We start from the raw sequence: 144,179 nt of genomic DNA, 5'->3' as shown, positions 1-144,179 counted from the left end.
GAAGTGTGGCATTATCTGACATTTGTGCAAATCCCATTAATGTCTGGCTTCTCATAGCTGGATTCTCATACCCTCTTTTTTCCATTCAGTCTATTGATACTGCATATCATGTAGCCTCTGGACCTCAGCCACATACTTAGGAGGGAATGACAGTAAACAGGCAAATGGTGACTTGGCATAGTATAAAAATAGTCTTGACCTTGCAGACCCCTTGAAAGGGTCTTGATGACCCCTTGAGTTGGACAGGGTTGGGGTCTTTGTACTACATTTTCAGAACTGCTGCTGTAGGTGGATGATTATCAAACTTTTTAGTAGCAGGGGTATATTTTCAAATATCTCCTAACAAGTTCCAATGCATAGAACAGATATAGGTGGAGCTGTTTTGGTTAAAGTGCATATGTGGTGGGAGTACAGATTCGGGAGCACGGGAAGGTCCCTGGAGCCATGCTTTCCCTTTCTTTCTCATTTTTTGGCTGAGCTACTAAGTTGGCCAAGAGATTGATACCTTTATGGCAGGAATACTGTGTGAGAGAAAGTGAGGCAGTTGAACATACTGCAGAGACTTTCCACCCTGTGCCATAGTTTAACTTTCAGGTATTTTATTTAATAGCTTTTTAATATTTTATACAAGTCAGTAAGAAAATTTGCTGTAATTTGCAGCAACCTTAGAGAAATATTTATATAATCGAATATTATCTAACTCAGGTTTTTAACAATTTGCTTTCTTTATACATCTGAGAGTATGTAAAATAAAAATTCAATCAAGGTCCAATACGTAATCAGACAAAAGTAAGGATGTGGAGGAAGTTTAATATTGGGAATTGGTAATCTAATTGTATGTGCCAAATGCAGGAGGAATTCTCATGGTCTTGAGAGTGGAGGGAATGGCAGTTGGGCAGAGGCTGCCTAGAGCTTGGACTGTGTGTTAGGCAGCACCACCATCAGCTAATGGTAATACGTTGTTGTGATAAATGCAGTGTATGACTGCCTTGGGAAACATTCTCAACTCAGTCTATTTTGTTTCTGTGTGAAACTGTTTCTAATCTTTTTTGTCTTGAAAAAAGGATCCTGACAAAAGTTTCCCACAAAGCTTCTGTTTTTACACAAAAATCCTGTCCCTGGATTTGTAGGCCTTGCCCTTTGGGAGTTTTATCTGACGGGCAATATAAAGTATCCTCATTACCATCATTATTTATTACCTGTATCATTAAAAAAGACATCATTTATTGTATGTAATTATATCACAGTGTTTATATAAAACACGAGCTCTAGCTTTGTTGTCTACATTTTAAGAGAAGGAAAAATTGAGAGATAAAGAGAAAAGTAATGAAAATAATTACAAGGCTGCAAAATACTGTCTTAGGTTTGGATTTAAATATTTTTAAGATGTGATTTAATAACTTCACACATGATTCTTATGAAAAGAGAACAAACCTGTTTAATGAGTTAAAAATAGGGTACATCTCCATAAAAGATAGAAGGAGATATAATTGGACAATTTGCCTTCTGGATTAGGTTTAAAATTCAAAAGAACTGCCTAATAGTGATACTAATTAAATTCTAATTATCTTTAGAAATGTGAAAGATAATTCTGCTAATTTAACCATTTTTTCAGTAAAGGCTTCACTCTAAGCCTATCGTGTTTATTTTTATATTTCTTTAATTTTTTGAATAAATAGCATCATAAATCTTGTAGCATTTCCCATTAATATTAAAGTGTGCCCCAATTTCTTTGAAGTAGATGGAGTCATGTAGTATTAACCTATCTAGGCCGGGCACGGTGGCTCACGCCTGTAATCCCAGCACTTTGGGAGGCCGAGGCATGGATCACCAGATGTCAGGCATTCAAGACCAGCCTGGCCAACATGATGAAACTCTGTCTCTACTAAAAATACAAAAAATTAGCTGGGCGTGGTGGCAAGTGCCTGTAATCCCAGCTCCTCAAGAGGCTGAGGCAGGAGAATTGCTTGAACCCAGGAGGTGGAGGTTGCAGGGAGCTGATATCACACCATTGCACTCCAGCCTGGGCAACAAGAGTGAAACTCTGTCTCAAAAAAAAAAAAATCTGTAGGCAGCTCTCCATCATACCTCACACCAGGAGAGGAGGAAAGTACCCATAGTTTCTTAAAATTTTATGTTTAATAAAAATTAATCAGTGGTATGTTATAGGGAAGTAAGAAATGTTTTAGTAATAGCTACCTTGTTTAAGATCGCAGTTCCTCTCCACCAGGCACTCATGGTCCTCCCTACCTGACTACTCAATTTTTCTTTCTTTCCATTGCAATATCTTCTGTGCTATAATCTAGTTTACTTATGTTTATTATTTCCTGTCTCCTACTCTCCTCCTACAGAAGTGCTTTGAATGCATTTATCTTTGTTTAGTTTACTGATACGTACTGAGTGCCTAGAATATATTTGTTAATTCAATGAATTGTTTTTCCTTTGGCTTCTAGAAGTGGACGTACATTTCTTTTGGGGAAAAATACCCAGCAGCCTATTCAAAACTTTAAGAGGCTTCTCTTTCTGGCAGCATGGCAGAGTAGAGGTTAAAAAAAAGTCCCACATTATGAAATGTTAAAAATACTGGACTTAATATTCAAGATATCTTTTAAATGCATTGTTCAGCTGACAAGAAGTAAGGAAACTTTCCAGAGGCCCAGAACAAGAAATCTTGAATCCAGGGAGGTAAGATAGTAGTGATACTGGCTCCCGTGCTGAGGGTTCTGGTATTTGTAAGTCCTTCGAAACCCAGAACTTTGGCTTTTGCAGGGTGGCCATAGGGTACCAGACGGTGTCTAGGGATCAAGCGTTTGCTAAGTAAGATCCAGAGACCTTTGTGTAAAGCTGAAGCTCCCTGAAAGGTGTCAGTGGGTAAACTAGGAAAAAGCAAAAAACCTATCCCTCAAGGGTTGGAAAAGTATAGGGTAGGGAGAATAGGAACAAGATTGCCTGTTTCAGCTTTTCACTGGAAGGGTAAAATAACCTTCCCCGAAAAATTATAACCGCAGTTCCACTCTAACTGGATTTGGGGTTGAAGTTCATACTACCTTAATGGTGGGAAAAAAAAAAAAAAACCACCAAGCCAAGAATTTAGTGAAAAGTAGTCTCAGGTCTCACGATTGAGAATCAAATGAAATCCTCACTGGAGAAATACAGGAACACAGGCCTCAGAGAATTGACACAGGTAAAGTTTCTTCCTAGAAATGCATTCACAATTTAAAAAACCAAAAATACTTTATATAAACCATGAGTTAATCAGCAGAGCAAGGAGACCATGTAATCAGGCATTCAAACATTGCAGATATTGTAGTTGTCAGATATGGAATATAAGATAAATGCTTAGTATGTTGAGAGTATAAAAATATGGCTAAAGAGCAAAAGACTATCAAAAATAATTAGACAAGTTGAATTCAGCAATGTGTAAAGGAAATACTGGATATTGAACAAAGGGTTTATTCCAGGAAGGCGAACTTGGTTCTGCATTAGAAGGACTATTAATGTGATTATCGACACAAGCAGTTTAAAGTTAAAAAAACCATATCATCCTAAAATATACAGAAAAAGAATTTATTAAAATTCATCTCTCTTTTATGGTAAAAACTCATAACAAACTAAGAACAGAAGGGAAATTCTGTAACCTGACAAAGGGCATCTGTGAAAAACCTACAGCAAACATAGTATTTGATAGAGAAACATTATTTGATAGAGAAACATTAATGGTATTCCTCTCAAAAACAGCAGCGATATAAAGATGCCCACTGTTACCCTGCCTCTTCATGATTGCACTGGAGATATGAGTTAGTGCAGTAAAGCAACAAAGAGCTACAAGGCTATGAGGAATGAACAGAATGGTCATTCCTTAGAGTGAATGTAAGTACCTTCATAGAAAATTCAGGAGTTTATTAAGTTGCTGAATATATGATTGATATAGTAAAATTTAAGGACTAACATCCAGAATCTGCAAGGAATGCCAATTAATCAACAAGAAGATCAATATGATAAAGTCAGTTCTATTACTCTAAACTAGCAGCATACAATAATAAATGTAATAAAAATATTTCTCAATAGTGAAGAAAAAAGCCACCTATATTAAGTTTTACAGTGTCTTAAAGTCTTGTAAGACAAGTACTTGCTTCAGGAATGTCTTAGCCATTCTTGACCCTTTGTATTTCCAAATAAATTTTAGAATTAACTGGTCAAATTCCACAAAAACAAAACCATACCCTGCTGGGTGTTTTTTTAAAAATAGCAATAAATTCATATATTAAAGACAGATTAATTGATATGTTTATAGGAAGCCATCTTTCTCTCTATGAACATTCCACTCTAAGGAATGACCATTCCTCATATTATAATGTATTCTTCTGCTACCTTTTAAATCCAACATTGTTTTTAAGACTCATCCATATTGTTGTAGTTCACTAACTTTGGTGTCACAGAGCAAGGGTTGGCAAACTAGTATTTTTGTAAATAAAATTTTATGGGAATGCAGCCACTCTCATTCATTTATGTATGGTTTACAGCTGCTTTTGCACTACAACATCAAAGTTGTTGGCCTTTACAGAGACCGTATGGCCCGCAAAGGCTAAAGATCAAACCCACTTGAAAGGGTTGTTATTAGGATAAAATTCTCTCTCTAATGCCTAAGCCACTGAGGAATCCTGTAGCCATAGACCCTGACTCATTTATGCCGGTGTGAGGTGTGGTATGAAACAAACAAAACTTTATGAGTAGTTCCTTCCCCATTTGAGCAGCAGTGATGGGTGAATGTAAGGCAAGCGGCACACTGCAGGCATTCAGACAGCTCCCCCCTCCATTTCCTGTCTGTGGCTACTGTTCTCTAGGCTCTTCTCTCACACCACCAAGAATTATTTATTACAGGTGTTTATATTGACCATTTCCTCCCTAAGGACAGTGATGTTGTCTAACTCATCTTTGTTCTCATATGGTCTGGTAAAATGCTTGGCATATAGTAGGGCAGTTAACAAATTTGTTAAGTGAACAAATGTCTACTATATGCCTTGCTTTTGTTCACAGAACAGCAGTGTATGCAGTATTTGGCCTGCCAAAGTAAGATGTTAAATCCAAAGTAAGATGTTAAATCCTAATTTAGCGTTTAGCTATCTGAAACACGTTTAAAAGTTACTTGTTTTAACATCATATTTCGAGAAATTCTAACATATGTAAAAGTAGACAGAACAGTGAAACGAGTCCCCTTAAACCTGTATCCATCCTCCAGATTCAGCAAACACATTTTCCCACTTGTGTTCCACCTCTCAATCTAACCTCACTCCCCTGCTCTTAAGCCCAAGTATTTTAAAGCAATAGAAGACATCATGTCATTTTACCTCTAACATTCTTCAGTATAGATCCTTTAAAATGAGAACATTTTGAATATGACCACAATGCTGTTATCATTCCTAATTAACAGTGATTTCTTAGTAGCGTCTGTAACCCAGTTCATAATCATATTTCCTCAGTGGTCCCTAAAGTGTCTTTTTAAGTTGATTTTTATATTCAAAACTCAAAACAAGACCAACATAGTACATTTAGTTTTTTTAAAAAAGCTTTCCTTAAAAAGAAATAAAACAATACCTATTTTAAAAATTATTTCTCTCCCTTTCTCTTCTTTTCTTTTTGATAACTCTTTAGATTAGGGTTCTTCATAATGAAACCATAAACTGCTCTAGCAGATAAAGGTTTCATCTTTTAAGACTGCTTTGCCGTTCTTTTTTTTTTTTTTTTGATAGCCAAGCACTTAACATGTATAGAGAGCGCTACTGCAGTTAACAGCACAGCAAAATGCAAAACTGTTAACTGTTCTCTAATTTTTCTTGTGCAATGAGATAGCATTATGTGCAGTACCATTAGGAAAATAATTTTACATCATTTTCATTCATAATAATTTTACATTATTTACATTAAATGTAGTCTAAACCTGTAAAATAATCTTGTATTCATTAAAAAGTATATGTTCTTTGGTATGTTTAAATAGTTTAAATATATCTTTAAAAAATTTTAGTTATTCCTCTTGAATTTATGGTTAGGGTCTCAAGAAGGAAGCTTGAGACTAGACTGTAATGTGTGTTTGAAAAAGACTACTCATGGATGAACTTAATTCTTAAATTCTCTAAAGCTCAAGTGGAGAAATGACATCTGCAAAAAATTTATCTTTTAGTTACATTATGGGTAATAAAGACAAACGTGTAACTGTTTAGTGTATTTAAAAGGAAAGGAGCGATAACCCAAGTGATTAGAGGGTTTAGTAGAATACAGTTTTGAGAATTAGAATTTAAAAAAATAATACAGAAGAAATGTTTGAGTTATTGATGTGAATTAAATAGCAGGTTTATTTCAGAGTTTTTTTTTTTTTCAAACAATTTACTTAACTTTCCTATTACATTGTTAAGTAAAATGTCAACTTAATTGTACTGCACTGTTTTTGTTTGTTTGTTTGTTCTGAGAGCAGGAAGCAAATCCTATAATCAGCCCTCCAAAGAACTGAAACAAATATTAAGAAAAGGCACTTGAGGTCATCCCCTAGAATGGATCTTAACTGATAACAATGCAGAAGCAGTCTGAGACTACAAGGCAGACCGAATTGAGGGAGGGAGGCAGAGAATAGCTTTTCACAGGAAAATCAGCAGGCAAGAATGCAGAACAATCACTAACGCTATAAACTAAGAGAAGTTAAATGACATTAGGGGGAGACTAGTAAGAGAGAAACCAAGTTAGAAAAAACAGTAACTTAAAAACTGATATACCAAATTACTGATTAGTTAAGGAAAAAAGGAAGGGTATGGTTGTTTTGCAGTGTGTGGTACCTGCGATAAATCTGTAAGGTAGAATTTGTGACTAACCAGAACACTGTCTTTCTGTAACATGCTAATAAATGAAAAGGTTTTTTGTTTTGTTTTGTTTTTTTCAATGGTAACTAAATATTTCAGGCTATTATTAGGGCCAAAAATCTAAAATCTACCCCTAACTCAAGTTTTGGTTTTTATTTGGTCTGTTGAGCAAATCCAAAAACTTTTTAGATCTCAAAAGGTCACTTAAGTTAGTAACCAAGTAACATCAGACAGTGTATTAAGGAAAGCAGTTCTCAAAAGAACCTTCATGCTTACAAATGTAAAAAAAAAAAATTTCATCTAAGGGTACTACTGTCCTTTGAGATTTTTTGTCTTCTTTTCCTCCTCACAGATGATCCAGTTATGGAGGTGGAAAAGTATGGCACTGAGCTCTGGGGAATGCATGGGAAAAAAAAACTGGGAAAAGAGAGTGACAACAGAGATTTCCATTTAGTCTGCAAATTGTTTTTGGTCTTTCTCATCCGTAGTCCAGTGCCAAGAGACTGTGGGATCATACAGTCTTGTTTGTTATCCAAACTGGCAGTGGCAGTACTGATCACAACAGTGTAGTAACTGTCTGCGCTCAGTAGTGTCATTGGCAAGCTTCTAGTGAATTCTTTATCCACTCTGGGGGCCACCTCATAGAGTATACATGTTGTCTTTGCGTTTTAACTTGATCTATGGACCAACAGTTGTTTGTGGGTAACATTTGAGAATCTCTGTTTAAAGTCTAGGAAGTAAAAGGTTTTTTTAAATAAAAAATGTAAAGCCTATACAAAAGTATATTTAGCAGAAGATAGAACAAGCCATGAAGCCACCTCTCCCCTATGTCTTGTCTTATTTTTCTATTTTGACTGATTTCCTTCTGTGTTTGTTAGCATTAGGTTTGGCAGCATCGAAAAGGTCCCTGTATTCCCTCTTCCCCCACAAAAAGGTGCTTTCAACAAGATAGAGGTTTTTTCCTCTCAGGATATGGCAGCTATGTGGTCAGCAAAGACCCAGCTCCTCTTAACTTTCTGTGTTGCAGTCTTTAGCTTATGACTTTCCTTCTCAAGGTTATCTCCTGGTTGCAGAGAAGGTCCTTGCAGCTCCATCCGTTGTGTTTGTTTTTCAGGCAGCGGAATCGAGGAGGGGTGAGGGCAAAATGGCCTTTCTCTCCGTGAAGTTGGTCCCTTTAAAAATCTTTCCCATATTCCCACCCACTGATTTCTGATATTGGCCACCCTAATCTTCAAGGCAGGCCAGAAGATGTAAATTGCCACTTTTAGTAATACAGCAGTTTGATTTGTAAAAAAAGAAGAGGAAACTATTGAATGAACAACTAGCAGTCTGCCATAATTTAGATATTTTATATAAAATAATTTCTGATATAGTTGAAGCGCTTCCCTCCCTCCCTCAGAAACAACCACTAGTAAGAATTTGGTGTATTATCCTCATGCATATTATTCTCTACAGTGTTTGTGTCCATAAGCAGTCTGTTTTATTTTAATATGTTTTAAAGCTGTATATTAATGGAACATATTGTACATATTCTGCAAATTGCTTTTGTCTTATTCAACGTTGTATACTGATAGTGATGCACATAATTCTAGTTTATTCGTTTTTCCTGCTATATAGTAGTCTATTATATAGTTCCTGTGTATATTTAGGTTGTTACTTTTTTTTTTTTTTTTGCCATTATAAACAGTCTTGCAATCATGTCTCTTTATACTCATGTGTAAGAGTTTCTCCAGGGACTGTACCTAGAAGTGAAATTAGTGAGTGATAGGGTAGTGCTTTCTTCCGCTTTATGAGATACTTATTGCCAGATTGCTCTCCAAAGTGGCTGTGCCAAATTACACTTGGAACAACAGTGTGTGAGTGTCCCATTTCCTTATTTCTTACTAGTTGTGTTTTTGCCAGTTTGATGAGGTCAGATTCATTTTCCTGAGTACTACGGAGATTGAGCATATTTTTATGTTGTCTTATATGTTCCATGTTTATGATTCTTTGTGATTTGCCCATTCATATCTTTTGGCCATTTTTCAATTGTGTGTGTTTTTGTTGTTTGTTTGTTTTATGTATTTTGTTTTTAGAGACAAGGTCTCGCTCTGTTGCCTAGGCTGGAGTGCAGTAGTGGGATCACAGCTCACTGCAGCCTCAGCCTTCTAGGCCCAAGTGATCCCCCCAGCTCAGCCTCCCAAGTAGCTGGGATTGCAGGTGTGTGTCAACACACCTGGCTAATTTTTTTTTTTTTTTTTTTTACTTTTTGCTTTTCGTAGAGATGGGGTCTTCCTGTGTTGCCCAGGCTGGTCTTGAACTTCTGGGTTCAAGTGATCCTCCTGCCTTGGCCTCCTACAATGCTGGGATTATAGGCGCGAATCACCGCAATTGGCCTGTTGTTTGTTTTGGTTTGTAGAAGTTTTTAATACATTTTGATACCAATCTTTTGTTCATTATCTGTATTGAGAATATTTCTTCCCAGGCTTTCGTATATCTTATGATGTCTTTGGTTATATAAAAAATTTTAATTTTTATGTAGTAGAAAATTATTCATTCTTTTGTGGTTTGTGCTTTTTGAATATTGCTTAAGAAATTCTTCCTGATCTAATGACATGACAGTAGTTGCCTATAGTTTAGAGTGTTAGATATTTATGCCTTTAAGCCTTTAATTTTTTTTGTATGATATGAGGTAGGAATTTTATTTTCACTTATGAATGAACATTTATTGAATAGCCCATCCCTTTCACACAGATTTATAGTGCCATCTCTGTCATATATGAAGTTTGCATATTCATGTGGGTCTGATTCTGGGCCGTCTTCTGTTTCATTGGTCTTTTCATCTGTGTCTGCCTGTGTATCACACCGAATTAGTTACCATATTTTGATATATGGTAGACAGAGTTCGCTCACCTTGTTGTTCAAAATTGTAATGGCTTTCTTGGCTTTGCTCTTCCATGTAACTTTAGGATCCACTTTTAAAGTTCTATTTAAAAAACGATATTGAGATTTTGATTGGAACTATAGTAAGTACACAGATTAATATAAAGATAATTTTTTTCTTTATTATAGAAAACCTTCCACACATAAGGATAGTATTCCTTAATTTTTTTGTAGATCTTTCTAAGCAATTTTTTTCTTTTTCTTTTATTATTATTATTTTTCATTAAGAGACAGGGTCTCACTCTGTCCCAGAGGCTGGAGTGCAGTGGCATAGTCACAGCTCACTGCAGCTTCAACTTCCCAGGCTCAAGCAATTTTCCCACCTCAACTTCCCAAGTAGCTGGGGCTACAAGCACGTGCCACCGTGCCTGGCTAACTTTCGTATTTTTTTGTAGAGACAGGGTCTCCCTATGTTGACCAGGCTGGTCTCGAACTCCAGGACCAAACAATACTCCTGACTCAGCCTCCGAAGTGTTAGGATTACAAGCATGAGCCAAAGCACCTGGCTTAGCAATTTTCTAGTTGTTATTAGTACAGAAGACTTCAACTGAATTTTGTATGTTCATCTTGTATCCAGCAACCTTGCTGAAAGTTCTTGTTCTAATTGTCTTTATTTCCTTGGATTTTCTATTATTTTTTGTTCATTTTCTTCTTTCTGATTCTAAATCTTTTTTTTTCCTTTTTGTTGTACTGTGCTAGATAGGATCTCTAGTACATTGTTGACAGGAAGAAGTAATAGAAGACATTTATCTTTGTCTTTTTCCCAACTTTAACAGTAAGTGAGTTGTTTTTTTAACTGTAGATTTAGGGCAGATATCTTTTGTCAGGTTAACCAAATTCTTATTTCTAGTTTTCCATGAGTTCTTTGTTTTAAGTGTCATAAAGGAGTGCTGAGTTTTACTATTTTAAATAATATATAAGTTGTTTCCTCTTACCCACACCTCCATTCTTTGTTCTAATCTTGTCATCTATCACATCTTCATATTAATAAGTTGTACAACACAGAGTTATAACTTTTGTTTTAATTGGTTTTACATCTTTTAAGAAATTAAGAGGGAAGAAATCAGGCTTTTATATTTATTCATATATTTACCTTTTCTGGTGTTCTTCACTCCTTCTGACAGATCTGAGTTTCCATCTGGTGTCATTTCCCTTTTACCTGAAGAACTTCCTTTAGCATTTCTTAATTTGTTTTGACCTTTCTTTACTTGAAAATGTCTTTGTTACATGTAATGAGAAGTCATCCTTTTTTTTCCTGTACATATATTTTTTTCCTTGTGGATGCTTTCAATATTTTCTCTTTATCTTTTGTTTTCAGCAGTTTAAACAAGATGTGCTGTGGTTGTGGTTTTCTTTGTATTTATCTGCTTAGGTTTCACTGGACTTAAATTTGCAATTTTGTTCTTCCCCAAATGTGGCCATTTTCAGGGTTTTTTTTTTTCATGTATTTTTTTTATCCTGTTTCCTCTGTTCTCCCCTTTTGCAGCTCTGATTTCACATATGTTAAATTTTATGCTATACCACAGCTCACTGAGGCTGTTCATTAAAGATTTTTCTTTCCTCTTCAGATGGGATAATTTCTTTTGATCTGCCTTTAAATTGACTAACCCTGTATTCTGTTGTCTATAATCTGCTGTAATCCCATCAAGTGAATTTCCCATTTCAGACTTTATGTTTTTGTGTTTTACATGATTCTGTGTGGTTCTTTTTTATAGTTTTAATTTGTTTGATAAGAGTTTCCTCTGTTCAGTTATTATTAATTTCTTGAACATATTTATAGTAGGTATGTTATAGTCCTTGCCAACTGATTTCCATGTCTGCGTCATCTTCTGTTCAATATCCATTGACTGCTTATTTTCTTGACTCAACTTTTCTGTTTATTTTCATGTCTCGTAATTTTTTATTGTATACTGGATATTGTGGATAATATGTTTTTTTGACCCTCAGTTCTCTCTTTTCTTAACGAATATTGATCCCTTGCTGGCTAGATTTAAACTCCAAACTCTGCCTCCCTGGCATTGGGCAACATCGTTGATATGTCTGTTCAGTTCTTTCAGCCATCTAAATGTCGCTTTTCTTTGGAGCCTCTGGAGTCTGCCCTGTATTATATGATTCAAGGTTCAACTAAAGATGGTAATTAAGTTTACATACCTATTTTAGGGTTCTCACTTTTCTAGTATTTCCTGCCTCACTTTCCAGTTGCCTGCTAGTTCCAAACCTCATCCTTTGATGCTTCAAGCCAATGTGATTGTGACTTCCTTCTTGAGTTTCAGTAACTCTGCACAGTGTAGGCTGGTAACTGCCGTTATTTGTGAGTAGATTAGTCTAGAATAAGCTCCTCTACTTTTCTGTGTGTGAGTCTCTCATGCTTTCACTTTCAGCTTTTCTGAATCCTTATGTTTTGGTGTATGTCTCGTAAATAGCATTTAGCTTTTACTTTTTAAGAAAAATCCAATTTGACAATTTAGATATATTTAGTCATTTTGTCTTAATTTTAATAACTGATGTAATGGGATTTATTTCTACCATTTTGTGCTGTCTATAGGTGTGGTTTCTCTATTATTTTAAATTCCTTTCTCATTTTATTTTAAAGTGATTGATTTTCTATTTCCTCCTTTTTCAACTTTGATTTTTAACTTACACATTCTGTTTTTATTTAATTAGTTGTTACCTTTTAATTCTCAACATATTTTCTCTTAAAAAAGCTAAAATTAATTTTTCTACCCTATCCCTAAACACAACGACCTTAAAATGTTTTAATTTCAATTGTCTTTCTTCCTTCTCACATGATACCGTTTTCTGGCATTTTTATTTATTTACTAAATAATTATTGAACTCTTCTACCTTGTGCCAAGTACTGTTCCAGATGATGTAGTAATAACATTAAACCACATAAAGTTCCTGTCGTTTTGGAGCTTACAAGATAATTAATAAATTAATTAAGATAGATTATGATGCATTATGATGTAAATTAGTACGTGGTGCTATAGTGGAAAGTAATGCATTAGGAAGAGATAAAGAATAACATTGGGGGTGGAGATGCTGTCTTGTAGATTAGTTTCTGCTCTCTTCAGACATTTCATAACATCTTTAGGGCTCAAGTATGAAAAACATAATTCCCATGCTGGGGATGTTCACAGTCTAACCAAAGAGTCCCGGGGAAAAGATACATATATGGAAGCCACTGGCACATGGTGGGTGAATCTGTGCCACTGATTAACTTCGCAGGGAGGATGTGTATAGTGTCAGGGGGCTTGAGAACAGATACGGAGAAGAGTGGGGAGTCAATAAAGAAGACTTCAAAGCATTGTCAGAAAAGTAGGAGAATAAGAAATGACCCTGAAAGCCAAGAGAAGAGGCTTTATTTATAGCCTGCCTATTCTAAAAATAATTTAAGATGGCTAAGATATCAAGTAGAATGAAGCTGAGAAAGAGACTTGTGTTGCTAGGTAGGACATTACAGTTACTTGATTAACAGATGGTTTCACTGAAGTGAAGACTTGCCTTAGGGATAGAGAATAAAGATTTCTTGTGCAGAAGATGGTAAAGGAAGGAAGAACAAATAAAATGATAATTGGAGAGGTTGGTGTTGTAGCAAAAACATGTAGAAAATCTTAGAGATTTGGGGGATTCCATGACCAGAAAATAACATGGGCCCTTGGCCTGGAGAAAGTTCCTGCTGGATCCTTTACTTCCCAGAAACTGCTCCCCTGGTAGGCGATGTATTTTCCTGTGTCTGAGTTCATAGTGGGGAGAAAGATGCATATTTTTCTGAAACTCCAACACAGGGTTCTGTTGTAATGATCTGGCATTCATCTTCGTATGATTAAAAATTAAAGTATGGGAAGAAATTAGTGACTTACCTGGCCTTTGCTCTTCAGACTCCTTAGCATGATAGTTAAAGCTTCTGAACACATCCCTTTACTCCTATCTCCCAATTAATTCTTCTGTTTCCTGTTCCCAGACATTCCCTGCAATTTCTTGCCTCCCTATTTTAACTCACACTGTTTTGTCCACTTGAGATATTATTTTGCCTTTTCCTAACTCATACCAATTCTCTAGTCATTCTCCCCACCAGTTTCTCTTTTTTGTGCGCTATAGCCCGTCACAACTCTTGGCATCTTTTGCAAAGACTTAAATTGTGAAATGACATGCAAACTCACTTTGTTGTCTCTCCTTCTATATTGCAAGCTCGTTGAGGATAGGGACTGAAGATTTTTCATGTTTGTGTGCATCAGACTGCTTAGTGTAGTGTTTTGCACATACTTGAGAAAGTTTGAGTGAATTAGGGATATGTGATTCTGTGATAGACTAAGTAACGCTATGTCTAAGATGAGCAGGTCATATACCAGGTTCTAGTTTGTAGCTCTTAAAGTTTATATTGAAGTTCTGCTTCTTTACAGTCTCCTGTAAAAGTAGAGTCCTTAATTTAGATCCTCCACTGATTTGTGTCTTCATTTTTTTCTTGACAGGATATATACCTATATAAATCAATAATTATAGGTTGCAGATTGGTGTATCAGGATGCTTTTCACTGTAGTAGCAGAATACCCAGTTAAATCAGTGAGGGGTTTATCATCTTGCGTAACAAGAAGTTCAGACATCGGGAGGTCTGGTCTTAGGGTTGTTCTGGCTCCATGAAATCACGAGGGTCCTGTCTGCTCTCCATGTTTCCAATTTGTCATCCTCAGCATGTCATTGATGGCATGTTGATGATGGCTTCCCTCATGGCCTCAAGATGGTTACATTACTTCTAAGCATACACTACTTTTATACTCTCCAACAATATCCAAAGGTTGAAAAGTGTAGTTTCTCCTTCAACATCTGTACGAGGGATTTAACTGTTTCTGAATGCTTCCCAGCAGACCTCCCTTTTGGTCCCATTAGTCAGGATTTGGTCACTTGTATTAGCTAGAGGAATAGAATGACCGTGGTTGGCTTGGACCAATCAGGAATAGGTGGCCTAGCAGAGAATGGTCACTTGAATTCAGTTGGAGGTCCAATGCAATGAAAAATGTCAAGGTGGGATAAGGAACAAACAGTGTCTTCCACAGTACTGTGTAGGTGTCTTTGGCCTTCCCACCTGGAAAGTTAAGATCCTCACAGTTTTCTAAGAGGGAGAGAGATAATTTTGTGTTTCCACTGAGCTTCGTGTTGGATCTGTTTATTAACTGACTAATTCATGTAATAGACATTAACTGAACACATTTTGTGCCACGTACTATGCTCAGTATTGAGGAAGTAGCTGAATAAGGCATGATCCTGGCACTCAGGTGGTAGCTGCCTACAGTTAAGTGGAACAGGGTGGCTAAGGGTAGAGAATAGAGTTATTCTGAAATAAACTGATTTTAGGACATTTATTTTTCAACAGGAGATGTGGGACATGTGGATTTGGGATATGAATTCATTTGAAAAACCACTTTGGGGTAAGTTGCTAGTTGGGAGTGAATGACTTTAGGGCTCTACTTCTCTTACATTGGGGTTTGATCTTACAGCTAGCTTCTTAGGTTTTAAAAATTATGTTGATTTGGGGGAGTTGTTCCAAGATGGCCAAATAGGAACAGCTCCAGTCTACAGCTCCCAGCATGAGCGACGCAGAAGACGGGTGATTTCTGCATTTCCAACTGAGGTACCGGGTTCATCTCACTGGGGATTGTCAGACAGTGGGTGCAGTACAGTGGGTGCAGCACACCAAGCGTGAGCCAAAGCAGGGCGAGGCATCACCTCACCTGGGAAGCGCAAGGGGTCAGGGAATTCCCTTTCCTAGCCAAGGGAAGGGCAGACAAATGGCACCTGGAACATCAGGTCACTCCCACCCTAATACTGCGTTTTTCCGACGGTCCTAGCAAACTGCACACCAGGAGATTATATCCCGCGCCTGGCTTGGAGCGTCCTATGCCCACGGAGCCTCGCTCATTGCTAGTGCAGCAGTCTGAGATTGAACTACAATGTGGCAGTGAGGCTGGGGGAGGGGCACCCGCCATTGCTGAGGCTTGAGTAGGTAAACAGAGCGGCCAGGAAGCTTGAACTGGGTGGAATCCACCGCAGCTCAAGGAGGCCTGCCTGCCTCTGTAGACTCCACCTCTGGGGGCAGGGCATAGTCGAACAAAAGGCAGCAGAAACGTCTGCAGACTTAAATGTCCCTGTCTGACAGCTTGGAAGAGAGTAGTGGTTCTCCCAGCACAGAGCTTGAGATTTGAGAACGGACAGACTGCCTCCTCAAGTGGGTCGCTGACCCCCTAGTAGGCTAACTGGGAGGCACCCCCCAGTAGGGGCAGACTGACACCTCATATGGCTGGGTACCCCTCTGAGCTGAAACTTCCAGAGGAACAATCAGGCAGCAACATTTGCTGTTGAGCAACTTTCACTGTTCTGCCGCCTCTGCTGCTGATACCCAGGCAGACAGGGTCTGGAGTGGGCCTCCAGCAAACTCCAACAGACCTGCAGCTGAGGGTCCTGACTGTTAGAAGGAAAACTAACAAACAGAAAGGACATCCACACCAAAACCCCATCTGTACATCACTATCATCAAAGACCAAAGATGGGGGAAAAACAGAGCAGAAAAACTGAAAATTCTAAAAATCAGAGCACCTCTCCTCCTCCAAAGGAATGTAGCTCCTCACCAGCAACAGAACAAAGCTGGACGGAGAATGACTTTGACGAGTTGAGAGAAGAAGGCTACAGACGATCAGACTTCTCTGAGCTAAAGGAGGAAGTTCGAACCCATGGCAAAGAAGTTAAAAACCTTGAAAAAAGATTAGACGAATGGCTAACTAGAATAACCAATGCAGAGAAGTCCTTAAAGGACCTGATGGAGCTGAAAACCATGGCACGAGAACTACGTGATGAATGCACAAGCTTCAGTAGCCAATTCGATCAACTGGAAGAAAGGGTATTGGTGATGGAAGATCCAATGAATGAAATGAAGCGAGAAGAGAAGTTTAGAGAAAAAACAATAAAAAGAAACGAACAAAGCCTCCAAGAAATATGGGACTATGTGAAAAGACCAAATCTACGTCTGATTGGTGTACCAGAAAGTGACGGGGAGAATGGAACCAAGTTGGAAAACACTCTGCAGGATATTATCCAGGAGAACTTCCCCAACCTAGCAAGGCAGGCCAACATTCAGATTCAGGAAATACAGAGAATGCCACAAAGATACTCCTCGAAAAGAGCAACTCTAAGACACGTAATTGTCAGATTCATCAAAGTTGAAATGAAGGAAAAAATGTTAAGGGCAGCCAGAGAGAAAGGTCAGGTTACCCACAAAGGGAAGCCCATCAGACTAACAGCTGATCTCTCGGCAGAAACTCTATAAGCCAGAAGAGAGTGGGGGCCCATATTCAGCATTCTTAAAGAAAAGAATTTTCAACCCAGAATTTCATATCCAGCCAAACTGAGCTTCATAAGTGAAGGAGAAATAAAATACTTTACAGAGAAGCAAATGCTGAGAGATTTTGTCACCACCAGGCCTGCCCTAAAAGAGTTCCTAAAGGAAGCACTAAACATGGAAAGAAACAACCGGTACCATCCACTGCAAAAACGTGTCAAATTGTAAAGACCATCAAGGCTAGGAAGAAACTGCATCAACTAACGAGCAAAATAACCAGCTAACATCATAATGACAGGATCAAATTCACACATAACAATATTAACCTTAAATGTACATGGGCTAAATTAAAAGACACAGACTGGCAAATTGGATAAAGAATCAAGACCCATCAGTGTGCTGTATTCAGGAATCCCATCTCATGTGCAGAGACACACATAGGCTCAAAATAAAGGGATGGAGGAAGATCCACCAAGCAAATGGAAAACAAAAAAAGGCAGGGGTTGCAATCCTAGTCTCTGATAAATCAGACTTTAAACCAACAAAGATCAAAAGAGACAAAGAAGGCCATTACATAATGGTAAAGGGATCAATTCAACAAGAAGAGCTAACTATCTTAAATATATATGCACCCAATACAGGAGCACCCAGATTCATAAAGCAAGTCCTTAGAGACCTACAAAGAGACTTAGATTCCCACACAATAATAATGGGACACTTTAACACCCCACTGTCAACATTAGACAGATCAACGAGACAGAAAGTTAAAAAGGATATTCAGGAATTGAACTCAGCTCTGCATAAAGTGGACCTAATAGACATCTACAGAACCCTCCACCCCAAATCAACAGAATATACATTCTTCTCAGCACCACACCACAGTTACTCCAAAATTGATCACATACTTGGAAGTAAAGCACTCCTCAGCAAATATAAAAGAACAGAAATTATAACAAACTGTCTCTCAGACCACAGTGCAATCAAAATAGGACTCAGGATTAAGAAACTCACTCAGAACCGCCCAACTACATGGAAACTGAACAACCTGCTCCTGAATGACTACTGGGCACATAACGAAATGAAGACAGAAATAAAGATGTTCTTTGAAACCAACGAGAACAAAGACCCAACATACCAGAATCTCTGGGACACATTCAAAGCAGTGTGTAGAGGGAAATTTATAGCACTAAATGCTATAAAAAGAGAAAGCAGGAAAGATCTAAAATTGACACCCTAACATCACAATTAAAAGAACTAGAGAAGCAAGAGCAAACACATTCAAAAGCCACCAGAAAGCAAGAAATAGATCAGAGCAGAACTGAAGGAAATAGAGACACAGAAAACCCTTCAAAAAATCAATAAATCCAGGAGCTGGTTTTTTGAAAAGATCAACAAAATTGATAGATCGCTAGCAAGACTAATAAAGAAAAAAAGAGAGAAGAGTCCAATAGATGCAATAAAAAATGATAAAGGGGATATCACCACCAATCCCACAGAAATACAAACTACCATCAGAGAATACTATAAACACCTCTACGCAAGTAAACTAAAAAATCTAGAAGAAATGGATAAATTCCTCAACACACACACTCTCCCAAGACTAAACCAGGAAGAAGTTGAATCTCTGAATAGACCAATAACAGGCTCTGAAATTGAGGCAATAATTAATAGTTTACCACCCAAAAAAAGTCCAGGACCAGACGGATTCACAGCCGAATTCTACCCAGCAGTATAAGGAGGAGCTGGTACCATTCCTTCTGAAACTATTCCAATCAATAGAAAAAGAGGGAATTCTCCCTAACTCATTTTATGAGGCCAGCATCATGCTGATACCAAAGCCTGGCACAGACACAACAAAAAAAGAGAATTTTAGACCAATGTCCCTCATGAACATCGATGCAAAAATCCTCAATAAAATACTGGCAAACCAAATCCAGCAACACATCAAAAAGCTTATCCACCATGATCAACTGGGCTTCATCCCTGGGATGCAAGGCTGGTTCAACATATGCAAATCAGTAAATGTAATCCAGCATATAAACAGAACCAATGACAAAAACCACATGATTATCTCAATAGATGCAGAAAAGGCCTTTGACAAAATTCAACAGCCCTTCATGTGAAAAACTCTCAATAAATTAGGTATTGATGGGACGTATCTCAAAATAATAAGAGCTATCTATGACAAACCCCCAGCCAATATCATAGTGAATGGGAAAAAACTGGAAGCATTCCTTTTGAAAACTGGCACAAGACAGGGATGCCCTCTCTCACCACTCCTGTTCAACATTTTGTTGGAAGTTCTGGCCAGGGCAATCAGGCAGGAGAAAGAAATAAAGCGTATTCAATTAGGAAAAGAGGAAGTCAAATTGTCCCTGTTTGCAGATGACATGATTGTATATCTAGAAAACCCCATAGTCTCAGCCCAAAATCTCCTTAAGCTGATAAGCAACTTCAGCAAAGTCTCAGGATACAAAATCAATGTGCAAAAATCACAAGCATTCCTATACACCAGTAACAGACAAACAGAGAGCCAAATCATGAGTGAACCCCCATTCACAATTGCTTCAAAGAGAATAAAATACCTAGGAATCCAACTTACAAGGGATGTGAAGGACCCCTTCAAGGAGAACTACAAACCACTGCTCAACAAAATAAGAGGATACAAACAAATGGAAGAACATTCCATGCTCATGGATAGGAAGAATCAATATTGTGAAAATGGCCATACTGCCCAAGGTAATTTATAGATTCAATGCCATCCCCATCAAGCTACCAATGACTTTCTTCACAGAATTAGAAAAGACTACTCTGAAGTTCATATGGAACCAAAAAGAGCCCGCATTGCCAAGTCAATCCTAAGCGAAAAGAACAAAGCTGGAGGCATCATGCTACCTGACTTCAAACTATACTACAAGGCTACAGTAACCAAAACAGCATGGTACTGGTACCAAGACTGAGATATAGACCAATAGAACAGAACAGAGCCCTCAGAAATAATACCACACATCTATAACTATCTGATCTTTGACAAACCTGACAAAAACAAGAAATGGGAAAAGGATTCCCTGTTTAACCAATGGTGCTGGGAAAACTGTCTAGCCATATGTAGAAAGCTGAAACTGGATCCCTTCCTTACACCTTATACAAAAATTAATTCAAGATGGATTAAAGACTTACATGTTAGACCTAAAACCATAAAAATCCTAGAAGAAAACCTATGCAATACCATTCAGGACATAGGCATGGGCAAGGACTTCATATCTAAAACACCAAAAGCAATGGCAACAAAAGCCAAAATTGACAAATGGAATCTAATTAAACTAAAGAGCTTCTGCACAGCAAAAGAAACTACCATCAGAGTGAACAGGCAGCCTACAGAATGGGAGAAAATTTTTGCAGTCTACTCATCTGACAAAGGGGTAATATCCAGGATCTACAATGAACTCAAGCAGATTTACAAGAAAAAAACAACCCCATCAACAAGTGGGTGAAGGATATGAACAGACACTTCTCAGAAGAAGACATTTATGCAGCCAAAAGACACATGAAAAAATGCTCATCATCACTGGCCATCAGAGAAATGCAAATCAAAACCACAATGAGATACCATCTCACACCAGTTAGAATGGTGATCATTAAAAAGTTAGGAAACAACAGGTGCTGGAGAGGATGTGGAGAAATAGGAAGACTTTTACACTGTTGGTGGGACTCTAAAGTAGTTCAACCATTGTGGAAGACAGTATGGCGATTCCTCAGGAATCTAGAACTAGAAATAGCATTTGAGCCAGCCATCCCATTACTGGTTATATACCCAAAGGAACATAAATCATGCTGCTATAAAGACACATGCACACATATGTTTATTGTGACACAATTCACAATAGCAAAGACCTGGAACCAACCCAGATGTCCAACAGTGATATACTGGATTAAGAAAATGTGACACATATACACCGTGGAATACTATGCAACCGTAAAAAATGATGAGTTCATGTCCTTTGTAGGGACATGGATGAAGGTGGAAACCATCATTCTCAGCAAACTATCGCAAGGACAAAAAAACCAAACACCGCATGTTCTCACTCATAGGTGGGAATTGAACAATGAGAACACTTAGACACAGGAACGGGGACATCACACACCGGGGCCTGTTGTGGGGTGGGGGATGGGGGAGGGATAGCATTAGGAGATATACCTAATGTAAATGACGAGTTAATAGGTGCAGCACACCAACATGGCACATGTATACATATGTAACAAACCTGCATGTTGTGCACGTGTACCCTAGAACTTACAGTATAATAATAATAAAAAAATTATGTTGATTGGACTTTATGCTTCATATACAAACAAGAGAATGGTTTGTACTAAAATCCCAGTTTAGTAATTTGAGAAATGTAACAATAAAGCATAGTCCCAATACTAATTAATTAGTATACTCACTTCTGATTAGGGAGGTCAATCTGAAGGCTAAATAAGGACCAGGTTCAGAAACTGAAAGATACTTGTTATATAGGATTTAACCCGCTTGAACTTAACCCAGTAATCCTGTCATGTGATCTGGAAATCATTCCCAGAGCCAGTGTTGAAGATACAGATGAAAGTTTGTCTGTGAGCTTTGCTTTGCAGTATTCCAAATGACCATTTGAGTTCTTGTTGTGTAAGTGTACATGAGAAAGGCTCTCCATTGTTTGTTTAATCTGAGAAGGTGCCTCTAGAAATAATACCATTTAAAATTTACCAAGTGTGTACTGTCATGTATGAGTGTCTTGTTCATTTTCTCATATAGTTTAGTGCAATGGGACTATAAGGAAGATATGTTTTTCTCATTTAAAGGAACAAAGAGGCTCAGGTTTTTGCAAATACTGTAACATTGCTAGGGGTCACATAACTAATAAGTGTTGGAACTGAAATTTAAACTCATTTGAATTTCAGCATTTGGTTTAATAGACACTTATTTCTGTCTTAATATGCTGATTGTGTGGGGGTTCCCAAGACCCATTGGCAGGTTCAGCGATTGGCGAGAAGGACCCACACGATCCAGCATACAGTTGTACTAACAGCTAAGATTTATTACAGTACAGGAAAAAGGTGCATGGGGTGAAGTTCAGAGGCAAACAGGCACAAGCTTCCAAGAGTCTCTCCCTGTGGAGTCACACAGGATGTACATAATTCCTCCAGCAATGAATTGTGACAACATGTGTGAAATGTTGTCTACTAGGGAACCTCATTAGAGAATCAGTGCCCAAGATTTTTATTGAGTCTGGTCATGTAGGCATCTCCTGCCTAGCACATACCAAAATTCCAGATTCCCAGAAGGAAAGCAGGTGTTTATACAAACAATGTTATTTGTAAAGTTTAGGCACAGTGAATCACGCTTATCATTTAGGGAAAGTTTTATATCAATGTAGGGAACTATTCACCATTTAAGTTTCCACATGCCAGCCAAGGGCCAGTCTCTACAACCAAGTCCTTCTAAGGATAGCAATCTTAGGCCTGTTAACTTTTTTCCTGTACACTGATTTATTCATTTGAAGAAGTTGTGATTATTATCATTCAGCTTTTGACAAGTAATAAGTACATTATGGCAAACTAAATTATCTAATGGAATCTGTTTTGTGGAGGGTGGAGAGGTCCCAGTTGCCGCTGATTTTCTGGAAGGATGCACACAACATAAAGCTGTACTTATGGCTCAGGTTTATTACAGCAAAGGATACAATGCAGGAAGAAGGTAAATGGTAGAGTGGGTAGGCATAGGCTTCCAGGTCCTCTCTCAGTGAGAATCACAGGGACATGCTTTTCTCTCCAGCAGTGAGTGACAGAGACACATGCACGATGTCTCTAGCCAGAGAAGCACACAAGTGTTACAGTCCAGAGTTCTTACAGGGAGCTAGTCACATAAGCACATTCCTACCATATGACCAGCTCTGGTAACTGAAACTTGGGACCCCACACCAGATACCAGGTACACATAATAAATCTTAATGATTACTTTAAAACAATGCTGACAGCCTGGTACATCCTGTCTCACTGCCTGGAGCATACACAAAAAGATCATTAACAAGTGACTGTGAACAATCCAGGAACATAGTTCTCAGAATTTGGCTAGGGTCATTGCCTTGACTCCAGGAATCCATCCCCTAGAGATTAGCACGACCTAAGTAAAACGGACCTGCTGTGTTAACTCGATTCACACAGTTGAAATACTGTTGGACATGTTGAATGCAATATTTAATGCTAGATACAGTCTTTAGAGTATGATATTCTAAACGTAGAAACAATAATTGATGGTAAAATAGCTGACCAATTTTGTTTCTCTGAGAAGTTTGTAGATTTTTTTTTTAAATTAGGGTTTCATAGATTGTTTTCTTTTAGGGTGACTTTTAGATTTCCTGTTTTTGTCCACAGCTATTTGTATTATATAATGATATGTGTTATGTTAAAGAGTAATACAAAAATATTAACTTAAAGACAGTTATTTTAAAATTAACCTTCACTTTGTGAAGGTCTTCCTTGTGATTGGCTTTATAACACAATGGGATCCTTTTTTTTTTTTTTTACAGAATTTGCAGAATTGCGGAAATAATCAGTTTTGCAGAAAGCACATCAGCCATAGTTTTTTTAAAAAAGAATGTCTGATTCCAGGATATGGAATCAATCTTTGCTGCTTTATTTATTGCTAGTTGAAACCTGCTTTATGTTATACAGAAACAACAAAATGGATGGTGACAGTCCCATGCTTAAAAATGGGACATTCTGAGTTAACACAGTTAAATAGATTCCCATATTTTTCCTTATTGCAGAACTTTACAGACCCTTTAGTAGGATAATATGCAATGTGAATCTACCAGGACAAATAGAGTATAAACTGTTTCCTCGAATTACTTGACTCTGGAATCTCTTTAGTGAGGACTGTCTCAGTTACTGGTCCTGCAATAACAGTGTTCTTTAGAACAAAATGGACCAGAGGGAAAGACTGTCTTAAGGACAGGGAAAGGCCATTAGAGGGTTTTAGGTCAAAGAGAGACAGAAACAAAACAACTGTAGAAAAAACTTAAACAAAACCTTGTATCATATGCTGCTTTCTCATAAAACCTGTTCAGAAACTTCCCTATCTTGATGTTTCTTTGCCTGTCAGGTTTCCTTAATTGATATTTCTCTTTTGTAATGTGAATGGCGTGTCTCTTAGATTGGTGTTCAACAATGTGATTAGATGTGGGTCATTACCTTCATGCTTGTACCACCTATAGTACCTGACACAGTATCAAGAACATCATTGGCCAAGACTTAATAAATATCCAGAGAGCATGAAATGAGTTGTGACTCAAAAATACAGGCGTGTCCCTGTTATTGTACTTTGTTTGATTGTACATCATGGATACTACTTTGTTTTTTTTTTTTTTTTTTCAACAGATGGAAAGTTTGTGGCAATCCTACACTGAAAAAGTCTATAGGCACCATTTTTCCAACAGCATCTGCTCACTTTGTGTCCTTATGTCACATTTTGGTAATTCTTAGAGTATTTCAGAGGTTTTCATGATTATATCTGTTGTGGTGATTTTTGATTAGTGATCTTTGTTGTTATTATTATAATCGTTTTGAGGTGCCACAAACTTGTGCCCATACAAGATGGCAAGTTTAATCAATAAATGTGTCTTTTCTGACTGCTCCACGGAACAGCCGTTTCCCTGTGTCTCTCCCTCTCCTCGGGTCTCCCTGTTCCCTAAGATACAACATATATACCACCACACTCTGCTGAGCAACAGTATTGAAAGGATGCAAATTAATAACCCTACAGTGTCCTCTAAGCATTCAAGTGAAAGGAAGAGTCATGTGTCTCTCGCTTAAATCAAAAGCTAGAAAAGATTACACTTAGTGAGGAAGGCATGTCTAAAGCAGAGATGGGCCAAAAGCTGGGCTTCTTGCGCCATATAATTTGAAAAGTTCTGAATGGCAAGGAAGAGTTCTTGAAGGAAGCTACTCCACTGAACACACAAATGATAAGAAAGCAGAACAGCTTTATTGCTGGTAAGACAGTTTTAGTAGTCTGCATAGATCAAACCAACCTCAACATTCCCTTAAGCCAAGCCTAATCAAGAGCAAGGCCCTAACTCGTCAATGCTGTGAAGGCTGAGAGAGGTGAGGAAGCTGCAGAAGAAAAGTTTGAAGCTAGCGGAGATTGGTTCAGGAGGTTTAAGGAGAGAAGCCATCTCCACAACGTAAAAATGAGTGTTGTTGTAGAAGCTGCAGCAAGTTATCCAGATCTAGCTAAGACCATTGGTGAAGGTGGCTACACTAACAAACAGATTTTCAATGCAGACAGAACAGCCTTTTATTGGAAGAAGATGCCATCTAAGACTTTCATAGGTAGAGAGGAGAAGTCAGTGCCTGACTTTAAAGTGTCAAAGAACAGACTGACTTTCTTAGTAGGTGATAGTGCAGCTGGTAACTTTAAGTTGAAGCCAACGTTCAGTTACCATTCTGAAAATTCTAGGGCCCTTAAGAATTACACTAAATCTATTCTGCCTCTGCTCTATACATGGAACAACAAAGGCTGGATGACAGCACATCTGTTTACAACATGGTTTATTGAATAATTCCACTGTCCAGACTTGCTGCTTAATAAAAAAGATTCCTTTCAAAATATTACTTTTCATTGAGAATGCACCTAGTTACCCAAGAGCTGTGATGGAGATGTGTGATGAGATTAATGTTTTCATGCCTGCAAATACAACATTTATTCTGCAGCCCATGAATCAGAGAGTAATTCCCACTGTCAAGTCTTACTTAAGAAATACATTTCATAAAGCCATAGTTGCCGGGTCTGACCCGCAGACCCTGACCAAGCGATGGATGAACAAATGCACTCAGACAGGTATCCAGTGAAAGAGTGGGCTAGGGGACCGGGCTGCTCATGGACCCCAAGGATGGTGTTGTAAAGAGTTGTGGCAGCTGTGGCCCTGACAAGCTGGTGCTGCAGGCATTTATTTATACAGATTTAATGACAAAGGCCTTGAGTCAACACACTTGTGGGTAATTAACATGATGCTCCCCCCCCCCCACCCCACTCCCCAGCAGTCCTGCACTCAGATGATTAAAGGCCAGGTTCCAAGGCCTAAGTAAACTAAGTTATCTAGATCAGTTTCTTTACATCTCCTTGTTATCTAATCTAAGCTTTCAGGCACAGGATAAGAGAATCTGGCTGCCTTCAGCCAAATCCTTTTCCGAAGCTTTTGTAAAATCTCCCGGCCTTCCAAGAAGGTTTGCATCTTTCTACAATTTTTCCCACCACATTGACCAGTCTCCTACACATAGCTGCCGTAGACAGTGATTCCTCTGGTGGATCTGAGCAAAGTAACAGAAAAGAGTTTCACCATTCTAGATGCCATTAAGAACATTTCTGATTCATGGGAGGAGGTCAAAACATTGACAGGAGTTTGGAAGAAGTTGAGTTCAACTGCAGATGTGGTGGCAATAGCAAGAGAACTAGAATTATAAGTGGAGCCTGAAGATATGGCTGAATTGCTGCAATCTTAAGATAAAACTTGAATGGATGAGTAGTTACTTCTTATGGATGGGGAAAGAAAGTATTTTCTTGAGACAGACTCTACTTCTTGTGAGGATGCTATGAACACAGTTGAAATGACAACAAAAGGTTTAGAATAATCCATAAACCTAGTTGATAAGGCAGTGGCAAGGGGTTTGAGAGGATTGACTTCAATTTCGAAAAAAGTTCTACACTGGGTAAGATGCCATCAAACAGCATTGCATGCTATCGAGAAATCTTTCATGAAAGGAAGAGTTGATGTGGCAAACTTCATTTTTATCTTATTTTAAGAAATTGTGACAGCCACTCCAGCAGCCACCACCCTGAACAGTAAGCAGCCATCAACACTGAGGCAAGACCCTCCACCTGCAAAAACAATACGATTCACTGAAGGTAGAGATGATTGGTAGTATTTTTTAGCAGTAAAATTTTTAAATTAAGGTGTACACGTTACTTTTAAAGACAATGCTGTTGCGTACACACTATAGTATCAACATAACTTTTATTTGTACTGGGAATCCCAAATATTTATGACTCATTTTACTGGATATTTGCTTTATTTTGGTAGTCAGGAACCAAACCTGCAGTATCTCTGAGGTATAACTGTAGTGAAACTTCATTTTTTTAAGGAACAACAATATAGTAGACATAAAAGTAGGTGCTATGCATTTATTTTAGTAATGATATCATTTTGAGAAACATTTTTGGAATTTTATTTTAGACTTCTCTTAGACGTCTCTTGAGTTTGGCCCTTTTTCCCATCAACATTAACTTATTTTTTGTGATCTTTATGCTTGTTTGATTTGTAGAATTGTTCCACCATAAACATTTAAATACTTTTAACTACTAGATTTCTTTTTTTTTTTTTGTCAGACGAAGTCTTGCTTTTGTCCCCCAGGGTGGAGTGCAATGGTGCGATCTCGGCTCACTGCAACCTCCACCTCCCGGGTTCAAGCAATTCTCCTGCTACAGCCTCCCGAGTAGCTGGGATTACAGGCACCTGCCACCACACCCGGCTACTTTTTGTATTTTAAGTAGAGACAGGGTTTCACCATGTTGGCCAGGCTGGTCTCAAACTCCTGACCTCAAGTGATCCACCCACCTCGGCCTCCCAAAGTGCTAGGATTACAGGTGTGAGCCACCGTGTCCGGCCTTAACTACTAGATTTCTTTTGCAGTATTTGGAATATTATTTTAAGTAATTAAATGATCAATCATAGCTACTACATTCTTTTTTTGCCTTATTAAAACCTACCCTTTAAGATCAGGAATAACACAAGGATGCCTGTTGTTATCTTCCTTTTTCAATATGTTATTAATACTAGAAATCTTCACAAGGTAGCCGAATTTAAAATCAATAAAAATACAGGTGCATTTCTGTAAATCAGCAGTAAGCAAAATGATACCATTTCAGGTAGAAAAAAATATAAAGTATCTAACAAGTATTTTCTAACAAAATTTGTGTTAAACCTTTAAAAGAAAACTATAAAATTTTATTGGAAGATGTTAAGAAAGGTCTAAATGAATGGAGAGAGAGAATATTTTTATAGATTTAAAGATGCTTTTGGAAAGTAGCAGATCTCTCCAGTTATTTATAGATTTATTTATAGAGAAGATTTTCTTAAAACATAGAAAATATGATTCTAGTCAGAATCATGTCAACTTTTCTTTTTGGGTTAAAAAGTTGATTCTAAAATTTTTGAGGAAGACTTAACAGGTCAAGAGTAACCAAGACACTCCTAAAGAAGTTGTGATAGTTGAGAAGACTTGTTTTACCATATATGAAGAATTAGTATAAAGCTATAAAAGTTAAGACAACAGTACAGTATAGGGAGAGACAGATCAATAGAAGAGAATGTGGAAACCCAGAAACTTGGCTTGTGAGAAAGTTGGTATTGCACTCCTTTAGAGACAGCTTTCCATAAATAGTTCTTGGACAACTGGTTATCCACATAGGAGGGAATGACATTGAATCCCTGCTTAAATGGGAAAAGCAAACCTTTAACATTTTTAGATATTAAAACATTGTAATGATTTCTAGATAGAGAAGATTTTCTTAAAACATAGAAAATATGAGCCATAAAAGATGCTACTTTTTTTGTTTTAGAGATGGGGGTCTTGCTATGTTGCCTAAGTTGGTCTTGAACTTCTGGCCTCAAGCAATCCTCCTACCTTGGCTTCCCAAAATGTTGGGACTATAGGCATTAGCCACCATACTTAGACAAAAATGCTTTTTAGTAAGAACACTGGGAAAAGGGCTGGGGACGGTGGCTCATACCTATAATTCCAGCACTTTGGGAGGCTTAGGCGGGAGGATTGCCTGAGCCCAGGAGTATGAGAGCAGCCTGGCCAATATGGTGAAACCCTCTCTCTACAAAAAAAAGTACAAAAATTAGGTGGGCATAATGGCGTGTGCCTGTAGTCCTAGCTCGGGAGGCTGAAGTGGGAAGGATTCACTGAGCCCAGGAGGTTGAGGCTTCAGTGAGCCATGATTGTGCCACTGCATTCAAACCTGGGCAACAGAGGGAGACCCTGTCTCCAAAACCCTGGGAAAAGATATTGCAGTACATTTAACTCACACAAGGCTACATTAGGATCTTCACAAACTAACAAGAAAAACACAAAACAACACATCTAGTAGAGCAGTGGACCAAACTTCAGTAGGCACATTAGAGAAGAGGAAATGGAATGATCAGTAATGTCAGAGATGGTGGGGAAATGCAAATTGAAACTATATTAAGATACCAATTACATCAGATTGTCAAAAATAAAAATGTCTGACAATAATAAGTGTTGTCAACGATGTAACACATCCACCACATCCAGTGATATAACAGTTCACATCTGGTGGGTGGTTTCAGCCACCTGGGAAAACAAGTTGGTGATATCTGATCATATTGAAAATATGCATACTGTGCGACCTAACAACCATATGTATATACTTTAGATCAGTGGTCGGTGTGATGACTCATGAGTTAAGAATGGTTTTTAACATTTTTAAGTGGTTGAAAAAAAAACATTTTGTAATTTATAATGTGAAAATTATGTGAAATTCAAATTTTGGTGTCCAAAAATAAGCTTGGAATATTGTCACACTTATTTACATACCTCTTACAGATGCTTTCATGGTACAACACTAGAGTTAAGTTGTTGCAACAGACACTGCATGGCTCAAAAAGCCTAAAATCTTTATCATCTGGCCCTTTGCAGAAAATATTTACTGACCTCTTCTCCAAATAAATTCTCTTGCACATGCGTACTAGTAAACATGTTCAGGAATGGTCTTAGCAGTATTGCTTGTAATAACGGAAACCTAGAAAGAACCCAAATGTCCATTAAGAGTAGAGTGGAGAAATAGGTTTGCTAATCCAGTGGAATACTATTCAGTAGTGAAATGGAATTGGATGCATGGATGGATCCAAGCATATGGATGAATCTCTTAGCATATGGATGAATCTCAGAAACAGTGTTAGAAAAAAGCAAGTCAGGTTTTTCCACTTATAAGCAGTTCAGAAACAATCACGTATAAACAAGGCATTGTTAAAGATACTCGTGAGGTTAAATTATCAAGACAAGGAAGGACCATAAGTTAAGAATAGGGATTGCCTTTGAAGAGTTGGGGAAGAGATGGGATTTGAGAGGGAACTTTAAAAGTCATGTTCTTATTGTTAAACCAGGTGGTGGAGATGTGTGTTGTGTTGTGATCATTTATTTCTGTGACACGTTTTATACGTACTCTTGATATTTTATGTTTTTGTGATCTGGGGCATTAAAAAGTATCTTTTCAAATAGTAAAGTCTGTCTCATAATATATAATTTACCCACAGAGGGGAAGCTCATCAGCAGACTAGAAGCTGCTTTTTACCTATAGTCCCCTCCCCTGGTTCCCCAAGCATTCTGGTTGTGTCAGGAACCCAATTCAGATTTTCTTAAGCAGAAAAGGGGACTAATAGGAGGATTCCTCGGTGGGTCACTGAAGCCAAGGAAGAGTCAGGGACTTGGTCACTGTCAGGGCGCTCTGCCTCTCATCTGTATGTCTCTGCTTGGCCACATTCTCTTTAGCTGCAAGTGGCCTTCTCCATGTCGGGGGCAGTGTGACTGAGTGCAGTCCTAGCGCACAGCCTTCCAGATCTGTGACTCAAGAGGCCAAGGAGTCAGGTCCTGTGGTTAGCCTGGCTAGGTCATACTGTGGCCAGGCAACTGGATCTGTTACCAGAAGAAACCCTTCGAGGAGGGGAGGAGAGGTTAAGGGTCAGAATCATGAGCCAGGCAGGCACTTTTGTTTGTAACGGTTACATATGTATTAATTGTAAAGCAATACGTGTGGCATTTTGTCACACCTTTGTGTGGATATCCGGGCTGTTTTGATGTTAACACTAAGATGTTGCCTAAGACATGGCACTGAGACATGGCTGAGGTGGGAAGAGGGGTTAGAAATGTCTGTTGAGCATATTACCTGTTAAAAATCAAAATACAGCATGATCAGCTCTCCTGCCACTTTATAGTCACACCCGTCTCCTTCCCTTCTTCCCATAAGGACATTTAAGGCATTAAGTACTTGAGTCTAAATAGATGTTACAAACTTGGTTTAAAACATAACACATATCTGGCTGGGCGCAGTGGCTCACGCCTGTAATCCCAGCACTTTGGGAGGCCGAGGCAGGCAGATCACGAGGTCAGGAGATCGAGACCATCCTGGCTACCATGGTGAAACCCCGTCTCTACAAATACAAAAAATTAGCCGGGTGTGGTGGCGGGTGCCTGTAGTCCCAGCTACTCAGGAGGCTGAGGCAGGAGAATGGCGTGAACCCAGGAGGTGAAGCTTGCAGTGAGCTGAGATCGTGCCACTACACTCCAGCCTGGGCAACAGAGCAAGACTCCGTCTCAAAAAAATAAATAAATAAATAACACATATCTACTATTCTGAATGACTGGAAGGGCATTTAACCCATTGGTGTTTAATTGGGATGCAAATTTGTAGGTAGTTTGTCTCTTTTGCTTTTCTGTTTCCCAGATTCTTTGCTTTGAACATACATTACTTTACAAACAGGAAAAATATAAACTTTTAAAGGTAATCCTGTAAGTCAGTTTATAATTCCACTCAAGACACTAAACACTGTATTCTCTAATTTGAAACATTTGAGCCAATAAATTTTATAGGAGTTTATTTACATCATGACTACCCCAAATGATAAGCTTGTTCTTCTGACCTCTAAACTTGAGGTAACACCTGGGAAATAACTACAGAAAGAGAATATCCAGGTTTTAATGGAATGTGGACATCAATCTGGGCAGGAATTTTGGATTGATTATTTGCTAATTTTTGTTAAACACTTACGTTGAATAAGAAGACTCTAAGACCTGAAAATTGGTTCTCCTTTTTCTTTGGCCAGTGAATAAGGCTTCTCAGTGCTAAATTTTGATCAGTAATCACTTGACAGCTCAAAAACTGTGGCAGAAGTATTGGCCTGAACACTTTATAGGAAGCTGGGAATACAAATTGAAGCCTGCGAGACTGGAGCCGTACTCTGGCTACTAGGGGTAGGCCAGAATAGCTGCTACTTGGTTTTGACAATTTTGGCCTCAGTTATCTTTCCACATATTCACTTTTATATTGCTATAAGGTAGGATCCAAGTTTATTTTTTAATTATATGGAAAGCCACTTGTCCCTGCACCAATTTTCTTTGTAGTAGCATCTTTTTAGTTTTTCACACTTGTATGGATTTGTTTTAGGGTATCACATGGTTTTAAATACGTCTGCTTTATAATTAAATCCAGTCCAGGCCAGGCATGGTGACTCACATCAGTAATCCCAGCACTTTGGGAGGCTGAGGCAGGCGTATCACTTCAGGTGAGGCATTCAAGACCAGCCTGGTCAACATGGTGAAACTTCATCTCCTAAAAATACAAAAATTAGCTGGGCATGGTGGCATGCGCCTGTAGACCCAGCTACTTGGGAGGCTAAGGCAGGATAATTGCTTGAACCCAGGAGGCAAAGGTTGCAGTGACCCAGGATCACACCACAGCACTCCAGCCTGGGTGACAGAGCAAGACTCTGTCTCAAAATAAATAAATAAGTAAATGAATAAATAAATCCATTCCCCAAAGCCTCATTTGGGTTTTGATAAGAATTATATTGAATTTGTAGATTAATTTTGGGAATAACCTGGTATTCGTTTTCTCATCTATTCATTAGTTAGTTGTTCTTTTGTATTCTTCAATAAAGCTCCACAGTTTTCTTCACCTCTTGCACCTATTGGGTTTTTATAGCTATTCTGAATGTGTTTTTGTTTGTTTGTTTGTTTGAGATGGAGTCTTGCTCTGTCGCCCAGGCTGGAGTGCAGTGGCGCAATCTCAGCTCAGTGCAAGCTCCACCTCCCGGGTCACATCATTCTCCTGCCTCAGCCTCCCTCCCAAGTAGCTGGGACTACAGGCACCCACCACCATGCCCGGCTAATTTATTGTATTTTTAGCAGAGACGGGGTTTCACCGTGTTAGCCAGGATGGTCCCGATCTCTTGACCTCGTGATCCACCCGCAGCCTCCCAAAGTGCTGGGATTACAGGCGTGAGCCACCGTGCCTGGCCAGTTTATTTTATATATTCTAATTAGTTATTACTACCATATAGGAGCACGACTGATGTTGTATGTTCATCTGTAATCATCCACCTTATGAAATCAATAATTAGCTCTAATGGTTTATCTGTTGATTCTTAAATAACTTTTATGTGGAAATCATACCATTTGCAGATGATAATTTTGTTTTTCTTCCCCCCAATCCTTAATTCATTTTCTTGTCTGTTGCTTGGACCTTCAGTACAGTGTCAGACTGAAGTGAGGATACATAACTTGCCTTGTTTTAACTGAAGCTCCATCATTAAATATGTTTACTGTAGATTAAAGAATTCCCTTTCTAGTTCTAGTTTGCTGTTGAAGTTTTCTGTTGCTGAGTAATTAATTACCTAAAAGTTTAATGGCTTTAAGCAATGAAGTTATTATCTCATATTTTCTTTGGGTCAGGAATGGAAGAGCAGTATATTCATTTTTACACTGCTATGAAGAAATACCTGAGACTGGATAATTTATGAAGAAAAGAGGTTTAATTGACTCACAGTTCCACAGGCTTACCAGGAAGCATGACTAGAAGGCCTCAGGAAACTTAAAATCATGGCAGAAGGTGAAGGGGAAGCAAGCATGTCTTACCATGGAGGAGCAGGAGAGAGAAAGAGGTAGGGGAAGTCCCACACATTTGTAAACCATCAGATCTCCTAAGAACTCACTCATTATCCCCAGAACAGCAAGGGGGAAATCTGCCCCCATGATCCAGTTACCTCCCACCAGGTCCCTCCCCCAATACTGGGGATTACAATTCAACATGAGATTTGGGTAGGGACACAGAGCCAAACTATATCAAGCAGCTTGGCAGGATAATTGGCTCAAGATCTTTCATGAGGTTGTACTCAAGATGTCAGCTGGAGCTGCTGTCATCTGAAGGCTTGCCTGGGGCTGCTTTCAAGGGTGTCTCACTTTCATGCCTGGCAGCATAATGTTGGTTGTAAGCAGGAGGCTTCAGTTTCTTACTATGTGGACCTCTGCATAGGAATGCTTAAGCATCCTTCTGACATGGCACTGACTTTCCCCAGAGTGTGATCAGAGAGAGAGCTGGGGGAGGCCATAGAGTATTTAATGACTCAGTCTTCACTTCCATCATATTCTGTTGCTTAGAAGCAAGTCACTAAGTCCAGCCCACACTCTAGGAGGAAGTTAAATGACACAAAAACTATTTTGTGTGTTTCTTTTAGTCTGTCTGCCCTACAGAGTAGCATAAGTCAAGGGCTTCTGTCTGGATATCTTTACCTCAGGCCTCTCTTTTGAGCACTGTGTATATCCAAACAGCCATGGTAGCATCTCTTATTGAAGGTTCAAAGGTACCTCATACTCAACATGTCCAAAATCACACTTAATGTTTCTTCCCATCTTCTCCTCCCCTCCAAAAATTGGTCCATTTTCACTGGTCCCCGTTTCCATGATTGACACCTTTCTCTATCCAGTTGTACAAGCTAGGATTGAGTTTGTCCCGTCGTATCTCTTGAATCTTCCTACTTTTATCATCTCCAGCTTCATCTCACATCACAGTTTCCTTTTCTTTTTCTTCAGTTCACTAGCTTTTCAGTGTTGGGCTCCTTTCTGCTATGGAGGCTTTACTATTCACTGCCTGTAATGCTTATTTTCCCTCAAACCATGTCTTTCTTAGGGAAGCCTTTTTGACAAAGTCAAATCTATTATAGATGTGTGTAGAGCTGTGTACCTTCTTTCAAAGCAATTATCACAATTGGAATTTCACATTTATATGATTATTAATGTCGGCTTCCCTGGAGCCAACTCTGAACTTCATAAAGTCAGGGAGTGTGTGAATTTTGTTCACCCTTGTATTCCCTGCATTTGACACATTCCCTACATTTACTGTTTGGGTGATTGAATGAGTTAATAAGTGAATTAATACATTGGTTATAGTTCTGTTTGAGAAATAGAGCAAATAGAATATAAAATTAATAAAATAATCTAGGCTTTATTGTATTAGAGGATAACACTTGTCTTTTTAAGTCTTTTAGTTTTCTTGGCAGAAACTCTAGCTGTTAATTAAATAAATAGATTTGTTGAAGGGTCTCATATGTAATACCTGTGTCTGGTTAGTATGATGTAAAACTAGTGATCCTGGCTCTGGGTGGCTGGGAGAGTGCTGTGTTCTCAGGAGAGAGGAGTAAAGCTTGGATCCAAGGGAATGAAGCTTTGTTTTCTCGGAAAGTTACTATCGAGCTGAGATTCTCTGAAACTTTCTGGAGAGCTTTGTTTAGAAATATGAGGGGTAGGAGAAAATCATTCAGCCCTAGAAAATACTGATTAATCTTTGGGAAAATTTGGCATATGATATTAAGAATAGGATCAGGGTTAGGCATGGTGGTGCATGCCTATAATCCCAGCAGTTTGGAAGGCTGAGGTGAGTGGATCACTTGAGACCAGGAATTCAAGACCAAGCTGGGTATAAAGTGAGAACATGTCAAAAAAAGAAAAAAAAAAGAAGAAGAAGAAAAAGGAAGGGAGGGAGGGAAGGAGGGAAGGAGAGAAGGAGAGAAGGCGGGAAGGAAGGGAGGGAGGGAAGGAGGGAAGGAAGGAAGGAAGAATGGAAGGGAGGGAGGGAGGGAGGGAGGATTGGATCAGAAGTTTACTGATATGCAAATGTGCCCTGACTTAAGATTTTTTGACTTTATGAGAGTGTAAAACCATCACAATTTATATGTAATGTATGGTATTCAGTAAATTGCTTAAGATATTCAACACTTTATTGTAAAATAAGCTTTGTGTTAGATGATTTTGCACAACTATAGGCTAATGCAAGTGTTCTGAGCACATTTAAGGTAGGCTAGGCTAAGCTATAATGTTCTGTTGGTTAGTTGTATTAAAGGCATTTTCGACTTTCGACTTAAGATGTTTTCAACTTATGATGGGTTTATTGGTACATTACCCCATCATAAGTTGAGAAGCATCTGTAATTAATCACTATACTTTGATATTAACTCTAATTTTATATAACTTTAAAAATAAGTAGTTAAATGCATTTCAAATGGAAGGTTTTAACTGACTGTGATTGGGACAAAAAAGCAACTTTTAGCTACTTCCAAAATGAATTCTGGTATGAGTCTTTTGAGAAAACATAAAACAATTTCTCTCTTTGTAAAACTGGCATTGTTTCTTTGAGATATCCTCTCCCCCATGTTTATCTATTTTTAAGTCGATTGAGATTGAATTTATGTACAGTAAAATTCATCATTTTAGGTTCAGTTTTATAAGTTTGTACAATGGACACAGTTGTATGACCACCACCCCAAGAAAGTTATGGAATGTTTTCATTGCCGCAGATTCATTTATGGGCAATCCCCTATTCCTTTTTCAGCCCTTGGCAGCCATTGATCTGATTTATTGCCGGTTGCTGGGTGGTGTTTCATTGTATAAATATAGTGCAATTTGTTTATCCGTTTATCAGATGATTGACATTTGGATTGTTTCCAGATATTGATGATTATAAGTAAGCTGCTATAAAGATTTGCATACAGGGCTTTGTGCGGGTATGTTTTCCTTTCTCCTGAATAAATAGGAATGGGATTACAGATTCTTATGGGGAGAAACTCAGCTGTTTTCCAGAGAGGCTGTACCGTTTTGCATTCCCACTGGCACTGTATTAGAGTTCCAGTTACTCCAATTCCTTTCCAGCACTTATTTTTCTTTTTTCTTTTAGCTGTTTTCATCAGTTCATAGTGATGTTTCATTGTGGTTATAATTTAATGTTGAACTTCTTTTCATGTACTCATTTGCCATCTGAAAAAAGTGTTTGACTTTTTTGGTAAAGTGACAGTTCAGACCTTTTGCCCATTTTATTGGATTGTTTATTTTCTTATTGTGTTTTGAAAGTTTTTTATATATTCTGGATACAAGTCATCTATCAGATATGTAATTTATAAATATTTTCTCCCAAATTTGTGACTTGCTTTTTATTTTCTTTCAAAGAAAAATTGGAAGTTTTAACTTAATCAATAAAGGTGTATCACCTGCATATAAACAGGTATTTTCTGAATGGTGTCTTTTGAAGATTAATTAGGAAGTCCATTTTATTTTTTTTAATGGTTTGTGCGTTTTTGTTCTATCTAGGGAATCTTTGCCTAAGATCCCAAGGTCTCAAAAGATTTTATTCTATGTTTTATTCCAGATCTAGTTCAAAAATTTGAGTTAATATTTGTATGTGGTATAGGATATGGGCCAGTATTTGTGTTTTTATTGTATATGGATATCTAATTGTTCTGGGACCGTTGAAAAAACTATTCTTTCTCCGTAACAATGGACTGTGTATGTGTGGGTCTTTTGTAGAGAGCAGGGCTTGGCTTAGTGCTAAGGTTAGCACTCACTGGTGCACTCTTGTCACCAATAATGTTGTCTGTTGTGACAGACAGTGCTTTTGCTGTGCCGAAGATTCCCAGATGACGTTGTCAGTCTTATCCTCTTGGAAGAGTGGGAAATTGCTCAGGTGAAGGCAACACCAGCAGTCTCTGGAAAATGTGGAATGTTCTTTCTTACTTTATTGGGGGAACACAGCCCATTCACGTGGGCCCTTTTCTATTTTCCCTAAGTGTCCTCCGGTCTGAGAAATAAACGGAAAGAGTACAAAAGAGAAATTTTAAAGCTGGGAGTCTGGGGAAGACATCACATGTCAGCAGGTTCCGTGATGCCCCCAAGCCGTAAAACCAGCAAGTTTTTATTAGTGATTTTCAAAAGGGGAGGGAGTGTACGAATAGGGTGTAGGTCACAGAGATCACATGCTTCACAAGGTAATAAAATATCATAAGGCAAATGGAGGCAGGGCGAGATCACAGGACCGGGGCGAAATTAAAATTGCTAATGAAGTTTTGGGCACACATCGTCACTGATAACATCTTATCAGGAGATAGGGTTTGAGAGCAGACAACCAGTCTGATCAAAATTTATTAGGCGGGAATTTCCTCGTCCTAATAAGCCTGGGAGCCCTACGGGAGACCGGGGCTTATTTCATCCCTTATCTACAACTGTAAAAGACAGACGTTCTCAAAGCGGCCATTTCAGAGACCCCTTGGGAAAGCATTCTCTTTCTCAGGGATGTTCCTTGCTGAGAAAAAGAATTCAGCGATATTTCTCCTATTTGCTTTTGAAAGAAGAGAAATACGGCTCTGTTCCGCCTGGCCCACAGGCAGCCAGAGTTTAAGGTTATCTCCCTTGTTCCCTGAACATCGCTGTTCTCCTGTTCTTTTTTCAAGGTGCCCAGATTTCATATTGTTTAAACAATTTGTGCAGTTAACGCAATCACCACAGGGTCCTGAGGCGACATTCATTCTCAGCTTACAAAGATGATGGGATTAAGATATTAAAGCAAAGACAGGCATAGGAAATCACAAGAGTATTGATTGGAGAATTGATAAGTGTCCATGAAATCTTCACAATTTATGTTCAGAGATTGCAGTAAAGACAGGCGTAAGAAATCATAAAAGTATTAATTTGGGGAACTAATAAATGTCCATGAAATCTTCACAATTTATATTCTTCTGCCATGGCTTCTGCCGGTCCCTCCGTTCGGGGTCCCTGACTTCCTGCAACAAAACTTCTTTTGTTTCCTGAACCTTATTAAAGGTCTCTGGGCCAAATGTGAAATTCCTTTTCAAGGCTTCCTAGATTATAGCTAATCTTTCTGAATGAGGAGATCATGTTAATATTAATTATTAACGGCTATCATGAACCTAAAAATATTATTTCTGACTTAATGCATTCATAATTTTGCACCATAACTATTTTTATAAAGAAACTGCCCCCACCCCTTTACCTTGAGGAAAAAAACTTCAAAATGTAATTTTAAAAGTCTGATTTTGTAATATATTAATTTTTTCTAATAATGAAAAATGCTATATCAAAAATATAAAATTGGCCTTGAATTTCTTGGATCAAATAATGAAGTCTGAAGACATTTTTACTATATTACTTTGGGGTTTGATGTCCTGTAGTCTCTTAAAGGACTGAAATTTGTTGTTGGACAGTTCTCTTCAGCTCTGACTCTTTTCCCCACCTGCTGATTTGTTCTTCGACTGAACTTTGTGTGCCTTTTGGAAAAAGGACTTGGTTTTCTTTGTATCCTTCATTTCAAGGACAGTGAAGGACACACAAAAGTTGCTTAGTAAGTGGAGAATAAGGAATAACTTTACAATAATGGTGGCAATAAAGGTAGCAACTCTTTCATTAAATACATTGTACTAGCTTTCATTAAACAAATTGAAATAATAATTATTTAATTATATATGAAAACTAGAATCTTACCTGCAGTGCATCGTGCGAATTAACAGTCTTTTAAACAACTCTTTAGAAAGAAAAAGTATCTGCCATATTTAAATAAATGTTTTTTCATTCTTTTACATCTTATATATTTGATGACAATAGGAAACATTGGTGGCAACATACTTGGAACTTTATCTTCAATTTTCTAAAGACATAAGTAGCCTTATTTTTTTTCTTGAACATAAACAACAGAGTAAAAAAATCAAGTTCCTTACATGTTATTTGCTCTTCACCAGATTTCTTCCAGTACAGTTATGATCTCAAAGAAACATCTCTTGTGCCATTTTGTCTTTTTCTTTCCTTCTTCATTTAGAAGACATTTTCTAAGAGTTTTCTCTGAAGCTTATAGAGATGAGCAAGCCTTCTGTGACCTCATTCCCTTGCGGGGAACAGTAATAGAAACGCCAAATCACCAGTGGCCTCATCCTAAGAGCCAAACCCTGTGGACATTCTTTGTTATCTCAGCCTCATAGAGGGTCTAACATTGTTTATCCATGCTCCTTCCTTCCTCTGACTTCTCATGCCTCTCTCAAAGGGGCCTGTTTTCTGCAGTATGTGGGAGGTGATGGGTGTCCTGGAGTTGCAGCCCCCTTTTTTCTCTCTGCCTTCTTCATCGGCCTCCTTGTCCCCTCTGCCGACTTCAGCTGCTGCTTGTGTATGTATGCCTAACAAACCTGCCTTTTCACATCAGAGCCAGTTACTCCCCTGACTGCCTATTGACACCTCGACATGAGGCCCCTCACATTCAGTGTGAACTAACTCAACTCATGATTTAGTCCGTATTTCCTTTCATTATTGCATTACCATCATCTATCTAGCTAGTTACCTTGACCTTAAATCTGGGAATCATTTTTTGCCTCTCCTTTATCTTCCTTTCTCCCCATACCCCATGTAGGCTGTGCCACACACCCCTCTTCTCCCAAACACTCCCCCTTCACTGCACTTCACCTTCAATCTTAAAAGCTAATTGTGCACCCTTGCAAAACTTAAGTAGAAGGAGATGAAAAGTTATATTTACATTTAACTATTCTGCAGGCATTTTTTTAAATAGGATTTTAGAGACCGTAAAACCACATTTGAAATTCACATGTTGCACCAGCAATCAGACTGCTTTGCCAGTGATCAAAAGAGGCAGCTTTTCATATGAAATAACACAAAATTTAAATATATGTGTATAGTTTATCTGGTGAGAACTTTTGTTCCATGACATTGTGCACTCTAATGCTTTAGGTTCTCCCCTCACCTCAGTTACCATAGTTATCAGTAGTTGCTCACTACAGGTGACCCAGTATCAGGTATTCAGTAAGCATGATTTTGAGATACGAACATGACAGTAGCATCCTTGTTTTCATCTTGCAGTCAGGGAGTATTGGTTTGGTGAAAGGAGGAATATAGGCAAGAGATCAAAGCCCCTAGAGAGATGAGCATAAATAATAACTTTACATTTATAAGTATCACTTAGTGTTTTCTCAAGTTGCTCTCTAGCAACCTTGTGAAGTAGGCAAGAACTGCTGTATATATTTCATGGATAAACTACAGGCCTGCCCTGAATTGTTCAGGTAAGTGCATCTCTGTTGGCCACCATGGAACTTGTTGCATAAAATTGCCCTTGTAAGAAGCTGTTACCTTGCCCACATTCTGGTCCTTCCAGGGCGTCTGCATTTGTAGCTTTCAGCATGGACACAGTGCAGACTCTGTTTCCTCACTCCACTGCATAGGAACGCACTTGGTTTATATTTCTCCTGGTCTTCAGTGACACAGGCTTTGAGCCTCAGAGTCGGCTGCTAAGCGGGAAATTCTCTATCTCTCTGAGGTCTCTCAGGCTGCTTCAGCATGCTCCAAGATGAATTCCTTATGCTTAAGACACCTATGCTCAAACTATCCCAAGTGACTTTTCAAAATTGGTAACCGTTCCTCTAGTCATTTTCTCATCATGGTATAACATAATAAAGAGAAGTAACAGGGTGGGAAATGGGAAGTGTATAAAATTATTCTCAGAGCCAAGACTAAATGTCAGATCTTATGACATACACTTTTCCATTATACTTTCCACGAATCTGTTTCCTGAATAATTGGTGACTGTTGCAGTTTTAGAATGGGATTCAGTGTGAAAGAGGAATGAGAGTTAGCTCAGGAAGCTGCTGTAGTGCAGGCTACAAGGAGAACTCTATTAATTCTTGAGCCTGGGTATGAATGTGGACAGTTGAAATGCACTGGGAATCACTAGTTGCCTAACCCCCTATGGTAATTAATAGCTTAACTTTTACCTTAACACATAATACAGCAGTTGAGTCGAAAGGTAGTTAAGACCCAGGTGTTTGATGAGTGTGCGGGTGGATCATGAGGTCAGGAGATTGAGACCATCCTGGCTAACACAGTGAAACCCCGTCTCTACTAAAAATACAAAAAAAATTCACCGGGCGTGGTGACAGGCACCTGTAGCCCCAGCTACTCGGGAGGCTGAGGCAGGAGAATGGCATGAACCCAGGAGGCAGAGCTTACAGTGAGCCGAGTTTGTGCCACTGCACTCCAGAGCCTGGGTGACAGAGTGAAGCTCCGTCTCAAAAAAAAAAAAAAGAAATAGTAGCTCACTGTTGTTTTAATTTGCATTTCCTAATTGTAGGGAATTGAGCACTTTTCTACATGTTTATTGGCTATTTGGGTTTCCGTTCTACAAAGTACCTGTTTATGTCCTTTACCTATTTTCCTGTTGGATTGTTGTATATTGATTTGTAGGAATTATTTATATAGTCCTGATACTCTTTATATATTTTATAAGCATTTTTCCAAGTCTGATTTTCAAACATAGTCTTCATAGTGAAATTTTTTATTCTTAATGAAATTAATAACTTATTTAATGTTTATAATATTAAATTAATTTTATAATTCACTTTTGACATTCTGAATTTTTAAGTTAATCTTTTTTCCTTTCTTTCTCTGTAGGGTATGAACGTGATTTCTGATGAAACCGGATTGGAATAATTTTCATCTTTGTATATTTATATATATATTTTTAAATTTTGCATTTGACTTAAAGTGCCATGAGAAAATTTGCATACTGCAAGGTGGTCCTAGCCACCTCCTTGATTTGGGTACTCTTGGATATGTTCCTGCTGCTTTACTTCAGTGAATGCAACAAATGTGATGAAAAAAAGGAGAGAGGACTTCCTGCTGGGGATGGTGAGTGACATTTTATAATACAGCTGTTTTAATTAATATATCACTGGTTTTTACTAATTTGGATAATATAAAATTTTGACTTTTTTAGATTAACAGTAGTCCCTGACTTCTTGTAGGAGATTAGATGGTCATATTGATAGTTCTCCAATGGGTTCATCCAACAGTTAAAAGCATTAAAGTATCATGTATAGAATTGCTAAATTTGACTTTTGTGTTCAATATTCAGTGTAGTTAATTTCCTATAAGTTACTTCATGTTACTAAATAATGTGGGTATCTCATAGTTGGGGAATATCAAAATTGTACAGAAGATTAGTCTAATGCCAAAATGCTGAGTGGAGCATTAAAATTGCATTATAAGGTATCAAAAGAGATTACTCCTCCTCTCCCATATCAGTCCTAAGGGGAAGAAATTTTTATAGACAGATGTGATCTGTAGAAGTTTTTGTTGTTGTTGTTAATGTTGTAGATAGCTCCAGTTAGCACTTTTAGGGAGAACTTTTGAAAAGACTGGGTGATAGAATAGAGGCTGCAGTGAGATCATTGCAATATCTAGTATGGAAAGGAAAGAAATATAGAAATATAAAGGAGGGAGGTAATAGGTAGTACTGATATTTTTGGCAGAGGACATTGGAAAATTCAGTTTTAAACTCCTTTTTATTCAACAAAAAAATGTTGCCCTTTTTTAAAAAATTCTTTTTTTTTTTTTTTTTTAACCATAATGAAAATGACTGCATTGCAAGAGTCAGTAATCCAGTTGTTCTGGGCTCTGAACTCTGTGATTAGTTATAGAATACATGGCTATACAGCATTCTACTATTTTTAGAAATTATATACAAATAATTACTCTTTAAACATGTTTCTTTAAGCATATAGCCACATTAAAATTTTTTGCACTTTTATGATGAGAAGGGCCTTTGGTCCCCCAAAATTTACAATAGAAAAAAAAATATTGATTTGTATTGTTAACTGTACCAACTTAACTGTAATTGTTATATGTGGGCTTACATAACTGGTTCTATTTATATCTTCTTGGGAAATCTGCCTAAAATTAGGCTTAGTTGCTAGCACTGAATTCCAGTAATGCCTAGGCTAATTCCTAACTTAAATTTTCACTTTTTCCAAATGTTTTAATACATTTTTCATCCAAAGTCAGCCTATTAGTTTGCATAATATTTACTTTATAGCTCTGCTGTTTAATATCTTTGTTGGGTGACAAAAAATGTTGCCTCCTTAATTGTTTCTAGAGCTGTATTCATACTGTCTTTGTTTAAATCAAAGAACAGGTATTACCATTCATCAGTCAGAAACTTGAGTATTCTTTTCCCAGATAGAATGGAATAAATTTCCCCTTACCCTACCTTAATTCACTGCCATTTGTAATAAGCTCATGATGTTCTATCTTAAATGTAAAGGCTTGACAGTGAGAAAGAATAGGCTCTATAGCATGTGAAGATTCACTTGAATTTTTTTTGACTTTTATATGTGCTGGGCAAGGTACTAGGTGCTGTTGATACACAGCTGAACAAAAAAAAAGACAAAATTCCTCCCTTCAGGGAACTCACAGTCTAATGGAAGAGAAATAACAATAGTAAATATCAGTATAATAAATATCACTTTAGGAATGTGCACAGGAGTAGAAAGGAAGGAACGCCTTGGGGTGTCTGAGAAGCTGCACTAAGGAAGTGTGTTCCAGCTGAGTATCAGCTTGAGCAGCTGTTTGTTAGGAGAGGGGAAGACCTTCCAAGCAAAGGAAAGCAGTATGTGCAAGATTAGAAAGTGAGAACAGAGTTGATAGGAGAACAAGAGCACAGGAGGTGGCAGAGGCCATGTCACACAAGGCCTTTTATGGCATGCTGGGGATTTTGGACTTCATCTGTAGACAGCGGCATGGTGCTGAAGCACTTTAAACAAGGGAGTAAGGCCTGATTGGACCTGGACTTCTGGAAGAATGCTTTGGTGGTCATGTAACTGGTGGACTGGAAGAGAACGAGGCAGGTAGCAGATACCAGTCTGAGACTGTTGTGAGACTTTGGAAAAGAGCTTGGAACAGACACTAAAATGACACTGGAGATGGAGAGGAAATGAATATATATGAAAAATATTTAAGTAGTGGAATTTACATAACCTGGGGAGCCATCGATTGTAGGGAATAAGAGAAAGAGAAAAGTCTAAGGTGGCTTTCATGTCTCCATGGTTGGACGAATTGATGCTCCTCAGAAGAGGAGCAGCTTTGATGAAAAGGTGGATGCATGAAGTTGAGTTTGGAATATTTTTTTCATTTTTCTTATTTATTTATTTATGAATGAGATGGAGTGTCTCTCTGTCACCAAGGCTGGAGTGCAGTGGCATGATCTCAGCTCACTGCAACCTCTGCCTCCTGGATTCAAGCAATTCTCCTGCCTCAGCCTCTTGAGTACCTGGGGTTACAGGCACACGCCACCACACCCAGTTAATTTTTGTATTTTTAGCAGAGATGGGGTTTCACCATGTTGCCAGGCTATTCTCGAACTCCTGCCCTCAGGTGATCCACCTGCCTCGGACTCCCAATGGGCTGGGATTACAGGTGTGAACAATTGCACCCAACCTGAGTTTGGAATATTTAACTTTGAGGAACTGGTAGAGATGTTCTGCAGTAGAGAATGGTCAAGATGGAGAAAATAGATGGTAATTTAAGCCTTTTCTATACCTGAGGCTGTGCACGGTATGTGTAGAGTTGGAAGACGCAGACTCCCTGTTGGAGAGCCCCTTCTGGAGGGTCACTGAAGGAAGAGAAGGCTTCCCAGGAAGTCAGAGTAGAATGAAAAGCCCCAAGGAGTAGGTCATAGAAGCCCAGCCAAGGGTGGTGTTTGCTCAGAGGTTTTACCTAAGATAAAGTGTTTCTGATATGTTTGGTATGGGGCTTCTTGTGACCCTGACAAGTGTCATTTCAGGGAATGGTAACTGTGGAAGTCAGTGGATTCTGGATTCAATACTGGAGAAACAGTAGGGATGTGGCTGTTCTTTAGGAAGCTTCAGCATGAAGGGAAGCATGTAGTATACAGTAGTTACAAGAGATAGATGGAGCCGAAGTTGGTTTTCTATGTATTTATTATTATTTATATATGTTCAGGAAGAGGTTTAAACTATAGGGGAAAGGAGGAATATTTGAAAGAACAAATTCTCAGCAGATGGGGTATTAGAACCGTGAAAAGGATTCTCCTCAAAGAACATCCACAGTTTATTATAGTTTTGACACTAGTGGCATAAGTTTCAAAGAAAAAGACTGGGTTTTGTACAAAACTACAAGCTAAAGGAGCAAAAGTCTGAAAGTAACAGAGGTATGAGATGGCCTCCTTGCCTCTGGAGGAAAGGAGAATGAATCATTCTCCCAGAAACAGTTGTGAGGTTAATGGACTCTGGAGGAGAGCTAGACTTCAGTTAAGTCTGGGGATGGAGCCTGTGTATTGTGGAGACCAGACAGTGGAGAGGCTTTACAACAGCCTGGGGGTGTCAGGGTGTTCAGGGGACAGACTGAGAAGGACCTCTGAGCGTGAGGGAAGGGCTGAGCAGTAGGCCGGAGGGGAAGTACATAGCTAAGGGGAGATAATCTTTGAGGTCCCTGGTAGTCTTAAGGGGAGAAATGATTAGGGGAAGAGCACAGTTGATGCTAATAAGCAACAGTTTGAAAAATCTGCTTTGATACGAAGTTTCAGTGCAGTAGGTGCTGAGAGGTCTTAAGTCTTTTCAGAGCCCAGAAGTTATTAAGGTTCTGCTAGTGACAAATTGCTGTGGTGCATTTGAAGAGATGTTTACTAAAGAGGATCAGGGAGAGGGGATGGGTGATGGCACCAAGGATGCCAACTTTCTAGTGGAATTAGCATGTACATTACATGACCTCAAAGTTTCTCTCTCTTTTTTTTTTTTTTTTTTTTAAAAGACAAAGTCTTACTCTGTCACCCAGGCTGTAGTGCAATGGTGTGGTCTCAGCTCACTGCAACCTCCGTCTCCTGGGTTCAAGCGATTCTTCTGTCCCAGCCTCCCAAGTTGCTGGGATTACAGGCACCCGCCACCATGCCCAGCTAATTTTTGTATTTTTAGTAGAGACAGGGTTTCACCATGTTGGCCAGGCTGGTTTGAACTCCTGACCTCAGGTGATCTGCCTGTTTCAGCCTCCCAAAGTGCTAGGATTACAGGTGTGAGCCATGGTGCCTGGGATTGAAGTCTCTCTTGATAGAACACATAGGGCCTCCTGGATTTTTGTTTTAAAATGAACAACTAAAACAAAACAACAAAAAACATTGAGCAGTATGACACTCCAGAGTGACTGTTTCAATACTGGAAGCACCTAATTTCTGAACGTTCTACTTTACAGCTCTGATTTCGGTGAAATTTAGCAAATTCTACTGTCTCTGCTGTGAAAAAAGATTTCCTAGGTTTGAATAGAATGGATTGATGTCATTGTGATAATGCTGAAGACTTCCTGTAACATTGTTGTTGATATGCTGTACTTAAGAGTTTTCTAAGATTCTTCTATTTACTTGTTACTTGCCTGCTTCAAGAAATAGTGGGCCAGTCTTTGGTGATTCCAGAGGGGTTTGTTTTTTCTGAGTAGTTCTCTTAAGTCTATACTTGTATTTTATACCTGAGGCTATCTGAAAATAGCAGAGTTCTGCTGCTGCTAGAGTTAGATTGGGCTCCCTTGGAAGAATATGGGTAGTGGGGGTTATGGCTTAGGAATATTTTTACACTCTTCTGCTTTCCAGAATTAGCTCATTTATCATTTATCCACTTTATGGATTTGGGTGTTATATAGAGTGTTCAGTATTTTTAAAGATGCAGTTTCAAGTAGTAATTGATTCTTTATGTCAGTACTGCATTTTCAGATCGTTAAAATATTAATAATTTAACTTTTCATGTACTTATGCTGGAATTATTTCAACTGTTGAACGTTAGGAAGCCGTGGAGAACATGGTTTATAGAAAAAACTTCCAATGATTAAAAACTTTAAAATATTACTAGTAAAGGCTGTAATAACTTTATAACAAATTTTTAAGTGTTGATTTTTATATATGCAGCACAGGTAAATTGAACATGAAATTGGAAATTGACAAGGATATTGAAGTAGCAGAAAGTTACCAGTGAGTTAAGTTATAGATGATATTTTGATGTTTAAAAAATCAGATAGTGTGCTGCACTTTATTGCATCTTACATACCTTTGTTTATAGAATATTCTGTATACCACTGTAAAAGTGATCACATTCCAGTTACCATTCTGAGCCACATTCCAATTTCAGAAATGTTAAAATGTAGGAGGAAACATTTTGAAATAGTGAAATATAGTGCATAAGGACAGTAAAAATGTTAATTGTGTAGTAAGATCAGAAAATAGTTTGGGAGAAATGATTTTAGCCTTTTATTAGTATATTTACCCCAAAAGAAGTCATATAACTTTATACCTCTTTATTCTACTTTCATGAGAGAAACACATATAAGAAATTTGAAAAATACCTTAAAGTGTATTCAAAGGCATGCCAGTGGTTTGTGTATGTTAATCTTATTTGGGGGCTTTCAGAGTGAACCTGTAGTTTTCTTGGTAAATACCTTTTCTAAAACATGATACTTATCTACAGTGTCATGTAAATGAAACTTAACTGAAGTATATAATAAAATATATTTGTTCTCACATAATACTTTGGAATAACACCTTTGTCCCTCCCTTGTTAAAGTGATTTGATTCTTAGAAATGAGCTGCATGTAGAATTTTATGCAAAAATATTTTCTTTAGTTCATGAAATGACATCCAAACTCATTTCAGTTTCTTTCTAATAAAATTTTCACAGAACCAACTTTTAATACACATAGAAGACTGGCAGTAGAGAACATGGAAAGTTTATACTTACCATCTTTTTAGTTGCTTTCTAATACTGTAAATGCATTAATAGTAACATATATTCACTAACCACATGCATTTCATCCAAACTCGTTTGCCAAGAAAATTAGTTTAATAGTCCATTTAATTCTGTAGGATATTGTAATTTCTTATTAATAATTAGAGTATTGTGGTGTATTCTCTGAATCATTCAGTAGACATATAACTTTTGATTAATGGTAATTTTAAATGTGGCTCTGAAATTTCATATGTAACAGTAGGTTAGAGTACATAATGCAGGCACTATGTAGATTTTCAGACTAATAAATATCAGGTGATGAAATGTGCAAAATATTGCATCAGCAGGATTGTATATGCTGTACATTTTTGCCTGGTTCTTTAAGATATCAAGATCAACTTTAAGTTTCTGGTTATATAATTTCATATGTAATAAGCAATTAAGTTTATATTTTGTAGTACTTATAGTAATAATTTCTCCAGTCCTCCTTAATGCCCCCCTCCACCATGGAAATTCTCAAACAGAAACAAAAGTAGAAAGAATATAAAATTATGGCTGGGCACAGTGGCTCACACCTGTAATCCCAGCACTTTGGGAGGCCGAGGTGGGCAGATCACCTGAGGTCAGAAGTTCAAGACCAGCCTGGCCAACATGGTGAAACCCCGTTTCTACTGAAAATACAAAAATTAGCCAGATATGGTGGCGCGCGTCTGTAATCCCAGCTACTGCAGAGGCTGAGACAGGAGAATCACTTGAATCTGGGAGACAAAGGTTGCAGTGAGCCAAGATTGCACCACTGCACTCTAGTCTGGGTGACAGAGTGAGACTGTCTCAAAAAAAAAAATTAAAAAAAATTAAACTCTCATGTATCCTCATCTGGCTTCAAGAGTTGTCAACTCATGGCTAGTTTAGTGGCATGGATACCTCTTTCTCTTTGTCTCCCTCTGACCTGTTTTGTGTGTTGTTGAAGAAGAAATTGAGGTATTTCTCTTTTCCAGTTTCCTGCAGTCTGGATTTACATCCCTTTAATGGTGCATGCCATGTCCCTTTGGCCCGTATATTTCCTGTGAATTAGGTCTAGAGGCTTGATCAGGTTGAGGATCTTTTTCCCCCTAGTAAAAACACAGATGGTATATGTATACATTAATACTTTCCATTTAAAAACTGAGCAGCATGAAAACGTTTCTATTTTGATTTTTCTGTAAAGCATTTTATACTAAAATAGAGCATGGGTAACAGAAGGATATTTATAATCAGGGCCACTAGATGTCTCCCACCTACTCTTTATGTTATCTGTGCCATCCACAAAAGATCTTTGTCACCTTCAGAACTCTGCTGGTTCCTTTTGACCACTGATGTACCAGTCCCAAAATCTTTTGGTTGTTCTTTACTTTCAGAGACTGGCAAGTAGAAATGACTATACGAGTTTTACAATTTTTGATTTTTAAAGCTTTAAAGGCTTATTTTATATGGAGTATTACACTTCTGTACTTCTAGTTTTTACTATACTTGTTGATGATTTTTGTCATTGAGAATTTTTAAAAATTCTACCAACTCTTATATTTAAGGAGCTTACTTACTGGGCAAACATTAGGCAGGACTTGTTTTTAAAAACTATGTTACTTGAGTTTCCTATAATTTTTGAAGTAATTTTCTACTATTTTAATGTTCCACATAAAATCACAATTTATCCTGAGAACAGGGGAAAACTAATGCACACTTTTTTCATCATCATTCTCTGAAATCTATTTTTAAATTCTGGATGTGGTTGAGGACACAACGAATAGTTTCATATCCTGCAGCTCTGGTATTGGTAGGTGGCTTTGTACCACTGGCTGAAACAATCACCCTAAAGTCAGCTTTACCAGTTCGTCCCGTTCTTGTACAGATGAAGCCTGACTGAAGAGAGATGGCTTTTCTGCTGCCTTGATGCCACTATTTTTGTTTAGAAATGTTTTGAAGATCCCCAAAAACAATCTACAAGAGAATAAAACTTTAGATTTTAAAATAAGTAATGCATAAAATATATTTTCATCCCATTTTTGACCTCACCTCATCCTTTAGCCATCTCTTATAGATGAGAAGTTTAACATAGCACCTTCCAAATTTAATGTATCCCAGAACCTGTTTTTCTTGGACATTTATTAACATCTCAAAAACATAAGAAAGTTTGGGAAGTGCTGATCAGGCACATTGCTCTTTTTATGTCTATATCAAGAGATAACATTACTTTTGATGAGAATTCTTGTTCTAATGGGAGGGGTACATAAGACAGGTTTGACAATCATTATAATGAGAGTTAGCAGTTGGTTAGAGACATAAGAACCCTGGATGAAGTAATGTGATAGTCAAGAGTAGTAAATAACCACTATAGAGAGATTCAGAAAAGCTACAAGCAAGAGAAGCCATTTTAGTTGGGCATGGGAAGGCAAATAGGGATTTGGTGTTGCAGCGATGGAAGCCGTGAGGGGATGTGAGCAAAGGCATGGAAGCAGGAGAATGTGAGGCATGTTGGAAGGAAGGCAGTGGGTGGCTGTTTGACTGGAAGATGAAGTACTGTGGGGTCGGAGGAGAAGGTCTAGCAGGTGATAGTTTTGGAAAATTAGGCTCAATTCCACATTATAGAAGCTGGACTCTAGGAGGCCGTAGGAATAACAGTGAAGGCTGCACTTTAGGGATGTCAGTGTGGCAGTAGTTTTTGTGTTGGGAGCCAACACCATGCAGTCACTCAGGTGAGTGGGGCAAGGTGAGGAATTCTTGAGTCAGGACACTGGTGTGGAGGTGGAGGACAAAACAGCCCCTTGGAAGGGTTAACAGCCTAGGAGAGGGTAGGCTCAGAAAGGGGTCTGGTTGTTGAGGGCACAGTTCAAACACAAATGTTATTAAATAGAATCACGAATCAATCAATTGCTATAAAATTAATGTTAGTTAAGTTTCCTCCTATTCTTAGTTCTAGAGCCAGTACAAAAGCCTCATGAAGGTCCTGGAGAAATGGGGAAACCAGTCGTCATTCCTAAAGAGGATCAAGAAAAGATGAAAGAGATGTTTAAAATCAATCAGTTCAATTTAATGGCAAGTGAGATGATTGCACTCAACAGATCTTTACCAGATGTTAGGTTAGAAGGGTAAGTACCTATTGTGGTCCTGATAGTATGTGAATGAAAAGTATATTCTGAATTTTCAGTAAATTGCACTTGAGTGCTGATTGTTCTTAAGGCAAATGTTATATCACTATGTTACTACTTACCCCACTTAGAAAATAATTAAATGCTGATAGAAATAATATCTCAAGCTTCTACTCATTATTAGCACTATGTATTTCAGGCATTGGAAGATAATTATTTATCTTAATGGATTAGAAGGGGATTTTAAACTTTATTATTACCAAAATACTCACATACTCAACTTTTTACAAAAATATTTTAAGTTTTATGTAACTTGAAACAGTGAAATACACAGTCGTAAGTATACAGCTCACTGAATTTTTTGCTATGTATACACCTGTGTAACCATCAGCCAAATCAAGACATAGAATGATCCCATCACCCCTGAAAGTCTCCTTATGTTTTTTGTAGTCAGTACTTACATCCCCAGAGGCAGCCATTATATTGACCTCTCTAAACATAGATTAGTTTTGTCTCTTTTTGAACTTTTTATGATGGATCCACACCATTTTTTGTGCCTTTAAGATTCATATTGTTGCATGTATCAGAATTTTATTCTTTTCTACAGCAAATAGTGATTTGTAATATGAATATGCCATCATTTATTTATACGTTGATAGATCTTTGGATTATTTCTACTTTTTGACCACTATAGATAAAGCTATTGTGCCATTCTTGTTCATGTCTTTTGGAGGACTTAAGTGCGCATTACTGTATGCTATGTACTAGAGAAAGGAATGGGTTATGCATTTATATAGCATTAGCATGTGCTACGAAACATTTTCCCGGAATGTTTATACCAATTTACACTCCTATCAGCAACATATTAATTAGATGTCTAGTTGCTCCATAATAAGAAGGTAAATACAAGGTACTAGAATACAATAGACCCAGTTAAAAGCAAGCAAACTGTACAGAAAATAAGTAGAGGAAGTGCACATGTACATTCTGTGCTGAGGCCCCCTAAACTCCTTGCTCCCATTGATGCTGGCAGCCAAGCTTGCCTCCTCCAGAGAAGAGACTGGAAGGTCTTTCTCATCAGAATTGGATAGCCCTAGAGAGAAGGGTAAGTACCTAGTGTGGTCCTGATAGTATGTGAATGAAAAGTATGTTCTGAATTTCCAACAAATTGCACTTTAGTGCTGATTGACTTGGGAAAGTTTCCAACTTAATGGCACAGCCTGATCACCCTTATGGAAACTCATAGTCAGTGAGTCCTACTCATGTGTTTAGGCCTCATATTCAGCCTCTTGGTCTTCCATTCTCAATAACAAATAGGTAAGCAAGGAATACTAGACATCTCAGGAAACCCTCAACAGAGGAAAGCAACTTTGAGGAAACAAAAACTATTAAGGTAGAACACATAAAGAGAAATAACTAATAACCTCAACAAAATAGAGAATATATTACAACCATAAAATGGGAATAGGATACTATTCAAAAGATACACTGAGAGAAACAGAAAGAGCTTTTGAAAATAAAAAAATAAAAATAAAAATGCACCAAAGAGATGGACAACAGTAAAATTATATGAACATTGAAATGACAATCAAGAAATCCAATATTTTAATAATAGGAGTCTCAAAAAGAATTTTAAAAATAGGGAAGAGAAAATTTATCCACAAAATTTTCCATAACTGAACTGCACAAATTTTCAAATTGAAAGAGCCCACCAACTTTTTGGGACAATAGGTGAAAATAGATTGCACTCCAAGACATTGTGACTTTCAGAACACTGAGGATTTCAACCCCCAAGGGGGAAAAAAAGACCTTTTACAGGTTTCTTAAGAGGCGAAAGCAGGTCACAGTCAAAGGGTTATTAATCAGAATGCCTTCAGACTTCTCAGCAACTCTAGAAACAAAGGAACAAAACTCTAAAAGAAAATAATTTCCAATCTAAATGTTATATTCAGCCAAACTTGCAATAAAGTGCACAGGTTAAATAAGGATATGTCTGGACATGCAAGATCTCAGAACATTGAACTGCCAAGCATCCATTCTCAGGAAGTTACTAGAGATAGGACACTACCATTTAAAACCTTGGTTTTAAATAAAACAAGGACAAGAAAAACATAGAATGTAAAAAACAGAAGATTCAGCTTGTGTGAGAAATGGTGGGAATGACCAGAAGATGATGAAGGGAGAGCCTGAGTGAGAGTTGCACAGGCAGAGGCGACCAGCCCAGATGGAGCCAGTGAGAAAATTCCAGAGAGACTTAAAGAAGATGCCATTGAAGTTACACCTGATATGGCTGAATGTCTAGAGTAGATTTAGACAATTGATAGGAAGTTTAGGATTGAAATACATAGAAAACCATAGTAAGAAAAAAATTAAATGACCATTACCTTCAGGGAAAACTTTAAAAAAATTGTTCAGAGAAAACAAAAGTAATCGTAGTTTACTACTATATATGGCTTAGCCATGAATAAGTCATAATAAGATAACTGTTGAATATTGTGCATGTAAAAATTAAACCAAGGAGATGAAGAGTATTTCTTTATCCAGCAAGTTGATTAAGTGGAGATCAGTCAAGAGAAGCTTAATTTGTAAAGATTTTTCACAAACCGTTTGCTTTCCTGAAAATTTAAACATCGTTGAAGAAAACTATAGACTCACCACAGTCTACAGTTAAAACGATGCCTGTATTGTAAACAACCTTACACTTACTTCGAGCCTCAATCAAATATTATTGTTTCTGGTAGAATTGTTTTTGTCATTTTAATAACCCCCCTAAGTATATCATCACTCTCAACACATTTTATTAAACATTTATGTCTTTTTGTCTTTATGTGGTTTTTGAAGATACTTTTATTAATGAATACCTTTTAAGTGCATTGTAAGTCACCAGTTTTTGGACATTGAACAGCTTTGTGGTATTAGGAGCAGTGTTGAAATGGTGTGATACAAATGCCTGTGCACCAAGTTTCATACTTGATGAAGACTCTTCAGACTTGACGAAGTCCACTTTTGTGAAAGCTGCCAGTACACACTCCTTCTGGCCAACCGCTGGGTCTCTGTGGGACTGGGCTGCCTAGGAGGTAGTGCAGAGTCACTACCACCACTGAGTAGCCTTTTTATATCTTCACTCCATCTCTGGACTGATACCCTTTTTTAAAAAAAAAGGTTTTAGAAGACTTTTTATTATGGAAAATTTCAAATATATACAAAAATAGAGATAATAATGTAATGAACCCTCATGTATTTACCACCTAGCTTCAACAATTCCTAATGGTTTTGTCTTATGAATTCTTATACCCTCTGAGATGTCCCCCAACAATCTTTGCCTCTTGGTATTCACACCTCTTTGTAGTCTCCATGTTGCACTAAGATTGGTCTGTGTGAGCAATAGAACATGGTGCAAGTAAAATGGAGTATCTCCTTCATATTATGTTATCAGATATGCTGTGGCTTCCATGTTGGTCTTTTACTCTTGCTGTGATCATTTGCCCTGGAATAAGCCCCTGACACAATAGGAGCAGCCCTATGTCAACACCTGTGTGGTTTATGGCTTTTTGTGAGCAACCAGGTAAGTAAGATTAGAAGCATATTCTCCAGCCCCAAGCAAAGACAAAACATTTCTAAATATTTCAGTATGTATCTCTGAAAGATAAGGACTCATAGAAAAGAAAAATAAAAATCATTATACCATTTTCACCCCGAAAAATAACATAAACAATGATCCCTTCATATCACAAAATACCCAGTTAATATTCAAACTTCCCTAGTTATGACATATATATGTATTTTTTTTATAGTGTAGCTGTCAGGATCAAAATTACAGCTGGTGGATATTCTCAAGTCTCTTTTAGTCTGTAGGTTCCTTCTCTTTTTTCCTTGCAGTTTATTATTTGAAGAATCCAGGTAGAATGCCTTACATCTTTTCTCAGCCTACATTTTGCTGACTGCATCACTGTGGTGTCATTTGAACATGTTCTTCAGTTCCCTGTCCTGTGAATTGGTAGTTAGACCTAAAGGCATATTGTACCAATATCCTTAAAGTCTAGTAAAATTGTGTGCTTGTGGTATTAAAGGTGTGAGATCTGGCCCATAATATGCATTGTTATTGGACAGGTTCATTACATGTTTCATTTGTCTATTTTCTCTTTTTGTAGTTCCTGTTAGCTAGGCATTAAGTGCATTGAGGAAGAAAATATGTTATCAAAGTTGATAATGTGAATGCTGCATATCAAAACTTATGAAATGTAGCTAATTCCATGCTTAGGTGATAATATATACCTTTAAATGCATATGACTTTTTAAAAAAGAAGATGGAAAATTATTCAACTAACCATCTTAAGAAATTAGAAAAGGAACACATTAAAGAGAATAAGTAGAAGGAAGAATGGGAACTTAAAGCTTGGAAACTTAGGAAATAATGTACAGTAGAGGAACAGCAAAGTCAAAAGTTCATGGGAAAAAAATGATAAAATTGACTAATCAAGAAAGTGAGAGTCACAAATCCATAAAAGAAGTGAAAGGTGGTGTCATTACAGATCCAGACCTTAAAAGATAATATATCACAAAGATGAGAAATTATAAAGTAGAATACAAACATCGAGTATAGAGGCTCAACAAAGCCGAAAGTTCTTTGGAAAAAAATCAACAAAATCAAAAAACACTCTCCTAAATAGCAAATAATGGTATGAAAATGACAGCATCCCTACACGTCTTGCAGACATTTGAAAGATTATACGTAGATTATATGAGGTTTTTTAAAATAGTCAAACCCATAGAGGCAGGGTGTAGAATAGTAGTTGCCAGGGTCTGGTGGCAGGGGAGAAATGAGGAGATGCTGATTAGTGGGCATGAAGTTTCAGTTATGCAAGATGAATAAGGACTAGATATCTGCTATACAGTATTGTGCCTGTAGATAACAATACTGCATTGTACCCTTAAAAATCTATTAAAAGGGTAGATCTCATGGTAAGTGTTACCACAATGACATAAAGATAAGATTATAAGTGAATATTATAAATAACATCCCAATTTTTTAAAATTTAGATGAAATTAGTAGTTCCTAGAAAAATATAACTTAGTAAAATTGACATCAGAGAAAAGAAAATACAAGTTCCATAGCTATTAAGTAGAATTAATTATTTAAAATCATTACACACAGCCTGGCATGGTGGCTCACGCCTGTAATCCCAGCACTTTGGGAGGCCGAGGCAGGCAGATCATGAGGTCAGGAGATCAAGACCATCCTGGCTAACATGGTGAAACTCCGTCTCTACTAAAACTATAAAAAATTAGCCGGGTGTGGTGGCATGCACCTGTAGTCTCTCTCAGCTACTCAGAAGGCTGAGGCAGAAGAATGGCGTGAGCTGGGGAGGCAGAGCTTGTAGTGAGCCCAGATCACGCCACTGCATTCCAGCCTGGGCAACAGAGACTCTATCTCGAAGAAAAAAAAAAAAATCTTTACACACAGACACTCACACAGTCAGACGTAAACACAGACTTCCAGGCATAGATGGCTTTGCCAATGAAAAGGAAGCAACATATCCATCTTATTTCATGAAATCAGCATGATCTTGATATGAAAATCCGACAAGGTTATTACAACAAAGAAATATTACAGACCAGTAATCTCGACATAGATGCAGATTTATAAGTGAAATCCAACACTATATAGAATAAATAATACATTAAAAATAAATTGGTTTATTCCAGGCATGTGAAGTTGGTTTAAGATTTGAAGATCATTTAGATTCACCACATTTATAGGAAAACAGGTGATAAGTTATGTGATCATTTCATTAGATACAGGAAGAACATTTGATAAAATTTGTCACTGTCATGATAAAACCCCTTAGCAAACTAGGAATAGAAGGGAACTTCTTTAATCTGACAAAAGATTTCTAGAAAAATAAAACCCTTCCAGCAAATATCTATATTTAATAGTAATGTTGAAAGCTTTCCCTTTGAGATCTGGAACATGACACAGATGCCTGTTAACACCACTTCTGTTCAGCATCATACTGGAGGTCTTAGCCAGTGTAAGGAGGCAAGCAAAAGAAGTAACTGTTATAAGGATTGGAAGAGAGGAATTAAAATTTATTAAAATTTATTAAGAAGTTCATTAAAATTTTATTATTTGCGGTTAACATGATTGTGTATAACAAAAATCCAAAAGAATTAGAGGATTAGAATAAAAAGTGTTTAGAGACCGGGCACAGTGACTCACACCTGTAACCCTAGCATTTTGGGCACCTGAAGCAGGAAGATTGCTTGAGTCCAGGAATTCAAGACCAGCCTGAGCAACATGATGAGACCCCATCTCTACAAAAAAATAATTAGCTGGACACAGTGGTGCATGTCTGTAGTCCCAGCTACTCAGGAGGCTGAGGCAGAAGGATATCTTGAGCTCAGGAGTTCGAGATTGCAGTGAGCCATGATTACGCCACACTGCACTCCAGCCTCGGCAACAGTGTGAGACTCTGTCTCAAAAAAAAAAAAAAAAAAAAAAAAAGCATATTCAGCAAGGTTGAAGGTTTTAAGGTCAATATTAAAAAGAAAAATACATTGCATTTCTATATGTTGTTTTCTTACAAAAGCTAGAAAATAAAACAATTTTAAATATTACTTATAATGCAATCTGAAAATATCAAATATCCAAGAAAGGCTCTTCAGAGTAAATTCTAAAGCAAAGAAAAATTAAATACCTAAATAAATGGAGAACTATCCCACATTCATGGGGTCAGACTCCTTAATATTATAAAGATGTTGGTTCTTTCTACATTCATTAGTAGATTTGATGGAGTCCCAATCATAACCACATATGCATGTGTAATTTGACAAGTTGATTCTCAAATGTGACTGGAAATGCAAAGACCTGGAAGAGCTAGACATTCTTATAGAATTATTAAGATTTCTTAGAAAACTGTAATAATTAAGATAATGTGGTATTGTTGCAAGGATAGACAAGCAGATCAGTGGAACACAATAGCAAGTTCATGACCAGTCCCGTACATACTTGAACACTTGGTTTAGGACAAAGGTGGCACTATGTGGTAGTAGAAGGATGATCTAAAAAATGAACAAATGAATGATGCTGGGTCAACTTGATATAATTCAAGACAAAAAAACTGCATCTTTACCGCACATCATACAGAAAAATCAATTTTATATGTATTACCTGAAATAAATGTGAAGGCAAACCAGCAAAGCCCTAAAAGATCACATAGGAGCAAATATCTTTATGATCTTGGGGTAGGAAAGGACTTTGTTTTAGGTGTATTTCTACTAGATGGTTGGACTTTTTTTTCTTTTAAATGACAGCCTACCATTTATGTATTTAATTTTTTGCTTCTCTCGTGCTCATGTTCATAGGCAGCCTACAATTGAATGGACTGTCACTCTGTATATACACACATACATATTTTTGAGAGACAGGGTCTTCCTCTGTTGCCCAGGCTGGAGTGCAGTGGCGCCGTCACAGCTGACTGCAGCCTCAACCCCCTGGGCTCAAACAGTCATCCCACCTCAGCCTCCTGAGTAACAAGGACTACAGGTACATACCACTACACTTGGCTAATTTTTTAAATGTTTTGTAGAAATGAGGGTCTCACGACACGTTTCCCGGGCTGGGACTCTGTATTTTAGATTTAATCTTTGGTTTTTAATAGATGACTTTTGTGTACATTATTACTTGATCTACGTGTATTATGACTTGATATATTTGAACTTCTTTTAGGTTGAATCATGAAATTGATATTCAACCACTTTTGACCTATGAAAATGACAATTTCATAAAGTTTGACTTAATAAATCTTGCTTTCTTTTTAGTATCTTTTTCATTTTCTTCCTTTCCTGCTTTTCTAAGTGATACAGTTTCAACTGGCAAAGTTTTAGTATTCATGTTTTTCTGTCTCTTGGTTTGGAAGCCGTATACTTTTCCTTTATTAGTAAGACCTAGGTATATTGTAATTATCAAGGTGTAGATTTATCTTTATGTACCTACATGTTCAGTGCACATAGTGTACTTTTGATGTGAGCACTGATATTATTCTTCAATTGTGGGACATTCCTAGCTGTAATCTCAAATACTGCTGCTTCACTATTTCCTCCAATCTGTTCTTTTGGAGCTACTTATATGCATATACTAGAGCTTCTCAATCTATACTCTTATTTTTTCTCTGTTTGTTCCTTTTCAAATTGTCTCTAGGTAAATTTCTCATTAGTATCTTGATAGTGGCAAAGTCCAAGTCTGGCTCTGCCATTTACTGGCTATGTGCTTTAGGACAAGTTGCCTGACTTTTCTATACCTCAGGTCCTTATCTCTAAGATAAGGAGAATTACAGGGGTGGTTGTGAGGATTTGTAAAGTGCTTTGCACACTTCCTGGAATCTAGGATACAGAGAAGGCCTCTGTTCAAGGAGTGAGCTCCAGGTCCCTGTTTGATTCTCAGGAGAAGCTGACTCCAAAGGGACTTTTCCATCTCCACTTTTTTTTCTTTATTTTTCTACTCATTTCCTGACTTCCAAAGCAGATTCACAATGAAATACCAAGTGGTAAATATTAGATAGTATTTTCTTAAGCCTCAGCTGTGCTGGACAGAGGTAGTCAGCTACTTTCCATTCCTGCTCCCCGAGGTGGAAGGAAGAATGGTGTGGGATGGCCCCTGGAGTGCAGCTTTTTCACCACCTTTTGGAACCCAGGAAACCTTGCTTATGTTCTAAGACATGGGCTTAACTGGTGTGTAGCTGGCTGTGTCCAGATCATCCTGTCTGCCAATAACTTCTACTGCCTTGTACAGTCTCTAAGGGCACGTTTCCTGAAGGAAACTGGAAGGAAGAATGACATTATTACACTGTTCAGAAGAGTTAAATAGAAGTAACAGTCCCTGAATAACTTTTCTAATGTGTGATCTTAGGGAAGCAAGTGTAAGACAGATTCCAAATCATTTAGTAAGCCAAATGCATCCTATATAGTTAGTCTTAGATATTTAAAAAGTAATTTTAATAGCATTTATTGAATGCTTTATTATATACCAGTATTATACACATTGTCATATTCAAACAGTTGGGCAAAGTAGTAGTAATGTGCTCAGTTTACAAATGGGGAAACTTGGACTTAGGGAAATTAAATGATTTGTCCAAAGTATAGTTAGTAAGTGAGGCAAGTGAAATTTGAACCTAGGTCTCAGGGACAAAATATGTGCTCTGAATCACTGTGCTTTGCCCTTACTTTTATGGTTAGATCTTAGTTGATCTTCTCTGAATGAGAGTATACAGAGGAGAAATTTTGTAACATTGCCAAATACTGCCTGGCAGGTAGCCAGACGTCTTATGAAATATTGAGTTGTCATTGATAAATGCTAGTGACAGATGAAATTTAATGGGAGAAAAAGAGTTCATTGAAAATCACAGCTTGAAAGGACATGGAGGAGAGCATTGGATTATACATGCATAGTCACCTTGATGTGGAAATTTCTTGAAAATTCTTCTTTTCTTGGCTCTTCTTTCATACTGTAGTTCTTGACATATATATGGATGATTGATAAGCAGTGTAAGTTTTATCATAAGTTGTAGATTCAACTTGTAGTTCCGTTACTTACTAGCTGCTATCATGAGCAATCTACTTTATTACTTTAAGCCTCAGTTTCCTCATCTGTAAAATTTGGAGAGTAATTCCTCTGCCTTAGGGTTGTTATAAGCATACATGAGATAATATATTTAAACCTCTTAATGCAGTTTCAGGAACTTAATAAAAAGTCAGCAGGACCTTTTCAGGCCAGTGCCCTGAGATAGGATAAATAGAATAGGACTTTTTTAGAGATGGGGTCTCACTTTGTTGCCCAGGCTGGTCTCAAACTCCTGGGCTCAAGTGATCCTCCTGCTACAGCCTTACAAAGTGCTGGATTGCAGACGTGAGCCACTGTATCCAGCCAGAGTAGGACTATAACAATTGAAAAATATTAGTAATAGTAAATACCAAGCGACTTCTGTAGTTCTGTATTTCTGAATTGTTAGGTACAGTCATGTGTTATTTAATGACTGGGGTATGTTCTGAGAAATAGGTCGTTAGACAATTTTGTCACTGTGTAAACTATAGAGTATACTTACACGAACCTAGATGGTACAGCCTACTACACACCTAGGCTGTATGGTATAGCCTATTACTCCCAGTCTGTTAACCTGCATAGTATATTTCTATACTGAATACTGTAGGCAACTGTAGTACAATAGTGTTTGTGTATCTAAACATAGAAAAGATACAGTATAAATATGGTATAAAAGATGAAAAATGGTACACCTGTATAGGGCACTTACCATGAATGGAGCTTGCAGAAGTGGAACTTGCTCTGGGTGAGTGAGTGAGTACTGAGTGAATGTGAAGGCCTAAGACATTACTGTATACACTACTGTAGATTTTTATCAACACTGCACACTTAGGCTCTTCTAAATGTATTTTGAAGATTAAGTAATTATGCTAGTATGTTGATGGTGGCTACAGTGACGCTAGGCCATAGGTATTTTTCAGCTCCATTATAATAATATGGGACTACCATCATATATGTGGTCTGTTGTTGTGGGGGTGCTATTGAAGCTCAACGGGGTGAATGCCCTGGGTATCCACCACCTTCCACTGGCAACCGCACAGTATGAGGGAGAGGAAAACAAATGGAAGCACACTGGAACCGGGGAGGGAAGTTTCTTCCTCCTGCATTGTCCCTGCAGTACCTTCTACCTACAGAGCTTATGCATGCATCATGCGTACTGCAAAGGAGAAATGCTTATAGGGGCCAGTTTCATTATCACAGTGCAGGTAATAAAAGGTATATTTGGAACTAAGAGGCAATAAATTGATAATGGGTACACTACATGGCAATGATGAGTCATCTCCAAGAGCTAATGTATTATGTGTTTGTGGATACTTGCGTTTTAAAAATTGTTTTAATTTATGATGGTAAACGTTAATAGCCATAATCCACATAAAGAAAAGCCCTTTGGGGTCCTCAGTTTCTAAGTGTGTAAAGGGATTATAAGTCAAAAACTTTGAGAACTGTTGCTTTATATTGTTCCCTTTAAGTAATGTTCAAAAAATCAGGCAAAACTCAGCAGTAGTACTGCAAGTCCTGTAAAGTGGTTACCTTGGACAGGGACACAAAGGAAGCCTCTGGGGTATTGGTAATGGTCTGTTTCTTCATCTGGGTGCTGACTACTTGATGCTTTCACTGTGGAAATTCATTTAGCTCTACACTTATGATTTGTGAACTTTTTGTATGTATATATTTCAATAGAAAGTTAAGACTCTTCCCTTTCTTCCTAACCTATACTTTGCTGTTAAACCTGTATGTAACTTTTAGAAATTAGCATAAACTGGCAGGGCGCAGTTGCTCATGCCTATAATCCCAGCACTTTGGGAGGCCGAGGCAGGCAGATCACGAGGTCAGGAGATTGAGACCATCCTGGCTAACACAGTGAAACCCCGTCTCTACTAAAAATACAAAAAATTAGCCGGGCATGGTGGTGGGCACCTGTAGGACCAGCTACTGGGGAGGCTGAGGCAGGAGAATGGCATGAACCTGGGAGGCAGAGCTTACAGTGAGCCGAGATCGCAAAAAAAAAAAAAAAAAGAAATTAGCATAAACTTACACTGGCTAGTTTTCATAACGGAGGATAAAAGTCTCACTTGGGCAAGTGTGGAAGAAAGCTGCTTCCTGAACATGGCCTGTGGCCTTTCTGCTCATCCTCAGCTCTGTGTTGTATGAACCCATCCCCCTACCCACTTCAAACCCCAAAACACGAAAGGACAGGTGGTTTCTTGATTGGAAAAGCTTAGCTAGAATGCTAACGGGCTGTTTGGTTCTTCTCAAGTGCCTTGTGGCTCTTCCAGGTTAGGGGTGTGTGTTTATGTGTGTTTGTACCTGTTCTGAGGTTAATTATGGTTGTTTAATATTTTCTCTGTTTCCTCATTTGCTTTGAGAGAACATTAACTTATGAATTTGGTCTCTGATTAACTATTTGATTTAAAAAATTATTTCCTTTTTATCATCTGTTCTTCTGGATCCTAATACTGCTTCTCTCTCTGATTCTTCCATCCAGTTTCTTTCTGTTGTTCTTATAATCTTACTTCCTTTCCATACAGTTTTAGAATTTTATTCTTTAACACATTATACAAGTAGTAAATTTGGGTTATCACTTCTCTTCTGCAGAATCTGCTGTCTCCATATTTTTCTGTCTTCCTTTCTGTTTCCTAGCCATAGACATGGCTAACAGTACCATTTGTACACTGTACATCTTTCATGCATTACTTGATTTTATTATTTTATTTTATTTTGGTAAGGTAGCAGCTATATAGCCACCTTGGCTGTTTCCTGCTTCCCAATTCTACAATAATAAAAAGTAGGATTCACTTGGGAAAAGAGATTATATGTGTGGCATAATAAGATTCAGCTAAATAATATAAGAAACACTTTTTCTGAACCCCTTTTACCCATACATAGGCCATTCCTGACTTCAGAGTCTTATTCCAGGAGTCTATGCATCAGGCATTCACGATACAGCTTGCTCAGCTATGATGTACCTGAAACTAGTACTAATTATATACATAAATATTCTAGCCACCATTTATAACAGAGTTTTGATGGGAAACTATTTTCAGAAGTATTATTAGGACTGCTGAGGACACATCTTTTCCCCCTCTAATCTAGTCTTTTGGGCCCCACCTCTTTAGCCTAGACTTAGAAGGAGGGAGCTGCAGACAGGGTGGCAGGCTGTGTGGGCCTTCTTGTGGTTGTTAGAGTGAACATAGGGAGAAGGCAGTGAAGTGGAAATGAGGCTGTGGGTTTTGTGGATCAGTGGATAGAGGGGAGGTTACTGGTAATAGGAGATGGAGACCATCCTGTGAAAGGGGTCTTGGGAATGGTGAAGAGGGAGAGAGGGGCTGCAGTGGAATATATCAAAGGACAGGGACAGCTACTTGTTGCTCCTTGTCTCCTGGCAGAAAGAAAGGATAAGGGCTGATGGGGCCCCTACGGTAACTTCTTCTTTCAACCCTTTTACCTTGTCATCTTTTTACCCTTCCCTTTTCCTTTTCTTCCAGCTGCCAACTGGCAGCCCTAGGGTAGAGTGTTCGATAAGAAGAGTTCTTTCAGCAGCTTCAGAAGAGGAGTCTTGTTTGTGTTTTCTTCATTTCCTCCCCATCCTTCCCTTTTTCCACTCCCACTGACAGGCGATTACAGTTGAGACTGGGGAGTGGAAAGTTTGAGGAGCTTGAGAGAGAGCAGGGAATAAAGGAAGAAAGAGGAGGGTGGAGCAACTGTTAGAACTGGGGATACCTGGGAAAGAATTATATATGCACTGTTTGGTGGGGGGGGGGCTTATGTTCTAAAGCACATCCCTGGATCTCAGGTTACCTACTGCTGTTACTGTTCTCTGATAGGCTGTTATCTAGTAATTTCATCTAGCTAACAAGGTTGAAAGAAGAGACCCTGTTGCCTAACAAAGTGCTAGAAACATACAATTGTTATGTGGATTTTGTGTGCATATCTTTTGAGTGTGTTTGGTATTTCTGATTATTGCATGCTTAGGCATAGTCTTTAGTGAACGAGATACATGTTGATATTTAATTATGGAGGTGGCAGCATCAAGAGTTGGAGCAGTAGGGCATGGGCTGTGGAGTCTTCAGTCAGGTTCTGCTGCCTCCTCGCTATCCCTGCCCTGTTTCTCATCTGCAAAATGTGGCTCCAAGCATCCATCTTACAGAATGACTAGGAAGATTAAGAGCCTGGTACATGATAGGTACTCACTAAATATTTCTCTTCTTTTGTGAAAGGTGTATTTTTGTTTAGATTATTAAACTACGTAAATGCCAGTGGTTCTGATTTTTTGTCTAATAGGGTGTTTGAAATACATTCAGTTTTGGGTAGATAATATAGCTTTATTTCATTCTCCATTAAAATGAATCACCTGAAAACATTCATCAGAAGGAAGTACCTAATTTTAAGAATACAAATGACATCTTTCAACTAATTTTAATCTAAATATATCACTTTAAATAGGTGCTATTTATTAAACACGTAACATTAACCAAAACTTAAATGAAAAGGTACCAAGGATCCCACCACTAGAGCAAACTGCTTTTATTGTTCTATCACCCTTCTAGTCCAGATTCCTTTATTATGCAATCTTAACAGTCACTTTTTATAAAGGCATTTGCTTTGTCTCTAGGTGTAAAACAAAGGTGTATCCAGATAATCTTCCTACAACAAGTGTGGTGATTGTTTTCCACAATGAGGCTTGGAGCACACTTCTGCGAACTGTCCATAGTGTCATTAATCGCTCACCAAGACACATGATAGAAGAAATTGTTCTAGTAGATGATGCCAGTGAAAGAGGTAAATTTTAAATTTTAATGCCAATAATTTGCTACACCTTTTGTCACTAATGGTTAAAACTAGTTGCTATAATTTTTAACCTAATAATTTTATACAAAATTCTAATTTATCCCCAAAATATGGCATTTGGATTCATTCACATATGTAAAAAAGTACACCCTTGTGAGACTTAAAATATTACTTTAATTAGCATTTAATGTGTGTTGCATCTTAACCTTGTTTCAAAAAGAAATAATGCTCTATAACATAAACTATTATGCAGGACAGTGAAAAAACTCTCATCATTTTGTTAGGATTTTCTCTGTGAGAAGCTGCAGGATTGAGTCAGTAGAGAGCGAATGGATTCTGCTTACATCCATGAATGGAGAAATGTAGTCCCATGTTTAGTAGGAAATATCTCTGACAGTAGAATGGAGCTTTAGCTGGGTGAACCTTTGTTCCCCAGATTTTTCTTAGGTTTCCCTATTTTCTCCATTTCTAAGTTTCAGAAATGATCTATAGCTAGGTGCATAAAAGGATTAGGAAGGATGAAAAGGTAGGATGTAATATGACTCTCATAATAAATCTGTACAGACTCTTGCCCACATGTCCTTCTAGGAGTCTCAGAATTTTTCACAAGCTTAAAATCTCCCAAACAGTTTCATGAAATACTCTTTGGGAAAGGACATATTAATTAAAGGTGGCTTGGTCAATATTATTTATTCTGAATCCTTACTAGAGATTTCACATTACAGAGTACCATATAGAAAAGGCTCCGCTTAGTCCATCAGTAAAGAAACTTGCTTAACTTAGATACCCAGTATTTCCTAATTTTCTTATTCATCTCATCTGTTTAGGAATCATTGATGTCTTGTGTTCCACCAATGTTCCTGTGTTCGTATGAGAAAAATTTAGAGCTACAGAAAATAATTTCCTACTTCTTTTCTTCCTTCATCAGCCTTAAATGATCTACCATTTTAACCTCTTTTGCTAGTATCTTCAACTTTCTTGCCTATTCTTCCATTGCATCTGCTATGATTCAGTTAAGTATCATACTTTCTCCTTCCTGTGCCCACACTGAATACATGCATTTAACCAAAATTAAGTTTATTCACATCAAATATCAATTATTTGGAGTAATTAATGCAATAAAAACAATTTAAATCTTATTACTTTGCCAGATTATACAGGTGCAAATGAAGAATAAGATAAATCCTACCTTTTAAAGTACTTATATCTTACCTTTTTAATCAAAGAGCTAGTTTATAATCACACAAGACATTTAAATAGTATAATACATTATATAATTACATGTCAAAAGAAATGAGAGCTGTTAAGAATACCACACGTAAAGAAATAATTGTTGACAACAGAAGTATAAACCTCATGTGGATAATCTATTTGCTAGGAGTTAATCCCTCTGTAAGAAAATTAACCTAAGTTAATATAAGGAGGAATATATACAAACATTTATCTTGCAAATGACTTGTGCTTGGTTTACTTATATGTTAATATTTGCCAGATTAAATCTATTCTTCCAGAAGAGATACTTAACCTGAGATAAAATGAATTATTTTTTTCATTTCCTCCTTTGTTTTTCTCTCTTGTTCGGTGAATGCCCAAGAAGGCTGTGTAGAATAATAAGTTTTTGTAGGATATGGCCTAATTTAAGAGGTGCAGGGTCCCACAACAAGTGACAGAGAAACTCACCTATACCAGTTCTCTCTTTCCTTTCCCTCATGCAGACCTCACCTAACACCCCAATCTGTGAACATCTGTGAGAGGAAACTGGTGTGAGCAGGTGTCTACCTCACTGCTCCACCTGAGGCTTAGTCTCTAGGCAGGGTCCTGGAGTGCCGCTCCAGAGTCCCTGCTCAGGGGTCTGATTCTCCTTTATCTTCCTGCCTTGGAAGCCTCAAATATCCGGGTTACCATTTCTGATATCTGGGAGACACGAGATCTTTGTTTTTGTGGTTATAATTTGCAGTCTTGCTTTCCAGGTTGAGAATCATCTAATGTATTTTTCTTTGGCTCCATTGTTTAAGTCATAGTTGTTAGACCCAGAAACCAGAGCAAGCTCTTTGTTTTTATGTAACTCTTTACATCTGCTTTTTTTCCTATTCATGAGACACATTCAAGGCACCATCATTTCTCACCTGGATATGGAAATAGACTAACTAATGTCCCCACATACTCTTACCCCCTCCCATCTGTTCACCATGGTGCCTCCAGAGTGAGCTTTTTTAAAGCATGCAAATCTGATCATTTTGCTTCTATGATTAAAATCCCTCCACTAAGGCCTGTATGACCTGGCCCCACCTGGCATCTCCAGTCACATCTCGAACCATTCCCATACTCCTTCACTCTGTCCAATTTTCTTCTTTCAGTTTGTTAAAGAGTATCATCCTTCTTCCTATCTCAGGGCCTTCATTTGCACTGATTCTGTTCCCTCTCCCTGGAACATTGTTCTCTAGGGAACATTTGTCTCCACCATCCCCCCAGCATTGTTATCATTGAATCATCCATCGGAGTTCAGCTCAGATGTGATGTATTTAGAGAGGCCTTTCTTGACCTCTCCAGACCTGTCACATCCCTCTGAAAACATCTCATAACACTCTACTCCTCTGCAGCTCTAACCAGGGTTTGAATTATTTATTTGTCTGTTTAATAGGTACCTTCCCCCAGTAGACTGTATACTTTGTCAGGTCTGTTTGCTCACCATTATCTCCTCAGTTCCCAGAGTACCTGTTGTATAACAACAGTCTAGAATTATATAATGAATGGGTGAAAGAATAATATACACTGGTACATTTAATCTTCACATTTACTTCTCTGTGCAAACTTCCTAATTGGGTTGTGTAGCATAGATAGTGTGCCCATGGCCTCTGAATACTTGATTTCAAGTTAACCTGCTGGGTAACTCTATTTATTAAAGAAGTATGAAGTAGGTGCTATAATTATTCCTGTTTTATTGATGAGGAAAATGAGGCTTAGCATGGTAGAGGAGTATCCAAACCCTGTATAAATCCAGAGCCTCACGTCTTAACTGCTGTGTACCTCACTTCTGATTGCTTCTGGTGCAACTTTACTGTTACAGGATCTGTAATAAAGTCAGAATTTGGACGAATCCCTAGTTTATGTCAGAAGTTATGTAATTTTCATCTCAGAAAGTTATCTTAAGACTTAGAATTTATGTAATGTTTCTAATCTGAGAAGACTATTATTTTTTCATTTTATACAAAAAGCAGAGGTTTATATTTAGTAGAGGTTAGGAGTTAGATTTATTAGATTCTGAATTCCTTATTCTTCCCTACTACTCTTTAGAGTTTTGGCTAATATTTCTGAGACATTGCTGTGAATAGTGAAATTTTTCCCTGATGTTCACACTCTCTGACAACCTCACACTCTGAGAAATGCATAGGGATCCATTTATAGGCCAATAGTTATAAAGATGTCCTTATAAGATTCTCTCTTGTTTTTAGATGTAATAGTAGCTTCTAACTATAATCTCTTAACTCATGGCTTCATTTTTGTAAAATGAGACTTGGATAGTTCCTAATCCCCCACCCAGCCCTGAGTCCGTAATTCTGTATCGACTGAAGACACCTATATCCTAATGTTATTGTGTGAAAGCAACAAAGATGTCAAACAAAGATGCCAAGAAAATTTGTGGAAGAGCAGATTTTGTGAGTTACCAGACCACAGAATCATGCATTTTTTTAAAAATTTGGTTCATAAACAAGACACTATAGCTTTCAAAGACACATGGGACTTGGGGATTAGATTGCTTTAGTTCTGAAGAAACATTTTAAACTAATATTTTTGGAAAAACTTGTTGGGAGACACATTGTTTATGACACATCCAGTCTTGATTAATCTAAGGTACTAGAATGTATCTTATACCCTACTGCATGAAATTCTGTCAAATTCTGGATACAAAGTATTTTAAATTTGTGCTTGATCAGGTGTTTCCACAGACCTGAATTGTTCTGTCTATAGAGTTCTCTTCTAGGATTCTCCTGTTGTTGATAAAAAGATGGGCTTTAAAGTCAGGCAGACCTGGGTTTGAATCTTGGATCCATCCCTTAAGCTGTATCACCTTAATCAAATTCATGTAATATGCTGAGCCTTAGATTTTCATTTCTAAAGCATGCATAATAACACTTAACTTCATAGGGTCGTTGTGAGCATTAAATGAGATAAAATATATAATGAGACTAGCATTACATATGTTAGCATTGTGCTAAACAGACACAAAATGTTAACAGTTACTACAAAATGTTGCTCTTCTCTGGGATTGGCACTACCCTTACCTTTTTACTCAGAATCAAGCTAGATTCTTCTGACCCTAAGACTTGGTTCATAAAATCACAGTGATATCTTTCAGATAACTTTTTAGCTCAAATATTAGAAAATATATTAGCAGAAATGGGAAAGATCAGTGTTTTGGTGTAGTGGGACACATAGGCCTTTCTCTTTTACAGCTTTTATATCCCTAATTATTTCATTATTGAGTCATTTTGTCTTGTTGAGTCAAATAGGCAAGAATCGTTTTACTCCCATTTGTCTTTTCCATCTCACTATATAGGAAGCCTTTTGGATCTCTACTTTTAGTATTTAATTAATAGATATGAGGATAATCTCTCTAGGGGTCCCAGTAGTTCCATCTCAAATATTTTCTTCCCTAGAGAGATTATCCTCATACTTATTGTATGGTGACTAGTTGGAAAGGCATTTGGCCATATTACCACCAATAGCTTCTCTAGCATATATTCTGTAAACCAACCTAATCTGAAAAATATTTTCTCTTTGCTTTGAGGAAGTTGCACCTTTTCTGCTTTTAAAGTCAGTTGTGAACTTTGGAGGTAAGGTTTGTCTTATCCTATATGCTTGCCTGTGTCCTGAGGAGCATAACCTCTTATCTGAACTCTCCAGGATAGCTATTGATTTCATACACCCACATACTCTCCCTTTCCCCTTTTGCCCGCTTTTTCTCTTTTCTTCTTCAATTGCGCTTTCCTTTTTAAACTTTTTTTCTTACACCTGATGGTCAGTTTAAGGATCTCTATTTGGCTTTGCAGTTAACAGTCCAGCATTTCTTTTCCAAGTGTGACCTCACTTTCTGCCTCCTGATCAAAAAAAAAAAAAGTATAGTCAAAGACCGTGGTAATCAACAAGACAATTTGTTTCTGCTTTTCAGGAAATTTCACAGTTTTCTGAACTCTACAGCTGTTACATATTGTGTCTTCTCTCTGTTGAGGTCTGGGTTTAATGCTTTCTTTGTATTGCTGATCCTTAAGCATGATTAGAAAAAGAATTGAGTCTGACCGAGTTACTTAGCGAAACATAGGAGTATTCCTATCCTTGGTTAAGTCTAAGCCCAAAGGCAGTCTCCTAACTCTGCATGTAATAAAATAGAGGCAGCTCTAGTCCATTCTCTTGGGGAGTATAAAGGCTTCCTTTAGCAAAATGGGTTTGTGAGTCAGGGAGCCTCGCTGCGAGTGTTCAGTAAGGGTATGTTGAATAAATTTTCCAAATCAAAATTACTTTAATCTGAATAGTGCCAGGCCACACTGGTTTTCATGTTTTGTTTTGTTCATTTTCCAGACTTTTTGAAAAGGCCTTTAGAGAGTTATGTGAAAAAACTGAAAGTACCAGTTCATGTAATTCGAATGGAACAACGTTCTGGATTGATCAGAGCTAGATTAAAAGGAGCTGCTGTGTCTAAAGGCCAAGTGATCACCTTCCTGGATGCCCATTGTGAGTGTACAGTGGGATGGCTGGAGCCTCTCTTGGCCAGGATCAAACATGACAGGTAATTTTCTGATGTCTTAAGTTTGTTTTTAGTACATTTGTCCTAAACTATATGGTGAGTTGCCACATTCTATATTTTTTAAATAAATATAAAAGTAATTTCCTCCCAAGTTTGCTTTAAAATATCCGTGAAGAGGACTCTAAAGAAAATATCCAGAAGACCACATTCTGAAGCATGGCAGGAATGTTTGCAAACTGTTGTGCTAATGAGGAGTGATTAGGAAGCATGTCGTTGGAATGTATACTATATGCTGTGTTCATCAAGCTGGAGCAGAACAGATAGTTGGTGAACTCAGGGAAGACAGCATAAAATCCTTCACTTGTCCTTGCTCTCTAAAGCTAATACTGGAACAGACAGATCCTCTCAGCTTATAGTGCAGCCAGAAGTAGAAGAGAATGGAGAGAAGCACATTGTGTCCTGAAATGCTTAATTTTATATGGAAAACACCATAATCTTAGATAATACAGGAAGAACGGTGGTGTAATGAACACCTATGGTTATAGTTTTTCACGTTACACATTTTTCAGAGAATTCCCTATTTCAGGCTTAGTTCTTGTGCATCAGGAGAGAACCTGACTTCAGTCTGCTAGACCTATGTTGGTTGAATTTCTGCTTGTCATTGTAATTTGAGGTAGAGACTGTCCATGTTAACATTTAAGTTTAGATTTTAGTGGAGTGAACTTTTACTAATCAAGTGGAACACGGTGGGAGCTAAAGCCACAGCATCTATTCTGTTTGATAGCAAATGCTGGATCTACATTTTTTCCCTTTCAAAGATGAATAAATAGGAAAACAGCATTGGGCCAATCAATGGGAAAGTAGAGCAGCTTTAGAAAAAAGAACATTGCCCTGAAGAATCAAAAGAATAGGATATCTTTGTAAATTCTTTTCTTTAAATAATAGATTACTGTTTTAGGGAATATTTGCTTGCCTGAAGATAAAACGTAACCTATAGAGAGAAAGCAAGGTGAGGTGATGACAGAAGTATGGAAGGGAGTCAGCTGAAATAGCAACCACAGTGACTTCCAGTTTGGGCTGTATGGTGGATTCGATATTCTGAATAACTTTTCCAACTGAAAAAGCTGGATAAAAGGCAAAACAAATTTTAAATTTTATCATTGAGTTGGCGCAAAAGTAAGAAATTTGCAAATCTTGAAAAGAAGTGAGAGCAAATGTGCAGTCCAAACACTAAAGCCAGCTTTTGCTGGTAGGGTTTCTGCTGAACCTTGGGGTCACTAAGCTTCTGCCTTGAGAGATAAATAAGATGGAAGGATAGGAGACAAAACCTAGGTCCTGACTCAGGTGAGAAGGTTCATAGCAAACACCTGTATAAAGCTGGGATCTTGAAATCTGTATCTTAGTATAAAGCAAGAATGAAAAATAAATCCCACATCAGAGAAAACTTGCCGTCTCAACCTTGGTATGTGGTGGCAGAGGGGAAACAAATCTCCCCTAAGAATTTGTAAACAATATAGAAAAAGAGGGAACAAACCAAACTCTTTTTATGAGGCTGGTATAACTGTGATATGAAAACCAGAAAAATACTACAAGGAAAATTACAGTGCAAACCTGTTCATGAATGCTAGTACAAAAATCTCACAATACCAGCAAACTGAACCAGCAGTATACACACACACACACGCGCGTGCGCGTAAAAAACATATCATGATATCGTGACTGCTTGGTTTAGCATAATATTACAAAAGTAATTCATTTAATACATCCCATTAATGTATTTTTAAAACTGTGATTACAAACTTACTAAACACCTCTGATCACTCCCATAGATACTGAAAAAGGGTTCACTGAAATTTAACATGAATTTATTATTAGAAAATACTTAGCAAACTATTATACTGTGGAAGTTTACTAATCCAAGAAAGGACAGCTTAAAAAAAAAAAAAAAGCCTTTGCAAGCAGAAATCATGTTAATGGAGAAATGTTGAAAGCAGTTTTTTAAAAGATGTGGAACAAGATGTTAATGCCCTCAATCACCAGTTAGTATTATTAGAAGTCTTTCTTAGGTTTTGCAGTACTACAATAAATAAAGAACATTTATTTATTGGAAAAAGGAAAAGCATTGTTGTCAATTGTGTATGTGTTTGTGAAGAAAACGAATCTATACATAAAATAATAGAAACAATAAGAATTTAGCAGTGTTGCCAAACACGAGATTACTATAGAAAAGTTCAGGCTAGAGCAGTGGCTCACGCCTGTAATCCCAGCTCTTAGGGAGACCGAGGCAGGCAGATCACCTGAACCCAGGAGTTTGAGACCAGCCTGGCCAACATGGCAAAACCCCATCTCTGCTAAAAATACAAAAAATTAGCCAGTCATGGTGGTGCATGCCTGTAGTCCCAACTACTTGGGAGGCTGAGGCGGGAGGATCACTTGAACTCAGGAAGTCAAGGCTGCAGTGAGCCAAGAGTGCACCACTGCCCTCTAGCCTGGGCAACAGGAGTGAGACTCCAACTCCAAAAAAAGAAAGAAAAGTTTATTTCACAACAACAAGGAATACTTAGAATATATAATGTAAAAAGAAAAGATACCATTTGTAATAGCAATGGAAGTCATAGACTACATATAAGAATATGTTTATCAAAATATTTACTGAAATTCACAAAAAAATCTTGAGAGAGAGATGGATAGGAAAGTCAATATCATAAGAGTATCAATTCTACCCAAATTCATATATAAATTCAGTACATTTCCAATTGAAATCTCCACAGAATTTTCTTTGAGAGACTGTACAGGCCAATTCTAGCATTGATATGGAACTGTAAAAAGAAAAAAAATTAGTTGGGATGCTTCTGAAGAAGAATCAGATCTAAGGGGGCTTGCCCTACTAGGCATCAAGACTTATTTTAAAGCTGTGTTAATTACGGCAGTGGTATATTGGTGCAGGAATTCACAAATAGACTAGTGAAACAGGGTAGGATCTAGAAACCAGCTCATTTTTGTATGTAATCTTGATTTATGACAGAGCAGGCACATTTAGTTACAGCAGAAGAAAACGGGACCATTACATAAGAGGCGGTGGAACAATTGGTTATCCATAGAAGAAATAAATGAAGTTGGATACTTACTGTATGTCATAGTTAAAATCAGTCCCTTGAGGATTAAAGTCTTAAATATAAAAAAATTTTTTTTTAAATTAATTGAGTGTGGTGTTATGTGATCCCAGCTGTGGTCCCAGCTACTCAGGAAGCTGAGGCGGGAAGATCACTTGAGGAGGTCGAGGCTGCAGTGGCCCCTGATTGCACTACTGCATTCCGGCCTGGGTGACAGAGTGATAACCTGTCGCAAGGGAAAAAAAAAAGTAAAAACACTTACAATTATTCTATAGTTGGCATTAAACAGGAATGTTTTGAAAGATTTCTTAACTTGCTTTTATGACATCAGGAGAACAGTGGTGTGTCCTATCATCGATGTGATCAGCGATGATACTTTTGAGTACATGGCAGGCTCTGATATGACCTATGGTGGGTTCAACTGGAAGCTCAATTTTCGCTGGTATCCTGTTCCCCAAAGAGAAATGGACAGAAGGAAAGGTGATCGGACTCTTCCTGTCAGGTAATTAATTTGTCAAACATTTTCCCTAAAGTGTTACTGGCAGAAGGTTGTGGAGCTTTGGGAATCATATCAAATGGATAAGTATATTTTGAGAAACATGAAGCATTCGTATACCTTATGGTAGTTAAGAGCCGTCTTTCACATATTTGAGTATTTTAAAGAAGGATTTCTCCTCTAATAAAATTAGAAATTTTTGCTTATTCTATAAATCTAGTGCACATGAGAAATGATGACATGCATGTTTTTTCATTCCTTTATGAACATTTTGCAAATGTGTAAGTCAGATCTGTACTTTAATTCAGTTATTAAGGATAATAATACTTAATTGATTGTGTCAGTATGTGAAAATATTACCTAAAACTGGGTACTTGCATTAAAATGTACGATTGTAAATTCAGACTTGTACCATCTGGATGACGGTTATTGACTGGTAAAGTTAGAAAAGCTTGTATCAAACATAAAAATAGCTAGAATTGACACAAAGTATAAAAAAAATTCATTAATCCATTTATTTTCTGATTTTTTTTCTCTACTTGGTCATATATAGATTTTTTTTTTCAGGATGGAATAAAAATCTTCATGCTCTTTTTAGAACATGAAATTGAGACCTTTGAGCTCTTCTGAGCCATCCTAGAATTTATCTCAATTGTATCGACCTGCTACTTCTGTATTAAGAGTTCCTTCAGAACCAGGCTTCAGCTTTTCTGTTTTTGGGCCTCCTGCATCTGCCTTCCCTTGAATTCAAGTCCAGTTCTGGCAACACTGAAGAGATTTTCCACTGACTGTGTGCTATTTTCCTTAGCCTGAGTTCTTAGTAGTGCAAGGGACTTTTCTTCTCTTTAGCTGTTAGTGCAATTCACTATCTAAATCAGGGGTTCCTAAACATTTCAAAAATGACAAACTTTTTTTGGAAATCTGGTGAAAACTATGGGTCTTCTCTAATGGAGAAAAATGCACATGTACATACAGAAGATTTAGCACACAAAAAACTCAGGTCAAGAAAACCCTGTATTAAATGATAATTTTGAATTTTGGGCTGTTTCTTTTAAATCCTTTTCTCATTCTTTTTTTCTTCTAAAATCAAAGTAAGTCCAAACCTTTTTTGGAAACAACTATTTCCTCTGGAAAGGCAATGAGTACATTTTAGGGTTCATCTTAAAATATAAACTTCATGGTATCTTTGGTCCTTGTAACTTACTTTTTTTTTTCTCCTGGTTGGAGTTTACTTTTTCTCCATACTTGTTCTTTATAAAAATCAAATGGGCTGATATTCATTTATTTAAATCTTCCTTCATTTCTTAATCATTTCTCTGCTTAATTTCACATGTTCCCATTCCCTTTGCATACCTGAGCCCTATTTTGATGAATTAGACTCCTCTTTTGCAGAAAATATGCCATACAGTCAGGAAGGAACATACTGATTTTATTCTATATTTTGTCTCCTCTCCTTAAAGATCTCTAGTGGGTATTGGGAAAAGGCCTCATTGTTTCCATCCAGTTTATCTTATGTGTTTATACTATTTGCCACTCTTTAGAACTTGGCATGGTAACTCTAACCTCAATCTACTTGGTTAATACAGTCAACTGCCTTGAAGTTGCTAGGATCCATGGAGTGGGTGCACAATCAGATGGAGAGGATTGTGAGGAATAGCTTTAATTTAAGGAGTTTGAGATCTAAACTCAGTTAGGATCTGAGGACCAAGAAAGATAGAAAGTACTATCTTTCTAAAGATAGAAAGTACTCTTAGGACTGTGAGAGAGGGATGTCTGGGCAGAAGCATGACAAAGTCTAGCAGTCAGCATGACCATGGTCTGAAGATCATGTCTGAAGACCAAATAACGCAGCATATAACGCAGAAAGCCCCTGGGGCCTATGAAAGTTTATGAAGAGTGTGAGAAGAAGTACTTACTCAGTAGTTATAAATAGTTATGAAACAGCTTTTAAAAACAAAAACTGATAGTAAACTTTAAATTGCTAATGGTATAGCGTTATTGAATTTCAGGACACCTACCATGGCAGGAGGCCTTTTTTCAATAGACAGAGATTACTTTCAGGAAATTGGAACATATGATGCTGGAATGGATATTTGGGGAGGAGAAAACCTAGAAATTTCCTTTAGGGTAAGTTCCCTTCAAAAAAATTAATCTTTTATTTAACCGCAAGTATAGATGTGCTTTGATTATTCATGTATCTCTACATAAAAAATAAAAATTGAATTTAATACAAGTTTATGTAACTTCAGAGCCTTCGGTCCATAAAAAGGACTCATATTAAGGGTTCATTATAAACTATTGAAGCAAATAATTTAGTTACCTTTGAAGTCCAGCTATAAAAGTTACACAAGATTCCCTAGTTGTTTTTAATTTTTATTATTTCCAAGGAAGTAATTTAAGCTCTAAAAACTAATGTATAGTTTGAATATGCTACTTTGGTACTTTACTCTCAAAAACATAAATTTCACATTTTGTAATATGCTTTTTATTTTAGTGTGAAAATTTTTTTATATAAAACCTAGTCACTGTACCAGCTTTATATTTTTCAATAAAAACACAAAAGAATTCTAAAATGACTCTAAATTAATTTAACCCAGTCTACATATAAAGTCTTTGCATTTCATGTTCACTAGAATCAACATATCATTTAAATGCATTGCATATTTTTGAAAATAACCAACTTTAGACACATAGCTTATTATAGTGGAAATCACACTGACGTGTACTGTATTCTGAACCAGCGAGCTCACTTTGTTCCCAGTGAATCACTTTGCCTTCTTACCAAAGAGAGGGTTGGACTCTAGATCATTTTGGAGATCCTATCCAGCTTTAACACTTAAAATCCTGGGAAAACTTGAAGGTAGGAACACTGAATATTTAACAAAATCAGAACTTTCCAAAATGTTATTTTAATTATTAAGAGTTAACGAGATTTTTAACTTGGTGGGGGGAATGTATTTTGAAAGAAACAGAAGGATTTCATTAAATTAAGGATGTAAGCCCATACTTATCTTTCTTTTGCCACTTTTTTTGTTTTTATTGTTCTAACAAAGACGACAAAACATGCTTTTACTGTCTCACTGAAGAACTTACAATGGATCTAGTTTAGATTCCTAGGTTCTGTTTCATGTACAAGCCGTGACGCAGCTGGCTGGCTACTCCATGGTCAGGTTTTGTTTGGTTGTTGTTTTTAACCATGAACCACATTAGTAAATACATTGTATGCTCTGCACACACAAAACATAAAATTTAAACATTTTATGAAACAGTATGTCCTTGTTAACAAGTACAGCTTGCAATTCATCAATTTGAATTTATGATTCTCTTAGCAATAATGGCCTGCAGTTAGAAAAATACTGCTCTAGATCTCATATCTTTTCTGTATTTAGCCTTTAACCTATGTTTTCTTTATTTTAATCTTCAACTTTTGGTTTGATCAGAACCCAAATTAGAGAAACGTTTCTCTTGAGGAAGCACTGGCTTTGTAACCTAACCGTACAGCTGGAGCCCACCATGTGCCGCTGATTTTGCGAAATTCCAACTGTGGAACCCAATAGATGTCAATACTTTTTTAAAAACTATCAATGTCCTATATGGTCTTTGCTGTTATTTTCAGATTTGGTAGTATGGAGGTACTTTGGAAGCTTTTTACCAGTAACTACAATATGTTCCATTTAAGTTTAAACAAAAGCCAAACCCCTATTTAATTGAAAAGAAAAATACTATGGGAAAACTAAGGTGAACATTTCCTTATTACTCAGCTACATGTTACATGGTCATCTCTGCTGTTTTCAGATTTGGCAGTGTGGAGGAACTTTGGAAATTGTTACATGCTCACATGTTGGACATGTGTTTCGGAAAGCTACACCTTACACGTTTCCAGGAGGCACAGGGCAGATTATCAATAAAAATAACAGACGACTTGCAGAAGTGTGGATGGATGAATTCAAGAATTTCTTCTATATAATTTCTCCAGGTTAGCATTGTTTTACATTAGAAATACAAGACTGTACCTTTCTTGACCCTGATCCTGGAGGAGAAGTAAGAAGGGTAGAAGTGAAGCTTTGAGCAGAGGTGAACACCTACCTCATAAGGTCATTGTAGGGAATGAATGAAATCACACACAGTATAGAAAGTGCTTGGCAGAATGCCTAGAATAATATATAATTAACAGTAATAAATTATCCAGGTCAGTGTTGCTAGCCCAGGTGTTACAGATGTTCTATTTTTCTAAAAACCTAACTGCAACATTTAGTATTTATTCCTGTGAAGTTTCATCTTGTTGAATTTTCAGCCATTTTTCTAGCTTATATGAGTTTTTCTTGATTCTTGGAGGTTTCATTCAGCATAACAAAAACCACTGTTTTTGCAGTGGGTCATGAACATTCTCTATAAGCAGGCCCTCGATGCTGTCGTAGGAGGCTTTCGTCAAGTATCACAAGGCCATTGAGAGCCCAAAACATGCCACAGGGCCTTCTTTCCGGGAACTTTGCTATTCAGAGTTTTGTAGGAACAGTTGTTCCATCAGCTATAAGTCAGCCTGACATTGTTACTAGTCCATCCTTATTTTTTAGTTACTGCAAGACTGTCAAGTGGCAGGGTGCACAATTCAGTGAGTTGCATGAGAGAAGCTTGACTGCAAACAATTGCTCTGTTTAATATTTGAGCAAAATAGACCTTGATTTTTTTGTTTGTGCCTTAACGTATATTGAAGTTTACTGATCCCATAACACTTATATTTCATTCTCACATAAATATAATTTTTCTCTGAAAAATTAAAACACATTTTAATGTCTTTTCCTTGCTTTATACTTTTGGTAGATTCATGGTGTCTCGCTTGTATAGTCACATATCACCCAGCTGATACCACTGTTCTCATTCATCTGGTTTATTAGATTCAATATATAAACGTGTTACCTAAAACAACACTAATAATTGAGTCAATTATTTCTTTCAACAGGTGTTACAAAGGTAGATTATGGAGATATATCATCAAGAGTTGGTCTAAGACACAAACTACAATGCAAACCTTTTTCTTGGTACCTAGAGAATATATATCCTGATTCTCAAATTCCACGTCACTATTTCTCATTGGGAGAGGTAAGAAATATATATATATTCTGTGTGGTTATTATGTTCGTACTTTTTTATAAAACAAAAATAGAAGTTAAACTTCCAATAAGGAAAGTACCTTCATATTAACGTTTAACGTCTCTTGCTTTCTTCCTCCTTCTTACCCCGTAAGTCTAAACAATATTCTTTTTTTCCCATTCCTCCTCCCTAAAAGTTGATTTCCACTGAGTTGATGCACCTGGAGATAAGCTGTGTACTGTGGAGTCTGTTTTTCCCTATTCTGTCTATAGTGATGTGTTTCCTAAACAGACTGCACCATCTGCAATTGTGGATCTGTAAAATCTGTATATATATTTTTTAAAAAAAGACTTACTTGCAGGTCTTTGTGAACTTGTAATTACAAGATAGCTTTTATAAAAAAATATGAAACCAAGTAGGGAAAGAAATCCAACCTTTTTGTGATAGAAATCAATAGAAGGACAAGATTTCCTTTTATAAGTCACAGCAGCAAATGATGATATGTGTAGACAGGCCACAACCAGGCCTATCCCAGGATTAAATCTCAGGAAAAGTGGCCTCCCACACTGAAGAAGGTTGTCACTTCTTCAGTCCTTCCATTCATTCAACAAATATTTGAGTAGCTAGTATATGACAAGAACTATTTTAAGTACTAGGAATACAGCAATAAGTAAAGCAGAGATCCTGCTCTTGTTGATCTTACAGTCCATGAGTATGACAGATTATGAAAGGCACACAGTATGTCACATGGTGATAAAGGCAGAAGGGATAGAGAATGACTGACGACTGAGCGTGGGTAGTAGTACTGTTTTATGTAAGGAAGTTGAAAGAGTCCTGTGAAGGTGATTTTGAGCAGAGATCTGAAGAAAGTGAATGGGCAGGTCATATGAATTTTTAGGGAAAGAGTATTCTGGGCACAGGGAAGAACAAGTATAAAGGTTTCTAAGATGACAGTGTACTTAGTGCATTCCAGAAAAAGCAGGGAGACCAGTTGTCTGGAATAGAGTGAACAAGGTGGAGAGTAGTAGAAGATAAGGTCAAAGACATAGTGAGGGTCAAATCATATAAAGCTTTTAGGTTATAGTGAGAACTTTGCATTTTGCATTTTATTCTGAATCAAATGGAAGCTATCGAGAAATACCAGCAAACTTCCACTAGAAAAGGATCACATTGTATGCTATGTGGAGAAAAACTATATGGAAACAGGAGGAGAGCTGGTGTATTGTTGAAAGGAAGAGAGTAAAGGATTATGTCAGGTTTCTATCAAGCTTGAGAAACTGACTGTAGAGTTGCCATTACTGAGATGGGAAAACCTACAGGAAGAGCAGATGCTCAAGGGAATCAACAGTGTAGTTTGGGACACACTAAATTTGAGATCCAAGTGAAGATATGAATAGGTCTTTACATTTAAGAATATCTGGGGGAGAGGTTGTGATACAGATGTAAACTTAGGTTGTCAGCATATAGGATGGTTTTTAAAGCCACAAAACTGTATGAGGTCACCTGAGGAGGAGAAAATGTTGAGTATGAGAGAGAAGACCGAGGACAATGCCAGAGGGAACGCCACAGTTTAGAAATCATGGAGATGAGAAGGAATCAGCAAAAAAGATTGAGAAGGAGTAGGCAGTGAAATAGGAGAACCTAGAGAGTGGTGTCTCCAAGACTAAGGGAAAGACGTGTTTCAGGAAAGAGGAAGTGATCAGTTGTATCGAATACTGCAGAGAAGTTGAAGAAGATGAGTACTTAGAATTGGTTATTGCATTTGGCGAGGGACATGTTATCAGTAGCCTGTCTCACAGTGTTGAGAGAGTTTCCCATGGAAGTTGTTAAAAACCCTGTTTTGAAGAGAGAAGGGAAGAAGCAACATAGATGAATGTGTACAAGTCTTGCAAGGAATTTTCTTTTAAAAGAAGATAAATGGGTGGTAGCTGGAGGAAAATATGGTCTTAAAGGGGATTTTATTTCTTTATTAAGATAAAACTGTGCTGATATGAGCAACCCAAAAGAGAAAATTTAAAGATGCAAAAGAAAGAGCCAATGTAACACCCATTAGAATGGCCACTATCAAAAAAACAGAGAATGACACATGTTGGCAAGAATACTGAAAAATTGGAACCCTTGTGCATTGTTGGTGTGAATGTAAAATGGTACAACTGCTATTTAAAAACAGTATGGAGGTTTCTCAAAAAAATGCTGAAAAAAGAGAACTACGATATTATCCAGCAATTCCACCTCAGGGTGTGTATCCAAAGGAAATGAACGCAGGGTCTGAAGAGTTATTTTTACTTATATGTTTATAACAGCACTATTCACAATAGCCAAGAAGTGGAAGCACCCCACATGTCCGTTCACTCTGGTCCAGCTAGCAATGCCTAGGCATTGTCCAAAATTGGGTCAGTTCAAAGGAAAAAACTCCTCCTTCTTGGTTCTAAAGACAAGCTACAGAGTGACTGCTATAAATCTTGAGACAACATATGATGGAATATTATTCAGTCTTAAACAGGAAGGAAATTCTGATACATGCTACAACATGGATGAACCTTGAGGACATTATGTTAAGCATAATAAGACAGTCACCAAAAGAGAAATACTGTATGATTCCCCTTATATATAAGGCAGCTAGAATAGTCAAACTCATAGAAACAGAAAGTAGAATGGTGGTTACCAGGGCTGAAGGAAGGGCGTAAAAAAGAGTTACTTCATGGGTATAGAGTTGCACATTTGCAAGATGAAAAAGTTCTGGAGATTTGTTTCACAACAGCATGAATATACTTAACACTACCAAACTGTACACTTGAAAACAATTTAGATGGTAAATTTTATGTTATGTGTTTCTATACCAGAATAAAAAGAAAGAAGGGGTCTGTTGTTATAGGAGTCATGTATTTGGGTGGATAGGAGGTGAAATCTGTACACAAGTAGAGGGTGTTGGTTGGGGGTGGGAAAAGAGAGGTCATCTCTTGTCATAGGAAGGAAGGTAGGGGAATGGGAACAAGTGCAGGGCAGCTGTAGGTTTGGAGGTGGAAACTGGCAGTTTGTGGTGGAAGTGTGAGGACCTTCTCTTCTGGTGGCTTGTTTCGGTTGAACACAAGATTATGGGCTGAGAGTGAAGAAGGTGTTGGTGAGGGGGAATTGGGGAAAGAGAAAAGGATGTAAAATAGAAATGTAAGATAAGGGAAAGCAAGTAGATCACCGAAGGAAGCTAGATGGTGGAGAGCTGGTGAAGCCATCTGGCCTGGTGTTTTCTCCAGTGCCAGGGCAGGCACAGACTTCCACATTTATCCTAACAATTACTAAGGCTACTTCAGGGTTGACTTGAGCTCCCTGCCTCTGAACTTTGTTGTGATTTAAGGAATTTGTTTTCAAACAAGTGAGGGCTACTTTGAGTTTCTTGAGCCTTTCGTTCTCACTAATGCCTCATAAATGGGAATGTGTTTTCCTTTGCTGTGACCTCGTACTGGTCAAAGAAGGCCCAGGGTGAGTGGTGCGCTAGGGAAAGATTTCTAGCAGTCGCTCTGCAGCTTGTCTTTAGAACCAAAAATGAGGATTTTTTTGTTTTTTGTTTTTTTGAGCTGACCCAATTTTGGACAACGCCTAGGCATTGTTAGCTGGGCCAGAGTTTGGGCGTGTGACAAAGAAACACTTGTCTGCTCCATGGTAGATGACTGCCAAGGCAAGCTTGTGTCTTACCTGCCTCTTGCCAGCTGGCTTCTGGGCAAGTCATAGCATTTACCCTCTGTGGCCTGCTTGTTATCACCTTATTAACTTAGCAGCTGGTCTTAAGCCTTGTACGCCCTTAATACCAGGCCACATCCTACAGGTTAAAGGTGTCATTTCTAGATTGGAGGTCATTCTTAAGAGTACCCACCATAGTTCAGCCAGGGATCTTATGCTTCTGATCACAGCTTCACCCATGTGAGCCTTCCTTTGCTAGCAACAGTAATTTAGCCTTTCATAGATCTCTTGTCATGCTTCAAGGGTCCAGGGAAACCTGAAATCATAGGATTTTTGAGCAGAAAGGGAAATCAGAAAATGTAAATATGACTATGGTAATAGATATAATTTAGAGCATCTGGCTTCAGCTAACGCCGACTTTCATAGTTCCTGTAGGACCTGAATAAATGTGTTTCACTGTGGTATCTGACAGTTGTTAACCCAGGAGCTGAGTATTCTAAACAACAAAAAGTAAACAATCTAGACCTTTACTGGTTTAGTCAGTTTTAGGGGCTGACCAATTGCTTTTCCAGGCAGATCTAATAATCCTAACATTTACTGAGCATGTACCTTATGTCAAGCACAAATCTGAATGCTTTATGAATATTAAAGCACAACACTATAGGATTGTGCTATTATTCCCACTTCACAGATAAGTAAATTGAGAAACAAATAAATGGTTTAAAAAACACGGCTAAACTCATTACCATCTGGTTTGAGAGCCTGTGCTGTTAACCCCTAATGTCCGTATTCTTTCTCAAATCTAACCAATATTTCCCTTGCGGCAGAGAGTAGAAAAGTGAATCCAGATTCACTAATACTAGGTTATAAAAATGCTTTAACAAAGCTCTTACATTGTCCACCCTAATGGAGATACTGATTCTGGAGGAGACTAATAGTAGAAACAAAGAAACTTAAGCTCTAACCTCTTGCGTGGTTTCCTAAGAATGGGTGCATTCACAATTATTTTCAATTCCTAATGTCAAAAATAGTATTTTTAAAGTGGCAGTCAGGTACAGCTAAATTGCTGCTTCCAAAGGGGGGTTGAAGAGTTGCTGGGTCTGTGGATAAAGGAAAGAAAACCAAGTTACTGTGTGCCTACTATGTGTCTGTCCCTGCTAGAGCCTCTGTATGTATTATCTCATTTAGAGCACTTAACAAACCTGAGAGAGAGAGATTTATCCCTGCTTTACCAATGAGAAAGGGTTCTTATAGCAGTGTTTTTAATTCTGTGTTGTAAATAATATTGATGTCTGATGTCCCCAAGGTGCTCAATTAGAAAGGCGAGGTACTGGGGAGAAGAAGGTAGATTTTCAGGTCAAATATGTTTGGGCAATACTATTTTACATCTTACATCCATCTGTACCACCACTCCCCGGTCCTACCAACAGTCATGGTATATTAAAAGGCTTTGAGAAGTCCTTCAACAAAGAAACCTATTTAAATTTATTTAACTAGTATTTCCCAAACATATCTGATCGTAAAACACCTTTTTTAGTGGGGCACCTTGCAAGATTCAGATTGTGGTTTTTGGAATCAGTCTTAGAGTAAATAACCTGCCCAAAGTCTCATGGCTAGTCAGGAATGAAGCCCCATCTGCATGTCCCCAAAACCTAAACTCTCACCCCTACAGACACTTTGAAAGTGTGGATATTCACACACTGTAAGTCAGACACTGCTATGATTCAAGTAGAAAAGTTTGTTTCTAACAGCTCCTCACCCTTTATGATACTCTCAGTTTGTACGTCGTTTCTAGATTGTTTTGGCTTGACTCAGTGGCGTGCCTGGCCACATAAGGAAAGATGTGTTAATCAGCCATAAACAATTCCTATGAAGAGGACCATTAACCCACTGATCTTTTCCCTTGAAATAACTTAGATCTCCTAGGATTTACACTGTTTCAGAAAGTACAAAGCAAACTTGGGCACTTTCCACATGACTTTCATAGGGTGGCCAAGGGTGTGAGAACTTGAGTTTATTAGCATGTTGTACAACTTTTTCCATCATTGACAAGTAGCTCCTCACAAATGGTGAGATTTTCTCCAATGTGTCAGCATCTAGATCTGCACATCCGACGTGTTGGCTACACTGAATTTAATTAAAATTAGGCCACGCCTGGTGGCTCACTCCTGTAATGCCAGCACTTTGGGAAGCTGAGGTGGGTGGATCACTTGAGATCAGGAGTTCGAGACCAGCCTGGCCAACATGCTGAAACCCCGTCTCTACTAAAAATGCGAAAAATTAGCTGGGCATGGTGGCCCGCATCTGTCGTCCCAGCTACTCGGGAGGCTGAGGCACGAGAATTGCTTGAACCTTGGGGGTAGAGGTTGCAGTGAGCCAAGATCGTGCCACTGCATTCCAGCCTGGGTGACAGAGCAAGAGAGTCTCAAAAAATAAAATAAATGAAAATAAATTTAATTAAAAGTAAATAGAATTTAAAGCCTGGTTTTTCAGTCACAATAGCCACATTTGAAGTGCTCGATAGCCACACATGACTAGTGGCTGCTACCATATTAGCACAAATATAGACATTTCCATCATCTCAGAAAGTTCTACTGGATGGTGCTGGAGAGATTAACAACTGCTGTTTTAAAATAGCCAACACGGCCAGGCACCGGTGGCTCATGCCTGTAATCCCAGCACTTTGGGAGGCCGAGGTGGGTGGATCATGATGTCAGAATTTCAAGACCAGCCTGGCCAAGATGGTGAAATCCCGTCTCTACTTAAAAAAAAAAAAAAAAAAAAAAAAAAAAAAAAAAAAAAAAAAAAAAAAAAAACAAAAAATTAGCCAGGCATGGTGGCAGGCGCCTGTAATCCCAGCTACTCAGGAGGCTGAGGCAGAGAATTGCTTGAACCCGGGAGGCAGAGGTTGCAGTGAGCCGATGTCACACCATTGCACTGCAGCCTGGGCAACAGAGTGAGACTCTGTCTCAAAAATAAAATAAACTAAGCCAAACACAGGAGGTTACCCATCTGTCTGTATCATGTACTGCTACCCTGTCATTTCACTCATTTCTCCTTCCCAGGTCCTAAGTTGAAGTGGCCGTATTTGTCATGTCAAATCTATTGTTTTCAAATCTTATAACTAATGTATGCCCCCTCTAATTCTCTCTACTCTGAAATAATTTGGAATTATCATAATTCATAGGGATGTACCATATCAAATTCCCAAGCCACCCTGTTAGTAGATACCTTCCTACTTGGTTAAGGAGAATATCAGGACCATATTGATATTCAGGAGTATCTACTTCAACCAAGAAAAGCTCCTTTTTTTTTTTTTTTCTTTTTTTTTGAGACGGAGTCTCGCTGTTGCCCAGGCTGGAGTGCAGTGGCGCGATTTCGGCTCACTGCAGGCTCCGCCCCCCAGGGTTCACGCCATTCTCCTGCCTCAGCCTCCCGAGTAGCTGGGACTACAGGCACCCGCCACCTCGCCCGGCTAATTTTTTGTATTTTTAGTAGAGACGGGGTTTCACCATGTTAGCCAGGATGGTCTCGATCTCCTGACCTCGTGATCTGCCTGCCTCAGCCTCCCAAAGTGCTGGGATTACAGGCGTGAGCCACCACGCCTGGCCAAAAAGCTCCCTTCTTTTCCCATATCAAATCTGCCTTTTATTTAAGGGTTCCTGATAATTTAGAATCTCAGTTGCTGTTAGATGTCCTAATGACTACTGAATATGTTACCAAACAAGGCTCACCTCTTGCTTTTCTCTTTCCAAGATAGTCAAGAGGTGACTTGAAAAGAGTGAACTAAAAGGAATTGGTAGTGTAATAAGACCACTGAGCAGTTAGCTGTAGACTGTGTGTACACCAAGAAATGAGATAAAATCCTCTGAAGAGTGGGAGACTCCAGAAAGAATCTAGCCCATTCGTTCCTTAGATTGAACTTCAAAATACCGCTTATCAGAAGGTTCTCACTATTTTTAGAAGTCCAACAAATAAGACATTTGCGTAGAACATCCTTAAAAGCTAGTCCTCAATTCTTGAATGTATTTTCTCTTCCTTCTGTATTTTCCAAATTCTGCTGTTTTAAAATTCTTTTTTCAAATGTCAGATTTTGAATAACCAACCCAAATACCTGTTTTCTTCCCAGTATAAACTTGAAACAAGTATGTGTTGTCACCCTTTCTGCCCTCCACATCTCATTAGAAAGCTGGTAATTGGTTATATAGTCCTAAAGCTATATGGAATTACAATTTTGAACATTTGATTCAGCATCCCTAGAAAATGTTGTTCCTCACTTTCTCCTTCTCCAAAGGCTCTTCAAACTTAACTCCCAGCAAACAAACCTATTAGGTGGTCCTCTCCCTCCTAGAATCCTAGTGGACAAAACTTAACCCATAGTCGTCCTAATTTTCCATGTCCTTGAGAAAAGCATCTTACACACCCCATAGATGAGGTAGTCCACATGTATCACTACACAGAAAAGAAGAATATTCTCTGAAAACTCTATATTCTCTAGCCAGGTGATATATAGAGGGACCCACCTGGAGAGCAGATGTCCCTTCCCTTCAGCTACAAAGAAGCCACATATTTGTTGAGCCAAACAGAATCCTCTGTCCTCTAATATGAAATTCACTTAGGAACTCAAAACATCATAGCTGTGCTCTTTCAGAAGTGTAATCTCCAGTTTCTCCCCTTTACATTGGAGGAGTGCCTCCAGGCCCCACCAGGAGCCTGAATCTGGGTCTCTGACCATGCCACCCACCTCACCTGGGCCTCACTGACCACATGTTGTTGATGCAGTTTAGTTGCTCCTCACTCTAACAGCTAATGGGAAGCAGTGGTTTCCAGTCCTTGGAGAAACTCCACTTTCAACATCTAATGGTTAGTAGTAACCCCAAGGGATAGAGGCCCAGATCTTGCATGTCAGGAATTAGTTGTAAGGATGGTATAAACTGTTATGTACAAATCTCTTAAAAAATAGAGGTAGGGTCTCATCATGTTGGCCAGGCAGGTCCCAAACTCTGGAGCTCAAGGGATCCTCCTGCCTTGGCCTCCCAAAATGCTAGGATTCGACATGCATGAGCCACCACGCCCCGCCAAGAATTGCATTTTTTAATTTGTTTTGAGTTTTGGTAAAAGATAGGCAATTATTTAAGCAAATGGCCATTCCATATGAGAGCGAGAGAAGCTGAAGGTAACATTGGTGTTAATTGAATAATTCCTGTGGCATTTATCATCTTTCTTTAGCAACCTTTACATCTGCATTTGGGGGAAGAAATAGAGGAAAACAGGATTGGAGAGTTTATAATTTTTATCAAAAGTATAAGGAAATATTTTATGTGAATATATGAGATAAAGACTCATCTTTATCACAATATGAACTATTTTTTTTTTTTAAGAGACAGGGCCTTGCTCTGTCACTTAAGTTGAAGTGCAGTGGCACAATTATAGCTCACTGCAGCCTTGAACTCTTGGGCTCAAGTGATCCTCCCACCTCAGCCTCCCGAATAACTGGGACTACAGGCGTGAGCCACCATGCCTAAGATTTTTATTTTTTGTAGGGACAGGGTCTTGCTATGTTGCCCAGGCTGGTCTCGAACTCCTAGGCTCAGGTGATCCTACTGTCTTGGCCTCTTAAAGTGCTCGGGTTATAGATGTGGGTCACTGTGATTGGCCCAATCTGAACTAAATTCTTTTTCAAGGGAGATAGCCATCATCATCTGGTATTAACTGATCACCTACCAGGATGAAGGAAGGTGTGCCTTATGCAAATCGATATTTAACCATAAAATCTTTTATACAACCTATTTATGAGGTAATAGGTTTCACAATTAAAATAATGGATAAAAAATGATGATGTAAATTATGTGGTAAAAGAACTCTTGGAAACTGATATGATGTATTGGACCCTGAGAAAAAAACATTTTGAAGTTTCTAGCTTGAATAATTGGACAAGTTGTGGGAATATTAATAAAAATAGGGATATCAGGAAAACGGGAAATTTTTGGAGGAATGGTAATGAGGTTTGTTTCAGGTAGCAATTCCCAAGAGGGGATGGGGTGGGGACATACTAAAATGTGAAGATGATTAAGTGTTCATATTAGAAAATTGAAAAATTCTGTTTTGAACGAACCGAGTTTGAGATTTTGGTGAAATAGCAAGATGGATGTGACTAGTGGTAAAGTGACAGTGCAGATTATTACTGTCTCTGAGCCTGCTTGTGCTGGACTCTGAATTAGGTGCCTGGATACGTTGTCTTACATAGCATCAGCATAGAACTGACATTAGCATAGAACTGACATTACCCCCCAGTTCCTGATCTCAAAAGGTTTAGGTAACTTGTATTTAAACCTGAGTCTGTTATGTCAGAACCCTAGTTTTTATTCCTGGCTGCTTGGGAATATTGGAATAATATGTCACCCTTTATGCAGACTGTGTATTTGTTTATAGAAGTAACTGGCTTTTTTGTGGTTTTAAGTTTACCCCCACTTTATCACACAAAATTAGTTACCTTTTTAAAAAAGTCTACATGACATGACAGATGTAGTTTCTCTTCTGGCTTAACCTGCTGACAGTACCATACATGGGAATAGATTTAAGACTTTCAAATGTCTGTTAATTTACCATATGCTTTTAAAACTGCAACAGTTTAGAGGAAACAGAATATCAAGGGGCATTACCTAAAATATTCCTCCTAATTCTGATGACTGACTTAAATTCCTTTTATGTAATCCACAAATGTCTAGTGAAAGAGTAGAGTTTGTACCACACTGTGCTTAAGCTTCCAGGTAAGACAAGTTCCAAGCTCTTTGACTAGAGTCATCTTAGTCTCTCCTAAGTCATCAGAGTAGTTACCAGAATTAATGTTCTTGTCTTGATTGATAATAGTGTCCTCAGGGAGTTAATTTTTTTAAATCATTAACCAAAGTAGAGTTTGTTGAACTCAATACAAATTTGAAAGGAATAACTTGAAAAAAATGAAAAAAGAAATTGTAAGGATCTTCCCCCATAAACACAGAAATTACATAAACAGTTTGTAAGACCTTTCTAGACCAATGAATTTTAGATACCTAGACAGTGATAGGCCAATAGGCCATTTCAGAGTAATGCCAGGGAAAGTTTAGGTTGGTTTTTAGTGTATGTGTGTGTGTGTTTGTCTGTCTAATTAACTTCTCCAACTCCTGATATTTTCATTATTTGTTGTCCCATAGATACGAAATGTGGAAACAAATCAGTGTCTAGATAACATGGCTAGAAAAGAGAATGAAAAAGTTGGAATTTTTAATTGCCATGGTATGGGGGGTAATCAGGTGAGTATCTTAGAAAACTCTTAAAAGGGATAATTTTCAGATTTGTTTTTACTTTGCCTTTTTTATACCATGACATCATTCAGGAAATGTTTTCCTTCCTTTAAAGAGAAAATAATAAAGACTTTTAGGTGAAGGAAGCTTTCAATCCAGTGATTTTTTTTTTTTTTTTAATGAAACGTTTGTGAAAGGCCCATTGTGAGAACTGTATTTACATTGCTGAGCACAAAATTTATTTTGCCCTTTTTATTCAAACAGATGACAACCCTTGACAATACATTCAGTGTATACAGAGAGCTCAAGGTCATTTTTGCTTCACCTTGTAAGCAAGAAAATGAGTAATATAACATCAGTGTAAATTAGTGGTAGCTTTTCTGAGTCACTTTATTCTTCATTACTTTAATAAAGTACATAAATCATGTACCTTGAAATACTTGTATTTTCCCTGACAGCTAATTGGGCATTTAAAATGCTGGCTAATTTATTTTTTCTGTTTATGTGTGTGCATTTTTTTACTTCTAGGTTTTCTCTTATACTGCCAACAAAGAAATTAGAACAGATGACCTTTGCTTGGATGTTTCCAAACTTAATGGCCCAGTTACAATGCTCAAATGCCACCACCTAAAAGGCAACCAACTCTGGGAGTATGACCCAGTGGTAAGTTATGCAGTTGCCTATAGTAATAGAATTATGTGTGTCACTGGGTATATTTATATACTTTATATCTAAAGGAATGAATTCTCGTGGACCTTGAATATGGATCAAACTTGTCTTATACACTAAATATTGACAGGTGGGAAAAATAAGTAAAATAAACGTGTTTTAATCTCCCTAATAATTGAATTTTAGTCTTATAAAATCACAGTTGCCTCCAATCCCTGGGTCCTTGTTTACTGAGCAGCCACCGTTCCTTCTGTATGTCTTCAAGTTCTATAGTGTAGTTTGGGAGAAATGAGGCAGAAAGTAGGCTTTTAAAATTACTTAATTAAACACTTAAGTGAAATATAAGTTTTAATAAAGTTCTCTGGCTTGTGATGATTTCTCAGTGACATATATAACAGAACCTTTCATATTTATCTTTCCTTTTGTCTGGAACCTTTCTCTCCACCACCATCAAAAGGGCCCACATGGAAGTACTTAAAAGGTATTAGTTAAATTAAAGCATCCGTGGTAAACCTGTTTCCACCTATTTGCCTAATTTTTCAACTTGTGCTTTTGCCAGGTTCTGGGACCAGCACCAACATCTTCAATATCTCCTTCTCTGGTTCTTTTTAATTTGGCTTAACTTCTCGAAGGCATTTAGTGCCACTAAAGAGTTTTTTTTTTTTTTTTTTTTTTTTTGAGGCAGGGTCTTGCTCTGTCACCCAGGCTAGAGTGCAGTGGTACAGTCACAGCTCACACAAACTCCACCTCCCAGGCTCAAGCTATCCTCCCACCTCAGCCTCTAGAGGAGCTGGGACCACAGGCACATGCCATCATGCCCGGCTAATTTTTGTAATTTTGTGGAGACGGAGTTTCACCTTGTTGTCCAGGCTGTCTTGAGCTCTTAGACTCAAGCGATCCACCTGCCTCAGCCTCTGAAAGTGCTGGGATTACAGGCATGAGCCATCATGCCTGGCCTGATACTTTCTATTTTTATTTATTATTTATTTATTTTTTTGAGGTGGAGTCTTGCTCTTATCGCCCAGGCTGGAGTGCAGTGGTGCGATCTCGGCTCATGCAACCTCCGCCTCCCTGGTTCAAGCTATTCTCCTGCCTCAGCCTCCTGAGTAGCTGGGATTACAGGCGCCCACCACCATGCCTGGCTAATTTTTGTACTTTTAGTAGAGACAGTTTCGCCATGTTGGCCAGGCTGGTCTTGAACTCCTGATCTCAGGTGATCTGCCCGCCTCAGCCTCCCAAAGTGCTGGGATTACAGGCATGAGCCACTGCACCCAGCCTGGCCTGATATTTTCATATCCTCTTATGCCTTGACCATAAGATGCACTACTGTTTAGGTTATTCTCTTAGTTTTTTCTCTGTTCCTTTTGTTGGCCTGGCTCTCTCTCCTTCTTCATCCTACTCCTTAAATGGAAATGTTGTCCAAAGTTACTGACTTTGGCCATCTTTCCTCCCTATACTGTGTCATACACCAACCATGGTCTACTTTAATCATCAATATGCTGTTCTCTGAACATACCTTGTACTTTCCTAGTTCACATCTAAGATAATATGTTTCCCTCTGCCTGACACACCTTACCCATTCTTAAGAACCCAGCTTTGACATCACTTCCATGAATCCTAACCTGAAATTAACTGTGTCAATCTTAATTACAGTCATCTCTGACTTCTGTAAAAGCTGTACTTGTATGTAGTTATTTATCTAGCAATCTTTTCTCCACTATTAGATTGTTAGATCCTAGAGGACAGAGATCATCTTTTATAAATCCTGGGTCTCCTTTCACAATGTCAGGCTATAGAAAAAATGATATTACCTATAATAATAGCTCAGTTAATATGGCCATTGGAAATGGCCTGAATGTTCTGTTCCAGGATTTCCCATGGTATGTGCTACTGCCATTTTGGGTGTGACTGCCCCATGCATTGCAGGGTGTGTAGCATCTCTGGCTCCAGATATTAAGTGCTAGTGGCACCCCATAGGCATTGTGACAACCACAAAATTTTAAAAATGAAAAACCTCTTAAGTAAGTTTATTGGAAAATGACAGTATATTAATTAGGCAGTATTTTTAGAAACCTATTTATTATAGCTAAAACAAGTAAATTCAGTGGCATAGTGATGTCAGGGATAACGTTGTTGTAATATTCTTAGCTTTTCCTTGTGGCCACAAGATGGTTGCTGCAGCTCTATCACATCCCAACTCTAGGCAGAAAGAAAAGGGAAAGGGGAATGGTACACTGCCACATGTGTTGCTCTTTATTAGCAAAGCAAAAGGTTTTTCTGGAACCCCCTTAGCAGACTCTGCTTCTGTCTTATGGACCAGAACATCCCATGGTGACCCCCAGCTGCAAAAGAAGCTGGGAAAGCAAGTCTTTGGTTTTCTAGTCGTTAAGAGTGTGAGATGGCCAAGAGATACAGGGATTGGGAAGGACTGTTGGCTAGCCAACCTACACAGTCTACCACAACAGTATTCCAAAAGTAAATGTTTGATGAAACAGGTAAGAAGCTGGAGATAGAGTATTTAGAAAGAGCTGGCCGGGTGCAGTGGCTCAAGCCTGTAATCCCAGCACTTTGGGAGGCCGAGGCGGGCGGATCACGAGGTCAGGAGATTGAGACCACAGTGAAACCTCGTCTCTACTAAAAATACAAAAAATTAGCCGGGCGTGGTGGCGGGCATCTGTAGTCCCAGCTACTCAGGAGGCTGAGGCAGGAGAATGGCATGAACCCAGGAAGCGGAGTTTGCAGTGAGCCAATATTGCGCCACTGCACTCCAGCCTGGGCGACACAGTGAGACTCCGTCTCAAAAAATTAAAGTAAAAAAAAAGAGCCAGTTATGAGTGTGAAGTTTTAAAAGTTCTAGATCACTTTGCAAGGTTTTTTTCCCGCTGAGATAAAACATTAATGCTGGGGATTGATTTCTCCCAGAAGTAGACTCCAAGATAAAGTTGAGCATTCAGGATGTTTATTAGGGAGCACTTTTGGGGTCAATACCTGTAAAACGAATACCTCCCTCTCCCTGGGCAGAGGGAGAAGTTGAGTTGCACTGCAGGTCCAACAGCCTGAGCAGACTACAGGGAAAGCACTGGAGGGGAACAGCCCATCAGAATCGTCCTGCCTCCATCCATTGAAAACATAGCAGTCTAGAAAAATAACAGAATACTTATGTCAATTATCTGTAATCTAAAATCATGAATTCGTAGATTTCAAAGGAACTCTAGAAATTAAACCCAGGGTACTTTTTATACAAGTAGAAATTGAAACTCAGAATTAATTTCCCAAGGTCCCCGAGCAGCCAGATAGTATGACTGGATCTCAAATCTGGAATTCTTGATTCTCAATCCAGGTTTCTTTGCACAGTACCACGCTATTTTTGATTAATAGTTTTGAGTCTTGCTTATATTACATATTACATAAAATTTATAATAAGGCACTGGGCTCTTTTGCTTTGACTACTTGTATCTGTCCTTTCTGGAATAAAATGCAGATTTTAGACCTAGTTACATCTAGAGATTAGGAGAAGGAGGTTGGCAAATTATTTTTTCTAGGATGCAGGTAGACTTTACTCAATGATTAATTATAGCTTTTATCCTCTCCTTCAAAGGTTAGTTAGATGCTTGTCACCTGCTTGTCCTGATGCCTTAGTCCAGCTCTCTATGAATGGAGACGAGTTGGTGTTGCCTGAGTCCTCTGAGGAGTGCTGTGATGACAGCATCCTACCTACAAGGTTCCAAGCCACAAGGCTCTGTGCCTGCTGTCAGCAGCCAGAGTTGTATCTGGAACAGCGTTCTCTACCACAGTCTAGGCTCCCTGGGGGTGCTGCTCACCTTCCAAGTTATGGGGATTCTGTCCTGATGTGGAACAGTTAAATACTTAGCACAGAGCAATAACCTGTGTCTTTGTGCTGGGTTTATTTTAATGAATCTAGATGAGTGAAATGCACATTTTTAGAAACTGGGTTGAGAGAGACCAACTCTCCCAACTAAATTTTTTGTTGTGCTTGGTTGGGGGTTTTTTGTTTTTAGTAATAGTGACCATGGGCCTGATGAGGGAGGCCACTGGGATAAGCTTTGCGGGAACTCCAGGAATGTTTGAGAGGTTCTCTTGTTTTGGTCTTTCCCGAGACTGAAGCCATTGGCAGCAATGTGCACGCTGAGCCGCAGCGCTCTGGCTGCTGGATTGTGTCCATGACTGCTCAGGATGTTGTGTTTTCCAATAATAAGCATTACTGTATAAATGCAGATTACCATTGTATGTAAATGTCATTGTACCATTTATCAAGCATTTACTCTGGGATAGACAGCACTTTATGTACATTACCTCAGTGTTTCCTCATAAAAACCCGGTGAGGTATTTTTGTCCCCATTTTATAGATGAGGAAACTGGATCTCAAAGAGTTTAGGTTTTTGCTCAGAAGCATATAGTTGGTGTGTGACAAATCTGGAAATCACCCCAGGAATATCTGACTGCAAAGCCCCTCCTCTCAATAAACTACACAAAGTCTGCATTAAAAAAAAGAAAAAAGAAAAAAAAATTCCCACAGCCATGCTGACTCTCTTCTAGGTTCTAGTCTTACATTTGGAAGCATTAAAGATAGAATCCTGAACCTAAATTTAGACGGTATCAATAGTGACATCTGCAAAGGTAGACTGTCATCTGCCAGGTCCTACTTTGACCACAACACGGAAGAATAATAAATGACTGGAAGCCTAAGTAGTTGTATACAATTATTAGATTTTGTTTTAAGTTCTAATAGGTGCAAAAAAGGCCTCATGAAAATGAAATGTTTCAGATAAAAGAACTACATTAAAATAGAGTCATGAGTAAAAGAATCAGATAACTATGTGTTAAACATTTTACATTTCCTTCGAGTTAATTTACATTTGTAGAGTAATGCTTAATGCACATTCCTGTGTACAACTAACTACTTTGAAGTCCTTAACATGACCAGAGCTGTATTATCACAATCATTGGTGTGGATCATTGTTAACTATCTATCTATCTGTTAATTCTTACCTGCCCTGCCCTTTCAGAATTATCCTAATAACATGTTGCCGCATCAAATCTAGAACTTAAATAAGTAGATAAAATATATAGCTATGTCTGTTAACCATTTATTAAGAATCTCTCTTGTAGGTGAGGCACTATGTACTTTATCTTCATTATCTATGTAGTTTCCCAAAATCTGCTCAAAATATGTAATGTGATCGATCCTAATTTTTAAAATGAGAAACCTCAAGCTACCCAGGCTGTGAACTCAACTCCACATTCCTGTGCTTTTCTTTCTGTACCACACCATCTCCTTTAACCATCAGGATAGCCTCTGGGTTTGCTATGGACATAGGCATAAGATTGATTTTACTAAATATCAGCTGTCCCAACATTCTTAAGATTTTGAGTTATCAGAGAGACCTGAGTTTCTAAAAACTTGAGCTTTGGAATCACAGAATTAACTTGAACAGCCTTATCATAGAGAAATGAAACAATTTTGAAATAGCTGTTTGAAAATAGGTTGAGGATCCTAAATTAGGAACCACTAATCTGGTCTTTTTTTGTTGTTTAGGAAACTGAAGCACAAAAAAGAGAAGCTTCTCATAGTGTTACAGAGCTTATGCCAGAATTAGGACTTAGAATTTAGGTCATCTTGCAGCAAGTCAAGTGTACCCTACTGGACCCCAGTGCCTTTCTCCCTCCCTCATACCTCTTTATCGACCTACCTATCTACCTACTTATCTCTATCTCTGTTTCTCTATCGATCCATCCATCCATCCACCTACCTACCTTTTCTCCATCGTCTTTTAAATAATGTGTATTACCAAAAAAAAAAAACACCTTTTCTACAGAGGAACTTAATAATCACCAAAACTGATGCTTGAGGTGTTTTGTTTTCTTCCACTCTCATGTTAAGATTTTTTCTATTTCAGAAATTAACCCTTCAGCATGTGAACAGTAATCAGTGCCTGGATAAAGCCACAGAAGAGGATAGCCAGGTGCCCAGCATTAGAGACTGCAATGGAAGTCGGTCCCAGCAGTGGCTTCTTCGAAACGTCACCCTGCCAGAAATATTCTGAGACCAAATTTACAAGAAAACGAAAAAAATAAGGATTGACTGGGCTACCTCAGCATACATTTCTGCCACATTCTTAAGTAGCAAAAAAGGAAAAGTGCTTTCCTCCTCTGCAGGATGTAAGGTTTATCAGCCATTAAAACTTAGACTTCTCTAGCTTTTCACTAGCTGTGAACCAGCCTTCCTGTCCATGGACGTGAAACTGCATAGTAATGAGACTGTGCACACTGATGTTTACAAGATTGAAAGAGTCTTTCTCCGAAAATCATGGTAAAGAATACTGAGACAATGAAAAAAATCAACAAAATATGCTTTCTGGAGAACTGTACCTTTTATGGTCTGCTTGCACATCAGTAATTTCTGCTGAACGTGCCGTCATAATGAAGAGATTTCCAAGATTTTTTTTCCTGATTAGAACTGGTAGCCAGTATATTAAATATTGACATAAAAATAAAAGAACTGGAACCAGATTCAGAATCATGAAAACAACATTTTTACAGCAACAAAAAAACTATATTAAACAGGGTTTAAAGGAAATTAAAACAGAACTATGAGAAGTACAATTTGTTATAGTATAGTATCAAATTTCTATATAGATTTTATACCTCAGTGGGGAAAAATAACTGATTCCAGTGACATTCATTTTGTTTCCATCTGTGATAGTCATGGATGCTTTTATTTTCCTTGGGGTGCTGAAATTGAGCTGAAAAAACAAGGCTCTTTGAATATAGTTTTAATTTCTCTCTACAGTTTTTTTTGTTTGGTTTGTGGGCTGTTGGAATTGTAATTTTTAATTGCCTTCTAAAAAATGGAAATTTAGCAATGTCCGATCTCAACTGAACAAATTAGATGTTTCAGTTGCTCTTGGGTCAACTGGCTTATAGATTTACACGTGCACACACACAAATTTCTTATCACATTTTCAACTTCTTCACTTGACCTAACTGATTATGCGAAATACCCAAGATTCATGCTACTGTACCACAGATTTGTTTTCACAGCAATAAATCTTCAGTTCTTCGTTTATGATTCCACTTAACAAAAGGCCTGCAGAAGTGATTTATTATTTGGGTATTTGGAGATAATATATTTGATGGTTTTTTGGAAAACCGTTTTCACTCCATACTCAGATATGCTTCATTGTCAAGTGCATATTTAGATTAGATTATTGAATTGTAATGTTTATCTGCTGCTTTTTTTAAATAAAATTTGACTGAAAATGTTTTATTGGCATTTTTTAATGACTTAGCCAAAGAAGTGCAGCTATTATTCCATATTAATAGGCTTGCATTTCTTTTCCTAACTCTTATTTAGGCTAAATCAGTTTTATTTTTCTGATTTTTTTTTAATACCACAATCACCTGAGTGTCAATTGAAAGTTGTCAATTAGAAGGTAACCTTTTAATCTCATAGGAGGAATCTCATTAAGACATTTTTCCTGATATGTAGAGCAGTCTGTTGGCAAAAATGCATATATTTTCTTTCATATTTGTAAAATTATATTTAATGGAATTCTTTTCTTTGATTATCAAGGACTTTCACTGCAGGCAGTGCTATTTCTTGTACCTAAGAATGTTTCCAAAAGTCGCATCGCTAATGATACTTGCCAAGTTGAGTGTACACAAAGTTTCTCATATCCTGTTCAAGTTAATCAACATCAAGCACATGGGGATGCTTTAGGGTGAGCCTATAGTACAAATTGCATAAACCATGTCCCCAGGAAATTTGAAAGGAAGCAGGTGCTGAATGGAATTTTTTTCCTTTTCCATGAGCTGTGTTATTCTATCTCCAGTAGGCCTAATGCTTGAATAAGCAAGATGTCTAATCAATAAATTATTTTCATGCTCAGAATTTCGGGTTTTTGTACTCCAGCATAGCTTGGTCTTATTTCTTACTGTATGAAAGCTTAACAGCAATGTGATTTAAGGTTTTGTTTTGTTTTTTAAGTGGGAGATGTAAGTGATTTAATTCATGGGTACTTTTAGAACCTGATAGATAATCCCATTGCCTTTATTTTTCTAATTAAAGAATTCCTAAATACTTTGAAAATACAAAATATTCCTGGATAGTTGTGCCTTACATTGGTTTTATTTGAAGTTAGAGTGGATTCCTGTTTATCATAATTATTTGTAATTAGGCAGATGCATATCACTCTATTATAAATCAAATTGGGAAGAAAAGAATGAAAAAACAATGGCTGGGTACTGGCTCATACCTGTAATTTTAGCATTTTGGGAAGGTGAGACGGTAGGACCACTTGAGGGCAGGAGTTTGAGGTTGCAGTGAGCTATGATGGTGCCACTGCACTCCAGCCTGGGCAACAGAGAAGAAACCATGTATCTAAAAAAAAAAAAAAAGAAAAGAAAAAGAAAATGAAAGATGAAAAAGTGGGATTATTATTTAACCAGTGAAGAATTCATAAATGTGACAAGGATAATTTGAATCTCACAAATCTATTCACCCCACCCCAGTCCCAGTCTATTTTAATGGATCTCTCTATCTTAATTGGCATTCTTGAGAAATAGTGCTGCCATTGAACGTTGGGAATATTCATCCATTCTGCAGATGGAGGACATCGTGCAGGCCATGTCCTCATTGCTCCCCTTCTACATTTAGCTGAGAAACAGAGGTTCCTCTTTGTAAGGATTTGATGCTCTTCTCATCTTCCAAGAAGTATACCAAGAGCAAATTTAACTCTGTAGTTACCTGTTCTTCAAAGGAAAAAGAAACTTACTTAGAAGGTAGTGTTTCTGAGGTCATAACTGTGAGGGGTTGTATATAAAGAATGAATCACTTTTTAAGCCATTTGGAAAATTAGATCTGTTTCTAATTAGATGACATTTTCTTCATTCTCTGATTTCTTTAAGATTGCCAAGCATTTGCTTGATAATCTAACAGGACTGATAATTTTGCGGAATATGAGGCAAATATATGAAATTCAGTTGTGTATCTATACCCTAGCAACAAACACTTGAAAATTCAACGTTAAAATATGCCATTTGTAATAGCATCAAGTAAGTCAAACTTCTAAGTAGGAAGAAAGTTAACAACAAGACCTCTACTCTGAAAACTACAAAACAGTGCTGGGAAGAATTACAGAGTACCAAAATCAATAGATATTCTATGCTCATGGATTGAAAGACTGCATAATGGTAAGATGTCAGTTCCCCATAACTTGTTATCTAGATTCAATGAAATCAAAATCCCACAAGGCTGTCTTGTAGAAATTGGCAAATACATATATGAAAATGCAACAGATTCTAAGTAGCCAAGATAATTTTGAAGAAGAAAAATAAAATTGGAGCACTTGTACTAACCAATGTCAAGACTTGCTCTAAAGCTACAACAGTTAAGAGAGGATGGTACTAGAGTTAGGATAAACAACAAATAGAAATAGACATGTCCAGAAATAGACCCACATGTATATGGTTATTGGCTTTTCAACAAAAACAAACTATTCAATAGAAAAAGGGAAGATTTTTCAGTTGGAGTTGAAGTAACTGGATGTCTGGGAAAAAAGCAATGTTAATGCCTTCTTCATACCATGCACAATTTATTCAAAATGGATTATAGAACTAAATGTGAATGGCAAAACAGCAAATCTTGTAAAAGGAAACACAGACTATCTTCATGGCATTGGGGTAGACAAGGATATCTTAGGGGAAGATAGGAAGGTTAAACAAAAAAACTGACAGATTTCATCAAAATTAGATACTTCTCATCAAAAAGATACTTTTAAAGTGAAAAGGCAAGCCATGGCCTAAGAAAATATTCACAATACACAGAACTAACAAAGGAAAGCAAAGAACATTTTAAAACCATTATAACAGCAACCCAGTTTAACAATGAGTGAGTTGAATACATACTTCACAGAAGCTCTCCAGATGCAGGAGTAGCATAGGAAATGGCACTCAAACAGCCATCAGGGAATGTAGAATGAAACCACAAGGAAATACCACTGCATACCCACCAAATGGTGAGAATGTGGAACAACTGATAGAAGTCCAAGATGGTTTAATCACCTCAGGAAACAGTTTGCCGGTTGCTTATAAAGATAAACATAATGCCTACCCTGTGACTTAGTGATTCCACTTCTAAAGATCTACCCAAGATAAATGAGGGTGTGTTTTTACAATAAGACTTGTACAAGAATAGCAATTTTATTTATAATATTCCCAATGTGAAAACTACCCAAATATCCACCAACAAGCTAATAATCAAGTAATGGTATGTTTATACATTGGATATTAGTCTGCAATTGAAAGAATGGGCTAGGCTTAATGGCTAACACCTGTGATCCTAACAATTTGGGAGGCCAAGGCAGGATCACTTGAGCCCAGGAGTTCAAGACCATCCTGGGCAAGATGGCAAGACACCATCTCGACAGAAAAATTTAAAAATCAGCTGAGCATGGTGGTGCACGCCTGTAGTCCCACCTACTCAGCAGGCTGAAGTGGGAGGATCCCTTGAGCCCAAGAGTTCAAGGCTGCAATGAGTTGTGATCATGCCACTGCACTCCAGCCTAAGTGACAGACAGACCTTGTCTCTAAAAATAATAATGACATACTGGCAAAACAATGTAGATAAGTCTTAAAAACATTGTTGAACAAAAGAAGCTAGACATACTCCATTTATATGAAGCTCAAAAACAAATATGGAATGTTTATCTCTGGGGGTGAGTATAGACTGAAGAAGAGCATAGGAGAACTTTCTGGAATGATGGAATGTTCTATATCTCGATTGCAGTAGTGGTAACATATACATATATATGTATGTGTGTATATATTTTAAAATATAGTGAGCTGTATACTTGGGGTATATGCATTTTACTATATGTAAATTATGCCTCAATAAAGTGCTGGGGAAAGTGATGAAGGTATTCACCCTGCTGGCATCAAGGTTTTCTGAAAAGTCCTGCACTGCTGCAAAACACCCAAAGGCTCAATAAGTTACCACAAATATACTTTAAAGTGGAATGCTGAACTCAGCAGAAAATACGAAAAATTCCTAAATGCCATCAATTTGAAAAATGATAAACATGAACTTGGGTGATAATTGTAACTCATATACGAAAGCCCTTCCTCTTCTAAGAACAAAGTATAATGCCTAGAGTTTGGGGAACGGGAGCTTAGGCCTTGGGCCTGAACAAAGTTGGGGAATTAAACCAAATACAACAGCTGGGTATGGCGGCTCATGCTTGTAATTCCAGCAGTTTGGGAGGCCGAGGTGTGTAGATCACCTGAGGTCAGGCATTAGAATTTCACCTGGCCAACATGGTGAAACCCCATTTCTACTAAAAATACAAAAATTAGCTGGGCGTGGTGGTGCACGCCCATAATCCCAGCTACTCAAGAGGCTGAGACAGGAGAATCGCTTGAACCAGGAGGCAGAGGTTGTAGGCAGAGGTTGCAGTGAGTCGAGACCACACCACTACACTCCAGCCTGGGCGACAGAGTGAGACTCTGTCTCAACAAAAACAACCAAAAATCTCTGCATCTTCAGTTGGAATATTAATAGGTGTTAACACCTACAAGTGAAGGGTGGATAGGGAAGTCAGCCCTTGAAAAGGAAACCAAAGGATAATCTGACTGACTCTGCCCCTTTTCCAGGTAGTAAATGAGATGATGGTGCTGCCTCTGTAATCATAGGCCTCCTTTTACAGAGATCAGGGATTTAATGCCACATTCATGAAGTCTGCAGATCGAGAAAATAAAGTGAGTCTTAGATTTATACCACTTCCTGAAAACCGTCAGAATAAAACAAGTCTTGGCAGGGCACAGTGGCTCACACCTTTAATCCCAGCACTTTGGGAGGCCAAGGTGAGTAGATCACTTGTGGCCAGGGTTTGAGACCAGCCTGGCTAACATGGCAAAATCCCATCTCTACTAAAATACAAAAATTATCCAGTGTGGTGGTGCCCACCCGTAGTCCTATCTACTTCGGGGGCTGAGGCATGAGAATTACTTGGATCTGGGAGGCAGAGGTTGCAGTGAGCCAAGATCACGACACTGCAGTCCAGCCTGGACAAAAGAGCAAGACTGTCTAAAAAAAAGAATAAAGTCCTTTGGGGAAAAAAAAAAAAAAAAAACTGTCAATCCTCACCCCCATACTCCCACTAACTAAATTCAGATACGAAATTACTATCAAAAAGAGGAAGTAAGCCATCATGTGTGAATATTAACAAAAATTAATTCTAGCTTCTGGCAATGTGAGACTAGCTTGTATCAGACTAAAGCTTAGTAACTTAATAATTTGGAACGAAATATTATTTAAAGAATGATGCCCCAGGTGAGTGAACAGAAACTGTAGGGCATTTGACTCCTGTTAAAAAGCTGTTCACTGGGTAAGATCTCAGCTTTTCCCCAGAGAACATCCACCATGCACTCAGCACACTGAAGGTAGAGTTCATGCAGATGGTGACGAATAATATTAGGCTGAGGAGTCAGATCTTATTTGAGAGCAAACAGAGGCTGGAAATTGAGGAAGGAAATCCTAGACTGCAAGGAGTCAGAAAAAGAAGTCCCCAAATCTACATACCAACATTCCTCAGATGGTTGGCTGATTAAATAGTGTGCACAGGATGAAACTCCAAGATGGTCAGAGAAAAACATCCACCGGAAGGCAGAAAGATCTGAGCAGCGGTCTCAGCAGTTGCCCAGCACCACAAACACAGAGATCGAAGTTCAAATTTGGAGGGGCTTGGTAAACACTGTTAACTTTATGTTAACAAGAAGGGCATGTGTAGAAACTAAGACCATTTCTAAGACCTTAGGGCTGTTTCTAGAGCCAACTACAAAATGGAAATCGTCCACATCTAATAAAGTGGCTATTTTATTGATTATTTTTGAAAATAATAAAAAGCAGACCCACTAGTGACCTAGATGTTGGAACTGGCAGACAAATTCTTCAAAATAAGTATCAGTGTTTTAAAAATGTATACAGAGAAATGTGGATATAATAAGTAAAACGATGGGAAGTTTCAGAAGAGGTCTGGAAATGGGGAAAAAAAAATCCTAAAACCAAAAAAGTATCTAAAATCAAAAATTCATTGAATGGGATTTACAGCAAATTGGACACACACAAGAAAGGATCAGTGAACTTGAGCACAGGTCAATAAAAAATGTCCAAACTAAACCACAGAGAAAAAAGATAAAGGGATTAAAAAAAAAAAAAAAAACAGCCTTGATGATCAAATACATGCATTGACCTGGAAGGAGAGAAGATAGAGAGTGGAGGCCCTGAAGGAGACTCTTATTTTCTCCATTCTGTGGTTGCTGGTAATTCTTGGCTTGTCAGATGCCTCACTCCAATCTCTGCCATTGTCTTCACTTGGCATTACTCTCTGCATGTTTTTGTGTCTTTCTTCTCTGCCTCCTCTTATAAGCACACTAGTTACATTGAATTTATAGCCCACTTTAATCCATTATGACCTTATCTTAACTGGATCTGCATAGACTCTGCAATGAGTAGAATTGTGTCCACTGGTAAGAAAGACATGTTAAGTCCTACCCACTAATACATCAGAATGTGACATTATTTGGAAGTCAGGTCTTTACAGAGGTAAGCAAATTAAAATGAGATCATTACAGTGAACGCTAGCCCAGTATGACTGATGTCCTTATTAAAAGGGGAAATGACACAGACACATAGAGAAGGAAGATGATGTGCAGATACAGAGAAACACCATCCACAAACCAAAGGGTGTCTGAATCTACCACAACCTAGGAGAGGCATGAAGCAGATAACCCCTCACAATCCTCAGAAAGAACCAACCCTGCCAACACCTTGATTTTAGGCATCTAGCCTCCAAAACAGTCAAAAATTATTGTGGTTTAAACCACTCAATTTATATTACTTTGTTACGACAGCCCCAGGAAATTAATATAAATCATATTTCTAAATTGAGTCTCATGCTAATATTCTGAATAGATGAAATTCGGATACACTATTCAACCTAATACATCTACTAAACGTTTAAAGAAGAATTACCAACAATCATTCACAAACTCTTACAAAAAGAGGGAACAGTTCTCAATTTATTCTATGAAGCCAGCATTACCCTGATACCAAAGCCAGACAGACATAACAAGGGAAAACAAAACAAGCTAAAGACCAATATTTCTGATGAATATACAAGTATACCTCATCTTATTGTACTTTGCCGATACTGTGTTTTTTATAAATTGAACATTTGTGACAACCCAGCATCAAGCAAGTCTCACAGTGCCATTTTTCCAACAGTGTGTGCTAATTTCATGTCTCTGTGTCACATTTTGGTAATTATTGCAATATTTCAAACGTTTTTATTATTAGAATATCTGTTACGGGGTTCAGTGGTATTTGATGATACTATTGTAATTGTTTGGGGGCATCACAAACTATACCCGTATAAGAGGATGAACTTAAGTGATAAATTGTGTGTGTGTGCATGCATGTGTGCGTGCATGTGGACTGTTACACTCATTGGTCCTTCTGCTGTCTCCCTCTCCTCAGCCCTCTTTATTCCCTGGGACACAAAAATTTTGAAATAAGGCCAATTAATAATCCTACATTGGTCTCTTATGTGTTAGAGTGAAAAGAAGAGTCACATATCTCTCATTTTAAATTGAAAGCTAGAAATGATTAAGCTTAGTGAGGAAGCCATGTTGAAAGCTGAGATAGTCCAAAAACTAGGCTTCTTGCACCAGTTAGTCAAGTTGTGAATGCAAAAGAAAAGTGCCTGGAAGATATTTAAAATGCTGCTCCAGTGAACACACACATGATAGGAAAGCAAAATAGCCTTATTGCTTATATGGAGAAAGTTTTAATGGTCTGGATAGAAGATCAAACCAACTACAACATTTCCTTAAGCAAAATCCTAATTCAGAGCATAGCCATAGCTGTCTCCAATTCTATGAAGACAGAGCAGAGAGGAAGCTGCAGAAGTAAAGTTTGAAAATAAGAGGTTGTTCATGAGGTATAAGGAAAGAAGACATCTCCATAACATAAAAGTGTAAGGTGAAACATCAAGTGCTAATACAGAAGCTGCAGCAAGTTATCCAGAAAATCTAAGATCATTGAGGAAGGTGGCTACACTAAACAACAGATTTTCAATGTAGACAAAAGAGCCTTCTGTTGATTTTAGACATCTAGCCTAAAATGGAAGAAGATGCCATCTAGGACTTTAATGGGTAGAGAGGAGAAGTCATTACCTGTCTTCAAAGGACAGACTGACTCTTTTGTTAGGGGCTATTGCAGTTGGTGACTTTTAAGTTGAAGCCAATGCTCATTCACCATTCCAGAAATCTTTGTGCCCTTAAGAATTATGCTAAATCTACTCTGACTGTGTTCTACAAGTAGAACAACAAAGCCTGGATGACAGCATATCTGTTTATAGCATGGTTTACTAAATATTTTAAGCCCACTGTTGAGACCTACTGCTCAGAAAAAAAGATTCCTTTCAAAACATTACTGCTCATTGACAGTGCACCTAGTTACCCAAGAGCTCTGATGGAGATGTACAACAAGATTAATATTTTCATGCCTGCTAACACAACATTCATTCTGCAGCCCATGACCAAGGATTAATTCAGACTTTCAAGTCTTATTATTTAAGACATAAGATTTCATAAGGCTATAGCTGTCATGGATAGTGATTTCTCTGATAGACCTGGGCAAAGTAAATCAAAAACCTTCTGAAAAGGATCCACCATTCTAAATTCCATTAAGAACATTCATGATTCATGAGAGGGGGTCAAATAACAACAAGAAACAGGAGTTTGGAAGAAGTTGATTCCAACCTTCATGGGTGACTTTGAGGGATCCAAAACTTCAGTAGAGGAAATACCCACAGATGTAGAAATAGCAAGAGAACTAGAATTATCCTGAAGATGTGTCTGAATACTGCAATCTTATCCTAAAACTTGAATTGATGAAGAGTTGCTTCTTATGGATGAGCAAAGAAAATGTTTTCTTGAGATGAAATCCTCCTGGTGAAAATGCTGTGAACATAGTAGAAATGACAACAAAAGATGTGTAATATTCCATAAAGTTAGTTGATAAAGCAGAGGCAGGGTTTAAGAAAATCAACTCCAATTTTGAAAGAACTTCTGCTGTGGGTAAGATGCTATCATATAGCATCAGAAAAATCTTCTGTGAAAGGAAGGCTCAATCGATGTGGCAAATTTCATTGTTGTCTTATATTAAGAAATTTCTACAACCACCCAACCTTCAGCAACCACCACCTTGATCAGTCAACAGCCATCAACATTGAGGCAAGACTCTCCACTAGCAAAAAGATTGGGACTCACTAAAGACTCAGGTGAACACTAGCATTTTTTTAGCAGTAAAGTATTTTTAATTAAGAATATACTTTTTTTGTTTTTAGACATAATGGTATTGCACACTTAGTAGGCTACAGTATACTGTAAACATAACTTTTATATGCACCGGGAAACAAAAAATTGTGTGATGCACCTTATTGCAATATTCACTTTATTGCCGTGGTCTGGAACTGAACCTGCAATATCTCTGAGGTGTGCCTGTAGATGCAAATAGCCTCTACAGGATGCTAGTAAACCAAATGCAGCAGCATATTAAAAGGATGATACACCATGATTAAGTGGTATTTATCCTATGGATGCAAAGTTGTTTTAACATTTGAAAATCAATCCATATGATACACCATGTTAATAGAATAAAGAACAAAAGCTACATGATCATCTTAATAAAGAATAGGAAATCCAACACCCTTTTATGGTTAAAACAAACAAAACTGTGACTAAAAGGGAACTTCCTCAATTTGATAAAGGGCCCCAATGAAAAGTCCACAGCTATCATCATATTTAATGGTGAAAGACTGGACGCTTTTCCCCTAAGATCAGGAACATGACAAGGATGTCTATTCTTGCCACATCTATTCAGCATTGTACTGAAAGTTCTAGCCAGAACAACTAGTCAAGAAAACGCACCCAGATTGAAGAGGAAGAAATAAAACTATTTTTACAGATGACATCATTTTGTGTCTAGAAAATCTCAGGGAACCCACTAAAAAACTATCGGAACTAATAAATGAGTTCAGCAAGGTTACAGGACAAAAGATCAAATACAAAACTCAGTTGTATTTAAATACACCATCAATGAACAGTTCAAAAATGAAAATTTTTAAAATTCCATTTAAAATAGTGTCAAAATAAAATATTTAGGAATAAATTTAATTAAAAAGTACAAGAGAGGGACAAATGGCCAACTAGATGCAGCCAGGAAGAGCATCTTCCACCAAGAGAGACCAAAATATAGAGTAAACCATCATACTTTGAAGAGATCTTTGGGGAGAAAGCACTGAGAGTCAATGGAGAGATGATGCAGACACCAGGGCTGAAGAGAGAGGAAGCTGGGAACCCTGCATGGGGTTGCCAAGCTCTGAAACTTATTCCTGGCCCTGAACAACTCCTAAGAAAGGGATGGATGCAGTAACTGCAGACCAGCCCATTCTCATTACAGATCTCCAAGATCCTAGCTACAGGAGACCCTATGACCCCCATGGACATAAGAGTTGGCAGGGAGAACTGCCTGGAGAGTCAGCAGAGATAGAGTTTGAGCCTCTGTGGAACCCAGGGGGGTTTGCATGGGGACAGCTGTAACAAAACATGGCCATAGGTGCCCATCCCAGCCTGTACATATTTCTCTATGAGGCTGTAACCTTTGTTGACTACTGACCCTGGAGAGAGCAGGGCTGTCTTTCCTGCATGAGCAGGGCATAGCTGACCTGTGCACCCACCTGTCCACTGACCGATCCCAGATTCCCTTTTTGGCCACTCCCATAGGAGCGGGCACAAAGCACAGCCTACACTACCCCAACAGAGTGCTTTTGCTAACAACTACCACTAGAGCATTTTTGTTGGCGTCCTGGGAGGACCTTGAGCACCCCCAGCCCCTGCATGGCTGGTGCTCAACCTTGAGGGGCCAGAAGACAAAGCCATGGACCCAGTCCTAACCTCCCAGTGTTAGAGCATGCAGGCCCAGGAGTACTGAGCTGAGATCTGTGGATGGAACTTAAGTGAAGGAAGAACCCTCACTCTCAAAGTGCTGGGAAGAGTGAGGCATGGGTTCGTAGGCTGACACAGGAACTGGGTGTGCCTGCTTCTGCTGGGCCAGTCTGGGAGGGATGTGGACTGTCTGGCAGCCACAGCCTCTCCTCAGGGGGCCTCATGGCCCTGAATGCCTAACAGCCCAGCAATCTGGGTGCAGAAGGCTTGGGACAAAAGCTGGTCAGGCTAAATTCTGGGACACTCATCAGGAGACCCTATTGAGGGTGGAGCTGGGCAGGTCCCACAGCTGACTGCTGGCAAAAAACCTGAGGCATGGGCACCACACCAGCTGCATACCCACAACAACACTGCCCTGCCCACAGATGCCCCGCCCTTGACCTACTGCATCAACAGACCACCCACGGATATACCCCACAACCTGCTCTGACTCTGCCAAGCACAGAGGACCTCGGTGGGCCTCCAGAGAGCTGTGGGTCTCCTGGTGACCTAATCTTTGGCTTGGACCACCTCAAAGGGAGGGAGGAGCACAGCTCACCAGAGCCACCTTTGAAGCTAAGGAAAGGCAGGCACGGCACCAGTGATTGGAGGGAGCTCCCTTAAGATCCAGGAATGGACTTGGTGAGGGGATCATCTCTCTCCCAACCCTGTCTGCCCCACCACAGAGTACTGCTGCCAATGCATTGAAATACATTGAGAGGCACGTGGCTCAGCTAGAGTCTGTCTACAAGCCCTTACTCTTTGTTTGTTTTTCTTTATTATTATTATACCTTTTAAGTTCTAGGGTACACGTGCACAACGTGCAGGTTTGTTACATATGTATACACGTGCCATGTTGGTGTGCTGTACCCATCGACTCGTCATTTACATTAGGCATTTCTCCTAATGCTATCCCCTCTTCCCCCCACCCCACGACGGGCCCTGGTGTGTGATGTTCCCCACCTTGGGTCCAAGTGTTCTCATTGTTCAATTCCTGCCTATGAGTGAGAACACGCGGTGTTTGATTTTCTATCCTTGCGATAGTTTGCTCAGAATGATGGTTTCTAGCTTCATCCATGTCCCTACAAAGGACATGAACTCGTCATTTTTTATGGTTGCATATTATTCCATGGTGTATATGTGCCACGTTTTCTTAATCCAGTCTATCATTGCTGGACATTTGGGTTGGTTCCAAGTCTTTACTATTGTGAATAGTGCCGCAATAAATATACATGTGCATGTGTCTTTATAGTAGCATGATTTATAATCCTTTAGGTATATACCCAGTAATGGGATCGCTGGGTCAAATGGTATTTCTAGTTCTATATCCTTGAGGAATCACTACACTGTCTTCCACAATGGTTGAACTAGTTTACAGTCCCACCAACAGTGTAAAAGTCTTCCTATTTCTCCATATCCTCTCCAGCATCTGTTGTTTCCTGACTTTTAATGATCGCCATTCTAACTGGTGTGAGATGGTATCTCATTGTGGTTTTGATTTGCATTTCTCTGATGGCCAGTGATGATGAGCATTTTTTCATGTGTCTGTTGGCTGCATAAATGTCTTCTTTTGAGAAGTGTCTGTTCATATCCTTCACCCACTTTTTGATGGGGTTGATTTTCTCTTGTAAATTTGTATAAGTTCTTTGTAGATTCTGGATATTAGCCCTTTGTCAGATGAGTAGAATGCAAAAATTTTCTCCCATTCTGTAGGTTGCCTGTTCACTCTGATGGTAGTTTCTTTTGCTGTGCAGAAGCTCTTTAGTTCAATTAGATCCCATTTGTCTATTTTGGCTTTTGTTACCATTGCTTTTGGTGTTTTAGTCATGAAGTCCTTGCCCATGCCTATGTCCTGAATGGTATTGCCTAGGCTTTATTCTAGGGTTTTTATGGTTTTAGGTCTAACATTTAAGTATTTAATCCTTTTTGAATTAACTTCTGTATAAGATGTAAGGAAGGGATCCAGTTTCAGCTTTCTACATATGGCTAGCCAGTTTTCCCAGCACCATTTATTAAATAGGGAATCATTTCCCCATTTCTTGTTTTTGTCAGGTTTGTCAAAGATCAGATGGTTGTAGATGTGTGGTATTATTTCCGAGGGCTCTGTTCTGTTCCATTGATCTATATCTCCGTTTTGGTACCAGTACCATGCTCTTTTGGTTACTGTAGCCTTGTAATATAGTTTGAAGTCAGGTAGCGTGATGCCTCCAGCTTTGTTCCTTTTGCTTAGGATTGTCTTGGCAATGTGGGCTCTTTTTTGGTTCCATATGAATTTTAAAGTAGTTTTTTTCCAATTCTGTGAAGAAAGTCATTGGTAGCTTGATGGGGATGTATAAGCCCTTACTCTTAAGCATCATCTACTGATTGCAGCCTGAATTACACCACCAAAAAATTCTTCCTGCTTTCATTGCCTGTGAAACCCAATGCAGCATTCTAGCAACAAATAAAAATCCTGTACAGAGCCTTGGCCCTCTGAAAGCATCCAGAAACAAAGCCAATCAACTATACTCAACTTACACTACAGTCAAACCCTCAAGGGAAATAAAGACCATAAAAAGCCCCATCCAAATGACAGCAACTTCAAAAGATAAAGGAACACCAGCCCTCACAGATGAGAGGGAACTAGCACAAGGACTCTGGCAATTCTAAAAGCCACAGTGTTTTCTTACCTCCAAACAATTGCACAAGCTCCCCAGCAGTGGCTCTTAACCAGATTGAAATGGCTGAAATGACAGACATAGAATTCAGAATCTAGATAGCAAGGAAGCTAAAAGAAAAAAAAAAAAAAAAAAGGAGAGAAAGTTGAAGCTAAAAAAAAAAGAAAGAAAAAAGAAAAAAACAGGAGAAAGTTGAAACCTAATCCAAGGAGAACAGTAAAGTAATACAAGAGTTGAAAGATGGTATAACCTTTTTAAGAAAGAACCAAACTGAACTCCTGGAATTGAAAAATTGACTACAGGAATTTCAGAATACAATTGGAAACATTAACAACAGAATAGATGAAGCTGAGGAAAGAATCTCACAGCTGAAAGACTCCTCCTTCAAATAAACTCAGGTAGACAAAAATAAAGAAAAAATGAACTTTTAAAAATGAACAAAACCTCTGAGAAATACAGGATTATAAAAAGGGACCAAACTTACGACTAACTGGCATTCCTGAAAGAGAAAAAAGAATAATCAACTTGGAACACATGTTTGAGGATATTGCCCATGAAAACTTCCCTAAGCTTGCTAGAAAAGTCAACATGCAACTTCAATAAATTTAGAGAAACCCTGCGAGATACTATATAAGATGACCATCCCTGAGATATATAGTTATCAGATTCTCCAAGGTCAACACCTCAGAAAAAAATCTTACAGGCAGCTATAGAGAAGGAACAGATCACTTACAAAGGGACCCCCTTTAGGTGAACAGTGGACATTCCAGCAGAAACCTTACAAGCCAGAAGAGTTGGGAGCCTCTTTTCAGCATCCTTAAAGAAAAGAAATTCCAACCAAGAATTTCATATCTTACCAAACTAAGCTTCCTAAGTGAAGGAGAAATAAAACCATTTTCAGACACACAAATGCTAAGGGAATTCATTATCGCTAGACCTGTCCTTCAAGAGGTCAAGAAGTGCTAAACATGAAAATGAAAGAACAATACCTGCCACCACAAAAACGCACTTAAGTACATAGCCCACAGACATTATAAAGCAACTACACAAGCAAGCCTATATAACAACAAGCTAACAACAATAACAGGATCAAATCTTCACATATCTATATTAACCTTTAATGTAAACAGACTAAATGCCCCAGTTAAAAGGCATAGAGTGGCAAGTTGGATAAAAGAAAAAGACCCAAGTGTCTGCTGTCTTTAAGAGACCCATCTCACATGTAACAACACCCATAGGCTCAAATTAAAAGAATGGAGAAAGATCTATCATGCAAACAGAAAACAAAAAAGAGCAGAAGTTTCTATTTTTATATCAGAAAAACAGACTTGAAGCCAGCAATGATAAAAAAAAAAGGGGCCGGGCGCGGTGGCTCACGCTTGTAATCCCAGCACTTTGGGAGGCCGAGGCGGGCGGATCACGAGGTCAGGAGATCGAGACCACGGTGAAACCCCGTCTCTACTAAAAATACAAAAAAATTAGCCGGGCGTGGTGGCGGGCGCCTGTAGTCCCAGCTACTCGGAGAGGCTGAGGCAGGAGAATGGCGTGAACCCGGGAGGCAGAGCTTGCAGTGAGCCGAGATCGCGCCACCGCACTCCAGCCTGGGTGACAGAGCCAGACTCCGTCTCAAAAAAAAAAAAAAAAAAAAAAAAAAAAAAAAAAAAAAAAAAAAAAAAAAAAAAAGGACAAATAAGGGCATTACATAGTGATAAAGGGTTCAATTCAGCAGTACTTAACTATCATAAATATATACACACACAACATTGGAGCACCTAGATTCATAACAAGTTCTTATAGACCTATGAAGAGACTTAGCCACATAATAATAGTGGGAAACCCAAAGCCTCACTGACAGCATTAGACAGATCATTGAGGCAGAAAACTAATAAAGATATTCTGGAATTAAACTCAATACTTGACCAGTTGGACCTAATAGACATCTGGAGAATACTCCATCCAACAACTACAGAATATACATTCTCCTCATCTGCACATGGAACATACTCCAAGACTGACTACATGCCATAAAGCAAGTATCAATAAATTCAAAAAAATCGAAATCATACCAACCACAGACTCAGACCACAGTGCAATAAAAATAGAAGTCAATACCAAGATCTCTCAAAACTACACAATTACATGGAAATTAAACAAGTTGCTCCTGAATGACTTTTGGGTAAAGAATGAAATTAAGGCAGAAATCCAAAAAATCATTTAAAACTAATGGAAATAGCGATGCAACATAGTAGAATCTTTGGGATACACTTAAAGCAGCGTTAAAAGGAATGTTTATAGTGCCAAATGCCTACAACAAAAAGTTGGAAAGATCTCAAAGTAACAACCTAACACCACACCTAGAGGAATTAGATAAACAAGACAAAACCAACACCAAAACTAGCAGAAGAAAAGAAATAACTAAAATCGGAGCAGAATTGAAAGAAATTTAGATGCAAAAATCCATACAAAAGATCAAGGAAAGCAAAAGTTGTTTTTTTGAAAGAATAAACAAGATAGACTACTAGCTAGATTAGCAAAGAAAAAAAGAGAAGATCCAAGTAAGCACAATTGGAAAGGATAAAGGTGACATTACAACTGACCCCACAGAAATAAGAAAAACTCCTCAGAGATTATTATGAACACTTCTATGTACACAACTGGAAAAATCTAGATGAAATGGATAATGTCCTGGAAACACATAACCTCCCAAGATTGAACCAGGAAGAAATTTAAACCCTGAACAGACCAATAATGAGTTGCAAAATTGAATCAGGTTTATTAATAATAAACCTTGCCAACCAAAAAAAAAAAAAAGCCCTGGACTAGATGGATTCAGAGCCTAACTCTACCAGATGCACAAAGAAGAGCTGGTACCTTTCCTACTGAAAGTATTCCAAAAAAAAAAAAAGAAGAAGAAGAAGAGGGACTCCTCCCTAACTTATTCCATGAAGCAAGCATCATTCTGATACCAAAACCTGGCAGAGAGATGATGAAGAAAGAAAACTTCTGGCCAATGTCCCTGATAAATATAGACACAAAAAATCCTCCACAAAATACTAGCAAAATGAATTCAGCAGCACATCAAAAAGTTAATTCACCACAATCAAGTAGGCTTCATTCCTGGGATGCAAGTTTGGTTTGACATATACAATCAATAAATGTGATTCACCACATAACCAGAATTGGAAACAAAAACAATATGATCATCTCAATAGACACAGAAAACGATGTTGATAAAATTCAACATCCCTTCATGTTAAAAACCCTGAACAAAATAGGCATTGAAGAAACATACCTCAAAATAATAAGAGCCATCTATGACAAATCCACAGCCAATATCATACTAAATGGGCAAAAGCTGGAAGCATTCCTCTTGAGAACTGGAACAAGACAAGGATGCTCACTTTCACCACTCCTATTTAATATAGTACTGGAAGTCCTAGCAGAGCAATCAGGCAAGAGAAAGAAATAAAAGGCATCCAAATAGGAAAAGAAGAAGTCAAACTATCTCTTCATTGATGATATGATTGTATGCCTAGAAAACCCTAAAGACTCCACCAGAAGGCTTCTGGAACTGATAAATGACTTCAGTAAAGTTTCAGGATACAAATCAATGTACAAAAATCAGTAGCATTTCTATATATCAATAATGTTCAAGCTGAGAGCCAAATCAAGAACACAATCCCATTTATAATAGCAACAAAAAGAATAAAATACCTAGAAATACAGTAACTAAGATGAAAGATCTGTACAACGAGAATTATAAAACACTGCTGAAAGAAATCAGAGATGACACAAACGGAAAAACATTTCATGCTCATGGATAGGAAGAATCAATGTCATTAAAATGGCCATACTGCTCAAAGAAATCTACAGATTCAATGCTATTCCTATCAAACTACCAACAACGTTTTTCACAAATTTAGAAAATCTATTCTAAAATTCATATGGAACCAGAAAAGAGCCCGAATAGCCAAAGCAATCCTAAGCAAAAATAACAAGGCTGGAAGCATCACATTATCTGACTTCAAACTATACTACAAGCCTACTATAACCTAAACAGCCTGGTGCTGGCACAAAAACAGACACATAGACCAATGGAACAGAACAGAGGACCCAGAAATAAAGGCACACACCTACAACCATCTGATCTTCAATAATGTTGACAGAAATAAGCAATAGGGAAAAGACTTCCTATTCAATAAATGATGTTGTGATAGATAACTGGCTAGCCATATGGAGAAGAATGAAACTGGATCCCTACTTATTACCATATACAGAAATTAACTCAAGATGGATTAAAAACTTAAATGTTAGACTTCAAACTATTAAAATCCTAGAAGAAAACCTAGGAAATACCTTTCTTGATATTGGCTTTGGCAAAAGATTTATGGCTAAGTCCTAAAAAGCAAGTGCAACAAAAACAAAAATTGACAAGTGGGACCTAACTAAATTAAAGAGCTTCAAGACAGCAAGAGAAACTATCAGCAGAATAAATAGACAACCTACAGAGTGGGAGAAAATATTCACAAACTATGCATCTAACAGAGAGGCCTGATATCCAGAATCTATAAGGAACTTAAACAATTCAGCAAGCAAAGAACAAATAACCGCATTAAAAAGTGGCCAAAGGACATGGACACTTCTCAAAAGAAGACATACAAGTGGCCAAGAAACATGAAAAAAATGCTTAACATCACTAATAATCACTAATCAGAGAAATGCAAACCAAAACCACAATGAGATACCATCTCACACCAATAACAATGGCCTTTGTTTAAAAGTCTAAAACAGCAAATGCCAGTGAGGATACGGGGGAAAGGAAACACACACTTCCAATGGGAATGTAAATGACATGGTTTGGCTCTGTGTCCCCACTCAAATTTCATCTTGTAGTTCCCATAATTTCCACATGTTGTGGGAGGGGCCCAGTGGGAGATGACTGAATTATGGGGGTGGGTCTTTCCCATGCTGTTCTCGTGATAGCAAATAAGTCTCAAGAGATCTGATGGTATCATAAGGGAGTTTCCCTGCACAAGCTCTCTTTGCCTATCACCATCCATGTAAGATATGACTTGCTCCTCCTTGTCTTCTGCCATGATTGTGAGGTCTCCCCAGCCATGTGTAACTGTGAATCCAATTAAACCTCTTTCTTTTGTAAATTGCCCAGTCTTGGGTATGTCTTTATCAGCAGTGTGAAAATAGACTAATAAAGTAAATTAGTCCAGCCACTGTGGAGAACAATTTGGAGATTTCTTAAGAACCAAGAGTTGAACTACCATTTGATTTAGCAATTCCATTACTGGGTATATAGTCAAAAGAAAGTAATCTCTTCTACCAAAAAAATAAGTGTACCTGTATGTTCATTGCAGCATGGTTCACAAAAGCAAAGACATGGATTCAACCCAGGTGCCTATCAACTCTGGATTGAGTAAAGAAAATATGGTACATATACACCATGGAATACTATGCAGCCATAGAAAAGAACAAAATCAAGTCCTTTGTGGCAACATGGGATGAAGGTGGAGGCCATTATCCTAAGCAAACTATTGCAGAAACAGAAAACCAAATCTACATGTTGTCACTTATAAGTGGGAATACACATCAAGTACACATGGACATAAAAATGAGAGCAATAGATATTGGGAAATACAAGAGGTGAGAGGGAGGGAGGGAGGCAAAGGCTGACAAACTTTCTATTCGGTACTATGCTCACCCCCTCGGAGATAGATTCATTCACTCCAAACCTCAGCATCACACAATATACCTTTGTAACAAAATTGCATATGTACCCCTGAATCTGTAATAAAAGTCGAAGGAAAAAAAAACCCAAAAAAGTGCAAGACTTACCTACTGAGAACTAAAAACATCACTGAAAGAAATTAAAGAAGATCTACATAAACACACATTCATGAATCAAAAAGCCTAAATATTAAGATGCTTGTTATAAGTTTGTGTAATATACCTGTCATCTCAGCATCCATTTTTAGGTCTGATGTAAGTTATTTGAAACCCAGTTGTACTCCATCACTTTTGGCTTTTAAAATTTCTCCTCCCTGTGTAGTTGTTTCCAGTACAGCCTGCTTATTCTTCATCCCACTGACTCAAAACCCAACACAGCTCACAGCTGCTGGCCACAATAAATCCTAATGGTCAACACCAGAGTCACAAAAATAAGTTCCCCATTCAGCAGGTTTTTGTTAACTAATCAGTCTACAATTCCTGAGAGAAAACCTAAAGGTTAACGCCTATGGAACTTAATAAAGGTATAGTACCACCAGTCCTCCTCCCGCTTTCTCCTCTCTCACCCTCCCCACCTGCCCCCTTCTGCACTACACCCCTTGTTGGCTCCAGACGTCCCAGCACCTCATAGACACCCCTAACCTCTCTGGACCTGTGAGTAATAAATTTCTTCTGTTTCATGAACTTTGGTTTCACTTTCTCATTGTGTCTCACCTGACAGACACACTTGAACCTAATTATCCCCCCAGTCAGGGCTCTCTTAGAGGGTGGCTATCTTAGCTTATAGCCACTGTCAAGAGAGAGACCCCAAGACCAAATTAGAAAAAAATAGAACTCACAACAATGGTGCTACTCCCTGTCCTGTTTGGGGTCAGGTTCCATCTCATGCTGAGGTCCGAAAGGAGTGGATGGATGAGCAGATAGCTGAAAGAACACTGCGGGGGGCCGTAGGCAGGTGAAAGGTTGTTTTATTCAGTAACTCTCTTAGCAGCAGCTCACTCACACTAGCTCTCTCACACTGTTCGCCTTGTCTTGGCTGCTTAGCCCAGCGGCTCCTACACACAGCTGCATGGCTGGCGCTCCCTTCAGGGTCAGCAGCTTAACTCTTTCTCTCTGTGGGTACAAGTGAGCCGAGCTGTGTCCTGGCTCCCTCCTGTCCATCTGCAAAGACGGACAGCTCTGGCTCTTTCTCTCCTTCTCTGGGCACAAGCGCACCTGTACAGTGTCAGCAGGTCAGTAATACCTTTCACAGACAATAGTGGCTTAGAGCCAAATGATGAGCCTTCTTAATGTTATGGCTACATGGCTAAGATAACAAGTGGAGTTATATGCCTGCACTGTAAACTCACTGAGTCACTCTGGGTGTTTACCTCAGCCTATCCATGACCAAAGCACAGTCATGTTCTTTACACTCCCCAGATTGATCTGAAAATTTAATCAATCCCTATCAAAATCTCCAGTGTCTTTTTTTGTTGTTTTTGTTGCATAACTTGACAAGCTGATTCTAAAATCCATATGGAAAATCGATGTACACAGAATAGCCAAAACAATTTTGAAAAAAAAGAACAACATTGGAGTACTCACACCCTAAGATTTACAGTCTTACTACAAAGCTACAATAATAGAAAAAGCCAACATTGCACTGTAGTTCCTACAGAGGGGTGAAGGGAGGGAGTGGGACATGGTGTAAAGACAGTCATATAGATCAACTGAACAGAATTCAGAGTCTAGAAATAACCCTTATATTTAGGTCAATTGATTTTCAACAAGAGTACAAAGGAAATATAATGGAATAATAGTCTTCAACAAATGGTGGTGGGACAACTGGGTATCTGCCTGCAAAAGGAAGGTGGACCCCTACATCATATCATATGTAAAAGTAACTCAAAATGAATCAAAGACGTACATATAAGAACTAAAAGCATAAAACTCTTAGAAGGAAACATGCATGATCTTCATGACCTTGGATTAGACGATGACTTCATAGACATGAAACCAAAAGCACCAGCAAAAGTAGGAAAAAAATAAGCTGGACTTCTCCAAAACTTAAAAGTTTTGTGCTTCTAAGGATGCAATCAAGAAAGTGAAAAGAAGACTCACAGAGTGGAACAAACTATTGGTTAATTATGTATTTTGTAAGAATAAACTTTTATCCAAGGCCAGCCATGGTGGTTCATACCTGTAATCCTGACACTTTGGGAGGATAAGGTGGAAAGATCACTTGAGGCCAGGCATTCCAGACCAGCTTAGGCAACACAGCAAGACCCCCATCTCTACAATATATTATTTTAATAGCTGGGTGTGGTGGTGAATACCTGTAGCCCAGCTACTTGAGAGGTTGAGGTGGGTAGATTGCTTGAGCCCAGGGGTTTTAAGACTGCAGTGAGCTATGACTGTGCTACTGCATATCAGCCTCAGCAACAGTGCATGACACAGTCTCTAAAAAATAAGCCTGTGCAGACAGAGCAGTCCCAGGAGCCTGAGCTCCTACCTCATAGGCTGTAAAGAACTTTTCATTTTCTGTCCTCAGTTTGAGCTTTTGCCAGATTTCAGGACAGCAGGCCAACATTACACTGTAGTTCCTCTACAGGGGTAAAGGGAGGGAGTGGGACATGGTCTCAATTCATAATTATGCCATTTAAATGACCAAAGTTAAGGGGTCAGCTGTGAGAGGAGACTGGCATTGTGGAAAGAATACAGGCTTTGAAGTCAGATAGCCATAGGTTCAAATCCAAAGATCTAGAACTTGGTCTTGTCCCCTCTAAAATGCCTGCCTCATTGGGGAATTACAACATCTTGATAGAGATAGCATTAACAAATGATTTTTCCCTTCCGCTGTTCTCATCATTTCCTTCTGCTGGGGCTGGTGTCAGGGGCAGGGGAGCAACTGTCCCTAGCTATGTGTCAGACCAGACCAAGGACCTTCTGTAGCTGGGCAGCTGGAAGTGGATCCAGTGCAGGAGCACGTAAATCTGATTCCACTTAACCGATACATGACTCAGCTGAACTCTAGCAAAGAGACGTTTGAAGCTGCAAAAAGTGAAAAGAAACAAGATAGTATTTACTCTTCAGCAATTCCATTGTTACTAAGCCCAGGCCACTTGGCTTCACACTACACCCTGAGTGTGCCTTCCAAGGAAGACAGTCTCACATACCACGGGCAGCCACAGGAATAAAAAGCTGGCATGGGACAGAAAATTCTCATACCACAGCCAGAGTGACTTTTTTGAAACTTTTGTCAGCTCATGCCACTCCTCTGCTCAAAACCAGCCTTTCTGGCCCACTCACATTGAAATGCAAGTCCTCGCCATGGCCTATAAGGCCCACGTGATGTGGCTCCTGCGTGCTGCTCAGCCCTGCCTCAGGCCCTTTCTGTCCCTTTATGATGCCTGGCCACACTGTCCTGCAGGAGAAAAGTCTCAGCCAGTCTCATAATTGCAGACTCAAAACTTCTAGATATGATATTACCAGATAGAATTCAACATTTTATTAAAAGAACAATTTACTTCAGGTTGGGATTATCTCAAAATGTAGCTAAGGTTCAATAGAAAATCTATGAATGTATTGGACCAATGGATGTGGGATAAAACATTAGTAACTTGTTGCAAAAGCATATGTTTAACATATATCTTAAAAAATTATTGCACTTTAATTTTACTTCAAACCAACAGCTAAAACTATATTTAATGACAAAACCCTAGAGACTTTGCTATTTATATCAAGAACAAAACAAGGATGCCTGCTATCACCATCACTGCTTGACGGTGTTCAGGAAGTTGAGCAGTAATGCACTCCTGGCAATGCATTAGGACACGAAACAGAAAGGAGAGGCAAAAAATATCATCAAGATCAACAATTCGTTCGTATTATTTGCAGATGATGGTCATTTATTTGTTCATTAAACCACCAAATATACCCTTGAGCCACCTCTATGTCTCACACTGCTCAAGGACTCAGAATGCCAAACTCCCTGCCCTTGTGGATCTGACATGGCAAGGGGAAGAAAATAAATAAAAAGCAAGTTAACAATGAAGAATGTGCCATGAAGAAAAATAAACCAACTGACAGAGTGACAGAGCAGACAGGGCCATTCTACAGCAGGTGGACAGCCTACCTGAAGAGGGGATGTTTGACCAAAAGGCACAAAAGAGCAAGCCATGGAGCAAGTAGGCAGTGTTCCAGGTAGGAGAACAGTGAGGCTCAAAGCCCTGAGACCAGCAGATCATCATGCAGAAGGACTAACAAGGCAGTGTGGCCAGGCATCGTGAGGGGAAAGAAAGGGCCTGAGGCAGGGCTGAGCAGCACTCAGGAACCACATCACATGGGCCTTATAGGCCATGGCGAGGACTTGCATTTCAATGTGAGTGGGTCAGAAAGGCTGGTTTTGAGCAGAGGAGCAGAATGAGCTGACAAAAATCTCAAAAAAGTCACTCTGGCTATTGTGTGGATAATTTTCTATTAGGACTAAGAATGGCAACTGGGGTCCAGTAAGGAGTATGTTTTAAGAGCCCAGTGAGTGACAAGAATTGGGAGACAGTAACAGCATGGGGTTGTGGATTTTTAATATAAAACCAACAGACTTGAGGATGCATGGGATGTAGGATGTGAGAGAAACAAAGGAGTCAAGGATAATGTTTCGCCTTTTGGCCTGAGGAACAGGTAGTGATCATTGCAGTCAGAGAACCATGGTGGAGGAGGCCGTACGGTCAGGAGGTCTGTGCACCTTATCATGTCAAATGGCACATGATGTTAAAATAAAACGTTTTGAGTAATCAAAACGTAGATAATTGTGCTCCAGGATGGATCATACACAGAGCCACACCCATATCTGATTTACATGTTGAAATTTGAGAATTTTGAGATGATGAGACTTAGATGAGATTTTTCAACTCGATGAGACCTTGAGGAACCTTGGGATGGGATATGTGGGATAGTTGCAAATCTTCAGGAGACAGAGGGCAAATTATTGTAGGTAGAATAATGATTTCCAAAGATGGCCAGGTCCTAATCCTTGGAAACAGTATGTTAGCACAGGCGAATTAAGGTTATAGATGGAAATTCGGTTGCTAATCACCTGACCTTCAGATGGGAATATTATCCTGGTTATCCCAGGATTATCCCTTGGTTCCAATGTAATCCCAATGCCCTTAAATGTGAAGGAGGGAGGCAACATCTCTCTGTCAGTGTCAGAGAGTTGTGATGTAAGAAAGACTCCACTGGCCTTTGCTGGCTTTGAAGATGGAAAGAGGCCACCAGCCAAAGGAAGTAAGCAGCTTAGAAGGTGGAAAAGTCGAGAAAACAGATTATCCTCTTAAACTTCCAGAAAGGAAAACAGCTACGCTGACATCTTGATTTTAGCCTAGTAAAACCCAATTTGAACTTCTGACCTCCAGAATTGTAAGATAATAGGCTTTTGTCTTTAAGTCACTAGTTTGTACTACTTTGTTACAGCAGCATTAGAAACTAATACTAACGGAGGAGACCACCCCTCATATTGTCTTATGCCCAAAGAAAACTAAAAGGCAGAAATGAAATCCACAAGCAGACAGCCCAGCGCCACACCCTGGGCCTGGTAGTTAAGGATCGACCCCTGACCTAATCAGTTATGTTATCTATAGATTACAGACATTGTATAGAAAAGCACTGTGAAAATCCCTATCCTGTTTTGTTTCAATCTAATTACTGGTGCATGCACCCCCCAGTCACGTACTCCCTGCTTGCTCAATCGATCATGACCCTCTCACACGCACCCCCTTAGAGCTGTGAGCCCTTAAAAGGGACAGGAATTGCTCACTCTGGGAGCTCGGCTCTTGAGACAGGAGTCTTGCCAATGCCCCCCGCCGAATAAACCCCTTCCTTCTTTAACTCGGTGTCTGAGAAGTTTTGTCTGCGGCTCATCCTGCTACAATACAATGTTGGATTACACCGACTGATTTTAAAATACTGAACTATGCTTGCATCCCTGGAATAAACCTCACTTAGTCATGGTATATAGTTCTTTTATACATTGAATTGTGTTTGCTAATATTTTGTTAAGAATTTTTGCGTCTGTATTCGTGAGCAATATTGGTCTGTAGTTTACTTTTTTGTACTATCATTATGTCGTTTGGTAGCAGTTTAATGTTGACTTCATAAAATGGGTTGAGAAGTGTTCCCTTCTCTTCTATTTTCTGGAAAAGAATGTGTAAACTTAGTATAGAATTCTTCAAGTGTTTGGTAGAATTATCCAGTGAAACTATCTGGAGGTGGACATTTCTTTTACGTATTTTTAAACTAAAAATTTCTCTAAATTGTTACAGGACAGTTTAAGTGATCTATTTCAGATTTAGTGAGTCTGGTTAGTTTGTACTTTTCAAGGAATCGGTCCACTTCATCTAAGTTGTTGAATTTTTGTGTATAAAGTTGTATGTAGTACTCCCTTATTATCCTTTTGATGTCTTCAATGTCTGTAATGATATCCCATATCTCACTCCTGATACTGCTGATTTATCTGATTTCTTTTCTTTGTCAGTCTTACTAGAAGTTTGTCAGTATTATTGACCTTTTCAACAAATCCATTTTGGTTTCATTGACTTCTATTATTTTTTTGTTTTCAATTCCATTTATGTCTACCCTTACTTTTGTTATTCCCTTCCTTTTCCTTGCTTTGAGCTTATTTCAGTCTAGGTTCTCAAGGTAAGAGCTTATGTTGTTGATTTGAGACGTTCCTCCCTTATGTACATGTTTAGTGCCATAAATTTCCTTCTCAGCACTACCTTGGTTGTGCCTCACATTTTGATATGTTGTATTTTCAATGCTACTCAGTTCAATTTCTTTAATTGCCCTTGAGGTTTCTACTTTAGCCCATGGAATATTTAGAAGTATGTTGTTTAGTTTCCAAATACTTCGTGGTTTTCCTACTTTTTTTCTGTTATTGATTCACAATTTAAACCTATTATGGTGAAGGAACACAACCTATTTTGTTTCAGTTGTTTTAAATGTGTTGAGGTTTGCAAAATAATAAGAGCCATCTGGAACAAACCCACAGCCAACATCATACTGAATGGACAAAAGCTGGAAGCATTCCCCTTGAAAATCAACACAAGATAAGGATGACTTCTCTCACCATTCATATTCGACATAGTATTGGAAGTCCTGGCCAGAGCAATCAGGCAAGAGAAAGAAATAAAGGCATTCAAATAGGAAGAGAGGAAGTCAAGCTATCCCTGTTTGCAGACAACATGATCCTATACCTAGAAAACCCCATAGTCTGAGCCCAAAAGCTCCTTAAGCTGATAAACAACTTTAACAAAGCCTTACGATACAAAATCAATGTACAAAAATCACTAAGTGTTCCTATACACCAACAGCAGTCAAGCCAAGAGCCAAATCAGGAACTCAATCTCATTCACAATTGTCATAAAAAGAATAAAATGCCTAAGAATACAGCTAACCAGGGAAGTGAAAGATGTCACAATGAGAACTACAAGACACTGCTAAAAGAAATCAGAGGTGACACAAACAAATGGAAAAACATTCCATGCTCATGGATAGGAAGAATCGATACTGTTAAAATAGCCATTCTGCCCAAAGAAATTTATAGATTCAATGCTATTCCTAATAAACTACCAATAACATTCTTCATAGAACTAGGGAAAACTATTTTAAAATTCATATGGAACCAAAAAATAGCCCAAATAGCTGAACAATCTTAAGCAAAAAGAACAAAGCTGGAGACATCATGCCACCAGACTTGAAACTATACTTCAGGGCTACAGTAACCAAAACAGGGTGTTAATGGTATAAAAACAGACGCATAGACCAATGAAACAGAATAGAGAGCCCAGAAATAAGACCACTTACCTACAACTATATGATCTTTGACGAAGCTGACAAAACAAGCAATGGGAAAAGGAGTCCCTAATCAATAAATGGTGCCAGGATAACTGGCTAGCCATATGCAGAAGACTGAAACTTGTCCCCTTCCTTACAACATATACAAAAATTAACTCAAGGTGGATTAAAGACTTAAAGGTAAAACCCAAAACTATAAAAACCTGGAAGACAAACTAGGCAATACCATTCTGAACATAGGAATGAGCAAAAATTTCATGACAAAGATGCCAAGAGCAATTGCAACAAAAGCAAAAATTGGTAAATGGGATCTAATTAAACTAAAGAGCTTCTGCACAGTAAAAGAAATTATCAGCAAACAGACAACTTACAGAATGGAAGAAAATTTTCGCAACTATGCATCTGACAAAGGCCTAATATCTAGCATCTATAAGGAACTTAAATTTATAAGGAAAAAAAAACAAGCCCATTAAAAAGTGGACAAAATACATGAACAGACACTTTTCAAAAGAAGACATACATGTGGCCAACAAACATATGAAAAAAAAGCTCAGCATTGATTATTAGAGAAATGCAAATCAAAACCACAATGAGATATCATCTCACACCACTTAGAATGGATATTAATAAAAAGTCAAAAAATAGCAGATGCTGGCAAGGTTGTGGAGAAAAAGGAATGCTTATACACTGCTGGTGGGAGTGTAAATTAGTTCATTGTGGAAAAAAGTGTGGCAATTCCTCGAAGACCTAAAAACAGAAATACCAGTTGACTTGGCAATGCCATTACTCTATATATACCCAGAGGAATATAAATAGTTCTATCATGAAGACACATACATGCATATACAACACTATTCACAATAACAAGGACATGGAATCAACAATCCACCTAAATGCCAATCAATGGTTGACTGAATAAAGAAAATGTTGTACATTTACATATACATATACATCATGGAAAACTATGCAGCCATAAAAAAGAATGAGACAATGTCCTTTGCAGGAACACGGATGGAGCTGGAGGCCATTATCCTTAGCAAATTAACACAGGGAAAGAAAACTAAATACCACACATTCTCACTTATAAGTGGGAGCTAAATTATGAGAACACATAGATACGTAGAGGGGAACAATAGACACTGGGACCTATCTGAACGTGAAGGGTGGGAGGAGGGAGAGGATCAGGAAAAATAACTAATGGGTACTAGGCTTAATACTTGGGTGATGAAATAATCTGACACAAGTTTACCTATGTAACAAACCTGCACATGTACCCCTGAACTTAGAATAAAAATTTAAAAAAAGAAAAGAAAAGGAAATAAATGTGTTGAGGTTTGTTTTATGGCCCAGGATATATCTATCTTGATAAATATTCCATGGGCACTTGAAAAGAGTGTGTAATCTACTGTTGTTGGGTAAAGTGCTCTATAAATGTCAATTAGATTCTGTTGGTTGATGATGATGTTGAATTCTCCCATATCCTTGCTAATTTTCTGTCTAATTGTTCTATGAATTGTAAATTCTCTAAATATTTTTGTAGATTTGTCTATTTCTCTTTTGACGTTTGTTTTTTTTTGTCTTGTTTTGCTTTTTGACAGAGTCTCAGTCTGTCACCCAGGCTGGAGTGCAATAGCACAATCTCAGCCCACTGCAGCCTTCACCTCCCAGCTCAAATGATCTTCCTGCCTCAGCCTCCGAAGTAGCTAGGACCACGGGCATGTGCTAGCACACCCGGCTAATTTTTCTATTTTTTGTAGAGACGGGGTTTCACCATGTTGCCCAGGCTGGTCTTGAATTCCTGGGCTCAAGCAATCCACCAATCTTTGTCTCCCAACATGCTGGAATTATAGGCATGAGCCATCATACGTGGCCTCTCCTTTCAGCTCTATCAGTTTTTGCTGTATTGGTCCATACACATATAAGATTTTTACATGTTCTTGGTTCATTGACTCTTTAATCATTTGTAATGATCATCTGCCATCACTTCTTGGCCTTTTGACTAAGATCAAGTGTAATGATCCTCTGTCCCCAGCAATGTTCTTTGCCTTGAAGTCTACCTTATCTGATAATAGAGCTGCAGCTACTTCATTTCAATTAATGTTTGCATGGTACAACTTTTCCCATTCTTTTACTTTCAGTATACATATGCTATCATATTAAAAGTGAATTTCTTGTACCTGGATATAGTTGGAACATTTAAAAAATTCAGCCTGCCAGTCTTCACCTTTTAATTGGTATATTTAGATCATTCACTTTGAATGTAATTAGTGATACATTAGTCTTAAGTCTACCACTTTATTTTTTTGTTTTCTGGTTGTTCCCTCTGCTTTTAATTTCCTGGTTTGTTTTTTGTTCTTGCCTTTGTGCGAGGCTTGCATTTTTATTTACCTTCTAGAGTTTTTTATTTTCTTATGGCATTTTTGAATGTATCTTTTGTATCATCTTTTTTAAGCAGTTGCTCAAGGTGTTTTAGTATTAATACATAACACCACAGTCTATGTTCAGTTCAAGTGCACTATTAGGTTTTCAACGTTCATTTTAAACAATTGTGTTGTGAGTATACACATAAGGTTTTTGGATTGGAATCAGATTTCTTATTATTTATATTATAGAAAATAATGAGCATATACTTCTGCGTCCCTGGGACAATGTGATGAGATCCAGGTCAAATGTCCTATACATACAAAATCTGTATTGTAAGTGAGGGACAGAGAAAAGTCCATTTTAGCCATTTATGTTCAAGAGAAAGAAACAACCACCTCCCTCTCCCCTTCTGAAAGATTCTTCTTAGAAATGTCTTACTCTAACACTTTGGATTAAATACATATCTCTAGAAGTTAAATAAGCTCAGTGTGTTAGCCCAGTTTACAAATGTCTCTCTGTCCTGGGTTTCATCCCTTTTGAAATTTCAATGCCTAGGAAAATAATGTTATAACATTATCTAGGTGCCTATCCTGGATGGTAACTGTTTGACTCTTGGGGAGATAAGAGAAGGCCTATTGGATGGAAGCTATTAGCTCCGACATTAGGGCAACAAATGACTGCAGACTTAATCCTAATGATATGTGAAAAGTAACATGTTTCTAGGAGAAGTAAAAACATTTTCTATCTTTGTTGAGTATTAATTTCTGAGTCCCTGGTGTTTGAGGTTTTTACAGGAATGCTGAGAATCCAGGCATGATTTCTTTTCCCACAAAACTTTGCCTCCCTTTAAGTTTCTTTACTCTTCTCCCATATATAATTGTCTTCACTATTTCTTCTAACATCACTGAGAAACGCATCAGAAAATAGCAACTTTTGCTTCAACCTTCAAACATAACCTAGCAAACTCAAGAGCAAAAGGAAAATCTACTGTATTTACTTGAACTTTTTACCGTTTCTGGGTTTTTTCTTCCTTTTTTTTTTTTTTTTTTTTGAGACAAAGTCTCACTCTGTTGCATAGAATGGAGTGCAGTGATGCAATCACAGCTCGTTGCAGACTTGACCTCCCAGGCTCAGGTGATACTCCCACCTCAGCCTCCCGAGTAGTTGGGACTCAGGTATGCACCACCGTACCCAGCAAATTTTTGTATTTTTTGTAGAAACAGGGTTTCACCATGTTGCCCAAGCTGGTCTCAAACTCCTAGGCTCAAGTTATCCACCTGCCTCAGCCTCCCAAAGTGCTAGGATTACAGGCGTGAGCCACCATACCTGGCCTCTTTCTTCCTTTTTGATGCTCCGAGATTCCTTGTTTTCTTTTTTTGTGACAGCCGTATAATTCATATAACATACAATTTGCCCACAGTGTACAATTCAGTGTTTTTTAGTATATTCACAGAGTTTTACAACCATCATCACAATCCATTTTAGAACATTTTAATCACTGCAAAAAGAAATTCCACACCCTTTAGCTATCACCCCCCAATCCTAGGCAACCATTAGTCTACTTTCTCTGTAGAGTTGCCTATTCTGAACATTTTATATAAATGGAACATAGCAATATGTGGTGTTTTGTTACTAGCTTCTTTCATTTAACATAATATTTTCAAAATGCATCCATGTTCCATTATGTGGATATGCCATATTTAATTTATGCATCAGTTAGTGGACATTTAGGTTGTTTCTACTTTTAGGCTATTATGAATAATGCTACTATGAACATTCATTTACAAATTTTGTGTAGACATATATTTTCTTTTTTTTTTGAGTACATAGGAGTGAAATTGTTGGGTCATATCATAACTCAATGTTTAACATTTTAAAGAACTGTTAAACAGTTTTTTGAAGCAGCTGTATCATTTTACATTCCCACCACCACTGTATAAGGATTCTAATTGCTTCACATCCTTGCCAACACTTATTATTTGTCTATTTCCGTAATAGCCATCCTTGTGGGTGTGGAACAGTATCTCATTGCCATTTTGAATTGCATTTCCCTAATGGCTAATAATGTTGAACCTCTTTTCATCTGTTTATTTGCATATGTTCTTTGGAGAAACGTCTATTCAGATCATTTGCCCATTAAAAAAAATATGATTGTAAGAGTTTTTTTATATATTATCAAGTCCCTTATCAAATATATGATTTGAAAATATTTTTCCCCTTATGTGGGCTAATGTTTTCACTTTCTTCATGGCATCCTTTGAAGTACAAAAGTTTTACATTTTGATGAAATACAATTTATCTATTTTTCTCTTTGGTTGCTGTGCTTTTGGTGTCATATTTAAGAGACCATTGCCAAACCTAAGGTCACAAGGATTTACTCATCTGTGTTTTTTTCTAAGAGTTTTAGTCAACAAAAATAAGCAATTGAGAAAGGATTCCCTATTTAAAAATAAATCGTGCTGGGATAGCTGGCTAGCCATATGCAGAAGAATGAAACTAGACCTCCACCTTTCACCATGTACAAAAATTAACTCAAGATGGATTAAAGATTTAAACTTAAGACCTTAAACTATAAGAATCCTAGAAGAAAACCAAGAATACACAATTCTGGACATCAGCCTTGGGGAAAAAATTATGACTAACTCTTCAAAAGCAGTTGCAACAAAAACAAAAAAATTGACAAGTGAGACCAAATTAAAGTGAGGAGCTTCTGTACAGCAAAAGAAACTAGCAACAGAGTAAACAGACAAACTACAGAATGGAAGAAAATATTCAAAAAGTATGCATCTGACAAAAGTCTAACAAACAGAATCTATAAGGAACTCAGTTCAACAAGCAAATAATAATAATTATAACCCCATTAAAAAGTGGACAAAAGACAGGAACAATACTTGTTAAAAGAAGATGAGTAAGCGGCCAAGAAAATTGTTGAAAAATGCTCAACATCACAAAGCATCAGAGAAATGCAAATCAAAACCACAAGTAGATACCATCTCATACCAGTTAGAATGGCTATTATTAAAATTCAAAAAACAATAGATGCTGGCAGGCTGCAGAGAAAAGAGAACACTTATATACTGTTGGTGGGAATGTAAATTTGTTCAGCCACTATGGAAAACAGTTTGATTTCTCAAAGAACTTAAAACATAACTACCATTTGACCCAGCAATCCCATTACTGGTATATACTCAAAAAAATAATAAATTGTTCTATCAAAAAGATTCATGTACTCTTGTTCATCACACCACTATTCACAATAGCAAGGACATGGAATTAACCTAGTTCCCATCAGTGGTGGATTGGATCAAGAAAATGTGGTACATATACACTATGGAATACTGTGCAGTCATCAAAGAATGAAATCATGTCTTTTGCAGAAACATGGATGCAGCTAGTGGCCATTTTCCTAAGCGAATTAACACAGGAACAAAAAATCAAATAACACATGTTCTCACTTATAAGTGGGAGCTAAAAATTGGGTACTCATGGATATAGAGATGGCAACAATAGACACTGGAGACTACTAGAAGGCAGAGGAAGGGAGAGGGGTAAGGGTTGAAAAACTAGTTATTGGGTACTGTGCTCATTACCTGGCTGATGGGATCAATCACACCCCAAACCTCGGCATCATGCAATATACCCATGTAACAAACCTGCACATGTACTCACTGAATCGAAAAGAAAATTTGATACTGTTTTTAAAAAGAGTTTTATAGTTTTACCTCTTAAATGTAGGTCTTTGATCCTGTTTGAGTTAATTTTTGTACTTGAAATAAGGTAGGGGGTCAAGATTCCTTCTTATATCATTTCCTTTTGGTTTCAAGAACTTCTTTCAGCCATTCTTTTAAGATACTTCTGAAGGCAATAAATTATCTTAGTTTTTCTGCATCTGAGAATGTATTGACTTACCCAGCATTTGTAAAGGATATGTTCACAGAATTCTGGGTTGACAGTTCTTTACTTTTAGCATTTGAAAAATATTTTGCCACTTTCTCTGGCCTCTGTGGTTCTCAATAAGAAATTCCCTGTCATTTGAATTGTTTTTCCTTTATAGGCAAGGTGTCGTTATTTTCTCACCGATATCATGATTTTTAAAATCTATCTTTCATGTTCAAAATCTTGATTGTGATGTTCTTGATGTAGCTTTCTTTGGGCTTATCCTGTTTGAAGTTTGCTCAGCTTTTTTTTTTTTTTTTTTTTTTTTTTTTTTTGAGATGGAATCTCATTCTGTCCCCCAGGCTCGAGTACAGTGGCATGATCTTGGCTCACTGCAACCTCTGCCTCCCACGTTCAAGTGATTCTCCTGCCTCAGTCTCTTGAGTAGCTGGGATTACAGGCACATGCCACCACACCCAGCTAATTTTTGTATTTGTGTAGAGATGGGGTTCACCATGTTGGCCAGGCTGGTCTTGAACTCCTGACTTCAAATGCTCAGCTTCTTGCATCTGTAGATTTATATCTTTTGCTAAATTTGGGCTATTTCTAGCCATTATTTCATTGAAAACTTTTTCAGCCCCATGCTTTTCTTCATCTCCTTCTGCAACTCCAGTGACACAAATGTTTGCTCTTTTCTTATAGTTCTGCAGGTCCCTGAGGCACTGTTCTTTTTCTTTCTTTTATAAGCCTGTTTTTAATCTTTATTGTTCAAGTTGGATAATTGCTATTGATCTATTTGAAATTCAATATTTTCCCCTCCCCTCTCCATTGTTCCACTGAGCCTATTTGGGGAGATTTCTATTTCAGTTATAAGTTTTCAGTTCTAAAATTTCCATTTTATCCTTATTTATATCTTCAGTTTCTTTGCTGGAAATTTCTATTTATTTGCTGAGACTTCTTATTTTTACATGTGTTCTAAGTATGTTCATAATTGCTAACTGAAGTATTTTTATGATGGCTCCACTAAAATTCCTGTCAGATAATTCTAAAATGTGTGTTGTATCAGTATCAGTATTTGTTACCTATCTTTTTTTTATTTAAGTTAAGATTTTACTGGTTATTGGTTTGATAAGTTCTAGGCTGCCTCCTTCCTGGTCCTTAAGCTAGAAGGAGTGATATGGTTTGGCTGTGTCTCCACCCAAATCTCATCTTGATTTGTAGTTCCCATAATCCCCACATGTTGGGGGAGAGACCCAACAGGAGATAATTGAATCATGAGCATGGTTCCCCCATGCTATTCGCAGGATGATCAGTAATTTCTCACGAGATTTGATGGTTTTATAAGGGGTATCCCCCTTCACTCAGCTCTCATTCTTCTCCTTCCTGCCACCATGTGAAGAAGGACATGTTTGCTTTCCCTTCTGCCATGATTGCAAGTTTCCTGAGGCCTCCCCAGCCCTACAGAATTGTGAGTCAATTAAACCTCTTTCTTTTATAAATTACCCAGTCTCGAGTATGTCCTCATAGCAGAATGAGAATGAACTAATACAGGGAATAAGCTACTCTTGGAGCTTCTTTTGTCTGTATTCATTGGTGTCTCCAGGCTGCAGCCTTCTCTAGCATCCACTCCAGGTACGTAAGACAAAACAAAACAAAACAAAACACACACACACACACACACACACGGAATTCATGATCCTGTTGCTCCTAAGTTCCTGAGTCCCTCTCTGGTCTGCCTTCTTCTCACCACCTTTTAACATCTTTTAATTTTGTTTCATATATAATGCCCATAGTTTTTAGCTGTACTTAGCAGGACAAACAGGGAGAGGTGTATTTATTCCATCTTGTCTGTTTTTTTACTTAACATTGTTAAGTATTTTAATGTTCCCAAGGTTGGGACATATCTTAGAGTTGCTGTGTACATATAATGCGGAGTCTCCTTTTATGAGCTCTGTAGCACACCTTATCATCATGATTGTTTACAAAGGGACTTCACCATTACCTTCCATGTTGGTTTTCTATGGCTGCTATAACAGGTTACCAAAAGCTTGGTGGCTTAAAACAACACAAACATATTATCCTGCAGTTCTTGAGGCTAGGAGTCCAACATGGGCTAAAAGTAAGAGGGCTCTGTTCCTCTCTGTAGGTTCAAGGGGAAAACCTGTCCTTTCCCTTTCCAGCTTCTGGAGGTTGCCTGCCTTCTTTGACTCATGACCTTCTTCATCTGTCTTCAAAGCCAGCAAGAGCAGGTTGAGGTCTCATATTGCGCCACTCTGATCTCCTCTTCTGCCTCTCTATTCTACTTTAAGGACCCCTGTGAGTATAATGGCCCCAGCTGGATGATACAGGATAATCTCCCCTTCATAATGCCAGCTGATGAGTAAACTCACTTTTGCCTGCAACAAATGTAATCCCTTTGCTATGTAACCTAACATATTCATATTCATAGGTTATGATGTGGATGTCTTTGATGGGTCATTATTCTGCCCCCCACATTGCCTGCTTTAATACAAGTAAACACACTTGGTGGATGTCAGCTTTGACGTCAATACTACTGCTACTAATAAGAATAACAAGGAATTATTATCATAAAAACTCCAAGAAGCAGTTATTATTTCCATCACCTTCCTTTACAAGGAAAATTGAGGTCCCAGAAGATTTAGTATTTTGTCCCAAGTCACAAGACTATTGCTATGAGGTGTCCCAGAGCAGGGTTGGGGCAACAGGACTAGATGTCTGAAACAAACATCTTTCCAGCCAGAGGAGCTACCTGTGTAAAGGTAGCCCCTTCTGTACCAGAAAAGGCCCAGTCCTTGGAGCAACAGGCCTGGTTCAAATCCTCATCTCCCTGCTCACTGCACCGTGGTCTGGGAAAATTATTTGAACTTGCCTTGCTCCAGTTTCCTCCTCCTCCTCTGTTCAGGAGAGGACATGCCAGGGCCTAGGAAACTGTATGTGGAGAAGGCAGAGGCAGGGACATGTCCCATGTCTGCACCAGTGTCCTGGCTCCTTGGCTATCAGGTCCACACCTGCCTTGCCCTGCCTGGCCTTGCCCTGCCCTGCCCTGGAGAGAGAATGTGCCCTAAACTCCAGGACCCTGTGTCAGCAGGGCTGGTGGACTGGGTAGCCCCTGACCCAAAGCATCTGTGAAGTATGCAGCAGACTCCATAAGGTGAGAAGGGCCAGCACAGGGCTCCCTCACCATCTGCACCAGAGTATAACATCCCTCCCTTGGGAGTCCAGGCCCCCAAAGTCTCAGCCCTAGCTCCAGCTCCAAGAGGAAAAAATGGGCTGAGAAATGCACTGGGAGATCCCTGGCCTGGCTCTCCTGGGAGAACGAAAAAGGCTGCAAGTCACAAGGTGCCTCTGAGAAGTCCAGTCTGCCGCTGTGGAGGCACGGGGATCTGCATGTGCTTCTGCTGTTGCTAACGATCCTTACAATAACTCATGAAGAACCTGGGGTTCCCCCAGCCTCTATACATAAGTCTCCCCTGAGCCTCCCCAGCCCTAATGCAGGGATGGAGATGACAGATTCACAGAGGGACTTGGCCAAGGTCACACAGCTCACATGCAGAGGCAGAGCTAGAATCTGAGCCTTGGGGGTTATAAACAACATTTTGCTAAAACTTAGGCTTTGGGAGAATGGAGTGGGGCCCTGCAAAGCTGTGCCCACAGGTTGTTATGGCTGGTGGGTGGGCCAGCCCTTCCCTCTGTGGTAAACAGGGAAGGCGCATGGGGTGGAGGTGGGGGTGGGGGTCGGGGTGGAGGTGCAGGTGGGGGTCGGGGTGGGGGTGTAGTGCTTGGGTAGGTTTGAGGTGGAGAATGAAGCAGGAAATAAATGAGGGGAGGGAGCAGGGGACAGGAAAGGGATGGAGGACAAGGTGGGGTGACCATCCACGGCCCCCCAGTGCCCAGGCCCCGCTCAAGCCTGGGGTAAAGAATGAGCCTTGGCCTTTGGGGGCCTCACTTGTATCAGTAGATGGGATCAGAGGCCCCATCTGGTCAGGCACTACCCACAACGTGCTGTGACACCTTCTGTCAATCACCTGCCGCCCAGGCTTCAGTCTGCTCCTCAGTTAAATAAAGGATGTGGCCATAAAAGATCTCGAAGGCAGTCCCCTGCCCTGACAGGCAGAGGGCTCTGGGTGGCCTCTGTCAGACGGCAGGTTGGGGACTTCCTCATTCATTTGTTCAGCAAATATTTACCAAGCACCTACTGTGTGCCAGGCAGCAGGGTACAGCTGGGCTTTCTATCTCTGCTTATACCGAGGAGACTCCAGGTGCAGGGGTGTGTGCAGCTTGTTAGGCTGTGATTTCCTCAGAGTCTGACATGCACAGAGGTGAAACAAGCCACTGCTCACACCGACCACACATTTTAAAAGCCAGCCCAGCACTGAGGCTTACCACCACCCCCCGGGGGGAAGTGCCAGCCTGGGCAGGGCTCCTGTGGCTGGGGGCAGCCTGGCTTTGCCCACCCAGCCCCAGCAGTCAGCAGGATATGGGCAGATCCAGGAAGACCTGCAGGATGATGGAATCTGCAGATTCAGATGGCCAAAGCCAAGCTGACCACAGATAACAGAATGGATGGGCCAGGAAGATGCATTTGACCCTGTTGGGGCTCAGAAAACAATACCCTGAAGCATGGGGCTTTGGCATGCTGAGAACTTTGAACTGAAGGAAACTGGAAGGTCACAGACACAAGTTCTTTCTGATCTTCTCCTGCCCTCCCATCTCCTCCTCTTTCTTCCCTGAAGCAAGTCATAGGAACCAGAATTCAGCTTCCCCAGGACGCAGCCTAGAAACTATAACCCCTCTCCCCCAAAGCAAGCCATAAAACCTAGAAAGGTCATTCTCTCCCTTCTCCTGTCTCCCTCATTCCAGAATAGTCCTGCCCTATACCTAGGAGCCAAAATGAGTGATTGAAGCATAAGTCTCAGATCACTGAAGTTTATGGAGCCAGCTTGGGGGACGCACCTGGGAAAAACACGAGTCATAGATGCATCTGTGGCTCTTTCTTCCAAAGACGTTCTCAGGAGGTTTTGTATTTATACATTTTCCTTAAAAAGTGTGGGGGCGGATGGCAGTGAGCTGAATGATTACATACTTGTGTATGTGCCCAGTAAATCTACATTTTATGTAAGATAAAGTGAATATTGGAAGAAAATGGGAATAGAGGAAGCATATGTCTCAGGGAGGGGTGAAGGGATGATCAATCTCATTTTATCTTTGTTCTGTACCTGGGAAGATAAGCAAGTAATCAACATTATCAATGTGGAGCCTTTTGAAAGGGCTGGTTTCTGTTTACTCCTTAGAGAAGAAAGTTTAATGATAGCTAGCAAGGAAGGGGATAAAAAATTGAGGCGAGTCTGACCTCCCATCCCGTAATAAGGCATGCCTGACTTCCCATCCTGTCATCGTCATGAAAGCAGCTTTCAAGGATTCTCTCAAGTCCCCTTGGCCAAGAGAGGGCCCGTTCAGTCATTTAGGGGCTGAGAATTTTATTTTTATTTCTCAAAAAAAGGCTGCACAGAGAGGCTAAGAATCTGAACACACAGGCCTGTGGGGTTCCCCACTCTGCCTATTATTATTACCAGAAAGGGGTCCCAGTCCAGACCGCAAAAGAAGGTCCTTGGATCTCAGGCAAGAAAGAGTTTGGGGCAAATCCATAAAGTGAAAGCAAGTTTTTTAGAGAAGTAAAAAAGCAAAAGAATGGCTACTCCATAGGCAGAGCAGTGGCATGGGCTGCTTGACTGAATATTTTTATAGTTATTTCTTGATTATATGCTAAACAAGGGGTGGGTTATTCTCATCCTGTGATTAAGAATGCCTGACCTTCTGGGAATGCAGCCCAGCAGGTCTCAGCCTTATTTTACCTAGCCCCTATTCAAGATGGAGTCACTCTGGTTCCAACACCTCTGACACTACCATTAAATCATACCCTTTGTCCAACCACATTTCATACAGTTGTCCGTTCTTCCTCAAATCTAAGCATAGAGACAAACAGTTTGCCCTGGGTGTTTGCGTCTTCATTTCCGAAAGCTCCCAAGTCACATAAGAATTTGATTACATAAATTTGTTGTTTTTTTCTTGTTAACATGTCTTTTGCTATAGGAGGGTTGGCAGTGACCCATATTGTTAGTGGTGGAAGGTATCTGAGTTACTGGCAGTGAATCCATACACGTCTGGAGCAACTTCCCTTCTTGCCTCCCCAGAGAAAGAATTTGACAGAGGGGCATAAGGCAGAAAGACAGAGGCGAGTTTCAGAGCAGGAGTGGAAGTTTATTAAAAAGCTTTACAGCAGAAAAGAAAGGAGAGTCCCAAGCTGGTGACTTGAGGAACAAGTGCAGTGTTTAACCTAGCTCCTAGGACTTTATAGGCTGGCCCCTTATCCATGATTCTTCCCTTAGGGTGGGTTGCCCGCATGTACAGCATCCCCCTTATGCTTGGGAGGTGAGCACACACACTGTGTTTGGGAAGTTGTACACGTGTCTATCTGAGGCTTTCTTCCCAGAGGCAATGTGATAATTGCTTAATTATCACCTGACATTCCTAGTGGGTGGGGGAAGAGCCCTCTCCTGCCCCACTCATGCCTGTCTACCTACTGTAACATTATGATGGGTCACATAAGGTTTCTGCCCCTACAATTCCAGCAGAAATAAAGACAAAGGGGCAGTGTGAAGCGGACACGCAAAGCGTGAGGTTCGGAGTGGAAGTGTAACAGGTGAAAGAAAGAGAAGAGCTCTCTCTGCTGCAGAGAGAGGGGTCCTGGAGAAATAAGTTGCTGGTTCCATGGTGGAATGCAGCAGGTTTTTTAGATGAGCTTGAGGAGGTGGTGTCTGATTTAATAGGGCATGAAAGATTGGTCAGACCAGGTGTTCTATTTGCATAGCATGCAAAAATCTGGCCACACACCCCCCCCCCCCCCCCCGAATCTTTTGTTACACAGGTGGGTTCTCTGCATCTGGTGCCATGTTGCCTGCTTACTTACTGTACACGTGGTGACAAACAAAAGGGAAGATGGAGCCTCTATGTTGAACATACCTGGCTTCCAGGTAGCCCTTTTCTATTCGCACAACTGCAGCATTCACTCCTGCATGCTTATCTATGTCTGCAGCTCAATTTTTCTGGCTGCTTTTTGTTAGAAAAGAAATTATGGGCCAGATGTGGTGGCTCACATCTGTAATCCCAGCATTTTGGGAAGCTGAGGCGGGTGGATGGCTTGAGGTCAGGAGTTCTAAACCAGACTGGCCAACATGGCAAAACCCCGTTTCTACTAAAAATACAAAAATCAGCCAGGCATGGTGGTGCGCACCTGTAATCCCAGCTACTCGGGAGGCTGAGGCATGAGAATCACTTGAACCTGGGAGGCATAGGTGGAGGTTGCAGTGAGCCAAGGTTATACCACTGCACTCTAGCCTGGGCAACAGAATGAGACTCGCCTCAAAAAAAGAAAAAAGAAAAAAAGAAAAAAGAAAAAAAGAAAAAAGAAAATAAATTATTTTAGGGCTGCTTTTTGTTAAAAGGGAGGCCTTGCTGAGAACTCTGTTGCCCTTACTATCTACCTAAATAATTTCTTTCTAGCTCCTGTATCAAAATCTCAGTTCATGGGCCTAGGAGTTTCCCTCAGAGGGGGCCCAAGAAAACAAACGGTCTGGCCATGAAAAATCAAAAAGACCCCGGCCTTCTGGCAGCATGCGAGGCCCAGTTTAGCCCTACCTAAGACAGGGCATTGCTAGGGCCACCCTGGCCTCAGGGTCCAGGGCTGTGGAAGGAGGGTGGTAGTGGTGAAGGCTGTTGGTGGAATTGTAACCACCCAATGGGTTCTTCCTGCCCACTGAACAGAAAAAACCCGTTCACTGAGACCACGGCATTGCAATAAAGAAAGAGTTTAATAGACACGAGGTTGTCCACACCACATGGGACATGGAGTTATTAATCAAATAGATCTCCTTGAAAACTCCAAGGCTAGGGTTTTAAAAAAATAGTTCGGTGGGCCAGGAAGACCATTTCTGGGTAGGGCCACAGGACCAGCTGGTGGGAGTCAGTGGGGGTCAGAGATGCAAGAACCTGAAAAGACATATCAAAAAGCCAATCTTAGGTTCTACAACAGTGGTGTTATCTGCTGGAGTAATTGGGGGAGTTGCGAATCTTGTGACCTCCGGAATAATGGCTGCAATGGCTAATGTCTACACCCTAGAAGAATTCAGTCTCCTCACATCCTCCTAATCTGGTGGCCTTTCATTAGCTTTAGGTTTAGTTTTGGGGAAGGGCTATTATCATTTAAACTACAAATGTCTCCCAAAGTTAGCTTGGCCTATGCCTAGAAATCACTCAGGGCTGTTTGAAGGTTAAAGGCAAGATGGAAGTCGATTAGATCACATCTCTTTCACTGTCATAATTTTCTCACTCTTAAAATTTTTGCAAAGGCAATTTCAGGGTTAGAGTCCCCCAGCGACACCTCTCTGTCACTCCCAGGGTCCCAGGTCCTGCAGAGTCACGAAAACCAGTCTGTGACATGACATGTCCCTTTGCCCAAGGGAGGGCTGCTTGGAGCTGCACACTGTGCTGAGTAAAAGAGCAAGGGTGTCCAGGGGAAGTGATGAGGCTGCAGCTCCAGCTCACCCTACCCTTCCTGGGCTTCATGTCCACCTCAGAAAGGCCCAGCTTTAAGGGCATCAGCAGTAGTTGCATGGGTTGAAAGCATACAGCCTGGGCCAACTTGCACACTGGGCATTGGGGAAGGGACATTGGCTCTGTGATCCCAATTCTCCCATCTGCACCCCCTCCATTGGCTGCAGAACAGAGTTTCTTTCAGCATCTGGGAGACAATCTGTGGGTCCCAGGGGGTTAGACACCCTATTAACCCAGGACAATGTCCTCTCACAGCAGAGCCCTTGCCATCCTCAAGAACACCCTCAGATGACACAGAGTCCTCAAAGCCTGAGCCATGGGCGTGTTAGATATCATGTTCTTGGGCTCCACTCCAGACTCAACGCATCGGAAACTCTGGGGTTGCTTAAGTTTGTGTTAAAGGATACTTTTCAACAAAAAGTAAAATTATGATTCTAAGGCAGTTATAAAATCAACATTGTTAAAGGCTTCATTCAACTCGTTATTAGTGAGAAAAGTGAAGATAGCAAAGTCACCTGGTGTCCATCAAGCAGACCATCTGGAGGCAAAACTCTTTAAGGATCTTAGAAGTAATTCGACTTTCTTATTTTCTAAAGCCAGCATCTGACACCAGGCTTCTTTCTAAAAAATGTATAAGTAACTAGGATTTCTAATGCATCTCCGGAATGCATGTATGTTGAAACTCATTGTGCAATGCTTGCCGACATCAAGGCACCAAATTACCTATGTGGTTAATATGGTCCAAATTACCCTTAAGCTCCCGCTTTAAGGTCCATAAATACCCCTAAGGAAAATCCACCTTGGCACACTCAGTCTTGTCTTGCTGAAGTGCCCTGCTGTACACTGCTGCAGTGTTCTTTCTGTTTAATAAGACTTTCCTCTTCAAACCTATTCTGCTGTCGGTACAGTCTTTTACCATGTGTGAGCCAATCACTCTCCACTGCCAGGGCTCTGACACCTTGCCTGGCAGAAACCTATAGGATGTTTCAACATGTTCAAGGGAGAATCCAAAGAATAGGCACGTTTATATATAAGGAATATTAAAATGAACTTACAAGTGGATCCCAAACTGGTTTCTCCACATTGGCAGGGTCATCCCTTCACCAGAGAGAATGTATTTGCATGTCCGTAAACAAGACTTATTTTGTTTGCTGTCAGTCATTTACAACTTATAGATTTGTAAAACAGCACACAGTGAGATACCCCCAAAGCGTGTGATCTAAACAATTCATAGTGTTCCATTAAATCACACATTTTCCCCTCAAGAATCTCCAGCTGAAATGATCCAACAGGATTTGGTCAGTCTGTGGCCTGGCCAGCTGGGGGCCACACCCTGACGGAGGCCCATAGCTCTTGATGAGTGGGAGAGGACGGGGGACGCTTGGAAAGAACCTAGGGTTCCCACAGTGAGGATCAGCATGGCTTTGTATAACCCATCTCTGAGTGCCTCAGAACCCACTAGGAATAAGCAATTTACTGTTATTGAAGTCTGTGAAATAATTCATTCCTAAATAAATTTGCTAGGGAATTGTGGACTGTAATTACTGACAGACATTGCCAGACATTGAAGGTCTATCAAGCAAAAACCAAACAGAACCGACTAGAATTGCAGGCGGATGCAAGACAGGTGAAGCGGCAGGAGGAGGCTGCGTGGGACACAGCTGGGTGGTTTGCACGCTGTGTCCTTATCCTGGATTGTCTTCTTCCAAGGCCCTGGCCTAAACGAGCTCCAGGTGTGGAAGACAGAGGATGATGAAGGAGCTGGCTGAGGTGGCCCCTAAATTCAGATCCCCCTCCCCAAGGTGGTTCCTGAGGGGCACGGGGCCTACTGGAGTTCAGCGGGACTTCAAAGCAGACAGACCTGGAGTCCCTGTCCTGGCCCTGCCATGTCCCCAAGTCAGTGACCCCAGGGTGAGCCTTGCATCCCCTAGGCCCTCACCACATGTGCTAATAGCGTTGGAAATAGTGACTTGAAGCCCCAGCTCTGTGCTGGCTCAAGAGGCACTCAGTTCCTTCCTCCCACCAGTGTGATGATACCTCTGAGTTGCCAGAGGAGCACTGGGCAGACTGGCTCGCTGCAGCCTGCAGGAGGTGGGCAAATATCAGAAGGTCCTGTGTTGGGGCTCGGGCTCCCCAATATCCAGGATCTCAAAAAGGTCTGGGTGGGGTTTGCTTCACTCTTGAGTGTGGCCTCACCCCTCAGGCCCTGGTTACAGCATGGCTGGCAACTCTTTTGCCTATTATAGTGGATTCTGACCCAGTCTTTCTGCCATCTGCCCCTTCTCCCTCCACTCCACACACAACCCCTGTCAGCTAGACCAGTAACACTGGGCTGTAGGGTCTGTGCAGGCAACAAGATATAAATCCACACATTTATAACCAACTTAAACATGGAGGAAAGGTCACATACTTCGTCCTTGGGAATGTTGGCACCTAATGCCCTGGTGGGCAGAGAGCACATTCTCCCTGCATGTTTGCTGATCAAATGCCCTTAGCAATAAACATATGCTCACAGGCTGGCAGGGAAAATGGATGTGAAATAAATCATTGCAAATGACTAAGTAAACAATTGACAACATGATAAGGACGACGAAGGAAAAATCTAGTATTCTATGGGAGTCATGGTCTGAGCTGAGCAGGTGGTGGGTAGTCAGGCAGGCTTCCCTGAGGAAAGAGACCTACACTGAAACCTGAAGGATGAGAAAGAGTTGGCTGGGGGAAGAGCAGAAGAAAGAGTTCCATGTGGAGGGACAACGTGTAGGCCCTGTAGTACAGCTCCACCATAGCTACTGCTCAGCTTGGATCCCCTCCGTGACTCCCGGGGACG

At 38.8% G+C, this 144,179-nt stretch overlaps 1 protein-coding gene across 2 annotated transcripts; it reads left to right on the top strand.

Annotated features, from left to right (window-relative positions):
- Positions 1 to 33,653: 33,653 nt before the first annotated feature.
- On the top strand, positions 33,654 to 99,472 carry GALNT1 (polypeptide N-acetylgalactosaminyltransferase 1). 2 transcript variants are annotated; one of them, XM_032152504.2, is made up of 12 exons: positions 33,654 to 33,878; positions 42,499 to 42,735; positions 51,556 to 51,730; positions 65,941 to 66,107; positions 71,694 to 71,901; positions 75,304 to 75,474; positions 77,478 to 77,595; positions 79,264 to 79,444; positions 80,429 to 80,568; positions 91,428 to 91,526; positions 92,046 to 92,180; positions 98,105 to 99,472. In XM_032152504.2, exons 2-12 carry the CDS (start codon positions 42,597 to 42,599, stop codon positions 98,249 to 98,251), a joined length of 1,680 nt encoding a protein of 559 aa, XP_032008395.1. In that variant the 5' UTR covers positions 33,654 to 33,878; positions 42,499 to 42,596; the 3' UTR covers positions 98,252 to 99,472. The 2 variants fall into 2 exon arrangements, with proteins under 2 accessions (XP_032008395.1, XP_058294418.1); XM_058438435.1 differs by lacking the exons at positions 33,654 to 33,878; positions 42,499 to 42,735; positions 65,941 to 66,107 and having other exon boundaries at positions 51,643 to 51,730.
- Positions 99,473 to 144,179: the final 44,707 nt, after the last annotated feature.

The sequence above is a fragment of the Hylobates moloch genome, unplaced genomic scaffold, assembly GCF_009828535.3.
Source record: "Hylobates moloch isolate HMO894 unplaced genomic scaffold, HMol_V3 SCAFFOLD_5, whole genome shotgun sequence".
Classification (NCBI taxonomy): Eukaryota; Metazoa; Chordata; class Mammalia; order Primates; family Hylobatidae; genus Hylobates; species Hylobates moloch.
The sequence above is the reverse complement of the archived record's forward strand: the minus strand, read 5'-3'. Positions and strand labels throughout refer to the sequence as shown.

Bases quoted from the DNA above. Each gene is read 5' to 3' on its own strand.
- GALNT1 (XM_032152504.2), top strand. From the start codon at position 42,597: ATGAGAAAATTTGCATACTGCAAGGTGGTCCTAGCCACCTCCTTGATT. The intron at 75,475-77,477 runs GTAATTAATTTG...ATTGAATTTCAG, and splicing joins GATCGGACTCTTCCTGTCAG to GACACCTACCATGGCAGGAG. The intron at 79,445-80,428 runs GTTAGCATTGTT...TTCTTTCAACAG, and splicing joins CTTCTATATAATTTCTCCAG to GTGTTACAAAGGTAGATTAT.